The sequence below is a fragment of the Vidua macroura genome, chromosome 9, assembly GCF_024509145.1.
Source record: "Vidua macroura isolate BioBank_ID:100142 chromosome 9, ASM2450914v1, whole genome shotgun sequence".
NCBI classification, from domain to species: domain Eukaryota; kingdom Metazoa; phylum Chordata; class Aves; order Passeriformes; family Viduidae; genus Vidua; species Vidua macroura.
The window spans coordinates 2,600,387-2,737,975 of record NC_071579.1 but is presented as its reverse complement, the minus strand read 5'-3'; the positions used below and the strand labels follow the sequence as shown (position 1 = coordinate 2,737,975).

Here is a 137,589-nt window from a genome sequence, read left to right as displayed (position 1 = left end):
ACACAGATGTATATAAAAAGCTGGAATCATCGCTGTGAGCGATACAAAGGAAATACATGATACAAATCAAATGAAAAAATAAATATACTCTGTGCACAGAAAAGCTTCTGTGCAAAGGTGGCACCTTGCAGGTCAAGTACTTTTTTTTTTTTTTTTTTAAGCTCTCTGTAAATAAGGCAAAAGCAATGTTTTCTGTATCACTTTTCCTCTTTCGCCCACCAAACAGCTGCCACATCCACTGCTCCCACAGCAGGAGGGAAAGCAGGAATCCTCCTCCTGGCCAGACTCCCAATACAGAGTGTATAGGCTCTACATCAGCTTCCTTTAGGCTACAATAACTGTTACAGTTTGGTTTATTCAAAAAAATGTAGAACTATTTAGAAAAAATACGGACATAAGCAACACTTCTACTTTTGTCCAGTGGTTCCCTGGAGTCTGACAACGTGGTCTCCCGTGGGGCACGCTCTCACAGAAGTCAATTTTTAGAATTCCACAGAAAGAGTTCACCGACAAAGAGTTACATTGGATCTAGACCGTGCATACTAGAGCTGCAAAGAGGTCCAGTGTCAACAAGTCTCTTCAGTTTTTTCTAGGAATGAGAAGGCAGGGGACTCCCTCCCTCTGGAAGCTTACCATATATGAGATTCACAGTGTGTCATTTTGATAACCCCCACGCCTCCGCCCAGCCGCCGGTAGTTCATCCCGCCGTACAACCTGCAGAGACAACATTCCAGGGTCACACACTGTCTCACAGCCTCCTCCATGGGGACACCAACCCTTGAGAGCTGCCGTGGGAAACACTGCACCAAGCCCGTGTTACCATCATTAATGTCTGCTTAAAGTGAAGAAGAGGTGGAGCACACATCTTACACACTTCATAAATAAACAGCTGTATTTGCTCATGCCTTTCCTTCTCAGAACAGAAACTGCTGCTTGATTTGACACCAAATTTCTGTAACTCAGATAAATACTTCCTGCTCCCTGTCTGGTAATGTGCAAGACAGAAAAGAACTTTGTAAGCTGTAGCTGACCTTAAGCTAGGTTTTGGGTAACACAGGACTAGGCTTAGTCCTCACAATTCAACTAATTTAATTTTTATGTCTAAACCCCTACATTCAGCTGAGCCAACCAAGACATAACACATCCCAAGCACCATCTGCTGACTGCAGTGGTGTCTGCATTTCATAGGGATATTAGATCCCTACAGATTGCAGCTGCATATTCCCCTCTGTGCCACTGGAGTCTGCTGGCAGGAACAGGAGAAGCAAGTTCTCCAAGCAGCTCTGTTAAAAGACAAATTGCAGCAGAATCGTTTCTCAGTCAAGCTGCACAAATAAAAAATACCTTCAAGATACAAAGGAAAGGGAAGACCACGGAAGATGGTCACCTATACTGAGTTCAGTGGAGGAAAAAACCACAAGCTAATAATACCTTGAATAATCTCCCAAACTGTGTGAATGCCTGCCAGGCAGTAACTCCTAACTCTGAACTGTCCCAGGGAGTAGCTGAAACCATTCCACTGAGGAATCTGATGCATGTACTACTCTCTCCTCAACTGGTTTCCTCAGCAGTTCAAAAGGTCCTGTGGATGCATGGCTCACCAAATCAGGGGAAATTCCTCCACTGCTGCTCATGACAGCCATTCTTATCAGAGAAGGGTTAAACTACTACTGTCACTAATAAGAATAAAGACATTAATTTCTTTCTATTCCCCACCCTCACCAGACCACCACAGCAGCCCACAGGTGCTTCATACTTTATTCTAATTACATTTGGGAATAAATACACAGGCAATTATTTTCAAGTATAGTTATGACTCGAAAGGCTGTTTTTCCTCTTTCTTTTCTGCTCAGCGTATATTTTGATCAGCAATTTCATATTATTTGTCTCAGCTTGGAGATTCTTCCAGTGGCTGAATCTTGCTGATGTAAAGGGGAATAACATCATGTGCTTGAAGTGTTTCAGCTCCTCCAAAAGGATTCAGAAATCACTGCCTCAGCTTGAAAGCAAGAAGTGAACAGGCCAAATTCTACATGGTGGCTGTGAGTTCCTTCTGCTAAGGACAAGCTCAGTTTTACTGGGAAGCAGGAGAGACTCAGCCCAAAATGAACAGAAGGGGCATAGTGGGATATTTTTCAAAATGTAGTTCTTTCTTGCAAGGCAAGAAGCCAGAATGGGAGTGTTGTGATGGCTCTACCCCACACAAGCTCTCTGCTATGGTGTGTACCACATTCCTAATTTGCCTGGGACAGCTCCAGCTGGACTTCACTGTTTGATTGTCACACAAATTCAAGTTACCTCCACGTGTTAGCATCTGGATCAAACACCTCAATGGTCTTCAGGTATGTTGTGCCATCAAAGCCCCCCACTGCCATCAGCTGTCCATTCACCACGGCCAGGCCAACCTGCAAAACAGCCATCAGACAGCAGCTAACTTAGCTGGGATGTCCACAAAAGAAGGGTCACAATGAAAATATTAATAAAACTATTTAATAACTGTGTTTGGTGAAAGGCAGTCTGCAGGAGAGGGTTTTTTTCTTTAGGGCACAACACAAATAAAATACCCTAAAAAATAAGACATGGAAAGTTAAATATGTATCTCAGAATAGAGAATCTCTTAAAGAAAAGGCAGAGGGTTCCCCTTATTGCCAGCTACAAGTAGTAGAACCATCTGAGTGATGATAAATACATAAGAATCTAAACCTTTTTCATACAAAACTTATGTTCTGGACTGAAATTCTTCCCCAAGAAAGAATATCTACCAGCCCACAACACTTGGTTAAAGTGGCAGAACCACAGGCAAGCCCCTGGTCTCAAACCTCGCAGGTTGGGCCTTGGACCATCTGTAAGCACCTTGGCCTCCGGACTTACTATTTAGTCTTTCTGCAGAAGCACAAAATCACTGAAACATCAAAACCATGATCACTTCCAGTGGAAAACGTGGAGTATAACAGAGAAAAGGAAAGGTACACAATGTAAAATGGTCCCTGCTTTGGCTTTGAGGAAGTCAGAAGAGCTGCAGATACCACTGGCATGTGTTTAGCAGTTTCTGTAGAAAGCAAATACAGAAGAAGCTGATAAAAAGCCAATATCTAATGAGAAACTAAAGTGGACAGCATTGTTCAGCTCACTCTGTGCTTGGAGAACAGAAAGAAGTATGTTTTCTCTGCCTCTAAAACCAGTGGTTGCTCAAACTGTGATTCATACTTGCCTCACCAGACACTGGAACTCTAACTCACAGACAGAACTCATTCTCTCTTTACCACATAATCCAATATCTAATGATAAACACCCATATCATTTACACCTCCCCATCATGATGACTACTGAAAACAATGCAGTAACCTGTTGTTCACAAGAAAGCACCACCATCAGCAGCTGATGGGAACTTGCTGTCACTCACAGCATTCAGTGAGGAGAGGCACCAGCCTAAGTGAAAGCCCAGGAGCCCTGTTCCCACACACGCCTCAAGGCAACAAGAGTCTGCTGGGACTATGTATCTGAACTCGTGCTAACCCAGTTTCCCAGCTTTTTCCTCTCAGCAAGTGGGTGTTTTCACCTCCTAATTCATCCAGAGAGATCCAGCTACTAATTTGATAGCGTTCTTTAACAGTATCACATACCAAGTACAGCTACGTCACCTAAAAGCTCCTCTGCTTCAGGCTTAGTTGACCACATATAAGGGCCCAAAAATATTTAAAAACATGCTCAAACAACTCATTTCCCCATCCTAAACAGCTGTCTATGGCATGACTTGGCTATCTCCACCCTCTAGTCTTGCTAGAGAGCTTTTTGCAAACTTTTTCCCTCACAGAATAGAAGTGAAGGTGCAGAGGAAGCAGGAGAGCCTCATGAGAAGACTGACACTTCACCGTGTGCTCTCCCCAGAACAAGAGTGACAATGACACCCTGCCCTGTGCCTCTGTCCCCATATGGTGACACGTGGCACAGAGGAGCCCACCAAGCCCCACCTGATGCCTAGAGAGGCTGACCTAGAACAGAGGCTAGGCAGTGTTTAAGGAATAAAGTAGGTATTTATTAAAGGCCTTCACAGGATACACCTTGGGCAGTACAAGAGCCCAGCCATGGCTACACCCAAGATGGACCCTGGGTCATGGGTTTTCGCACTTTTATAAGTTTTGGTGCATTTCCATATTGGGGTTGATTGTCCAATTCCAGCTCAAGGTAATGCAGTCCCATCCTCCCAGTCTGCTCTCCTCAATTTGCTGCTGTTTTCACCTTTTGGGCCTGATGCTGTAACACTGTCCTTGGTTCTGGGGCTGGAAAAGGATTGTTTTGTCTGACTAAACTGTGAGGAGAACTTGCCAACACTTTATATGAAGTTCAGAGTTATATACTAATGCAGTACAGAATCTGGAAAATGTGGGAATCAGAAAAACAAACTTCCACAGACACTGAAGGATCTGATCTGTAGCTTTGGAAGAAGCTTGGATTGATGTAAAGATACAATACACAGACATTAAGCAGAAAAACCACAAACTTATGTTTCTATAGTTGTAAGTAAGAATATGCTTTACATAAGTGGGAACTGTATTGATAAGATGGTGAAGGGTTATAATGTGAGGGTGTGGTAGAATAGAAGAGCTAAGAGTTTAGAAGTTATGAGAGTGTGCAAGTGAGACAGAAGCCATTGGATAAAAGTCCCCACAGTGCAGCAGAAGTAAGTAAAGGCGATAGGTTAGAAAAGCAAAATAAACCCTGTGGCAACTGTCTATTGGGTTAGAAAGTTCTGTATTGCCTTGTAACAAAGAACTTGTGACTACTCTTGAGCTATGGCTGAATGCTTACTCCTCTAAAACCTCATGGCCTCTGAGACTGATGTTTATCTGAGCAATACATTGTTCTTAGCTTGCAAACAGTCCCATCCCTTCATTTCTAATGGCAACAATGACAGGAAAATACAAAATCTAAAACCTGAGGCACGAAACTCACCCCACTGCGCCGGGATGTCATGGCCACCACGGGAGACCACTGGTTGGTGCGTGGGTTGTACCTCTCAGCACTGCTGAGCTCTGTGGTGTCATCCCTGCCTCCCACAGCATAGATCATGTCCTGGTACACAGCACAGCCCAGATGCTTCCTCCTGGTGCCCATGGGGGCTATCGTGTGCCAGCGATTCTCCTGGGGGTTGTAGCGTTCCACTGCGGAGGAAGGGAAGGTGTTTGGTCAGCAGGGTTGGCAGGCAGTGGGTAAAGCACTTTTGGACCCCATTTCCACACACCAAAAATGCCGTGAACCTGTTTGTTCTCTCTTCCAAAGCCATGAACCCATTTTTCTCTCCTTTCTTCCCAAGAACTCTTGCTAGTCTCTCTCCTGTCTCCACACTCATATCTTCACTCAAGAGGGAGCTGGTAATGCTACAAACTGACCTGCAGCAGTTTTACTTTTGGCACCTTCCTTCCTACAGCAAAAACGGCTGCTGCAGGAATTAAAACAAAACAAAAAACCAAAGTGCTTGCAACTCCTATGCAAATGATCAAAGCCTTGTATTAAGGACATACTGCCAAATGAAGCACTGAGAAAGTAAAAATATCATGCACAACCAGGTAATAGGGGCTCACAAGTCTGGAGAGCGAGTTATAGTATGGCAAAATAATATCTAAAGAAGAAAAAACTCCACAAACTGATCACTGAGATATTCAACATCTATCTGGGGACATGATGGGCTCCCAGGACCAGGACAAGCACTGACTGGGATTAAGGGACAGCAAAAGGCATACCAGTATTGAGAGGAGATGTTCCATCAGAGCCTCCCACAGCATAGAGGAAGCCTCCCAGCACAGCCACTGCCACTCCCAGGCGCCTGGTGCTCATGGAAGCCACTCGAGTCCATTTGTTTTCTTTGGGATCATACCTGGCAAAAGAATAAACACTGGAGCTGAGTGAAGTGCTGACATCTTCACAAAGGGACAGGAAGACTGACTTTATTCTCCCCAAACAAAAATCCCTGTAAGATTTGTACAGTTCTTATCCCCTCTCCAGCTCGTCTGCATCAGCTGCACCCTCTAAGAGACCCTCTTTCTTGCTGTGCCCCACTTTTTTGGGTTTTTTTTTTGTAATTAAAAAGTACCTCTCCACAATGTTGAGACAAGAGACACCATCCTGGCCACCCACAGCATAGAGGTAACCTCCAAGAACTGCTACTCCAACACTGGTTCTGCAGGTGCTGGTGGGAGCCACATCACTGCTCCACTGATTGGTCTTTGGATCATACCTGGAAATAAAACCACACCAAACAGCACAAATTACCTGCCTAGGTCTGCTTCAGACTCTCCCATGCTTGGGAGCTCTACTAAGGCTGTGTAACTTGCCTATCCTGAGCTTCAACTGCAGCACAGCTCTTTGTAAGCTGGATAAAAGCCCTGAAGTGATACAATGCATCCCCTACATGTTATTCCAAGGATGTTCAAACTGCAGGTTGGGATGAATGAAGCTGGAGATCAAAGGTTCAGGCTCCTGAGAGAGACCGGCTGGCGTGTGGTAACTTGCAGCAAAGAGCAACAGCCAGAGTTAACTCTGCTCTGTTCCCTGCAGTTCACACAGGAACTCAGCCAGCACTGGGACTTCCAGATAAAATATGAAGGAACAAGATGGACTTGGGAATCCAGAGACAAAGAAATACAGTGCATAGCAAGGAAGTGCAGGACGTGGGAGATACAACACTAGGGTCATGATTTGGGAAGTTGGGAGCATTCAAGGAGATAGGTGGGAAGAAGGGGAGGCCCAAGGTGGGAGGAGGTATTTGTACAGCTCATTGGGTTTGTTACAGGGCCAAGATTTAGCTTGAGTCATGTGGCTTTCAGGTATGGGAATTGCCCTATGCAGCTCCCAGAAACAGGAAGCTTGGTAAAACTTGTTTGACTTTAATTTTTCACAGGCCTAAAACTGACTTATTTTCCTTCTTCTGCCTATGTGTCAAGGTTCCTTAATTCTCAAGTTGCCACTTCACAAAAATAATCCAGGAGCTTTCCCTCTGCATCTAAGAAATGCTCGCTGTAACCTCACTTTCCTCAACAATGCTAAAAACCAGCAATTGCAAGGAAGGTTAACCAGGATCACCACTCCTTCCAACAACACACCCAGACCCATCTCCTAGAGATTCCTTCCTAATGCCAGAGGCTTTGGCTTGTCCCATTAAGCTGGTGATAACATGACACAAAGTGTTTTGCACCAGGGATGTGCAAGGCAGGAGGAAATGGCAAAACGAACTCAATTCCTAAGAGGCCGGAGCCAGGTTTAAACATTCACAGCTGAAATTCTGCACAGGGGCCTTATGGAGACCTACCTTTCCACACTGTTAAGATAGGAGGAGCCATCGTGGCCTCCCACAGCATAGAGGAGGTCATCCAGGACGCTGACCCCAACACCACAGCGCCTCTTGCTCATGGAAGCCACCATCCTCCACTCGTTGGTCTGGGGGTCGTAGCGCTCCACGCTGGAAATGGCATCGCCACTGCACCAGCCCCCCACTGCAGCCAAACACCAAAACCAGGGTCACAAAAACACTCACCGAGCTCACAAACTGCCTGTGCTCCTGACACAAATCCCCCCTTCGGACTCACCTCTGAGTCGCTCCTTCTGAGGTTTGTAATTACAAAACAGAAGGAGATTTTCAAGAGCATGAACTGAAGTTTGGAAATGCTGTGGCATGCATAGCACCAAAGAAATCACACAAGTAAGAAACGTAAATTAACTTAAACTTTCAAATATTAATGCACTGGTCACATCAGAAATAGGTTTCTGAAGACTTTATGGGAACATCACCATCAGAAAGTCCTGTCTGGAGTCTCCTGGCCTAAGCCACTGGGAAAAATACACAGATTCAGAATATCCTGAATTGGAAGGATCAGAGTCCAACTCTTCTGGCTCTGCACAGGATAGCCCCAAGAATCCCACCACGTGCCTGGGAGTGTTGTCCAAATGCTTCTTGAGCTCTGTCAGGCCTGATGCCGTGACCACTGCCTTGGGAAGTCAGTTCCAGTGCCAGACTCTAACTGTGGGTCAAGAACCTTTATCTAATATCCAACTTAAGCCTCCCTGACACAGCTCCAGGCCATTCCCTCAGGTTATATTGCTGGATACCAGAGAGCCCAGATCAGTGCCAGCTTCTCCTCACCCATCATGAGGAAGCTGTAAACCATGATGAGCTCTCCCCTCAAGGTAGAGCAGACCAAGTGACCTCAGCCACTCCTCATATGGCCCCTCAAGACCCTCCAGCACCTCCTGCTGACACCACAGACACACCTGCAGGGACACACACCTGCAAAGAGCACCTCTCCACAGCGGATGGGTTTGCGTGGCCTTGTTCGCGGTCCTTGCATCAGCGGCCGCTCTTGGGGCAGCAGCAGGTAGTTTTTGGCTTCATCCACCAGATCCCTGTGCAAGAGAGGAAAATATTAACCCCCAGAGCTCAGTCTCGGGAGAAGGGGCCAATCAGAACTGATGGGAAGAGCAGCCAGCACTAGTCATGCACCTCAGGTATTGACAAGTCACACGAGAAGAGCGTGAGCGGCTCCGGTTAAACACGCGCTGTCACCTAAACACTCATCGGTTGTTTACAAGCCACTGACACAGGGACAGCAGCAAACCAGCACCAGTGCTTGGCCAGAGTTCATTAAAGATAATAGCTTGCTGTAAAAAGACTGATAAAAAAATATATATGACAAGAGATTTGTCAGGCTTACTGTGCAGAAAAGAAAAACCCAGCCTGCCTCAAGCTAGAACTTAACACGTTGTCAGTGGCTTTGCCTCGGAAGAGAACAGGAGTTGGAAAGCACACAAATACATAATACACACATGACCAATAGATGGAGATAGTACCCTTCTGATGAATATTTTCTCCATCAGCTCTGGCCAGCTCATACTGTCCATCCATTCATGACTTGCCACCTGGACTAATCCTAATATTCCAAACCCTTGAATAAAACAAAAAAGAACAAAAAAGTCCTCCTTCCCTCTACAAATGTGGAATTCCCCCAGTATGAATGCTTATTCAGGAAGAGAACAATTTAGCCTATGCCCTGAACTTCTTTACAATATGCACAAGATAGATCACGTGCTTTGTGGACGATACAGAACTTTGTAGAACCAGAAAGGTGAGACTCATACCATAAAAAGAGGAAATGAAAACTTCCCTGCATTATCCCTGTGGGAAAGAGCAGACTAATCCCAGAGTCCAAGTCAGCTATCAAAGTGCAGACATTCTACATAGAAAAACTACTTTAGATCCCACTGAGATCATCATGAAAGCCATGCAAGAGCTAAGCCGCAGTTAGAGGCCATGACTAGAGGGAGTGGGGGAAAAAAAAAAAAAGGCAAAATGCATATCAATACGCCGAAAGGTCTTTTACCAACAGTCAAACTGCACAAAGTTTGCCATTTCACTGAAAACTCGAAAGAACAAAATCACTTCTAGGGTGCGCCAGTGACTATTATGCAAATAGTAAACAATTTTTCTTGCTTCTCCTATCCTGCCAGTTGCCAAAGACTAAATTGTGAGGCATCACCCATTTACCAGTGACAAATGAGCACAGTTTCAGGGGACAACCTAATCCAATTCCCTAAATGGCTGAGGAGATTTACCTGCATTCCTCATCGCTCTTAATGAGTGGATCAGAGCCCACTGTACCCACAAGAAACTTGGGACTCAGCAGGGGCAGGCGGACATGCTGCAGGACCTAAAACACAAACCAGAACACCTATGGTGAAACCACAGATACCCACAGAGATGCAAGAAGCCAAATGGAAAACAACAGAATTTTAGTTGAATGCAGCTTGTCTCACAGCACATTTGCCTTTTCAATATCTCAGTTTAAGGTACCCAGCAGAAAATCAGTCTTCAGAAAGGGACAATCCACTGGATCTATTAGCAGCTGAAAGGTCACAGCTGGAAAACTTTAGAAAATTACAGATGTCAAGACATCTGCCTGAACACTAGTTAAGTTAGTGGTTTTATCAACCAGTTAGCTCTCTTAAACCTGAGTGGTATTGCAGAGTAAATGAACAATAAGAAACAACACATCTTTCAGAAGGGTTTAGAATTTGAAGGCCCAAGCACGTATAGACAGAGGCAAACAGTTATAAAAGCATTAAAAGCTGCCTTGAGAAGAGCAGCTTTTTCCAGTTTGGTTTGTTTACTTAAAACCATTTTCAAAAGCTTTCCAGTAAATAAAGTTGCATTTAACATCTCTTTCCAAAGCAGAAACAGCGAGGCAGGCAGATGCTCACCTCTTTTGATCATCCAGCCCCAGACTTCAGAGGCTTTGGGCTGACAGCTTTGTCAGAATGGGTTCTGCTCTGTGAAATGCCTTGGCTTAGATGAAGCATCACATTCCAACAAAACCATTCTGACAAGCTCCACTGTAACATCGTGAAGGCTGAGGCACAAATCAAGCAGCAGAGCTTAAAGAAGCACCGCAAAGCGAGACAAGCCTTTTCTCCTCCACTGTGGTGTTGATACGACTCCCCAAGCAGTGCAGGCAGGTTTGGCTGGACAGACTGCTGGAGTGAGCTCGTTTGGCAAGTCCTAGCTGGGAACAATCCAACAAATCCCCAAATGAAGGCTCTGGCCAGTCTATATGAAGGGACAGTGCAAGCCACCTAACACAGGTGGGAGTCAGAGACAATTTTGGTGGCTTTACCTCATTCAGAAGCGCTCTGGCACCGCCCTACCATCCCTCATTCCTCTCCTCCTGGATAAAGCAGCCTGGAATGTCACTGTGCCCAAAATTACCTGTGGCAGCTGGGGTCTTCTCTCCTGGATGCTGTACTTCACCCAGGCCATCACGGCATTGAACACCTGCTCCTCGCTGCGCACGTTTAATTCGTCACTGGATATGATGTCTATGAGCTGGTTGGCAGGCAGCAGCATGAACTCCTCACTCTCCATCACCTGGGAAAGGCAGAGGAAAAAGGAAGGGAGTAAGGACAAAGCATCAGAGCCATTCACCCCTCCAGCACTTCATGGACTGACCCAGTAAAAAGCCAAATCCCCATCAGTTCCAAGACCAACACACGTGAAGGGTTTGCTGCACAGGGCAGAATGCAGCCCCCAGCAACGAGACACTTCTAGATGGGCATGCCTTTTACACCCTTTTACACTTTTAAATGGTTAAACCACACTGATCAGTTCAGTGTGTTTCAAAGTTCAGGATAAACAAAGCCTTTCTTTAAAATCAGCCTCCTCGTTTGCCCGGTCTAATACAGAAAGCAGAAATAAAACCGCAATAAATACGTGACTAAAAAGCAGCACTGGAGTGCAGAGATTCACAAGGAAAGCAAAACAGAGCACAAAAATAAGAGTCTCAAACAAGTTACCAGAGGCATTTCAGAGAACACAGAAAGCCTGATTTGTGGCAGAACAGAAAATATTTCAGGAGACTCATCTGATCCTGCCTCTTTCATTTGCTCTAAATATACACAGGGAGTATGCAGTAGTTGAGATGCACTAAAGAGGGAATCAGAGCCTCCAGAGCCCCTAAGGACTGATCTCTTGTGAAAGTCAAGCCACTGACAAACACATTAATTCCTTCAGCATCCAAGATAGCAACCAAGTTTCTCAGGAGGCCTTGGCTGCTGCTGGGGGACTGCTCACACAGCATGAGTCAGTCAGACTGCCCTGGGAGCTCACACACCACCACAGCTCCTGCACAGACACCAGGAAAGATGGGAAAGGTACAAGAATCAAAATTAAAACTGCAGAAATGCCCTTACTGATAACTGCCAGCTCACCTTCCCCGCAAGAATTCCCAGTCTGTAGCCTGCAATTTCCAAAAGGTTCAGGGACAGAAAATAACTGAATGCTGGCTTGCCCTTATCATCTGTGACCACATTAGAATTCCATGACTTATTTCATTATTTGCTGCACAAATTAAAGAAAAACACTCTTTGACATGATCATCTCAACAGCAGTCAGCTGTGCAGTCCTTTTAATTACCTGAAGAAGTTATTTAAGGGCACTGAACAAATATGCAGTTACTGACAACAGAAAATATTGTTAAAAAAGAATAAAGAGGACAATGAGATCAGTCTTGGTTCTTGGGCACCCTGAGCTTTTGGGGACAGTAAAGGCCACAGCAAGGTTGGCCCACACACTCCTTCAGCCTTTAAGGAGGAACTGGGTTGGTCATTAAAGATCTTTATCAGCTTTTTTCCATAGTCTCCCTTCCTCCTACAAAGCTTATGTGTAAACTTCAGTCTGATGGTCTTTAAATGCAGCTTCTGCAGAGTCTGAAAACAGCAGCTGTGGAAATTCCCAAGTTAAAGATGCTCATCCAGTCTCTCCCTTTGACCCTCAGGACACCCAGTTGCATGGATGGCCTCACAAAATTCAAAGCACTTCTTCAAACCCAATTATTACTACTGTGCAACTTGTTAGTTTACATAGTAAAACAAATCATTATTTAAAATGCTTTGGCTTTTTTTTTGGCTTAATTATCAGGACACTCATAATTACCTGACTAATATTAATTATCTATTCGACTGACTTGCTCAATGGACAAGAATTGGCTGGATTTCATTTCCTCTGCAGCATTCCTGAACATCAGTGCTTTTATAAACAGAGAGAATTCATGTCAGACTATACAATATAGAGTGCAATTTTTGTCTGTTGATAAAAGTGCAAGTTGTCCACCCATAAATATAATTTTTCCCTACACACAAATGCCAAGAGATAAAAAAAAAAAAAAAATACAAAGGCTGTTCTTGTACAGTGGAGTTGTTAATAGAACCATTTCACATTATATGCACAAAATCCACTAGGGTTTATAGACAACAAATTAAATTGGGAGGAATGGAAAAAACTGAAAAAACATTTTACCAAGAAGTTAATGATGTAATGCAGCAATACACATAAAAATTTAATAGAAGCAGAGGTTAGCACAGCAGAGGACATGAAGCAATTCAAACTGCATTCAAAGTAACTGTATGGGCTGGCCTGGTGCCTGCTGCTTAATATTTCACATTGCCACCCAGGAAATTCCCAGCTCACGTTCCTTTCTGCCAGCTTGGAGGAACAATGACCACACAGCCTCCGCACAGGAAGGCAAATTTTTTATCAGTTTTCAACCTCCACAGTGGAGGATGGTTAAACAGACAAGTGCCTGGCTTCCCCCAGGGATCACCAACCCACTCCCCAGCTGGAAAACACTGCCAGAATGGAATGCAATCCCAAGGAGCAGCACCACTGACACTGTCTGCAGAGAAACAGTGGGAGCAAAAGAAGTGATTATTAAAGATGAAGAGCTGCAGAGCTCCCAGGGCACTGAAATGGACACCAAAACCTGCCCAGGCCAAATAGTGCTCTAATCTAAGCCTCTGTTTTCCAGAAGCTGTGTTTAAGTCAACTCAATAATAATTTGCATCATCTTTGAGGAAGAGTGTTCTCTTCTCTTTTGCCTTCGTGTGCTTTAACAGGGATAAGGAAGACAGAAAGTTGTCTTCAAGGGACTGCAAAAGCAAAGAAGCCCATAGCAAGCAGCTCTTAACAGCCAGCTGTATGTATTAATGCTAAAACATTTTAAAACAAAACTGTCAAGCTGTTAAAATGTTATTTAGAGGCTTGTAAAGATGCCTTACTCATGTAATAACAAGATCTAATAACCAGTAAAACAACCAAGCACTGAAAATAAACAACCATCTGGATAGCATCTTGCTTCCCCCCATCCCAAAAAAACAAAAAAAAAAAAACAAAAAAAAAAAAACAAAACAAAACAAAACAAAAAAAACCCAACAAAAACAAAAAACCAAAAAAAAAAACCAAAAAAACAACAGAACTAAAAAAAAAAAATCAAAACAAACCCGACAAAACCAGAAGAAAAGAAGTGCAGAGCAAGCACAGAGCATATGAAGTGGCCAGCTAAAATGCAGGGCTTTGGGAAACCACCAAGTTCTAAAAAAAAAAAAAAATGCTCATCTTAAAAAGCAAATTCTATTTGGTTAGAAAAGATGTATTTAATTGCAGCTTCTGTAGTAAACTGATGTCGTGTCCACAGTTAGATACCAAAAATCGTCTTCACTGTGTCCAACAGTCATGTCCTGTCATGTTGCTCCTGCTCAGATTTTTCTTAAGTACTACCTGACTGAAATGAATGCAATTCCAATCTGTTTCTTGCATGTCAGATGAAAAAAAAGAGAGAAGCTACCATCACTCACAGTACTTCCATACTGCTGCTTTTCTGGGGAAACTAAATTAGCACCAGGAGTTCCTGGAGTTCCTCCCGTTGGAAAGGATCTCCCTGTAAAGCTGGTGGGAAGAGGAGATTTTTCTGCAGCAGTTCAGTAAAGACCCACTCTTCTTTGACTATTGCTCACACAATCCCTTAATTATTAAGTTGATCCTTCTCTGAACCAGCTGCTGGCATTTTTTTTTCACTAAAAAATCATCTAGGCAGAATGAACAAAGGATGAGAAACTTGAATTTATAAAGGTCAGCTACAATATTACACATCTGAATTACTTTCAGACAGCTTCTGCTGAATAATAGATGCAAAACTCTAGTTCTGCTGCAACCAGGGATTTGAATACTCCCCTGAGGCAGCCTCACGCTCCCCCAAACACCCACTTTTCCAATCCCAGAGCTGAACACCAAATTTTTTGGGTTCTATTGATGTGTTGTCCTTACTTTTAACACCTGCCCCCCCCTCCAACCACGTAGAATCCAGAATATTTCTGAAAGAGGAGTGGAATGTCAGACCACTGTGCAGGCACGACAGATTCAATGCCAAAGCCAACTGCACCCATGACCTTGCCTCCACAGAGCACTCACCACACACCTTTCAGGGAAGAAATGCTGTGTATCATATACAAACCACTGGTACAACACAGTCCTGCCACTTCTCTCCTCTTTCTTCCCCACTTAACATCTGGCACCCATTACTATGGGTCCCATCACTGGCACCCATCACTATCAGGGCACAGAGCAGGGTGTAAAGGCAGGATTTGGAAAAGAGGCCAAAACGAGAGCTACTGAAAGCTCTCACAGGCCACATTGATGCATGTTACATCACAATTCCAGCAGGCCAGCTCCTTACCTCCTGGAAGTTGTGCTGTGTGAATTTGTCAGCGATCCTCAGCAGCTCACGGCACGAGTGAGTGTCAGCAAAAGCCCGGATGCCCAGGCAATTGGAAGGGTCCAACTGTCTCTTGAGGAACTCGCAGCAAGCCTCCTGGATCTCGGCCAGCTGGAGAAGGCAAGCAGCTGGCAGCAAGGTCTGGACATTCCCCTCTTCCACGGTGATCTGCGAGGTGTAGGCGAAGTCGATGAGCAGCTCCATGGCCCGCTCGTCGATGTCCCTGATCACCACCTCCGTCTGCCGCGACTCCGCCAGCTCCCCGGTGAACATGGCTCGGAAGTAGGGGCTGCAGGCCGACAGGATCACCCTGTGGGCGTAGATCTTCTTGGCCCCCACTACCAGCACCACATCGCAGAGCTCCCGGTGCTTCCTCAGCAGGTTGATGACCTCCAGGGTCTGCCGGGGGTGCTTGTCAGAGATGTAGGGCATGCGCGCGGGCTGCGGCACCCCCTCGGGCAGCTTGTTGGGGTCTCCGAGGGTGCAGCGGCTGGTCACGTCCATTCCGGTCTCTCCTGGGCGAGTGCTGGCACACCTGCAGCGCAGGAGATACAAATACAGCACCATGGTCAGGGATTCTAGAGCCAGCCACGCTCCGAAGCGCCGCAGCTCGCGCCGAGCTGTGCCCGTAAGTCCACGGCGGGACGGGGAAACAAGCACGTGACCACATGAAAGAGGAATCCATCTCCAAGCAAAGACTGCTTAGAAGTAAACAAACGCCAACTTGCAGCAGGCTTCTATTTATTGCTATTTTTATAGGCTTTCTATGACACACGGCTCTAATATCCAGCTACACATCCATATTTATGAGCTGAACCTCACCATAGCCTTGTGTGGTAAAGGCACATTATCCCCATTTCACAGAGTGACTCAAAGCACAGATTAGCTGACTTGTCCACTGTCAGGTGCTGGAGTTTTCTTTGACAGAGGTGGAGATGGATTTCCACTGCAAAGAGTTCCAGCTCCATGATTTAACCAAACTTCTCTGTTCTACCTATGTTTTTAATGGGGTCACTCATCACTGTAATGTCTGAACACACTGCTGTCACGCAGACCTAGGAGCTCAAGACGACCTGCAGACTATCATGAGCATCTTTCAGGTTCACAGAATACCCACTTTAATCATCACCTCTTCAGTTATTTTTGAGCCATGGAGGCTCCTGACTCAATCCACCCTCCCTAACATGTGTCAAAAGACTGTTAATCTTCACCAGGAATGGCAGAAGGCAAACGAAACCAAATCAAACCAAACAGGAAAAAGATAAAAAAAGTATCTACCACTATCAACCTACCAAAAAAAGGAAGAACAGGAAGTCAGGATGGTAACTTTAGAGGTGAAGAATCACTTAAGAATACATCAACTAAGTTACTGGCACAGAGAGGAAACATAGTATCCTCCCAGTTCCAGATGCAAAAAGGAAAAGCCAGGAAACTGCTGCCTCTTCCCACATCAAAGGAAAACCATGACTTAAAGCAATTAAAGAACATTGAGCAGAATATCAGAATATTGATGGTTTATGACCATTGGAGATGTACTGAAAAATGCTGGCCACTGCCAGTTTTTCCCTGGTCCACTGGCATTTGTGAGCTGTCACTACCTCACTGTTCATATTAAGAGTTAAAAAGAAATCAAGCTTGGCTTTGCCATGGCTCAATGTAATTTGCAGCAGGCTTGCAGAGGAAAGAATTAAAAAAAAAAAAACACCTTACATCATTTCCCCTCATTATTATGTCAAATGCACTTTCTAAGCATTGGGAAACCAGTCTCTGCAGCAGTTCAAATTATTTACTTGCATCGTAGCCTGTTTTCCCATTCCCTCCACACCCTCTCCTTGATCATCCTATTCAGATGTTTTAGACCATTACCTCCTCCTCCTATCTTGGTTACACAGATCCAGCTGGGGCTCCCCTCTGGGTTTTGCTGCTTGCTCCTGCTCAGCCTCTGCACCTTAAATGCCTTGGATTTTTATCCCTGCTCCATCTTTTTTACATCCATCACCGTTCTGCTTTCCTGACACCTCTGACAAATCCTTCTGCTGTTACACTGCCTCTCGCTCTCCTCCACCCACTCCTATCCCTCACAACCCAAATTCACCTTTGGGGGGGGGGGGGGGGTTGGATAATCATTCTCAAAGCTCTGCCAAATTCCTGACAAACAATGTATAAACTAAACTCCCCCTTGCAGCAATACACAACAACCACAATTAATGGTACCCCTGCAAAAACCCCAAGAAAACTCAGCTGAAGATTAATTTACCTAACTGGTTTATTTTCACAGTCCTTAGCAGCCAAGGCCAGAAGGTAAGTAATTTAATCCCTCTACCAAAAGATGGAGAAAGGTGTAACAAACATTCCCCTGTAGAGTTTGGCTCTTGCTAAGCAAGCTAAGTAGCTTTTATTGTGCATTAAGTGTTTTGAACTATGTCAAACCAACCCTTGGAAGGAAAAAAAAGAGCACAATAAGAGATCTTTTAAAACACATGCTACTACAGTTCTGGACAGTTTGTCTTGATCAGGCTGTCAGTCAAAGAACAGAAGAAGCATTCTTCAAATAAAAACCCATTTAATGTAACTACAGCTCAGAAGAGATGGTGCACATCCAGGACAGGGCATCCTTTTGGAAAGCACACAACCCCTCTGTGACACCTGTAGGTTTTCCTCATCTCCCACTAAGAACAGCCCTAAAGCAGATCTCAGAACCTTAGGCACAGGTTCTAAGCACAGACAGATTAGATTAAGGCCATGCTGCCAGAAGAAATACACAATATTCGTGCCAATCCCACAGCCCAAGACTCCCTGCCAACACAGGGCAATGGGATGTACCATCTTGTGCCACAGGATTACTTGGCCAGATTTAGGCAGTAGCCCTTGTCTTTCCTAGCCAGGACAGAACAGGATTTTTCTGCCCAAATGAGGCCCTGCTGAACACATCTTTAACTCACTGAAAAGGTGTCTGGTTAGCAAGAACTGAAGTCATTCCTGCATTGTTCCCACCAGCGTTTATCTGAGAGCCTGCATTGTACCCAGCCTCCTTACTCCTGGGGAGAAAGTGCTGGTTAATGATTAAAGAAGACTGAATGGATGGAAAAAAGAGTAACAACCAAACGTTCCTGATTCATCCATAACTTATCTCTGGGTGGTACAGAAGCCAGTGATCAATCGGCTTAAGAATTTCCAAGCTGGATCAACCCAGATGCTTGATGTGAAGCTCGGTGGGTTGCTGCTACACACAGGCACAGAAGTGTGAATTTAAAGGACACGTCTGCTGGCTTGTGTCTCCACAAAGATTGTAATTCCACTGCATTCTGTGTGCATTATGCATAAATATGCACAGAGAATGAAATGATGAGTCAGTAGCTTAGAGGTGTGAAAGACAGAAGGCAGCACTTCATTCTCACATGGCAGGAGAGCTGCCTCCCCCCACACAGAACTCGGAGCTGCTCCTGAATAGCCAGGGTGATTAAGGAGGGCTGAGGATCCAGAGGAAATGTGTGTGTGTGCAGGGATAAAACATTCACACGCAGCTATGCAGATATTCTGGGATTAGCTTCCACCAAAATGCAGGGCTGGGGAAATCAGCAAATACAATGGGATTAAGAAAGGGCTGACAAAGGATCAGTTTTTGTAGCACACTGCTGAGAAGTACAAATGGGAACACAGGCAGTGTGCGACAATAAATCAGCTAAATAAACAGGCTGCTCTGCCTCCATTTTATTCCACTAATGGCCAAAATTTCATTCATTAACAGAGGCATGTATGAAACATCCACCCTTACAGCAGCTCCTCCCAAAGTTCAAAAAAATACCAAATAACACACACCTAGGGAAAATTCTCTCCCATGCTGTCATAAGGGCGTCTTAACTTTCAAAACTGCACTTTTTTTAAGACAATGTGTGTTTTAGCACAAGATTACAAACAGGCTTTAACACAGTTCAGCAGAAAACAAGAGGCTAACCTAAGGCTTATGAAACACACATCTCAGGCTAAAAACATCAACTGAAATCCAAAAATCATACGCTGCTGGAGTGGATTTCAGTAGCAAGAGAATTTAGTAGCAAATAAAAATAACAAACCAAATGGGTAATGATTTCTGTCAGTGCCTTGATTTGAAATTAAGAAATATTTCCTATACTCATTACAGAGCTGCAAGAACAAGGGCCATTGATTTGGCCCAGCCTTTGGCAACAGAAGTCACCACCACAACATGCCAGCCAAGTAAATGGAAATGCTTTATTGTGGCATCAGTACTCTAGGCATTAAGTTAGCTAAAAGCCTGATTATCAGGAAAAATACCACTGATTCATTTTCTTGCCTAGCTAGCAAGGTTTCAGTAAGCTTTCTCAACAAAATTATGCAAACAAGCAGATAAACCTGACTGCGATACTATTTTACTTTACACAAAAGGAAAACAGCAAGGATCTGGTGTATTTGCCCCTATTTAGTTGCTTGGTTTGAATTTTACCGACCAAGCCCAGAAAATTCAGTTTCACCCTGACTGAGGAAAACATCCCAGTCAGGGTGAAACTGAGGATGCCCATACTCTGAAAGAGAAGTTCATTACTGGACCCTTCTAAAACCTTCCTGAGCCTTTTGTAGTTTGTTTTGTCCAGGTAGTTGGATAAGCTCCTGAGTGTACCATCAGGATCTGAAGCCTCCTTCCTCCTGCCGGGTCTGGCTGCTCAAGCTTGCTCTGATCCAGCACTGCCGAAAGCAGGGAAAAGGCTGCCAGGGAAAAGCTGGGCGAAAAAGAGCTGGGAGAGCTCCCCCAGTTTGTTTGGGAGCTGCTCAAACCCTCATGCCTGAGCTATGTTGACGGTATCTCTGCACCTGACTGTGCACCCACCCATCCTGAGCTGATTTCCCTGCTTCCTTCCTCACCCCCCTACTTGCCCAAGGAGTCCAGGACTCCTGTCTGGCCCTGGCCATCAGATCTGCTCTGTCCTCCTCATCTGGGTGCTGTGGGACCATGCTCTTCACTCAGAGGTCCCTGCTGCCTTGTTTTTCCCTTCAGCAAAGCCACATTCTCTTGCTGAGAATGAGCAAGAACAGCCTGCCCGACCACCCCTTCATTCCTAATGCAGGCTAAATCCTGTTTGCAGCAGCAATTCTGTGTTCCCTGCTATAATCTTGACAGGAATAGCTGGAATTCCTTGTCTGTTCAAGCTGTTCCTCCTCCCCTCTGAATGCTGTACACATTTGATACCATCTCACTGTGTTTATTAACCCACTACTGGCCAAGTCCCACTCCCCTCTTCGTGCAGGACCTACCACAACCCTCATGTGGGGGTGTTAAATTGGCTCCAGAGCCCTGAGTAAAAGGATAAAAGGAAGTGCTCTGCCATCTGCATAGCTGGAGTTCATAGGAAGATCTGTGCCCAAAATCCAATCAGGAACCTTTTATAATTTTCTGCTAAGACAGGCAATAGGAGGAGAACAAGCAGAAATTTTTAACAACCCACACTGAGGCCCTTAAAGCAGGCAAGTGTATTCCAGAACTGAAGTCCACAGCTCACAGCAGAGATGTGCTTGTCATGCAATTGTCTGCAGCAATAATAAGAAACCTCCACTTCTTCAGCCCTGTGCTGCTGCCCACCACAAAAACTAAAACTGAGTGGCAGCCAGAACTTTCACAATAGCAAGTCCAAGGCCACAAACCCACAAACAGACACACAAACTCTAGCACGTGAATTCTCTGCCTCAGTGTGACACAGAAAACAACAGGCACAGAAACAATTTTAGAACCTCAATTTCCCCATCAGGAACACAAAAAGTAGGGAGAAAACAAGAACACAAGCCAAGATAGTCACCAATTTTACATCATTCTGCAAAAACATCTTGATAAATGGAGCACAACATCAAAACCTAAAAAGCTGGTTAACATTTAAACAATCTCCACTGAAGAAGGCTATGGTGAAAGAGAGCTCATCTGCTATTTAAATCATCTTGGAGGAAAAGGAATTCACTGCAGAAGTCACATTGACCAAACCACACTTCTTATCTTGGCAAAAATGCAGCACAATACCCAGGCTCAGAGATGCCTCTGTCATATCCCAGGCTTACTCATTGCTGAACTGCAGCAGCGGCATAGCAAATTAAATGCATTAAAATTCATTTAATTAAAACAGCATTGTGCCATTCTTCAAGGGTTTAAGTGACTACTTACTTCTTGCCTCCTTACACAGAACCCAGGCTAATGGTTTCTGTGGCTAAGAATGCTCTATATATTAATCTATGGTTAAAAGCCTTGCCTTCCCTTACACGAGTGTTTACAGATTTAGCCTTGCCTTCCCTTACACGAGTGTTTACAGATTTACCCACAATAAAGTTCTCCTTCTTTCAACACCCCAAAGAGCACAAATAGACCAAGCAAGCTGCATTGGAGTTTTCTCCAATTCATTTAGAGGTGAAGAACTTCAGGCAACTTTGCTTCCACACAGCCTGGATCATGTACAGAAATGTATCTGCTGTTAAATTTTGCTGTGGGGTTGCCATCAAGCAAGGAAAAATCAACAAGAGCTAGCAGGGAACCCTGTTTGCAAACCTGTCATCGTGCTGAACTACTGTGACAACTTTTCCCTATATGAGAGAGAATGTTTTTGACACGATCACAGCAAGAACTCCCCTGAATTAAACTTCAGCTGCATCTCCAGCTCATTAGAACTGAGGCAGCTGGCATCCATAATTAGAAAAGGAAATCTCCTTTTCACCCAAGACCTCACCAAACTCCTTTCCTTAAGGGAAAAATAATGCCCCTTGGAAACCAAGTTTAAATTTATTCCCAGGCAGCTTGTTTCCCACAGTTTGAATACCTAAGTAATTAAATACTGAATTTTAAATATGACAGTAAATGGGGGAAGAGGAAAAGGGGATGGAGAATTACAGTAACTTGTCTTCCATACTCTTCCTTAAAGACATCTGCTCTTGTAAATATTGAAAACTAAATACATTTAAGAAAGGACTAAAGAGGAATTATTTATTTCCCAATTCCCCATAGCCAGGCTTTTTTAAAGAAACCCAAAACCACATAACATTTTTACAGTCCAGGCACGTAGAAAACCAACTGACATGATTTATCCTATTTGGGGAAGAGAAGAACAATTGTTTTTGTGTCTTACCTGCGCATTGGCTTTCCGTCCATGCACCGTGAAGAGAAACCTTCACCCTACACTTCAAGACCTATTCCAACAGAAAAAAAAAAAAGAGAAAAAAAGTGATTTCCTATGGGTTACTTTTAATTTTTGAGGGAATGCTTTGCTAGGCTCTGTCTCTACAAATGAGCTAATATCTTTTTGGTATTCTGATAGAATGGCGTTAAGTTTTACATCTCTTGTGTCTCACTGTTCATTGAGACTGATAATAGAATAAAATCTTTTAAAACACCTCTCAGTTACTCCTTCTCTGTAAAAAATAAGAAAACCAACAACTTCCAAATCAAAAGAACCTTCTTTCCCCTCTTTCAGCCTCCTTCTAAGAGAACAGAGCTGCCCACAACCACGTACTAATGTGCCTTTGAGCTCTTATCCAGTTATAAATTCAGAGCCCAGATCAACAACACCTGGACTGCAGAGAATAAAGCAGAAGAAAACACCACCAACATTAAAAATATTTCCACCACGGCTGCACAAAGATTCCTCACCAAACAGAACACACACATTATAAAGTCAGCAAACTGCCTGCCTCCCCTCCCTGAATCCTTAAAACTATTCTACCAAAGGGAAAAATATCTGAAGTGACAGGGTGCTCACTGTCACTCCTTGCTCGGAGCCAGGAGGTATCTCTCCCTCACACATTTAGCAGAGATTTAAGGCAGGCTGGCACCTAATAAACAGCACAGCACTGCTCAGCAGCTACACTGCAGAGCCAGAATTTGATAGAAGATAAAACTTGTGTCTGGAAATTGAAGATAACTGTGCCCCGGAGGTAAGAGGGATGCTAATAATGCTACTACATCTGCAAAGATGAATGATGCTGCCTGATGCTCACCACACTTCCATTCCAAATATTCTTTTTCTGAGAGTAATAACAGTTGCAAACTGCACAGGCCTTTCATATTCAACCACTAACTTCTAATTCTAATGTAAATTAACCCTTTTTACAAGGGCATCGCTTGCCCCAATTTAATTTTCGATAGCTATTCACTTAGGAATACATTTAATTGAATTATTATCCAAAGCAATAAGCCTAACTTTTTGGAAAAAAAAAAAAAAAAATCTATTAAAAGAACAGAAAGGTGTTCTGCTTCCACACTGATAGTCACAGGCTTCTACCCCTCCAGAAACGGAGTGAGAAAGGGGAAACCACTGAACTATGGGAAAAGCAGTGACAGAATGAAAATGAATTAAACCTTAAAATAAACACAAGTAGCATTCACAAGAGAAAAAAATAAAATTAAATTTAGGAAGAGCAAGATCATTTTCGGAAGACCGAGACTGTCAGATTGGAACAATCTGCATCCAACAATAAGCAAAATATTTTTGGCACCATTTAAATTGAACTACAGAACTGTTATAGCTCTGTTTGGCTACGTGAAGAAGAACCTTATTTTACAGGCAGCACTCTCTAGGAGCATTATCCCAGACACACAAGCGGAGCTAGCTAATGAAGAATAAGCTCCGACTTGCTGTCTGCCACACTTGCAAATTACTCAGGTTCACAGCTCCCTGCAAATAAAGACAGGCAATTCCTCCTGGTTAGGGCACCGCATACCAATTCCGAGGCGAGCTGCGGGCTGCCGGGGCACCGAGCACCGCCGCATGCCGCCGGGGCTGTCCCGTGTGCCGGCCCCCGGAGCACCCGCACACGCACGGGAACGTGCAGCAGGCTATTCTTAGCCCCCCGATTGCAGCAGGCTTAATCCCCTCAAACCCGCGTTAAAAGCCGGGGAGGAGGGGAAAACACACACACACACGTATATACAACAAAATAAAGACATTTAAACCGCGCTGTCCGCGCAGCAGCAACAGGCTCAGGGGCGGCTCTGCCAGCAAAGCCTGGCCCTGCAGCCCACGGCACAAGTCGGCTCTGCCGGCGGCTGCTCCTGCGGGACGGGCACCGCTCCCCTCCGCCGGGCCAGGCCGGAGAGCCACCCCGAGCCGTGCCGAGCCGAGCCGTGGGCTCCGCGGCTGCCCCAGCCCGCCCAGGCCGCGGCGGTGCCCGGCCCGCCCCGCGCCCCCGGCCCGCCGAGCCGCCTCACTCACGCCGGGCGCGGGCTCCTCGCCACCGCCGAGCCGCGGTCCCGCAGCGCCGCCCGAGCGCGTCCTCAGCCGCAGGAAGCGGCCCGGCCCGGCTCCGCCAAGCGCCGCCGAGCCGCGCCCGCCCCTTCCGCCCCCGGAGCCGCCCGCCCGCCGCCGCAGCACGGCCGGCCCCGCCGCGGCCCGCCCGGGTCCGGCCGCGAGGCCCTGAGGTGAAGTGGGGCCCGTGTGGAGCCCCCAGCGACGGGACGGGGCCGCCGCATGCACAGGGCCCCGCGGGTGCTGGCACAGAGTCAGAATTTTCGGGGTTGGAAGAGCGCTTTAAGATGATACCGAGCCCAGGCGCGCACCCAGCGCTGCCTATGGAAGCGCTAAAGCAGCGCCAGGTCCAGCGGCCTCTTAAACACCGACTCCAGCGCCACCCTGATGGTGATTTTTTTTGGTTTTTTGGGGGTTTTTTTGGTTGGGTTTTTTTTTTGTTTGTTTGGTTTGTTTTGTTTTGTTTTGTTTTTTGCCTTTTTTTGTTGTTGTTGTTCTAATATCTAGTCTGAACTGCCCTGTCTCAGCTGGGCCATTTCCTCTTGTCCTGCCGGCAGAAGAGACCGAGCCCACCTGGCTGCACGCTCCTGTCAGGTGGCTGATAGCGATGAGTCCTCCCTGAGCCTCCTCTTCTCCAGGCTAAACACCTCCAGCTCCTCACGTGTTTTCCACACCCTTCACAAGCCTTGTCCCCTTCGCTGGACACACTCCAGCACCTCAATGTCCTTTTTAAAGAGAGGGGCCCAGAACTGAACACAGCACTCGAGATGCAGCCTCACCAATGCTGAGTACAAAGGGACAATCACTTCCCAAGTGCCCCTATCCCTCCATAATTCCAGATTAAAAGCACTTCTCATTCTCAATGGGTTATGTATTTCTCAATGTGCCTGAACGTGGCACATGGTGTGATTCTGGGGCTGTCCTGTGCATGAGGAGACCTCTTTAATGTGTATAAATATCTAAAGGGGAGATGCCAAGATGCTCTTAGTGGTGCCAGCCACTGGGAGGAGATACATGCGAGGTTCCACCTCAATAGGAGGAAGAACTTTAAAGTACAGTGATCAAGCACTGGAACAGATTGCCCAGAGAGGTTGTGGAATCTCCCTGGGCAGATATCCCAGACCTGCAGGATACAAAGCAAGGCCATGTTCTGAAATGGCCCAGTTTGAGCAGGGAGGTGGGAGCAGGTGACCCTCTGTGCTCCCTTCCAACCCAACCCATTCTGTTATTCTGTGCAGGGCCACCAGTTGGATTTGTATGATCCTTGTGGATCCATTCCAACTCAGGATATTCCATAATTCTGTGAACTTCTGGCTTTCCGTTTAACGTGGGTGACCATTTTCCCATGTGTCCCTGTAAAGTGACAGTGCTCAGTACCTGCCCATGGCCTGCTGGGTTCCTTAGTCCTTAGAACCTCCAAGGCTAGTGGGATCACACCTGGAAGAGGAGCAGATGTTTGGAAGTGGCTGGATAACAATGCCAACTGGAATGTTTTCATCCAGACGGCAGTGAATTCCCTCCAGGATGACCACAAGGTGCCTCAGCCCACCAAAGACTCCTGTGGTAGGGGCTCCTCCACTGCCTGTGCCCTCCTCCTCTTGCCTGTCCCCTCTGCCACCCTCCCAAAGGTGTACCCAGGCATCCCAAAGGCCAGGAATCTGTTTCCCTAAACATGACAGTCAGAGCATGCCCGTGCATCAGACATGCCTGTGAAACTCAGCAAAATTCCTACTAGGAGCAGCCGACTTTGGGAATCTTCTTGCAAGGCTTGTATCAATAGATTTTATTGTTTCTGTGGCACGTGTCCTTTTGGTAGGAAGGGCATCCAGGGAAGGGGCAGCATGGAAGGCAGGGGTGTCAGCCAGGCTGCTGTCTGTGAGCTTCCAGAACATGTGTGTGCTCTGGGAGACATGGGAGAATTGGGGTGGGAGGGGGCAGGCACCCCACAGGTGCCATATTCCAGAAGGAGGCCATCGTTCCTGGGGCACAAAAAACCTCACCCCTCATTCTTGCCCAGGTGGACATGTCCTGGCTGCTCTGCAGGGCCTGGAAAACTCTGGGCATGCTGGGCCTGGCTCATATTGCCCCCAGCATCTGGAGAAATGTGCCAAAAAAACAGAGATGGGCAAGCAATCTAAACCAATCACACAGGAAGGGACTCGTTTGTGGGGTGCAGGTAAGGCCTGGCCCTGTCATTTCCAGGGATGGGGACAGCCAGCTTCACATTCCACAAGGACAGACTGCCAGACAAAATGCACCTTCCCGTGTTCCCAGCTGCACAAGATGAGGGCCAAAACCGTGGTGATGCTCAGGACCAAAACCATGATGCTGATGCTTGGGGCCACCGGGCTTTTGCATCACCTTTACCTGCAGGAGCTCCAGCACCAGCACAAGCAGAGGAAAGCAGCAGGAGGAGTTTGGAAGTCCCCTTGAAGAGGGATATGGCTTAGAGCCAAACTCAGGAGAAAGGCTAAAGCTCCTCTCCCAGCTGAGAAATATTTCAAATTCACAGACTGACTGAGGTCAGAAGGCTCCTGGCAGCTCAGTTTGTCCAAACCCATGCTCAGGTGGGGTTGTCTCAAAGCAGTTGCCCATGAACTTCTGCAGTTTTGATATCTCCAGGAAAGAGACTCTACAACCCCTCTGAACAAGCTGTGCCAGCGCCCCATTGCTCTCCCAGCAGATGTTTCCTGATGTCCAGAGGGAACCCCTTCTTTTTCAGGTTGTGTCCATGTCCAAACACTGGCTCTGTCTTTTCACCCTCCCTCCTGCTATTTATATACATTAATAGGATTCCCCATCAGCCTCCTCCAGTTTGAACAATCCCACATCTCTTAATCTTTCCCCACAGGAGAGATCTTCCAATCCCTTCATCATCTTCATGACCCTTCAATGGACTCTCACCAGTAGCTCCTGTTTACTACACTCCTGTACTGGAGAGCCCAGAACTGGACACAGCACTCAGGTGTGGCCTCATCTGAGCAGAGAGGAAGGATCCCCCTAACACAACACTTCCCCTAAAGCAGCCCAGGATGCCATTAGCCCCCTGCTAATGGAGAACCAGGACCCTCACAGCCTTCCCTGTGCATTCCAGATGTCCCAGCATGTACTGGCATGTGGGATCATTCTTCACCAAGTGCAGGACTTTGCAATTCCCTTTGCTGAACATCAAAACCTTTCTGTCAGCCCAGCCCGTTTCTCCATCATGCAAATCTTCAGTGAAGGTGTCAGACGGGCTGGACCTACTCACACAGGTTACTGGTCTTCCACCAGACCTCACATCACTGATCACCACAGTCTGGGACCAGTCTTTCAGCCAGTTTTCCATCACTTCTGGGTTTATCTAGCCTGTGCGTCACCACTACGAGGAGGTTACAGGAGATCCTATCAAATACCCGACTCAAGCCAAGGCAGACAGCATGCCCTGCTCTTCCCTCACCCACCCAGGCAGTCGTTCCTTCAGAGGGTTATCAGGTTAAGCCTGACTTCCCCTTTTTGCATCCATGCTGACATCAAGTGTTTTGCCACAACTGATTTATCCCTTTGCCAAAAGCAGTCCCCCCTTGCCTGACACCCCGCTGGTGCTAATGCCACCCTGCCTGTGAGGTCTTTTGATGACTGTCATTTACTCAAGACACTGGGAAGGGCTGAACTTGTCCACCTCTGCTGTCCTGAGAGCAGAGGGGTTTCAACAACAGCACCCCAAGCCACACGTGCACCAGGACTTGCTGAGTGAGCGTAACAGATTGATGTCTTGCGGCATTTTGGGGTGCATGCATGTGGAGGAAGGGGCAGGTCAGGCTTTGCCCTGGTGAGGTAATGCCCTGCTCTGCACATCCCCCATCCCCAGAGTCTGTATCCCAGCCCTGCAGTGGCTGCCAAGCCCTGGCACAGCAGAGGCTATGCTCCACACCTGCCCCTGGAGCCCCAGCCAAGCTCCCCAGTGGGCAAATGACTGGAAAACCCACCTGGGGCAAGGGCCCAGGAAGGCTAAGGAGTAGCTAAAGCTGAACTTGAGGTGAGCACTGGTCTTGACCCTACCTCCTCTTGGAGTTTTCATCAGATGCAACACCTCTGGAACCCAGGAGGGAGCAGCTATACATGTCCTTTTCTCTATCTCCTCTTGCTTTCTTCTTTAATTCCCTCCTCTTGGAAGTCATGAACAATTTAAAATGGAATGGGCTTAAAGTTTGCAAAGTTGAATGGGCCAATGTAATGCTCTGAGAGAAGTGTTTTATGTTTAGTGTGTGCTACTCTAAACCTTTAGCCAAAGTTCTCTGATTTTCTAAATTTGCCAGCAAGGTCTTTTTGGTTGTTTTGACCTCTCGAGAGTACCTTGACAAGGTACATCCTGTGCATCTAACACAGAGCACATCAACAACCACCAGCCCTTTTAAAAGCCTTGTCAGGTGAGGTTTTTGGGGCCTTACAGTGGGGGGGACCAGCCAAAAGGCAGAGCTGCTGCCTCCTTCTTCACCAAGGGACTGACTGATCTGTGCCAGCACCTTTGCTCCAGGTCTGGCTTAGACTTGCAGAACTAAGACAAGGTTGTCCAAATCTGCCAACTGGGATTGCAATCAGCACCATGCAGCACCAAATAGGAGACAACACCAGCATCCATTTATTCTGTCTTTATTCACTGGGGAGAGGAGGCCAGTATTTTATCTTGTCTTCTGCATGAGCCCTGAGAAGCCTCAGCAGTTCTGCAGAGCTTTGGTCCCTCTTACCTACACAGAATCAGCCCTTGGTCATGGCAAAGCTGACGTGCCTGGAGGAGTGCTGGCACACAGGGAGAGGGATAAAAGGCTGCCTTGTCAGAGAGCAAGAAGGAATGAGTCTGCCCCAGCAGCAGTCACTGGGGGAAGGTGTTTCCTTTCTTGTTCTCTCAAAGACCAAAGCTTGTCCCAGCTCACATCAGGCTGGAGAGCAATGGAGCATGGTCCATTAAACTCTTAACCACAGAGCAAAACCAATGCTCTGGAAAGAGTGAAAGAACCATGAGGGAGCAAGGCTAAGGGTGTCTGCTCCAAGCTTTGTGGCTGTGAATGCCTGTGAAATTTTGGGTTTGGTAAGGCAAGTCAAGTCTTAGCAGCGCTGGCCAAAGGATCTTGCTGGCTACCATCCCACCAAGCTGCTGCCCCAGCCACACTGCTCCATCTTGCAGGGGGCCTCTCCAGGCATCCCTAAATCTGCAGTACAACCCCACCAGGCCCCTCTGGACATAGCTGTTGTAGCACCACCAAGTTAGGCAAGACTAACTCTCACCATGGGCAAGGGAGGGCACTGCCTGGGCAGCCCTTGGGACAACAGACAGCAGGGACAGTGTCCTCCCCCAGGACAGTGAAAAGGACACGGGACAGGCAAGAGCATGCTCTGCAAACAGGGAGCAGAGGACTGCTGGGCACCCAGTTTCAAACTACCCAGATGGGACCTGTGGATGTCCCAGATGGGGATGCAAGGCAGCCCAGGGACCACCGCACACTGCTGAGCCCTTCAGAAAGGCAGCTCAGCAGCTGCCTTTGATCAGCCATTGCCCCTTTCTTTTAGAAGAGGCTGGTTGTCCCTTAAGCATACCTCATAAACCCCAGAATCCCCCACACAAGAGCAAAACCCATCCAAGTGAGGAATGAGACACACCTCTGACCTGCAAGCCAACCTCCAGGCAGGTCAGCCCAGGGTCAACTAACAGTGCCACCAGACACAGCCACCAAGCTCCAGAGGGGCTGAAGATATCCACATGCTGTCCCCACAGCAGCCAGGCACGGAGACCGCTAAAAAGGCCGTCTTTATATGGCCACATACCCAGCACCACCTTCCAGGTCCTCACTGGAGGGTATGGCAGCAGCCCCACACCTGTGATGGGAAGGGGTGTCAGGCACAGAATGGGATGCTGTTGAAAGGCTGAGACTTGGAGCTGCAGAGAGACAGGGGGAGATACTCCACATCATTCTCCCAGCTGCCAGAAGCACTGACCTACCAACCAAAACCAGGCTGCTTGGACCTGAACAGCAGTGGCAGGAAGAGACAAACCCAACCCAGGTGTAATACTCGGGCCCAGGATGGACATCACCACAGTTCTTCCTTCCTTACCGAGTCTGAGGTGAAGATCCTGATACCAACACACCTGCTAGGACCCCCTTTTTTCCCAGTCCCTCCCAGCAACACTGAGCCTGGCAAATGCCTTACGGCAAGTAATTTTACGTTATTCTGCATTTACGCAAAAATAGAGCAATTCTATATTTATAGAGATTTATAGCCGGTTCCGTGCTGGAGGAGTTATGGAGCAGGGCCGGGAGCTGAGGGTGGTCCAGGCTCCCGAGCAACCGGCTGCTTCTCATTCGGCAACTCCAACATACAAAATTAAAGGCATTCATCTCCGTCTGGTTTCTTAAATAGATAAGGGGGGAACGAGTGGACAGTATGTACAGAGGGGCCGTGCTGGCCTCACGCCTCTGCCCGGGTCAGTGGGGCCGGCTGCTGGACTCTGAGGGCTGCCGCTGGCGCGGGGGAGTGTAGCCGTTCAGGTACCCGTTGCTCTGGCGTTTGCTGAGTCCTCCGTTAAGAATGTCCTGGATGTGCTGCACTATCAGGTTTATGGCCACTGCGAGCAAAAGGGGGAGACTGCGTTAGGATGGCTGCAAATCAAGCAGAGACAAGACAGGGCTGTGCTCCTGCTGTCCCTCCCACTGCTGTCCCCTCCTATATCCCCCTAGGACTGATCCTTCTGCCTCTCAAGCCAGGATGCTCAGGCTGACCCCAGCCAGGACACTCAGGCTGATTCCAACCTGGCTGACCCAGCTGCACATTGCCTTTTGTGTGGGATGAACCAAGAGTTGGCCTGAAGGTACTACAGGAACACAAACTCCCAGTCAATAATGCTCCAAGCAGGAGCAAAGGAAACAGGCTCATCTTGGCACACTCTCTTGGATGGCAGTGGTCTGAGTCCCCTCTGGGGCAGGTGCTGCTAGCTCCAACCTAACTCCACTGCAACAGCAACAGCCCAAAGCTGGCTGCCAGGGCAGAGCAGCAGGGCCTGGGTGCTTACCTTCATTATCTGCTCCTCTGGGAATGATCACATCAGCGTATTTCTTGGTCTGGGAGGAGAGAGAGCACTTTGTTACAGGGAAAAAGTGGAGAGACGCTGAGCTGGGGCATTGTCCCTGCTCCCTGGGGCAGCTTCTTGCCCTCCCCAGATCCTCTGGGGGGGTATGTCATTGCTGATAATACATTTTGGATGCTCTTATTTGTGTTCTGCTCTGCGTTTCAAGGGCCATACTTTGTGCCCTGACTCCATTTTCATGAGCTCATCCAGAAGCCAGTAAGAGGCACCCTGAACAAAACCTGCAATTAAGAAGCCCCATAATCACAGGACTCCAGCAGCTGGATTCATTCCCCCTGAATCCAATCCAGGCTTGCTCCAGGAGCACGAGCTGGCATGCCTGGGCACAGCCACGAGAACTGCCTGGGAAGGGGGGAGAATTCTCTACCACATCACTTGCAAATGTGTGATTCAGGACACCAGTCCTGACCTAGTTTGCCCTGCAGGTGCCAGTCTCAGTTTCCTCCCCATTTGTGGCATTTTACAGCTGACAGCCAAGCCCCACCAAGGTAGCTGGGGTGACTGGTGCCACCTGCCACCTCCAAGTGCTTCCAGACATCTCAAAAACCCCCAGGATATGCTGCACCATTTCAGTACTGGACCACTTGGCTCAGAGCTGCTTTAGGAGTCAAATAACAGCAACAGTGGGTGCTGAGCCTGCAGCTGCTCTGCAGTTGAGCCAACACCAGGTTGGAAGTGGGAGCAGACCACTGCAAAGCTGTGGGTAGAAACAAGGCAGTTCTGTACCCTCCTTGTTTCACACTTCATTCTCCTACAGACTCTTCATCAGAAGAGCCTGATGCAGCATCTGCTGCTTTGAAAAACTGTGGATTTATCTTGCTGGGGACTTGCAAGAAGAGGAGCCTTGCAAGAGGAACCTGCCTCTCGGGAAAAGCCTTTCTGGGCTTTGGAATTGGTCCCCAGAGCCACAGCTGAATGAGACTGAAAAAAGAGAGTTCTGCAAGAGCCAGGAAAAGATCTTGTAGCACGGAATCAGCTCCTCTTAATGTAAGGGGCAGAGCTGACCAGATAGACAGGCATAGGGAGGCTCCTAAGGTGGGAGGCACAGTTTAATTCCTGCCTGTGGTGCTGACCAGCAGATCCCAGGTTTCAGGACTCTGCTAGCTCACTTCCTCCAGAATAAAAAAAAAAAAAAAATCCTCACATAACTGCTAGATCTGCTTGAAAAGCCTTGAGAAGCAAGGCACAGGCTGCTCTCCATGAGAGCCAGGAAAGGTGTACAATAGCTGATCCTGCAAACATGCTATTTCCATAAAAGTCTGCAGGACTGCAGTAAATTCCCACACACAGACCCTGTCTGCCAGGGAGCCTTGCCTCTGTTATCAGCTCCCAAAGAGCTTCCTTTCTCCAGGCAGGCCTTGTCCCCCTGGCCACTCAGCAGCCAGGAAATGCAACCTGCAAGGCCACATCCCACTGCACAGACAGAAGGAAGAAGCTCCCCTGCTCTCCCAAGCACGAAGCCAGCAGCACTGCAGGGTGAGAAGGGCAGGCAAGACAACCCAAAAGAGGAGGCAGACACAGCAAACACTGCTTGGGGGGCAGCAACCTCCCATTCCCCAGCTAAATACAGCCAAGGATCTTCCCTGCCAGGCTGAGCTGCCCAGTGGTTTGTCAGCCCTTGCACAGGGAGGGATTCCTCTGGCCATGCTGCCGTCCCAAAGGGGGAAGGGTGATCTCAGCAGGAAGGCAGTGGCTGTATAAATAGTCCCCATCACACCCTGCCCTGGCACCCCAGCCTTGGCCAGAGCCTGCAGAGAGGGAGGAAGGCCCAGGGAGCTGATGTGAGCTCTGGGCACAAAGTGCTCCTGTTCCAACACTCTCATGGGTGCCACTCCCCTGACTCACCGGCAGGCAGAACTCCTCGAAGGCAGGCTTGACGAAGGTGATGTACTGAGACAGGATCTGCTCCAGGTCCCTGCCTCGCTCACTGATGTCTCGTAGCACTGAGGGGAAGGTGTAAGGCACAGTCAGGAGCTGAGGCACAACTCTCTCCACCCCCTTTCCCTTCAGTAAGTAAAGCCTTTGCCTTTGGATATTTTGCCTGAGATCTCTGTTCCTACAAGCTGCTGTCCATGGGTCTGAGCACATCCCAGCCCAGCTCTATGATTTTAACCTGCTTCCAAGTTTTCCTGGGAGCCAAAGGCTGGCTGACCTGGCCAAAGGCTTTTCTTGGCCTCCCCCTTTTCTCAGCTCTGCATGCACTTTCCAGCTGTAACCAGTGCCAGCCCAGTCCTGAGTGTTCCCAGGCTCAGGCTTTGCCTCCCTCCTGTCACTCCATCCTGTCTGACTGGGCATTCTCTATCATCCCAGTGCAGAGGTGCCCAAAGAATAGAAAATCAGTGGAGTTCAGCCACACACACACATTAAAACACAGTTTAACTCAAATCTGCAGAGGTGAGGACAGTAAAACTCACTCACCTGCACAGCTCTGCCAGGTTCTTTGTGCTGTCCCCAGCTGTGCAGGAGAACCAGAGGTGAGGGGGTCAGCTCAGGGGGAAGCCCAAAGGCAGGAGAGCAAACCAGCCTCCTGCTTTTTCTGCCACTCAGGCCTTCCACCCTGTTTGCATGAGCTGTTTGGGCCAGTGCCATCTCCAGTCTGAAGCCACTTCAGTGTGGACAAGCGGCCCAGTTCAGCAGGAATTCACTCCTCAGGGAAGAGCCAAAGCAGCCCTGTGGCTGAGCAGACTTGGCTGTCCCCAGGGGGCCGCTGGCTTTTCCCCAGCATGTGAGTGCCTGGCAATGGCTTTGGAATGAGCCTTCCCTCGTGTCCCAGGCAGAGCCAAGGCACAGCACTGCCCTGCCAGCCTGCCTGACCTGCTGGGCAGCCACTGCCTGTGTGCTCTCGGGGCCAGGACACTGCTGCTCTGGCACTGGCCCCATGGCTCTGTTTGCCCTCGGCCAGCAGCTTCACAGCGTGGCCTTTCACAGCCCTGCATGGGGCAAGTGATGGGGGAAAAGGGCTGGCAGCAGGATGGGTGCCAGTTCCCTGCCTGCTCCAGGAACCAGGAGCAGCTTCTCCAGAGAGCAGGAGCGAGCCCCAGCTCGAATACAGAAAAAGAGGCAGGAAAAATACAACACTTTTGTTTCCCAGGTCCCACATCTTATTTGTTGGGGTGCAGGAGGCCTGTAAGCTGTGCAGGGGCTGGTCCTGACAGGGCAAAGCTCTCCTGCCTCTTCCCAGGGCACATCACAGTAGGATAATCACCCCACACACAAACACAAGTACCTGGCCCCAAAGCAGCAGGTCCCAACAGCCCAGGTAAAACCACACACCCGTGTCCTGAAGGATTGCTGGCAGGGCAGGCAAATATCTCAAGGACCCCTCTGAAGCCAGCAGGTCCAAACTTAAACTGGACCCAAAACACGCATGTGGACCTGGTTTCTTTTTTAGGGAAACTGGCCAAGGACAGGGCAGTGAGGGAGCTTAGCCAGAATGAGGACCCTGAGCCCCACAGATCCCTGTTTGAGGTACCTGGCAGACCTTGCCCCTTGCACTCTGCTGGCAGAACTTCTGGGGACAGGTGCTGAGATGGGCAGTGTGAGTTGCACATACTGAACCCCAGCACTACTGATTAACTGAGCTGTCAGCTGCAGCAACTTCCAGCAACCTCATCTCCTGCTGCTGCCCAGCTGAAAACCCAATTGCTGCATCCCTTTAGGGCTTCTGGGACAGAAAGATGACTCAGGGCCACATCACAACACAAGATCCCAACTTTTGCTATGTTCCAGGAACATGATTATACCTTTGACACCTTTCACACAGGCTCTCCTTTCCCAGAAATGACAGGCAGACATACACTTAACAGATTTGATGCTGCAGTGGTCCTACCAACTGCTGATGGCAGGGAAATGGCCAGATTCCTACCAGGAGAACAATGAGCTGCGGTAACTAGGAGACAGCAGCACCTCCATCGGCAAAGCTGCCCTTTTGCAAGTGATTGATGGTGGATGGGAGAAGTACAAGTCTTACAAGCAGTGTGAGCACAGCAGTGACCCCCTAACTCCACACTACACACCACCTTCTCCTGTCCTGAAGGACCACTAGGACAGGTGGAGACCAAAGTCAGGGACTAAATTAACTCAGTGGGCACTTAGGAGATCTGTTACAGGGGTATTTCATAAAATAGGGGATTGATATATGTGTGATACACCAAAGGTGGGGAATGAGAATGGACTGGAGAGTGTGGGACCTGAGCATGATTTAAGTGGTTTGGAATAAGGGGTGGAGAACGTGCTGGTTTTGGCTGGGATAGAGTTAATTTTCTTCACAGTGGCTGGTGTGGGGCTGTGTTTTGGATTTGTGCTGAAAACAGAGCAGATAACACAGGGATGTTTTTGTTATTGCTGAGCACTGCTCACACAGATCCAAGGCCTTTGCTGCTCCTCACCCCACCCCACCAGTGCAGGGAGGGGACACAGCTGGGACAGCTGACCCTGACTGACCCAAAAGAGGTCCCACACCATACACATGATGATATAAAGCTGGGAGAAGAAGGAGGAAGGCAAGAGGAGACATTCAAAGTGATGGCATTTGTCTTCCCACATAACCATCACACATAATGGTGCCCTGCTTTCCTGGGGATGGCTGAACACCTGCCTGCCCACGGGAAAGTGGTGACAAATTCCTCCTTTTGCTTGCCTTGTGGCTTTTGCTTTACTTGTTAAACTGTCTTTGTCTCAGCCCACAAGTTTTCTCACTCACACCCTTCTGATTCGCTCCCACCAGGGGAGGTTGAGCAGGGAGCTGTGTGGGGCTGAGTTGCTGGCTGGGGTCACTGTCACCACCAGTGTCCTACCCTGAGCTCCTGCACAGCATTTTAAGGGATTAAGGCTCACATTTTGGGACCCTGCATAGCTGTGACCTGCAACTGACTGCGCTGTCACCTCCCTGGATGAGTCAGGCAAGAACAGTGGGCAGGGTCAAGAGGGATTGGGAAAAAGATGTTAATCAGTGCTGATGACATCCCAGCAGCTGAGGAGGTGTCTGACAGCAGGAGGGCAGGCAAGACCAGCTCCACTGCAGAGTGGAACAGTCCCATGCACGCAACAGTCCCAGACTGACGCACTGAGACGCGCTCCCCTCGTCACAGCACAGAGCTCTGGAAGGGACTGCTCCTCTTAAGTCATCTTCTGCATCCCCAGGCACCCTGTGGAGCCTGTCAGAGCCACGCAGGGGTAGGAATGGTCAGACAGAAGCGAATTCTGCCCCAAGAGTCCCCAAATGGCTTTTTAGTCACCCAGGAGGTGCTGCATGAGTGACCCCACCCCTCAAGGCTGCTTAGAAACAAAGTCTCAAGTCTTAGTTTCAAGTCACGCAGGCCCTGCAGCGTGGGTGTTCCTCCCCATGTCAGCTGGCAACCCGCAGCCAAGCCAGCAGGACACGGGGAGTCCTGGAGAGGGACACTGGTTTCTAGGGCTCTTTGCCCCCAAACCATCACCCCAATGCCAGGTCCCACACAGAGGCTCCACACTGGGTTGCACAAATGTACAACCAGACTCCCCATCTGCACCATTCACAGCGGACACCATGGCCCGAATGCCATCCTCAGAGCACACCCACAGCCCAGGTCCTGAGTGGGATCTGTCACGCTCTTCCTTCTGACTGAACTGTCCAGATGCTCTGCCTTGCCCACTGCACCCTTCCCTGCTGGCATCTGCTGGCTGGCAGCAGCTGCTGCTCAGCTGCTGGCACTGGGCTGGTGCCACGGGGCCATGCGAGGACACGGCACACTCAGCAGTCATCAAAGGAGGAATCCCAGCCAAGGCAGCAAAAATCCCGCTGAATCCCAAGAGACACAGAGCAAGCCACCAGCTGCCCTAGTGACACTCTGCACTGCGCAGGAAAAGCTCCCCAGCTCTTGGCAGCTTTGTGCCAGCTCCAGCTCTGCTCTGGTCACTGTCACCTGCCTGTGTGACCAGTTGCCCAGAGCAGCTAGGGGGATTTCTGTCCCTGCTCACCTCTGCGGGACAGCCGGGTGTCGGCGTCCGTGTCCACGAAGAGCTTCATGCGGAAGAGGTCCCGCACCTCCTGGCTGTAGAAGGCCAGAATGCCCTCGAAGAGCACCACGTCGGCAGGGTACACCGTCACCGTCTCCTCTTTCCTGGCAGGGGCAAGCACAGTCAAACCCTGCTGGGGGAGGCTGGGCAGCACAGAGAGAGGTGGGGGGAAACAGCGGTGCTCCTAAGCACTGCTCCAACCCTGGGACACCACTGCTGCACCAGGGGGGCGACCGAGGAGAGGGCAGACCTACCCCACCGCCGTGGAGGGGATCCAAGGCATACGTACGCTTCCTGGAAGGATAAACAGCAAAGCAGGAAGCACGCTAGCCCTTCTCCCCCTACCTCAGCTGCTCACAAGGGTTATGCGCCAAGCCAGAAAGGCCAGGAAAGCACAGGAACCTGCACGGCCAGCTCTGCTTCCCTGGGAAGCAGGCAGCACTTCCCTGACTGCACAATGCTTTTGTGGGAAACGCAGCAGAGCCACGCTGTCCACGACCAACACAGGCATGCAAAAACAAGCTGAACACAGGCAAGGGGAGTGTTACAGGAGCAAGAATTGTTGTCCTCCTCCTTTCCTGGCACTGCCAGGCTGTTTGAGGCTGGAGTGCTTGTTAAAGCTGCAAACACTGAATTTATGGGGAGAGAAGGCGTGGATGGGGACGGAAGGAAGAGAAGGGAGGTCATAACCCCCCGGCACTGATGCCTGGATGTTGCTGGATGGCTACACAGCTTTCCAGACCCTCAGCCTGTGCCTCTGTCTGCCTGGGATGCTCTAACCCCGGGCTGGAGGAGTTAGGATGGAAACTTTGTGCTGGCAGGTTAGGCACCCAAGCAGAGGGCAGGAGTTTGGGGAGGACAGGGCTGCCGCAGGAAGTTAGCAGAGGCACAGCAAGGCAGGAGCAGCTGTTAGACCTGGAGTGGGAGACAAAGTCATAGACAGGGATCTGGACCGTCTTCCCTTCTGTGATCTCTTTGAGCGTTTTCACGATCAGCTCGTTGTCAAAGGCATCTGAGGAGAGAGGAAATGTTACCCGAGGCAGCTTTGCAACCTCTCCCACCCACCAGATGCTGAGCTTAGCCCAAGCTAGAGTCGTTGGCACCTCGTGCTGGGGACAGACAGTTGCACAGACTTGGGAGGAAAGCCCTGCACCTCCCCTGGGACGAGGCCCAGCTCTGCCAGAGCCACGGGGCTCTGTGGCTCTGCACCAGCTGGGATGTGGCCTGCAGAGATCAATACCGTCCTTGTACAGCAGTGCTGACAGCCCAGGCGCAGGCAGGCATCTCCTCTGGGGCTCCAGCCCTCGGAGAGAGACTGCAGCAGTGTTCCAGCACTGAACCGCCACACAGACAGGGCTCTGTTTGCTCAGGGCTCGCTGCCTCTGGCCATTGTCCTCGTGGGGACGAAGGGACAGCAGCTCTGGAATTTCCCCGCCGAGCCAGGAGATGGTTCAAAGAGCCCCTGTTGTAGTAACAGGGCAGGGCCCCTTGGTGGAAGGGTTTGCAGAGCAGATGCACAGCTGGTTCCCTCCTTGAAGGAGGGACATGGAGCTGCTGGCTCCAGGGACTCTGCCAGGCCAGATCTCTCTGGGCCTGACTCAGCTGCAACAAAAACCAATCTGTTCCTTTGCTGCCTGCTCCAGGTGAAGGGTATTGGAACAAGATGACCTTTAAGGTCCCCTCTAACCCAAACTATTCAATGATTCTACAATTCTATGAAAACCTTGTTCAAACTGGGCGATGTTTTTACAGGAGGAGGAGGGTCTTAAGGATTTTGAGGGTTTATTACCTGCTCTTTCTCATCCCAAACACCCCACCCCCCCCTTTTCTTTCCCCAGAGAGATGGGGAGGATGATACACAGGTGGTCCCAGCCACCCTGCTCCACAAGAGCTTAACTAAGCCACCCACTCCTGTCCCACGAGAATTCAGAGCCCCAGTGTCCATGCAGGCTCCTTGCTGCTGCAGCTGGGGGTCCCACTCCAGCCCTGTTCCCACAGTGCATGGCAGAGCCCCAGTGCTGCTCTCCACTCACCTGGGTGGTCAAAATTGAACTGGCCTTTGAGTGCTTTGGATTTCTGCTCCGAGGTGAGGACCCGGTAGAAGCTGTCTTGGCTCACGATCACCACCTGCTTCTGGCGATAGTCCACCTCATTCTGGCCCAGCAGCTGGACAATCTTGGAGCACACTGAGGACTGGGAAAGGAATAGCAAAGGAAGTACATCAGCAGCAAGTTACATCTTAGCAGTACAGGGAGGATGACAGGTAACATCCCTGCCTGCTTGCTGCACCTCCAGCCAAGAGTCTGTGGTTTTCCCAAAGCCGCTGAGGGAAAAGTGCTCCAGAGGCATCACCATGGTACTCTTCAGTGTGACAGCAGCACCAAGTTTGCTGCCTGCCACCCTCTCCTCCGCCCCTATAGCCTGCCCACAGCTCCTATTCTGGGCACAAGTGGCAGCAGAAAAACAGTTGGCTCCTGCCTGGGTTCAGCCACATGCCATGGGGCCCCAGGCACTCCAGCCTGCCAGGCAGCTCCCCATGGGGCACTTTCTCCTTGAGAAAGCAGTCTTGGCTCCCGCAGCTCTGCTCCAGCACAGAAACCCCACCACAGCATGAGAGAGTCCTCAGAGATGGGGCAAACAAAGCCCAGGATGGGAAGGCACGAGGAAGAGAGCCCGTGGGACTTTATCAGGGATCTGTGCCACAGCTGCCAGGGCTGGGAGGAGCCAGCACATCCTGGTGCCTATTGGCACGGGAGGCTCAGGGCACTGCGCAGTCAGCGGCTGAGGAGCCACGTGGCCCTGGCTGCTGGCACAGGGAGCGGGCACCTTGCTCTCCACATGGAGCAGTCTGGGACAGGGCAGCTGGCACCAGCTCTGCTGGCACCAGGGCAGTAGCCACCACTGCGACACGACCCAGAGCACAGCTCGGGGGACAAATCCCAAAGCCTGCTGCAGTCCCTTCTCCTTAGTCATGGGAGCCCTTGGCACTGGTGGTGACAGCATCGCTGCCTGGCAGCCAGCACCGCCCCAGCCACCGAGAGCCAAGGCCAGGCTGGCTGGGGAGCGCTCTGCTCCTGGCCCCATGGCATCCACTGCCCGGGCAAAGCGGCTGCTCCTGGTGCCAAAGGGAGCTGCTCCCACTCAAGGAATCACACTGGCTGCAGGTGGCCAGCCGAGCTGCTCCTGGCCCTGGTCACCACAACACCACAAGTGCTCTGCTGAGCCCTGTGCCTCGCAAAGAGCAGCGTGCTTGCCCCAACCTGCCTACCCCAGCCTGCCAGTGGCTCTTTCCACACTCCCACCTCCCGAATGGCTCAACCATCTGCTCCATACCTGGCTGGCAACCTCCAGCTGCAGAGCTGAAGACAGCACTGGTGAGAGGGAGCAGGGAGGGAACACATGCCTGGCAGAGGAGGTCACCCCGACAGGCAGAGGGCAAGGCTGTTTGCCTGAGAAGCTGGAAGATTTGACAGCATTCCCCTCTCCAGAGACCGTCTCTCTTCCCTCCAGGCCAGGCTGACCTGCCTTGGCTGTGACCACTGGGCTGTGAGTCATCCCCAGCCTGGCTGGAGAGGCTCACTCACAGCTCTGCTGCAGAGGGAACCGGCTCCAGCTGACCCACAGAAGTCCGGGCAGCCCTGGGCACCAGTTTGGGGTTTGGGTCAGGGACGGGGTCTCCTGAGCATCCCACCTTCTTCTCCTGCTTCTCCCAGCAGGCAGGTCATGCTTCCCCAAGCCACGCTGGCAGCCCTGCCCTGCAGCAAGCTGCTCCCACCCAGAACAAAGCCCTGCAAGTCCGTGACAGTCACTTGCCCTTGCACACACGCAGACACAGCCGGAGCCTGCTCTCCTTTTCCTCTGTTTTCCCACTCCCCAAATCCTTCTCTGGCCTGCCTCAGCCCTACTGCTTATCCAGCTGTATCCCATAGGTTTTGCAAAACTGGGGTGTGTTCAGTGTCTCTCTTCCACCTTTCCTGGCTGCTCACTCCCCCAGACACCACTGCCTGCCCATGCAGCAACAGGACACAGCACATCAGGGCTCAGCCTTGGCTAGAGGTGCCCAGGATACCAAACTTCCCAAGCCCTCTGCCATCAGGAATAAACTACCTTTCAGCACAGCCACCCAGACAGATCCCCAGAGCCACAGGTTGCATGTGGATCTGCACCAGAAACTGCTTCTGCCAGCCCAGGGGAAGGAGCAGGACTCCTTTCCTTGGAATCAGTGAAAGCAGCACATGGATTTGCATTCACTCTCTCCCCTTGGACGTCAGCATGTGTATTGGCAATTAAATCATTTGAGAGCATCAGACAAATGGTGCCAGTCTTCCTTCTGCCTTATGCACACTGATCTCTGGTCTAAGGATTCTGGAAGGTGCAGAAGTGACCCCACCAGCTCTAAAAATCACCCTCTAGCTCCTGATAGTGAGAAAAGCCCAAGGAGAAAGTACCCCAAAGCAGCTGGAGACAGGAACACATCCTCCCTCCAGCTTTCCAGACGAGGAACAGATTGTATCCCAGCTGTGTTTGCCATCCAGGGCTTGGGGGCAGATGGTGCCTCCTGGAAAAAGCAACCTGGCAGACACAGTGGACCCTTCCCTTTTCCCTGGTGGGCTCTGGAGAGCTGGCAGAAGTGGTGGAGAAAGACAGGTATAGGGACATCCTGCTCTCAGGACCGAGCTTAGTTCCAGCATGCCAGACTGCCTGGGTGAGCAGGGATGTCACCTCCTGGCTCTAGCACTTGTCACCTTGGTCCTGCAGGTGTGGGCCAGGCACTGCCCACATATTACACCTGCATTAAGAGCAGCAGGACATAGGGACAGCAGGGGACAAGGCATATCCAGCTTGCCTTAGTCCACTCCAGGGCTGTGTTCAGCTTTCCTTAGTAGGGCCGTGAACCTCAGCGAGGTCCAAGAGAGGGTTTTTCCTTTTTTCACTATCTTTTGTGGTAGGAACAACAATGTCTCATGAGGGGCAGTCCCTGATGCCAACTCCTACAGCTGGACATGCAGTTTTTCCCCTTGGTTGATAAACACCCACTGTTAAGGAAGAAGAAAAACCAGAAACACACAGCTTGGAAACTGGAACGGGAACAGAAACTCCCAGCCTCGGGAAACGTCCCCCCAAATAAATGACATATTCCCTGCTTAAACCCTTTTCTCCCAAAGCAGCACAGCACACACGTGTGACTGCAAAAAGATCCATCAATAACTGGAAATGAGCACAGCCAGGTTTTGGGGACACCCACAGATGCCCATTAAGAGCAAGAACAGAGCATGATTCCAAAGTCCTGTGCCAGTGTGCACCAGTCTAGATACAGGGGACTCATGCTGACAACAGGCACTTAGCACCCACTTGAAGGGTCAGCCTGGGCTCATATTCCTTCTTTTGCTGATTCCTAGCTGCTTCTCCCAGGGAAGATGACAATTGTTTCTTCTCCAAGAAGCCCAGGAGTGCAGAGGATTGAGAAAGGTGACTTGAGAAAGGTGACTTAATCCCAGTACACAAGCTGGAGGATTTGGAGCCCATCACCAGCTATGCCTTACGTGACACGACTCACCTGCAGGAATACAAGAGCTATGCCAGAGCTTCTTGTCTCTGCTCAGCCCCTTTCCATACCCACCTCATCCATGCACACCTTGCCACGAGCCAAAGCCAACGCTGCCAGTGATTCAGCCACAGCCAACTCCCAGCAACAGGATGCTTTCTCAAGCAAAAGGAGAGAGCTTCCCCTCCTCCAGAACTTGGTTAAAACTAAATATAGCCAGGCCCCAGCAGCCTCTGAGCCTCTGTGGTTGCCAAGCAGACCTTTCCCATGGTAGCCACATGGAACTGAAGCAGGACTTTCCAAGCAGGCAGGCAGGGAGGGAGGGACCCCGGCTCCTGCCATGGGTCATGACTTCCCGCACACTGCAGCAAGGGGAACTCAGCTCCAGGTTGGAGCAAACCCCCGGAGCTGCACTCCCCCAGGCTTTGTGCTCAAGCTGCTCCTTGGGAAAGCTGTGCAAACCAGCCCACAGCTCACAGCTCGTGGAGAGGAAGGTATCAGCACAGCACCACACCAGCGAGAGCTCCAAGAGGTTATTCCTGAGCAGAAGCAGCTGCAGCTCCTCTTGCAGGACTCCTCCCCTGAACCAAGCACACAAACAGCCAGTGTTCAAGGAAGAAGTACAGCTTTATTCTGCTGGGAAGGGAAGATGCAGAGGGCACCTGGAGAAGAAATCCAACATATCCTCCCAAAAGGAGAGAGGTGGTACGCAGGGGAAGAAACTCAACAGATGGGTGTTTGGAGGCCCTGCCTCTAACATTTATTTGGACTATATTAATTACATATTTAATTCACATTCACTTATGGCCTATAGCCAGCTGCTCAGATATTCTTGAGGAGTTGACTAATTCCCTGACATTATTATGCAGATTATCCCACAGTCCCTCCTGGGTAGCTCTGATCAGTGAATTAGTACAACTTCTGACAGGTATTAAGGAGAAAGCTGATGGACAGTGCCACTGTCACCCACCAGGAACCACGAGAAGGGGCCAGGACACAGCTGATGCCTCCAGCCCCAGGACCTCCTAAGCCTTGTGCAGGTGGATATGCTAAAAGCCACATGCTGAGAGCAGTCTATCCATCCCCAAGGAACCTGGCACTGCAGAGGGATGTTCAAGGTCCCATTCCAGCTGCAGGGAGAACCTTCCATTTTCCCAGAGACTCTAGATGAGACACCCAGCAAAAGTGACTTAGCCAGATCAAGTGATTCCAGCCTTAAAGAAACACTGAAGCTGCCAGATCCCTCAGGAGGAGGAAAAGGGTTGTGCCAAAAGTGTGGAAAGAGAGGCACAGCCTCCTGCCACCACTGCAGGCTGCTCGTCCTGAGCCAAGCTGCTGCTCATGAGGACAGTCCTCCCCAACAGAGCAATGCCCTTGGCCCACAGCACAACCAGGAGCAAGGACAGACTGCAGCAGTCCCATCCCACCAGGAGAGGAGCCCAGAGGTTATCTCCAGGGACATCAGTGCCATAACGCCCTTCCTGCAGGATCTGATTGTGAGCTGGCTTGGCAGGAGCTAGCCATGGCCCTGCAGCTGCAGCAGCCTGGCTGGGGTGTCCTCATCACACCTCTGTGGATAACGCAGTCTCCAGTTCTGTGCTCTGCCAGGATTTTCCCTCAGATCAAACATAAGGAACCACTGTAATTATTTGTTTAATTTCTCTGCTGTCCTCTGTAGCATGCTGCCCTTATCTCCTGCAGCACACGAGTTACAGATGTTGGTCTCTTCCTGAAGGTTATGGTAATTATAAAGTACCAGGAAGTGCTTGGACTGGGATGACACACAGAACAGACAGCAAACTGGGAAGGGTCCCAGAGCATCTATCAAATGCCTGTGACTGCAGACAGCCAGTTCATGACCCACATCATCCTTTCCAGTCCTAATGGGAGCACATACATGTGGCAACACCAGGACTGGAAACTTAGTATTCTTGAACCAAAAGCCTGGGCCTCCACCCAGCGCATTCCCCCGCAGGTTCACCATCCTGCCTTTCCCTTTGTGAGCCACAGGCCAACCAGAGCAGGAGTGGGATAGCCAGGTTTCTGTTCACTCACCCTGGGACACTGTGCATGTGACCAGCAATCCCGGGCTGGAGCATAAACAGGCACACACAGAGGCTCTAAACACAGATTACATGCAGGGAGGAAAACAAACCCTCTAACACAATCCCTCCCAATCCTCTGGTTTTAGGCACAGGATATTTTTCTCGAGCCCCTGCTGCAAACCCCATAGCCCAGAGCTGGCTGAGCCCACAGGACTATGGTGAGCAGGCTCCGTAATGAGCACATATTCCATCAGTAACAGGAAAGGGCTGACCCATCAAAATGTCCTGTGGATCAGTCTGATCAGGGCTGGCACAGAACAACGTTCTACTAGAAAGTTTGATGAGTCTCTAGCACACGTTGACACTAGTGTTTAACTAGTCAGACCTTGTGATGCAGAGCTCCTGCCAGCCACAAACGAACGTCACCAGGAAATGGTGCTGAACCGGCACAGGGCTGCTGCAATTCCTGTCAGTCCCCCTCCCATGGAGGAGTCATTCTCACATCTCCCCTGGGCTTCTTTGCCAGCCATCTGGGTGGTGACACTGTGACAGTGACCCCTGGGCTGCTGTGGGGGACCTCAGCCCTTGCTGGGGTAGAGGACTGAGCTCTGTCACGAAAGAGGCTCCCTGAGAGATGGAACTGCCTCATGCAGCTCTGAGCACTCCTTCCCTGGGGGCCAACACTGCTGTCCCACCCTGGCTGGGCAATTCCAGCCTCCTGGCTGGCTCACTCTTCCAGCCTCAGCCAGCCTTGCCAGTGTTCAAAGTGGAGTCAGTAAGGGCACACCTGGCTGAACACAGGCTGTAATCTTGGTGCTCTGCAGGCTGGAAACTCTGAGGCTGCATGTTCAAACAGACATTGGGAACTTGATGTGCTAACTCAAGACCCAAATGATGTAACTACAGGGCTGCAGTGGCACCCATGCTCAGCCCTCACTACAATTTGAGTGATGAGCAGCCAACCAAAGCAATCTGTCTTTTCCCACAAGCTCCTGTTGGAAGGCAGCAATCAGCACCTCACTTCACATGGGGACGATTAATGCTTCAGCCTGAGCTCCAAGAGCTCTCCCCAGCCCTGCAGCCACCCCAGATGCTGCTGCTGGGAGCAAGCTGCTCCAGGCACTGCTGGCAGAGCTGCGAGGTCCCAGCAGCTAAGCTGAAGTGAGGACACAAAGAGCTTAAGGAGGTATCCCAACAAATCCCAGCCCATCTCAGCAGCCAGTTTGCTGAACTTTCCTCCAGCCCGCAGCCTGGCTGCCTGCCTTGTGCGCTGCAGAGTCCTTGGTAGTCAGGAATGCCTCGCAGGAGCAAGGGAAGGAGCTGTTAGCACAAAGGCCATGGGTGTAAGAGGGAAATGAGAACTCTAGCAGAACACTTGAGAACAGATAGGGTGAAAGAAAATGTGACAACAAGCCTTGGGAACTGTTCTGAGGGAATGAGGCAGTTGCAGTCCTCTTCATGTTGGACACAGGATGGGGGTCTTAATGCCAAGTCATCTCCACCCCAGGAAAGCACAGTAGGCTTTGTCTAGACTGCACAGCACTTGGATTTCAGGGGACAGCTCTGTTTTTGTGAAGAGCCTGTCCCAGCTGAGCTGACTCAAAACAGCCACTGTGCAGCTTGCACTGCCCTCACAGGAGCTGCAGCATCCCAGACTGCTCAGGACCTCTGTGGCTCCCCAGTTCTGCTCCCAACACAGTCCAGCTTTCTTTCCAGAGCCAAAAACGAGGAAAGCACTCAGGGTTCTACCCCTATTCAAGTGGCCAAAGTTGCCCAAGCCTCTTTTGCTCACTAGGGAAAGAGCACTCAGCCTTTGAACTTGAGTTCTCACAGCTTTAAGGAATGCCAGCCAAACAATCCAGCTCTTTGGGAAGGCCGGCCGCTTCCAACACCAGCCTCCCCAGGGCACCACAGCACACAAGTCACAGCCAGCTACAAAACACGATCCCATCCTTCCACAGCCTGACCCTGCTGCTGCACCAAGAGGGATGTGGAGCCTATTGTCCCCATGTCAAAACCCAAAAGCTGCAGTGGGAGGAGCTGCGGGGGGGCTTGGAAGGCAAATTCCCTCCGTTATCTTTGGGCTGGTGTGCTGCCAAAGGGGTGTGTTGTGACAACAACCCCCAGTTGGTGTCGAGGCAAGTCAGATGGGTTTGTCACTTTCCCACTGGGAAAGGTGGCTGCTTCACTCCCCTGCTAGCACTCACTTTTCACCCAGAGCTAGCACATCAGCACGGTAACCCCTGGGCTGGATTTTGGCTACAGGCAAGCCCTTAGCTAAGCAAACCACATCAGCCCCACCACTGCTGTCCCGGAGCGTGCTGCAGCACCCGGCACAGGCCACTGTCACCAGTCAGGTGAGGGACAGCCCCCACATCCCTGCCTTGCAGCTGCAAAAAATGTGAATCTGAGGGGCTGTGGGCACAAGTCCCGAGTCCTTTTTTCCTGTTGCTCGGGGGTTTTGGCCACCATATTTCTTGCAGCCTTTTCCCACCAACTTTGTAGTCATCTGCTGGACTCCCTTCAACAGGCAACACTGCACAGAGGTTTTCAGCAGTCACTGGAGGGGGGGGGGAAATCAAAGCTGAGAGACAGGAAAAGCCAGTTAGTACATCTCCCTTGCTAGAAAGGACCATTTCCCTACTTTTTTTCCTAAGGCAGCCTGCTGCTCTTGAGTATTTTCACTTTGAAGTTGAGCACCACTGTGGTGCATTGTACTGTAATCACTGCTTTTACCTTGTGGGCCTGAGACACAGTGTTCAGAGACATAACAGTTCAGCAGCGCCAGACACGATGTTATTGGGACAACTACAGAGAGGCAGACCCACGCATCAGAGAACAGACAAACCCAGCGTGTTTGAGTCACCAGGAGCTGTACTGCAAGAACAATCCAGCTTTGGTTCCCACTGGAGGAGATTGCATCCTCTCTCACCATCCCTCCCCTGTTACAGCTGGATTTTTCCCCCTTGCAGCAGCAACAGCACTACAAAAATCAATAGGCTACTCAGAGACACATGCTTAAAACACTGGACTGAGGTACAGCCGATGGGTTATGCCTTCAAGAGAAGGGGGGATCCCTCTCCAAACAGGGATCAACCCGGAGATATCAGGCTCATCCTTCTCCTGTGCCAGCCCACATTCAGTTTTCTCCACAAGAAATATTTTACAGGAATAGCTACTTCCAAATCTATTCATCCTTTCCAAAATACAGGTAGAATGTGCTGCCCTGCATACGAGTACTGATGAGCTGTGGAGCTGCTTTTACTGCTCTTAAATATGGGGAAAAAAAAAAAAAAGCTATTTTCTTTTCCTATTAAGAAAGAAAGTGACCTAGCGAGGTTAAACAAATTGAGACAGACACGCTGCATGAAAGAACGAAAATAAAACGTTGACAAGCTGTAAGGCTGCCCTGCGCTGCAGTTTGGGTGTAGCAGCCTGCCGGGAACACCCGCATTGCCCCGGCGGGCGATGCCCCGTCCCCGCAGCCCTCGCCCCGCTCCGCTCCCACCTGCCGCTGCCAAGGGCCAGCCCCTCCCGGCACAGCAGCCAGGAGGTCGTTCTGCCGCTGTGAGTCAGCATTTGCTGCAGAATCCCCACTCCTGCTACCCTAAAGTTGGGCAGAGAAGGGCACCCCCATGCACGACCGACACCACAGCGGGCGGCGGGGGTGGAAATTTAAAAAATTGCATCGCCCCCGAGGTGCCTTGCGGGGCGGGCAGCCCCTGGGGTTGGTGCAGGTGAAGGGGATCGGGGGAAGCGCTGACTACAGCCACAGGAAAGATTCTGGAGGGGAGGGAGATGCCGCCTCTGCCCGGCCGAACTGGGGCCACCCTTGCTCCGCGCAGCCCCCAGCTCTACCCAGCGACACAGAGGGACACAAGGTCCCGGCCGGAAAGAAAGAGCGAATAAATCCCGCACCCCCCTCCACGTGTCCGCGGGGCTCCGTCCGCCGCCCGGGCAGAGGCCTCGGCGGCCGCGCTCCCTCCGCCGGACCATCCTTCCCCGGGCAGCCAGCGAGCCCGCCCGGCTCCATCCGCAGCCGCGGCCCCGGATCCGCGCGCAGCGCCGGCGCCCGCGGCCGCGGCCCGGCCGCGGAGCAGCGCACGTGGCGGGGCGGCCGCTCGGACCCGCCGCGCTGCCATGTGGCCGTCGCGCCCGGCGTGGGGGCCGCCCCACGGAGCTCCCCCGCCGACCCCCGCACCTTGCCGCTGGCCGTGCCGCCGCTGACCCCGATGAGGAAGGGCTCCCCGCCGCTGGGCTGCCCCTGCTCCTCCAGCCGCTGCTCGCTGTCCCCCGCCATCCTCCCCGGCTCACCGCCGCGCCTCCTCCGCCTTCGCTCAGCCGTGCGGGGCTGGATTTATCTGATGAGTCAAGGGCCTTCCTCCCCGCCTGGTTCACATCCCCGGCGCTGCGGCTCCTTGCCAGGTGCTGCCGCAGCTGCACATGCTCCGGCCCAGCCCGCCGGCGGGCGGCACTGCGGCCACATGGGCCCGCACCGCGCCGCCGCCCTCCCGCCCGCGGACAAAGGCGCTGCGGCCGCGCCGGACCCCGCGCTGTCCCCGCACCCCGCGCTGTTCCCGCACCGGCTCCCTTCGTCTCTCCGGCCACTCCGCTTCATCCCAGACATCGCTGGGACCACACCACGGTGGCCCCGGCAAAACCTCTATTATTTGTCTCCCACGCTGGCCAAGAAGGCCAAGGGCATCCTGGCTTGGATCAGCAGTACTGTGGCCAGCAAGACCAGGGCACTGACCGTTCCCTGGATTCAGTTTTGTCCCCCCCGCCAAGAAAGGTATTGACTGGGAGGAGGGAACAGAGCTGGAGCACAAGGCTGGGGGGGCTCAGCCTGTAGAAAAGGAGGCTCCGCGGGAGCTTTATTACTCTACACCTGAAAGGACGTTGTGGCCAGGTGAGGGTCGGCCTTTTCCCCCCATGTAACAAGAAATAGGACAAGAGTAAATACCCTCAACTTATTTCAAGGTTGGGGTGGATATTGGATTGGATAGATTGGATATTAGGAAAAATTTCTTCACCCGAAGGGTAGTCAGGTGTTGGAACAGACTACCCAGAGAAAGGGTGGGATCACCGTTCCTGGAAATGTTCAAGAATCATGCAGATGTGGCACTTGGGGACACTGTTTCATGGTGAACAGTGCTGGGTCAATGGTTGGACTTGGTGATATTGGAGGTCTTTCCCGACCATAATGACTCTTTGATTCTCCCACCCCACCTGGGCCCTTGTGCTGCAAGGACTCATAAATTACTATTAACGACTCAAATCCTGGAATAAAAGTTATGCTTATGTCTTTGGCAAATGGGACCTGTCTGGGAAGAGCCGTGAGCAGTCTGGAGGACAAGATTCAAAGTCAAAATGACCTCAACAAAATGGAAAAAGGACTGGCAATATGAAGGGTGCAAGTCCACACAGAGAAATGTGATCATGATCCATGACAATGCAAGATAAGAACCTGCTGGCCAGGCAGGCCTTTTACAGATAAAGATCTGGTGTAGAGTGGATCAAAGAATTAATTGGTGATGCCGCTGTGAAAAAGGCAAACATCTCATTGGGGCATATAAACATCCACAGGTGTTGTGCTTTGAGAAAAGTGAGGTCTGGTGGAGAGACTCCAGTGGGGGCTCAGGAACACCCCAGGGTTGGCTTTGTAGGACTGCAGGACCCATCCGTGTTTAGTCTGGGGAAAGTCTCTGCTGGGCTGTAAGGCTGTGTGGACACGATAACCATTTCCAAATACATAAAAGGCTGCCACAACCAGAAAGGGAATACATTTCTTTTACTGTTAAGGACTAAAACAAAATGTTGCCAGCTCAATACTGTAACAAGGACAATTCAGGGACATTTTCTAGGGTTGAAAATAGTTAAATCCTAGAAAAGGTTGTTTAAGGAGATTAAGGACTCTCCACTTTTAAATCTCCTGTATGGAAAGTGTTTAATGGTGCTGATCCTGTTTTGGGGCAGGAGCCAGCCCAAGGAATGCCCCAAGGATCCTCCCAGCCCTGTTCAGAGAGGATCAGAACTCTCACTTAGGTTTCTAACTTCCTGTTTCAACACATGAAAGCAGGTGTGGAGGTGTTTGCCAGACAGGTCCCATGTCCCAGCCCTCGTCACACAGGATGTGAGAGAGGATCTCCTCGGCAGCCCTGATCCCTCTGCCCACTGCTCCCAATTCCTCTCCAGCAGTACCATGGGAGAATGGCACTGCATGCAGCCCCTGCCAGAGAAGGAAGTGCTATATATGGATGAGAACTTCCTGCAGGGATGAGTTCCCGTGGATTCTCATGGCCCCGTGCCAGTTTCCAAGCACTGACCATGGGCACAGCTCCTGCACACCCCACTGGGACCCAGGATCTATTCACAGCTCTTCTTTCTTACTCCAATGCTGACACAGCTGTATAGGATGGCAAAACCCCCTCAGGACAGTGAGAACTCCAGGTTCTTGGGTTCTCCTCCTGCCTGCCATCCCTGCTGCCCTGCCTGGGGACACTCCAAACCCTCTGCTGTGCTGCACCTGTTTCAGGTTGTGCTGGCCGTCTTGAGCTTCTCTGGAGGATGCCCATCATGGCATCTCACCTCCAGGTCCCCTTGTCGCCGGACACGTTGGCAGGAGCTGACACACCTGCAGGGGAAGGAGAAGTAAATGCCTCTTGGTGGGCCCTGGAGGGGGTTGAGCTAAGGATACCCAAGGCTTATTTACACAGAATTCAAGGACAACTTGCAAAGGTCAGGTTAACAGCTCTTGCAAAACCAGGCCAGGGCTGTGAACTAGAAGTGAACCAAATGCAAGTCCCAGTTAGTTTTAGATGGCACCTTTCCTCAAAACTGAGAATTTTACACAGCCTTTTACTGGCAGCTGGTCACTAACACCCTGTGCCAAAGCAACTGAACCGTTTGTTCAGTTTAAGCTTGGAGACTTCAGTATGTGAAACCTACTGGGATTATGTGTCTCTCTAATCTGGTTTCAAGGTTGCCTCCATAAATATTACCACTTCTATATCTAGAATGTTTGTGCACTACACCAGCCCCTGACTCATGAAACCAGAGCGATGTATTATGCAAATGCTTTCCTTTTTCTCATATCCCAGGCTGGCAGATCAAATCAGACTGCACCCAACTCTCATCTGTCCTTTACACGTTGATCAAAGCACAAGAATGCTGTTTTGAAAAGGAAATGCCATTGAGGGTAATATGCCGTGTGTTGTCTGTAAAAAGGATCTGCTGATAAGGATCCCCGTGTGATTCAAAGTGACAGGATGAAATTACAAAGAGCCTGTTGTCACCTCTACCTCCAGTTCAAAGCAGGGACCCTGCAGAGGAAAGAGGTTCATGGTTCACTGACCATCTCCTCCTGGCCTGCATCTGCCAAAAGAACCCCATTCAGTATCAATAAGTGAATAATTTCCCACAGCAGCATATGAGAAACTATCTCTAAATACTGCTTTGATAGATGCTGATACATCTCACAGCCAGGAAAGTCAGGGAGCTCTAAAGAGAGGGAGAGAGGGTGGAGGATGGCATACAGCACAGGGAACCGCATGAGGCGGCACAAAATAATACAGAAGCACAGAATGCACTGGGTTGGAAGGGGCCTTACAGCTCATCTCGTTCCAAGCCCCCTGCCATGGGCAGGGACACTTTCCACTAGCCCAGGCTGCTCCAAGCCCTGTCCAACCTGGCCTTGGCACTTCCAAGGGATGGGGCAGCCACAGCTTCTCTGGGCACCCTGTGCCAGGGCCACCCCACCCTCACAGGTGAGAATTTTTTCTGTATATCACAAATCTTTCTGCATCACCAGCTGTCAACATCTTCCTGCTGCTCTCCCCAAAGAGAAATATCCACCATCAGTTTCATCCCTGTCTCCCTGATGGCTCTGAGTCCCGTTTTGCTGACATCCAGTTCTCAGTTTTGCCCTGATGCTGCAGGAAGTTCCCTGGACATGGTGCTGGGACTTTTCCCACCTCCCGGTGACGTCTGACTCAGCCACCTGCACACACGTGGCTCTCTGCTTTGCTTATGTGCCTGTCCCCAGGCTCGGAGAGGTTGTTTGCTGTCTGACCTCACGCCTCACTCGCTGTCTTCTCCGAGCTACAGCTCCTCACCCTCTTTCTGAATGGCGTGTTTAATTTAAGGGCGGTAAGTTTTTCCCTTTCCCTGTTTTTCACTCAGCTCTGCCCGTGTAATCCCACAGTGCACCACTGTCACCAGCAGCAAACTCCTCTGTTACGTAAGGACGGGCACAAACCTGCCCTTCCCTGCCTGCCCTGTTTCCTTTTCTGTATTTCTGCTTTCTAGGTCTCCTCACCCCATTACAACCCACGGATTTGGTCTAGTTCTGCTGCTCCAGGTGTAATTGCTGGAGCCTCAGTAAAAGTCAATTTGTCTGCCGAATCCTTGCCATTATTGCACTGTCCTCATTAATGCACTTCATAGTGCCATCCCATCCATGAATATTTTACACAACAAGCAATGGGAGATGGGATTCCCTGTGAATCACAGAATCCAAGGGACAGCAACAGCCCCTGGTAAAGGGCACACAGCAATATTCCTAAATATTTGATCCCAGAAAGTGCCTCCTGGTGGGATGCACTAACAGGGTATTCACAGAGCACAGAATCCTGGTTTGGGCTGAAAGGGACATTAAAGATCATCTCATTCCATCTCCCTGCCATGGACAGGAACACCTTCCACTAAACCAATTGCTCCAAAACCTGTCCAAGTTGGTCTTGAACACTTCCATTCACCGCTGGCAAATTAACCCAGGGCAGAGTTGTAGAAACCAGGAAGGTTTCTCCAAACCAACTTTTTATGAGCGAATGCCTTGGTGCACCTTCCCTGGCACCACATCCTGCAAGGTGCAGGGAGGGAAGACAAGAACCCAGCGTCAAACTACACCAGGGGAGGCTTAGCTCGGACATTAGGATCAATTTTTTCACAGAAAGGGTGATTAGACATCGGAACAGGCTACCGGGGGAGGTACCCATGGAGTCCCCATCCCTGAAGGTGTTTAAGGAAAGATCGGGCACGGCACTTGGTGCCACGGTAGCTTGGACTCGGGATGATCGCGGAGGTCTTTTCCAACCTCACTGACTCTGTGGAGCCCTTCGCGAGCCCTGAATCACGGCCCGGTGTGCGGGCCTGGGGCCGCAGCAAGAGGCGAGCCCAGACCCCGCCATGACACCGAGCCTCCCTCAGGCCGCTGGGGGGCGGGGCCGCCGCGCGACTCACAGATTGACAGCCGCCCCGCCCAATCAGAGCAGCGCCCGCCGCGCGTTCCCCGCCCCTCGCCCTTCCCGCGCCTTCTCGCGCGGCCGGCGGCGCCGGCCGGAAGTGCAGGCGGTCGCTTCCGGGCGTTGCTAGGCAACGGGGAAGGCAGCTTCCGGGTGGCGGGTGCACTTCCGGGTGCGCGGCGGTGTTACCGGGTCGGGGGCGGCGGCGGCACCATGAGCACCATGTTCGCCGACACGCTCCTCATCGTGTTCATCTCCGTGTGCACCGCGCTGCTGGCCGAGGGTGAGCCGGGCGGGGTGCGGCCGGGCGCGGCCGGCAGCTCCCGGGAGCGGGGGAAGGGGCGGCGTTGCGGCGGGAGGCTGGGGAACGGGGATCGGGGCCAGCTGAGGCTCCTCGCGGAGGGGACAGCGGTGAATCGCCCCCGGAGAGCGCTGAGCGGTGGTGCAGAGCGCTGGGAATTGGGGTTATTCGCTGCAGGAGGGAGGGAGGCTGTTGGAGGGAGTGGTTTCCCCCATAGCTGTTGTGGGAAGGATGTGAAGGAATCGCATGGCCTTGCAGTGGTGGTGGTTTAAGCTGCTGGAAAAGGGTTTTTATATTTCAGTGGTTGAAATAGGGGCAGCTTTTTAAAGAAGTGCTGGACTTTTGGGTGCCTTTTGGGGTAGTCACGAGCCACAGGTCCCGTTTCTGGTGTTGTGCTGTATCCCTAAATCCCGTTTATCCCCCCTGTCCCCACATCTTCATCCCACACCTGCAAAGCAGGTTTATCAATACGAGTAAAAAACTAAAAACTTGTTTCAGTCTTACACCTATAGCTGGTTTCATGCTTTATTTTCCAGTTCCATTTTACATGGACCTTGGCATGGAGATTTGAGGGGGAGGGATGGTGCAGTTTGCTGGTGCTTTGTGCTCCCTTGCCTGGGTTATAAGTGGGTTTCGTAGACATAAAGTTTAATTCCTGCACGTGGATTTGCTCCCTGGTAGCAGCATTCCCGCAGGAGGTTTTTCTTTCCCTCCTTGCTGGCTGACAAGAGGAAATAAAGAGTGACAAGAGGAAACAATGAGTGTTTGTTTCAGGTATAACTTGGGTGCTGGTCTATCGGACAGACAAATACAAGAGGTTAAAGGCTGAAGTGGAAAAGCAGAGCAAGAAATGTAAGTACTCACCAGGGGCTTATTTCTGTCCTTAATTCTCAGCCACAGACCTTTTGCCTTGTGTAAATTGCCCCTCCTGTCTGTGGAGGACAGGAGGGAGTAGTAGGTTGGTACTGGCATATTTTTTTCTCTGCACATCAGCAGCCAGTGTCTGAAAGAAATGTCTGAAATGCGTTCAAAGATGCAATTTCTGCCTTGCAGGGACGAAGAGGAGAATGTGAGGTCTGTAGAAAGAAAGAGTTAGGGTTGAATGATGAGTACCACGAGGAGAAAGCATTTTATGTAAAGATTGAAAGTGATGATTGATGGTGGGGGGTGAGTAAAGACAAAGCCATCACAGAAAGGTCTGAGCGATCAGCTGATGTAAAACCAGATGATCCTAATGTGAACTGGAAGCAAATAGGTTAGGAAATATTAGGAAATAAGTTCATTCCACAGAGAGGAGGTCTGGGAGGGGGTAAAAAAGTATGAGGGGAGAAGGGAAAAGGGAGCTGAGGGTGAGCAGTCAGATGTGCATCAAATATGGAGAGAAATGGTGAACAGGAGGGAACCTGGAGTGTTTAAATGGACCTGTCTGTATCAGAAGCTAAGTTGCACATGAGGAATTCTGACCTTTTGACCTCAGTTGTGTACACCCTACCCAAGTTACAGCAGTGAGAGACAGCACTCGACAGCTGGGGCCAAAGCAGAAAGCAGAGCTGGTTTTACCTTACAAATATCTCATTGTGGTGTCAGTGCTCTCTAATGCACGAGAGCCTTCCCCTGGGCAGTTTAAACCGAGCAGTTGAAGTGTAGTCGTGTTTGTGTCACGGCTCCCACGTTCTTTTGGGGCTTTTGTCACCACAGCAGGAGCAGATGGGGATTGCATCCCTGCCTGCCTCACTTGAATCCCGCTGGTCCTGTGTGTGGGATGGAATTAGCCCCAGAAGAGCAGCTTTGAGAAGGAGTTGAAACCCAGCCGCAAACTCAGTGTCCTCTTGTGCTGTTCAATTGCAAAAGCAGTTAGCAGGGCTTAATCTCTAGGGCATAATGACTGCTGAAAGAGTTTAATGCTGTTTGCTTTTATAGCTCTCCTGGTGTCTAGGCTATCATCTGTGAAGGGAGTGATGAAGGGTTCCTGTGTCTCAATCAGTTTCTGATTTCCTTGTTTGATTCCCCACCCCCAACAACAATGAAAAAAAAAAGGTAAAGCTGAATAAGGAGTCAGTAAAAATTCAGCTTTACTTTTTTCCCTTCCCCTCTTGTGCTGAGGACAGCTGGTTGACCTGAGAGCTTACAACTTGCCAAGTGGACCACTTGAGCCACACCTTTCAACTGTTATCTAACACATCTGAAACAGGAAAAAACACATTTGAGACCTTTAAGCTCTCCCGTGAGAGCCCTAGCAGATCCTTAGGATTTGCAAAAACAAAGGGGCAGGCTAGTGTGCTTGAGCAGACATTGTTACTCCTTAATTTCATCTCTTCCTGTCCTCTCCTTCCTCGGGAGAGGCTCAGCGTTGGCTGAGGCTGCTGCAGGGATTGTTCTGGGTGAATGTAGGGCTAAATGTACAAGGCTGAAGGCTGTCCCTGGAATTTCTGATTTGTTCACGTGGATGTTCCTGAAGGAATTGGGGCTGAGAGTTCCTGGGGCTTGGCATAAGTCTTAACAGCACTGTCTAGAGTTTAGAGCTGGGGCTGTGGGGTTATGTGCACCAGGGCAGGGATGGGCTGATGGGTTTTTCCAGCTGGATTTGGCATAGGGAAGGCTATGGAGATGGCATTCTGTGAGCCCTGGGTGCACTGTGTCTATCTGACACCTCTCTCCAGTATTCCCTAGGGACACAAGCTCCCTGTTTTCCTCCCTGCCCACCAGAGATCCTTTTGTTCCTTGGGAAAAGCAATTGTTTCTCACTCTGTTGCCATGGAGGGATGATGCTGAGGTGACTTGTTTGGGCTGATGTGATTTTCTGAGCAGTTGTGAGTGACTCACAGGCATTTCGTAAGGCAGCTCTACAAATCCTGGTGTGGCTTGGAAGGTTGGCTGGCTTCATTTCCTCTGGGCTGTGAAATCAGGGCTGTGCTGAGCTGGTACTCCATGAGGGAGGACAGCCCCAGCAGTCAGGTATCTGTGAGCTGACAGTGAGCCCAGCCTCTTTGTTGGTAGAGTGGATATGGTATGTGCAGTTTGCAGAAATACAGAGAGTTTAAAGTAAAAAAGGTTGTTAGACCACGGTCATGCTTCATCATCCTTGCTTCCTGGAGTACTCTTGTTATAGGTCTTGAATGAAAATGTCTCTTGCTTCCTGGAAAAGCCCTTTTTGCTGTCCCAGAACCTCCTTTGCAGATGAGCAGCACATTTGCTGTGTTCCCATTTGCCTGTGCTGGCTCTGCTGGCCTGCTTTGCTGCGGTGGTGGTTGGTGCTCAGTGCATGTCTGATGTGGGGTTTTAGTACCTTTGACCTTAGGCTTTTGCTTTAAAATATTGGAAATGCTTCAGTGCTAATGAATTGAAGAATGGAGAGGCTGTGGCTGCCTGCTTGGACAGCATTTCTCCTGAGAATGCCTGCCTGTGAAGAAGGGATGTAGGAGAACACAGACTTTCCTGTATTCTGCTTCCCACTGCAGATAATCGGGAGCAGAGCTTGCCACAAAGCTCTTTTCATTCCACTTGCTGAATCAAAATTACTGTCTGATACCAGTGACAAATCAGCAAGGGTAGCTTGAGCCAAAATTGTCCCCAGACTGCTCAGTCCACAGTGCCATGGGCTCTTGACAGAGTTCAAAATTAACCCTTTAAATATGTTTGTATCTTATCCAGGATTTTGAATGTTTTTTTTTAATTATAGTTTTGAAGTGATTGGTGTAGATAGTTGATAACTTATTGATTCTGAACATGTTTCTAGTCCTACTTAGCTACTTTTTGTGCCTCTGTTCTGCAGAGAAATAAAATGTTTTGTTTGGTGTGTGGAAAAGGTGTGGTGGTATCACTGCAGAAATGATGGAGTATCTTTTCATTTTGCAGTGGAAAAGAAGAAGGAGACCATAACTGAATCAGCAGGCCGACAGCAGAAAAAGAAGATAGGTAAGACTGGCGCCTCAAGAATGGTGGAAAGTTGAGAAACTGCTGGAAGTGATTATCCTTTCCTTCCTTTCAAGGCTATTTATTCATCTGCCTTATTTTTCCACGGCAGGGGATACCCAGCCTCCTGATAGTTTGGATCCAATGGGTGGATCACTGAGAGGAGCAGCACCTCTTGCTGAGCTCCCTGACTTTTTCTCCCGTTTTAGCCTTGATACCTATGGTTGTTACTAACTTCAGCTGTCAAAGCTCTTTGCTGCAGTGCTGCACCTTGCTGTAGCTCTAGGACTCAAATTGTGATTTTTTTTCCCCCCCTTCATTTGTAAACTTTAGACCTGAAGATGTTCATGTTAACTGTAACCATGCTTAGATTAATTTCAATCTTGATAAATCAGTTTTGCTCAATTTTAGGCAGTGATTTATTTTTCCAATCTTTTTTCATTGTCAGTAAGCTGAATTCTTTCAGGGTTAGGGTAACTTTTTAGTACTGAACTAAGCAAGACCAAGGTAAAGAGATGTTTAAAGGTTTTAGGAGGATCTGCTATCTGCAGGACTCGCAATGTGCAGCAAAGCTCAGTTAAGTTATTACAGAGATCGTGGCAGGAACACTTTTGAGAGCTCCTGGGAGTTGGTTTCCTCATTCCTCAGTAACACCAGGTAGCTGGATTAGTCATTTGATCTGTACAAAGCTTGGGAATTATAAACACATCTTCAAACAGCTCTTCCTAGGTAGAAAACCTGTTGTCGTTAGATTCCTGAAGGGACAGGAGCCAAAATGCTTCCTCTTGTGCATTTCAATTCTTAATCTTGACTAACCCCTGTGTGGGATGAACATTCCTTGGTGGATAAGGCAACTTTGAAAGTGACCATATGCAACAAATGCAGATTACATTAAATAAAGAAAGTGTGACAATGACTTTTTTGCAGGGCACCATCCGAGCTGTGTTCCTAGCAGACAATATTTGACTTGTGCTTGGATTAAACCAATAAACAGTAGAATCTGAGGCCTTCAGATGCTCCACCAATTTTTATACACTGAAATAATCTTGTTTTGCAGATGGAAAACAAAGCACAAAGGGACAAAGATCAGAACTTAGGAAACGACCACTGATTTTGTTTGCTGTGATGCTTGCTGGCCAAGCCTGATTCTGACACTGATTTATTTTTTTTTTTTTACAAGTGCTGCATAACTGAGTATTTCATTTGTATTCAGGCAAAGATGAATTCTTGGTGTTCCTGAAAAATCAAACCCCAAATGTCACACTGGACTTCCAGAAAATTACTCACGGCTGTTAAGTTGAAAACTCTGATCTCAGTAACTTACTGGATGTCAAATCATTCTGCAAGATGGGGCATTGTTGTCAGAGCAAATCTACTTGTGCTGGAGTTCTTCCAAGTTCTACCATTTTAGTTAACAAAAAGTAAATATTGAGCTGAGGCTTTATGGATAAGTAACAGCTGTGGTACAGACCTGCCTCAGTTGCCATCTGTTCTGCACACAGAATATGACAGGAGGAGTGTGGATATACTGCTTGGTTTCATAAGGGATGAATCATGCCTGTGCACAAGGAGGTAGGGGAAAAGTAGCTTGGGAAGGTTTAATTTGGTGTTTCCTACTTAAAAACCTTTATTTTTAACTGTAAAATGAACCAATTGTCACATTGTGTCTAAATCACCTTGGGCACTGCTGGAACAGGACACTTTAGCATTGGTGTAGCCTTCTGTCATTTCAGTTTAAAGAGATGATTTGATAGCTTAAACCTTGCTACTGCTTTCTGTGACCATATGCTTCTGGAAGAAAAGACAGTGACATTCCCAGGAGTCCACACAAGTGCTGGATGGACAGCAAAACTAAAGCAAAATGAAAACTTCCAGTCCTGGCAAATCTCTATCCCTGTATCCTCATAGTTTGCGTTCTAATGAGCAGAGTAAGATGATTGTGGAATCCAGGGAGCTGCTTGTTAACCCAGTCCTCTTTCTCTGTGCCTTTACCCAACTGTAAACTACCCAGCAAAGTGCTTAACAGGCTGTTAATGTTTGATTTGGGGAGGAATAGAGCATTTATATAAGTTGGTAGATCACCCAGAATGTGTTCATTTTGAATCTGTAGAAATAGGTGAAAGACAGGTCAGGTATATTGGGCAATCAGAGCTGTGTTCTTTCCTCCATGTAACCTTTAGCCCACCTAAATAGATGGTTAGTTCTGCAGCAGAGGGGAAAAAACAAGTATTTGTGCCAAATGTGATTCCTGAAGAGCTGGCTTGTGGTTGCTGAAATGTCCCAGGACACAACTTTCCACCTTGCATAGGAAACAGGTGTCTGAAAGGTTCCTGCCAGAGGGGATGGTTTGTAGTTAGGAGCAAGTGAAAATAGCAAAGAGGGTTCTAAGGAGTTGGGTAGGGGTGTTGCTGTTACTTTTCACAACACTGACTGTGAGTTCCTGTGTTTAGCAGGGGCTTGGGAGAGAATTTTGGAGTTTGTGAGCTGTGGGCCTATAGTACTGAAACCTCAGTGGGGATCCCTCAAAATTCCCCTGCTGGATAGCCCTTGGCAGACCTTCTGCATCCTCCCCTCTTCACTCATGCTGTTCTTTGGATATTCCTTCATTATCCACATCCTTACTTCAGCTGGCTGTTGCTTCCCAGCCTGGCTGCCCCTCTGGATCCTTGGTCTGAGAGGAGCACAAGGTATGATGGGGACATGCGACAGGAAAGGTGACAGATAGTGGATAATGCTGAAGGCCAGAGCAGCCCTCCAGTGAGGGACATGGAAAATGCCTTCTTGAAAATCTGAGTATCTTTGAAGTCTGTGGTGATTTGAGGACAGGCTAAATTTCCATAATATTTCCTGTAAAGCACAATAGTACACTCATTACTGAATTTCAGGTAGGAAACCTTTCCTCTTTGGAGACTCTCCTAGGTGTGAGAAGAGTGCAAAATTCATTACTAAGACCAGCAGGATTTTGGCATTGCTGAGGTGCAGCTCCCAGCTCTGTGCATGGTTTTCCCTTTGGAGACCTCCAGAAGGAAATCCTTTACTTACTCAATGTATTTATGATGGTGTGCAGCAAATTGATCACTGCTCCCTTTGGGAACTGTGGTAGAGGGGCACTGTTTTTGTTTCCTGGCAGCAGTGCTCATGCTCCTGTGTGAGTTGGTTGAGTTAGCAAATCCGACATTGGGCGCATTTCTTTCAAAAGTGCTGAATGTGTGATTCCAGCCGCCTCCTCTTTTTGTGCCTGACTTGCTGCATGTTGCTGTGGTGGAGAAGCAGTTGGCTAGGTACAGTTTTTCACTTTCTACTGTCTGGCAAAAAGAGCTGGAGTTGATTTTGGAAATGTTATTTGTTTGGAGAGCCAAAGAGGTTAAGTTTTTCTGGAAATGAAAACATTCTGGTTTCTAGGTTGACATAACTGATTACAATTGTTGTTTTTGTCTTTCCAGAGAGACAAGAAGAGAAACTGAAGAATAACAACAGGGACTTGTCAATGGTATGAAAATTTAAAGCCAGTTCCCAACTGCTGGAGATTTCAGTCAGTTTTCCAACAAAAAGACCTTGTTCAATTGGCAGACAAAGCTGTTTTCCTCTGGAAAGGTCCTTCTGGATTTTCTCTAATCACAAGAGATTTTAGTTTGAGCCACAGAGTTACTGCCTCATCTCATGCCAAACCTTAGCTATTTTCATCTTTATCAGTCTCCATGATGTTTTTTCAATGTAGAATTAATTTTTGTGGCTTCCTATAACTTTAGTCATTGTAATGATCCCTTGCTGGGAGTCCCCTGGGAATCCCCCTGGTGGGTTTTAAAGGCTTAAGGAAAAAATAAAACCAGCCTGTGCAGGGTGACAGGGACATTCTTGAGCACTTTCTGGTTTTGTCTCCCTGAAGCAGCACTTCCCATCAGTGACTGCCTTTGTACCCAGTCTCTTGGGGACTTCTGCAGTCACTTCAACAACCCCTCTGTCTCCTTTTACCCTGTTGATTTCAGTGATCTGTACAAAGCCTGTTTTTAAGGGTGTGGGCCTGTTGTTTTAAATCTCTCTGACCTTTCCGCTTGCAGGTTCGAATGAAATCCATGTTTGCCATTGGCTTCTGCTTCACTGCCTTGATGGGAATGTTCAACTCCATGTAAGTATCAGCTTCCTGCAGTTTTTTTCTGAAATTTTTATGGTGAACATATTTTCCACCTTCCTTTCATCACTTGAAGTGTTAAGAGTGACATTGTCCAGCCAAGAACCACAGCTAAATAAATGGATCCATATTTCATCTGAAGATGTGGTGGTTTGGTCATCTCATACACTTTCTGTTCAAGAGGGGACATTGAATACTGAGCACAGCCAAACTGAACAAATTGCATTCAGTCTAGACACAGCCTTAATATCTTTTCTGCGTGGGAACATCCTGATTAGGGCAAGTTTGGTGCTTGTCAGGCAAACATCTTCAGTTTTCAGCTGCTTTGGCTTTGCTGTAATGCTGTGACCAAAGAATGCTCTTGCAAACAAAACTGGGTCAGCTCCCTTGCCCTTAGAAATGAGCTGTAATTGCAGAGTTTGTTGTTGCCCTACTTGAGGTAATCAGAGTCCAGGTATAAACAGGTCCAGGCATGGGTTCCAAGCCTCACTTGTTTTAAAAGTGACCTGAGATGTGTGTAGTTTAAAAAAAACAGACAAGAAACCCCAAACTGCTTTGCACAGTTACAGACTGCTTTGTTTCAGATATGCAAATCTGAAAGGCTGTGCTTGGCTTTTCAAACTTGATTCACTTGAAATATGAACTGTTGGCTGTTAAATCTGAAGAGGACATGAATATTTTAGGAGGCTGCTTGGTATGTGGGCAATATCCTTGCCCTTCAAACAGGGATTTACATTCTTGGGCACAAAAGCCTTTGGCTTCTGTGCTGGCAGTCCCCAGGATACACTCTGTTGTTATTTTACTGGAGATCTGTGGGTGGATAAACTGCAAACATGGGGTAACATAATAACAGAAGTGCCACTGTGTGGATCCTTTATTTATTCAGATTAGTCAGACTTCAGCATTCTAAGCAGAGCAAAGCAGCCCTGCACTGGAGGATTTTAAAATTTGGGTGCAGTCTTGAGTCAGTGATGTCTCATTTCACTGCAACCCTGAGTAGGGCTGGAGGTGCATCATGAGCAGTGAGGAGTCTGAGGGGGCATTTGTAGGGTTGCACTTGAGATCTCCAAGTGCTTGCCTTGCTCTTTGGGTACAATACAAACACCAGCAGCTGCCCCTAAAGCAGACTGAAAAACAAACTAAAAGTGCTTTACCCCACTGTGCCCACTTACACGAGGGGGAAGAGGCAGTTGCTCTGAGTATTCTGTGACTAACAAGTACTACAGAACTGTAAGTTTGTTACATTTAGGAAGGGGTTGATTTTGGTTAAATTCTACATGGTGCCTCCTTCCATAGATATTAAAAAAAGGTAAAAGAAACCAATAAACTTCTACCAAATCATCTTTTGAGGATTCCTGCCCACAGAGACCATGCTACTGAGCAGAGAATTGATGTCAGCCTTTGGGCATATCTTTTGTTTAACTGCCTCTTTCTTTAGAGGCAGTCTGAGCAGCAGGAGTATCCATGGAGGCACTTGTGGTTGTGGGAGGAAAAGGAGGAAAAAGGTGGCTGACACCTGCAATGGCTGTGGCCATGTTTGCTGCTTTTCCTGTTCTTGAATGAGTCATGGCTGCTGGACAAAAAATGAGCAGGAACTGTGTGGAAGCAGCACCCTTTGGACAGGTACTTCGCAGATGCTGCTACTCTGTCTGAGCCCCTCACCATTGCCAAGTGCCCCCTTAGCCAAACTGGAAATCACTGGGATGATTTCCTGCTGTCATTCCTGGAGTGGTATCAGTACTGGGGCAGCAAGTTGGACCGTGCTGGAAGGATGTGGAAGTGTCGGCAAGGCTGGTTTAAACCCAAAGAGCAGAATGCTGTGCTCAAGACAAACAGCTGAGTGACTGTTGTGGCTTAAAAGGTTCATTATGGCAGTGAGATCTGCAGCAGCAGTGGCCTCCAAGCCAGCAGGGATTTCACCTGGGGCAGAAATTACCTTCTGTGTGTCTCAATTTTTTCTTGCCAGGAACTTTTTCATGCAGTCACTCCCCTGCCTTACTCTAAGAGTTGTGCATTCTGGTACTTCTCAATGACTGTGAAAACCTGCTGGAATTAAAAGCAGGTACCTCAGGGTGCTACTGCTGAAGTACTTGTCATTCTCACAGCAGGAATAACGCAGAATTTTAAGCCACTGGGGGATGTTCCAGGGAGATAAACATCCGTTCCGAGCTCTTTTGCCAAGCTGCCTGTGAGATGTAAACAAAGTTGGCGTGTGTTTGAGCCGTGGCTGTGTGAATGCATCTCCACAGGAAAGAAAGCTCGTTTAGGATCTCTTGAAACAAGAAACACCTGTTCGAAAATCAGCACATGCAGAGAAAATAACATCCAAATATGCACATGCTGATGAGGCATCATACACATCTACATCAAAAGATTGGGTCGACTGGTCTGCCTTGGGAGAAGTCTTTGCTAACTGGCCAAAATTCACACTCTGCCTGATGCCCTGGAATGTGGGCCTGGAGGGATTCCAGGAGCAGGACATGCCGCTCGGAATATGCGGTATCATCCTGCCTCTGCACTGCCTTCATCTCCACAGCTAATGCAGGCAAACTGGGGCTGTGAAGTGTTCCTTGATGGCTCTCTTGTGCATCCTGAGGAGCCCAGCTGCTCCAGGGGAGGAAAAGGTGTCTTTGATTTATGCTCTGGTTTAAAAAATGCTGTTCTGCTTGGAGCAAAGGGTCTGTCTTGTTGCAGTAACTGCAGTACAGCAGGGTGACAGTCATTCATCTTTTATTGAAGTGCTGACTGTGTTCTTGGGAGTGATCTGCTAAATCTGACTTGGAAATAAAATGCACCAGAAAACTGCAAAACACCAAGATTTCATGAACCAGCAGCTTGTCCAGTTGATCACTTAAATCACTAGGAAACACTTTGATTATGGTAAAACTGTTCCTGAGGGAATCCTACCCTGTGGAGGGCTTGGAGAGAGAGATGTCTTTATCCTCCTTGTGTCATGTGTGGAGAGGGGCTGGAGAAGGCAGCAAGGCCTTTCAGCCTTCCCTGAGATCTTACCTGCTCTGGTGGCCTGTTGAAGATGCTTACTTGTTCTTTTCATATCCAAAAGCTCTTCTGCTGTCTCCAGTGGTGATCCAGTGCTCTCTTTTCCAGATTTGATGGCCGAGTGGTGGCAAAGCTTCCATTTATCCCCCTCTCATACATCCAAGGTCTCTCCCACCGCAACCTCCTGGGTGAGGATTACACTGACTGCTCCTTCATCTTCCTCTACATTCTGTGCACCATGTCAATCAGACAGGTGAGTACACTTTCCCTGGAGCAGGGAAAGCATATCCCCGTCCAGAAGAGGAGTAGTGCACGTGTAATCTTGGATCTGTTTGTGGTTTCTGTGTTTGGCTTCATTCCTGTGCCTCATATTCAAAGCAATTCTAGGTTGGGATCATTAAAACAGTTGCTGTCCTGGATGGGCCTGGAAGACTTGGCTGGAGACTTGCAACAGGGCTCTGGGACAGAGTTGGCAGAAATGGATTTCTGACTTGTCTGAAAACTTTGTGGATTGCCATACCGAGAGATTGCCTCCATCAGAAGCTGATCTAAATCCTGCTCCTTAGTAATTATGACTTTTACAGCAATATGTGCATCTTTACAAACAGCAGCTTCTTTAGGGGATACTTTCTAGGTGGCTTGCAGCTTTTTAAAAGTTTCATCAGCCCATAAAGTTGCTAGAAAAGTGACAAAAAAGTTAAAGCTGCTCTTTTGGGTTTGTCCTTCCTATTTTTGGTGGCTGTCTGATTTTTTTCAGAGTCTTCTGAATTGTACCTTTGGTGTCAAGTCTCTCCCAGCATTAGGGACGTGGCACAGAGAGGGGGTCTGGTATGGTAAGCCAAGAGTAGGCTCCACAGAGCTCTCCACAGAGCTCCATAGTCCCACCTTTTGGAAGAGGATGAGAATAAGGGACCTGTTCAGGAAGGTTCACTGGCAGCTCAAGTGGCAGAATGGCTGGTGAGGACAAGAGAGCCTTCTCAGAGCAACAAGAAGTCTGTTTTGTTTTCCACTTTCCCCACAGGGTGCTGGGGATAGGTTAATATACTCTGGATGAATTAGCTGCAAATTACCTCCTCTTCTGAATTCATATTTCCCTTTTCTTTGATTCACTTCCTGAATTCTTGCTGCTTTTCTCCTTAACCCCCTTGTTGCTTTTCCTCGGGAGTGCCAAGGAAACTTAGACTAAGGGACTTAGACTTAAGCAGATCAGCAAAGGGAGGTGGTGTGTAATGCCAGGAGCTGGGCTGAGCTTGATGAAATAGCTCCATAAGAGTTCCTTTAGTCACAAAATGCATGCTGGTGGATGGAATTCCCCATAGCCCTTTCCCCAAACACCACTGGGTGTTTGTGCTGAAATGGATCCCATCCGGTCCTGTGCAAAAGCAGATAATGAATTGTAGAATCATTTATGCTGAAAGGAACATCTGGGGGTTCATCTGGGCACCACTCACTCCAAGCAGGCCCAGCTTCACCAAAGGCCAGGCAGGGACTTCCTCACTCTCTTTGCTGCAAGACAAACTTTCACTTCCCATTGGCTAGAGAAGGGTTTGCTGCTTTGAAAGCACTGAGACATACTGAGCTCTTAAGATCACCTTCCAGAATTCTGGGATGCTGTGGTCTGATGCTGTTCCTTCAGGCAATCCTGGCTGGTGCTGCTCTGTGTTACCTGTTACATGGGAAGTCCTTTCTTTTCAGTGTTGCATATTATGACAGGAAACTAAATAGCACCACCAGCAAGATTCTTCTGTACCCGTTGGGTTGACTGGGGAACCCTTGCTGAAAAATCCCTCATTTGTTTTGTCCAAAAATATAATTCCTGTGGTTTACTCTAATGCTGGGTATTTCCTGATGTTTTATATGGTGAAATTGGTGGGCACTGTGAACTGAGGGGCAGAAATGCCAAGCTCTTTGCAGTGGGTTGAGCTTTCCATAAAACTTCTGGGAAAAAATTGCCCTTGTGCTTGAGAGTTCTTTATGATGTCCCTCTGGAGGAGGAGAGTGAGTTTGTTGCTTTGGAGAAGGGTGTGAGACTGCAATCTTCATAGTGCTGCCTTATCTACGTGATCATGGTTAACAATTCCTGCACTTCTCCAGCTGTCAGGCAGCTCAGCTTCTTCCTCCTTGCTGCTCGAGGGAAGAGTAGGGACACCTTAGTTTGCACAGGAGGTCAGAACTGAGGCTGTGATTGCTGCTGGCATCCTGCTCTTGGCTTTATTGCTATTTGAAAGAACCTAGGTGATAACAGCATTGGGAAGAGGACTTCAGAGCTGTGACAGGCTGGGGGAGAGGGCAAGAAAGTAATTAAGGGCTTAAAACGGTGCCAGAGATTTGCACTTCATGCTTTCGGTGACCTTGGAGGTGAAGGCTTTGTGAGCCTTTGTATTGCACTGTGTGCAGAAGGTGAAATCTTGCCAGGTTGGCTTCCAATGGGTGCTGGCCCAGAGGAGGACAAGTGCTGTGAGAGTTGGTGTCTGGCTTGATGCTGCTGACACAAGAGGAGGAGTGGAGTTGTACCAAAAATCAGGGAAAAGGTTGTGACCAAACCAAGGAGACTATAGTCCCTCAGTCTTTCCTTAAATCCTGGAGCTGCCTGTGAAGACAGGGAAGAGAGATGTTCCTGTGGAGCTCAGAGGTAGAGCAGGAACTCGGGTATGTGGGAAAAACAGCAACCTGGTGGGAAACGCAGGGGAGTCTGCGGGGGTGGGAGGCTGCCTGGGCGGTGATTAAAGTGACATTAGTGGGACAGGCAGGAGCAGCATCAGGGACTCTCTTCATGTGGGGGTGATAAACTCTTCAAACACTGACTGGGAAGCTTTGCTGCCTGTGACCTGGCCAGCATCTCCCAAAATAGTCACCTCGCAGTGAGTAACTTCCTTTGCGCTGTTCCCAGCTCTCCCTGGCACGTAAATCCTGTCCCCTAGTTCCTCCTGCCTTCCTGTTTGGAGAGAGGAGGGTTGCTGGGAGAGGCCTTCCAAGGGTCCTTGAGCTGTTGGGTTTTCAGCTGGGAAAGTCTGCTGCTGGGCTGGGTGGGAGGTGCAGTGTCAGGGTTACATCCTCTGTCGCTGCTCGTGGTTCTGAGCTCCCATCCTTCACCTGTGCTGTTTGGGAAGAGGGATATGCTGCTGTTCCTGGGGTGTTTGCTGCTCCTCACTTCCTTTTCACACGCATCTGAACTGTACATTAGGCTGCTTCTCACCGAAATGTATTCCCAGTGGGAAGGGGAGCCAGCAGTTATCTCTGCTGCTAGCACTGTACTTTCCCACAGAGCCTGGTCTTAGGGCAGGGAGCCACTTGCTGCCTTGTCTGAGGTCCCTTCTGGGTTTGAAGACCACAGCAGGAGCAGCTCCTGTGCTTCCTGCAGTCATTTGAGAAAAGATCAGAAGAGCTCAGATGAGGGATTTGGATCTGTAAATATTACTCTTCCCTCCCTGCTCCTGAGGGTGATGGTCATGCTTGTGTTGGAAGTAGACTCTACAGATTTCCTTGTCCAACGTGGCCCACAGCAGATGGGACAAGGTTTCTGCTGGACCTTGCCCCATCTTTGGTGTGTCCAGGTGTAGATTTCAGGATTGCTGTCCAGCAAAACGTGCTTCGGAGCTAGTGTGTGATGCTTTCTGCCTTCCAGAGCAGGGGGAGTCTGCATGGAAGGGTAATGCTGGACAGTGTCTGTGGTCTGGAATTCAGACAGACAGAGTGTCATCTCCCTTCCTCTTGAAGCAGTTGGAATAAACTTTAGCACCTCTTTCTCCCTGCTAGAAGGAACGGGAAGGAGGCAGCGCACGCTTCCTTGGTTCCATGGATCCCTTCTAGATTTCTGCTCCGCGGGTGAGCCGCTAGGAAGCTGACAGGACACCGGTCCTGCGGGCTGCTGGCTCTGCAGCACCCTCTGGTGTGCTTGCTCTGTCCCTTGACTGCTCCCTTCTGTCCGTGCCTTGATCCAAGAGGCGGAACTAGGAGGAACCACAGCAAGGAGTTAATGCTCTCATACATATTCAGGTGCTGAACATTAAGCAGTGGCTGGTTTATGTATGCCACGGATTAAATGTGATGTAATTCCTCTTCATGTGTTCCCTGTGTGTGGGTTGAAGCCTTCCTTTTCATAATCTAGCTGAAATGAATCTCAATTTTATTTTAGCTCCTGTGGAATTGCAAAATTACCCCCCTTTTTCTTCCCCCCCCCCTTTTTCTTCCCCCCCTTTTTTCTTCCCCCCCCCTTTTTCTTCCCCCTCCTTTTTCTTTTCCCCCCCTTTTTTCCAGTTCATTCTCCTTCCATGATAAAAAGAGTTCAAGAGCTCTGTGGCCTTGCTGTCTGACCTATCCTGACAGTTATTTTGGAGAGGACACTCAGGTTTGAAGAGAATCCTTCCTCCTTTTGTTGTCTTGATAGCCAGCACTCAGGTGGTGACATGAGGAATACACAGTTGTTTTCTTCTTTCCCCTGCATCTCAGATGTCCCTGTTTTGCCAGCACTGCAGAAGCAGCATCTTGAGCTGGAGTTCCTTACAGTGAAGGATGAAACTGAAAGAACTGAGAGCTCTTTGTAATAGCACTGTTGTGAAATTTAAAAGAAATTTCACAAAACTCTAGAAAAACATTCAAATTTAAATATTTTGCTGTGATTTTTTTTTTTTGGCTTATGCCTAGCTCTGCTAATTAGCTCTTCCCCTGTTTGTTGTTTTCCACTGAAACACCCCGCTCGGATGCAGATGAGGTCATCCCAATAGTCAGGTTTTGGGGTTTGCTCCATATGTCCTGTTATCCTGCGTGTCTCCAGCACCCCATTGTTCTGTGTGCAGCACTGGCATTCATGTTAATTCTGGGACTAAGCTCCTGACTTGCACTTGGCACATGCTCTGGTTGCCATGCTGCTGTCCCAAATTCCAGCTGCATTAGGAGACTCCAGCTCCCATGGCCACCAGCAGCAGTGCTTTCTGGAATTTGGGAAAACCGAGGGCTGCAGGGTCTGCCCGTGAGCAGGCACTGGGAACCTGCACTGCAGTTAAATTGCAGTGGTATTTTATGTAAATAGTGTGTGTAAAGACAGCTGACTGTGGGGTGTGTAGCTGCAAGTGGGAAAGAATCCTCGTCCAAAATATGGATTTGGTGTTCAGGGGCTTTTGAGCTGGGGAAGAATGGCCCAGCCATTCTTGTCTGGCTCCATGCTGAGCTGTTTGAACATATAGGGAAAGAGGTTCAATATTCAGTAGCCAGATGGGTTAAGACTATGTGGGTGAGAACCTGAATCTGTTGAAACAAGTGGGGAGGTTTTATTTGTGCTGCTGGAGAGAGTTTGGCAGAGGCCACAAAGATGATTTGGTGTCTGGAACATCTCTAAAAAGGACAGACTACACGAGCTGGGCCTGTTTAGTCCAAAGAGAAGGCTGAGAGGGAATCTTATCATATGAATATCTCAAAGGTGTGTTTCAAGAGGATGGTGCCAAAACTCTTCAGTGGTGCCCAGCAACAGGATGAGGAGCAGTGGCCATGAACTAAACAACAAGAAGTTCCTTCTCAATATGAGGAAGAATTTCTTTACATTGAGGGTGGCAGAGCACTGCGAAAGGCTGCCCAGGGAGGGTGTGGGGTCTCCCTCTCTGGAGACATTCCAAACCCCACCTGGATGTGTTCCTCTGTCACCTGCTCCAGGTCACCCTGCCTTGGCTGGGGGGATTGGACTGAATGATGTCAATAAGTTTTTTCCAACTATTCTGTGAGCAGAGTCGGGATTTCTTCCTCTTTGTTTCCCTTGCCACACTCTGATGTACCGTGCTCTGTGCTGTTGTTCTTGCAGAACATCCAGAAAATGCTCGGCCTTGCTCCTTCCCGGGCTGCCACCAAGCAGGCAGGAGGCTTCCTTGGCCCCCCACCTCAGGCAGGGAAGTTCTCCTGAAGCACAGCCCTCACGGGAAGCCTGACCAGTGCACCAAGACTGCCTTGGGGAGGTAACAACACGGGATTCTGCACCAGGCGTCACCTGTCTGAAACCCGGTTATGGAGTATTGATATCATCATCCATTTGGAGTATTCCACCAGCAGTTGTTCGTTCATCCAACCAAGAAACTTCTCTCGGAAGATAACGCGACCTTTGTTTCTGAGTAATAAACGGCATGGGCATGTTAATTTATGTTAACAACGTCTCTTAATTGGGTGACGGGGAGCGGGACCGGCTGCCCCGCAGCCGGCACGCCCCGGGCGGGGCGGGCCCTGGCGGTGAAAAGGCTGTGAGGGAGAGGCGGCGCCTCCCGGCCGCGGCGCCTCACGGGATCCCGCTGATGTTGGCACAGGCCCGGCTGCCGAGCCTCCTCCTCCTCGTCCCACGGCTGCGCTCAGTCTCTCCCGGCCTCGCCACCATGAGCTCCGCCACCGGCACCGTCACCGTGCAGCAGCCCCTCAACTACCGCGCGGGCGCCCGCGTCCAGCCCGCCGACGGCGGGCAGCTGGAGGAGGTGTTCGAGCCGGCCACAGGTACCGGGGGAGCTCCAGGGGCTGTGAGAGCTCTGTGCCTGCAGGGCCCGGTGTCCTCGGCTTTCCCCCAGCTCACCTGGGTGCCGCCTGTGCGGGTGTCCTGCTGCTCCTGAGCCGCCCCTGCTGCAGTGGCTGAGCTCTGCCTCAGCGTTTGGCCGTCATCGTTCTTTATGCAGAAATTCGCTCTCGCTCTGTCACCGGTGCAAAACGCGGCCTGACTTTGGCAAAACCCCGCGATTTAAATAGCTCTAGAATTGTGTAATTGTAGTTATCGGTATGTAGTGTTCAGCAGAATCGCTTCTAAGAGTTTTACCCTCCTGGGGAATGTGTAACGAGAGGCCTGAAGAGGGTGGTAGAAGAGTAACAAACTCAACTGGAAAAGCCAGGAATTTTGTTGCAACTGGAGGTAATTAGTAACCAGAACACGATTGGGGAATGTCAGCTCTTTTAATTCGGCCGAGCTGAATTGCAGCACCTCTTCTATGGCTGATTACAAACCAGTGGGTTTCAGTGGGAAATCTGTGCCTGGTATAGGTGGCTTGACTGAAGTATGTGAGGTCTGGTGCAAGATCAGCCACGTTCTGGGCCCCTTTTCTGGGGTTTCCATCTCATTTATTCCCTGTTTAAAACGTGCCCAGGTCGTGTGCTGTGCAAGCTGCCCTGCTCTGGGGAGAAGGAAGTTGATCTGGCTGTGCAGAGTGCAAAAGCTGCCTTTAAAATATGGAGTCAGATGTCGGGCATGGAGCGGTGCCGAGTGATGCTGGAGGCTGCCAGAATTATTCGGGTATGTTGAGGGGGAGAGGGTGGTTCTGTCTCTGAGCTTCCTTGTTACTGTGGCTCTTGGAGGCTTCAGCAGGACTTGCAGAGCTCCAGGAGTTGCTCAGGAGTTAAAATCTACCTTTGGCCAGAAGAGACAGGAGGCTGCCTCAGGCAGGGCTTTGGTCTTATCACTGGAGTCAGCATCCCGTGCCTGCAGCTTTGGTCTTATCACTGGATTCAAGGCCAGTGTGTGCTTTCTCAGCTTAATTCTGTTAGAAGACATTAAACTGAAGTGACCCATTTGGCATCTTGCAGGGTTTGTGGTTCTTTTAACTGCTCCAAAGATTAAATTTCACTGCACACAGTTTCAAAGCTGAAATTGCATAACTGGCATTGCTGAACTTTTGGCTTGTCGGAGGCTGTTGTTACATGACTGGAATGTGTCCTGGCAATAAGAGAAAGTAGGAGTACTGGTTTTTATCTATCAGATAATACACATGGGGAGGATGCACATAAGTGAGGTTTAACACAGACTCCTTTCTAAGATAACAGGTTCTTGGGCATCAGATCATTAATCTCCATCAAGGTACACATCTGTAAGAACCCAGACTTTCCCCAGTGTGTGTAAGTCATGAGAAAGCTTTCCTTTATGCCAAACTTTTGCTTTTGCCAGTCTTCCAGGGCAGGGTAATATTTCTGCCTGGGAGATGGACTGTTAAAGGATGCTTCCCAGCTGCATTGCTTTGTCCCTCTTCACTGGCCTCTGGTTCCATCCTGATCTTGCTGTTTGCCCTTCCCAGTTCAGTTCTGCGAATTCTAATCATTGTTTGCCAGCCGACTTCTAAGTTTATGTTTGTTCATCTTTTAGATAAACAGGGATGTTAAACAAGACTGGACCAGCAGTGAACCCCAGCAGCTTTCCCTTTGACAGTGCCCTGCACTCAGTCACCATGGGGACATTGATAAACAGAAGTTGGGAATGTCCCTTTTGGAGATGACCATTTCTCACGGCAGGATCTTGTTTGGGATTTGTGTGCTTGTGAAGCAGCTGTCTCCCCACAGCTGTCTGTGGGGTTCTGCTCCAGGCTTCGCTAACATGTTGTCTCTGTCCTGTGCTGCTCACAGGAGCAGAGGGAGGAAATTGCCACCATGGAGACCATCAACAATGGGAAATCCATCTTTGAGGCCAGAGTGGACATCGACATATCCTGGCAGTGCCTGGAGTATTACGCAGGGCTGGCAGGATCTCTGGCGGGTGAGGATGTTACTGGAGTTTGCTCTTTGTTCTCTGTTCCACCTTCCCTGGTAGCTCCAGTGGCACAAACCCATCTTTGCTGCTGATTTCTCTGAGATGGACCATTCCTGAAGACCTTGGAAGGGTTCTGAGAGGTCTCTGCCCAATGCTGCCATGCTCTGTGGGTACTCACACGCCTTCTGTGAGCTTGCTGGGGTAAAACTGTGTCTCTGCTCCTAGGCAAAGCCAGACCTGACCCCTGGGGGCTCTGGTCAAACAAGAAGGGACTTTGCTCTTTTCTACCTTCTGGCTGTTTCTTTGCAGGTGAACACATCCAGCTTCCCGGGGGATCCTTTGGGTACACTCGGAGAGAACCACTTGGGGTGTGTGTTGGGATTGGAGCCTGGAATTACCCTTTCCAGATTGCCTGCTGGAAGTCTGGCCCAGCCTTGGCTTGTGGTAATGGAGCCTTTCTGCCCACACCAGTGTTTTCTTCAAAGCCAAGTGATCCTGTGGGGCAGAGTGATTTCTGGGATGAACTCTGCGATTACCTTAAAGTGTTGAAGGATTAGCAGGATTTTCAGGCTGTTACTCTGGCAGAAAGGGAAGGGAAATGGAAGGAGGAATATGTTGGGTGTCAAGAGGTTGGGAGTGCATCCAGAAAAACACTGATAGCTTGGCTTTGTAACAGATGGGGAAGGTCTCTGGAAATGTCTGCAGGGCAAGACCAGCAGCCCCATCTCCCCCAGCAGGAAGGATACTCTTAGTTGCAGTGATGAACTGAAAGTGTTTCCTCCTCTCTTGGGGGAAACTTTTGGGGTCTGTTGAGACAAACTCACAGCGTGGGGTGGGGATTTTGTTTCTTCCCTGAAGCAGTTTGGGTGTTAACCCCACCTTGCATGTGTCTGGATTCCTTTAGGCAATGCCATGGTCTTCAAGCCTTCACCCTTCACCCCTATTTCTGTGGTGAGGTTGGCAGAGATCTTCACAGAGGCCGGGGTGCCCAAGGGGCTCTTCAACGTGGTGCAGGGTGGGGCTGCCACGGGCCAGCTCCTCTGTCAGCACCCAGATGTGGCCAAAATCTCTTTCACTGGCAGTGTGCCAACTGGCATGAAGGTAAAGGCACCTTGAGAGGTCTGTAGTTGATACCTCCTTGAGCTTTTCTGCACAGGGCTTGTAGAGGTGGGGTGTGGGTCAGCATTTTTGGGGCTGGGCAAGGAGCTCACAGCACGGGCAGGGTCATGCTGGGGATCCAGTTAACCTGCTGGGCATGGGCTTGGGAGAGAAACCCCTTGGTCAGCTTCACTTGCTTAGCCCCTTATTGCAGTGAAGTCTCTGAGCTGCTCAGGTGGGTGTTAATGTTGAGAGGAGAGTACATGAAACAGCAGCACTAGAAAAATGTGGTTCTGGCTCCTATAAAGCACTAAAGCTGCATGCAACCTACTGTTTTTAAGCAAGGGGGTAGTTTGAGTTTCTCACCCTCAATTTATTATTCCAAAATTGAAGAAGGACTTTTGGGAATAAATTCTGAGTTGGAGGAGGGGAAATGTTGTCCTGTGAACGCTCCCTACATGTGTGTACCTGTGAGTTGCAGTGGCAGATGGCAGCTACAGCTGCCTGCAGCTTACACTGAGCATGAGACTTCCTGCAAATGCCTCTCCAGGTTTTGTTGGCTTTATCTATAAAAAAACAACCCCCAAACCCTCTGAGGCTGTCCTCAGTCTGAACTCTCCACATCTAGGGAATTCAGCTTGCCCTTTGAGCTGCTTCTCTTGTTGGTGAATGGTCCTTTGGGTCTCTCTTGCCACTCCCCACCAGCCTCCCCTTGGCCAGTGGATCACTCATCTCCTGTGTCCTTGTTCCCCTCAGATCATGGAGATGGCAGCTAAAGGGATAAAGCCAGTCACCCTGGAGCTGGGAGGCAAATCCCCCCTTATCATCTTCTCAGATGCAGATCTGGAGAATGCTGTGAAGGGAGCCCTCATGGCCAACTTCCTGACTCAGGGCGAGGTGTGTGTCTGTGGGGCAGGAGTGCTCCTTGCCAGAGAGGCAGGGTGGGGGCAGGGTTGGGCGGTGGGGCCAGCCTGTGACCTCCTCTAAGTGAGGGATGCCCTGAAGCTCCCATCCTGACACACCTTTTGCAGCGTCAGAAGGGATGCCCTTGCAGGAACCAGGGCAGGATGTCCCAGCAGAGTGTGCCTTAGCCACAGGACACCCTTAGCCAGTGTCCTGTCCCAGACATGGAACCTCCCTGGCACCAAGCACCCAGCTCAGCACAGCTGCTTCTGTGCCCTGGGCACCAGTGTGGCACTCACAGGTCGGGAGAAGCTGTGCTGCTGTCCCTTGGAGGGGCAGCAGGGTCCAGCCTGGTGTGCTGAGCCTGAGGACAGGCTTCTGTCCTTCCCAAATTCGGGATATCCACCGTGCTGCAGGTTTTATGCAATCCTATTAGCAAATTTGCTCGGCAGAGTCATTTCTGGGAATTCAGGAGTCAGCTCAAGGTCTCTGCTGCTGGTGACCTGATGCGTTTTTGCCACCTGGTGGCATCAGAACCACGGTGTCCAGCAAGGACTGTTCAGTGCAGTCACGGCCCCAGGACAATCTCCTTGTGTTCCTTGTCCCCAGGGACAAGTTAGCTGCTATGGAGGGGCTTTTCCAAGAGCCTCTGGAGCAGGACCCAAACAGGGAAGGACTGTGGAGTGCTGTGTTTCCTATTCTGAGCTGCCTCTCCTGTGTCCCAGGTGTGCTGCAATGGCACCCGGGTGTTTGTGGAGAGGAAGATCCTGGATACTTTCACAAAGGAGGTGGTGAAACGCACCCAGAAAATCAAAATTGGAGACCCTCTTCTGGAAGACACACGGATGGGAGCCCTCATCAACCGGCCCCACCTGAATCGTGTGCAGGGCTTTATCAAGCAGGCAAAGGAGCAGGTGAGATTGTGGTGCTGCCTTGTGACTGCCTTGGAATGTCTCTCCTGTTAGACAAGCACACTGCCAGCTGCCCTCCTGCCTTGTGCCTTCCCAGTTAAGCTGGTTTTTTTTGGTTGTTTTTGGGTTACTCAGTGGGTGTGTTGGACCACTAGATACAGAAGTCTGTGGGATCTGATGGGATGCATCCCAGGGTCCTCAGAGAATTGGCTGATGTAGTTGCTGAGCCATTTTCCATGATACTTGAAAAGTCATGGCAGTCAGGTGACATCCCAAGTGACTGGAAAAGGAAAAACACCCGCTTTCTAAAAGTGTGGTGGACAAGAGCCTGGGAATTGCAGACCTGTCAGCCTCACCACTCCGACTGTGGAAAGATCATGGAACAGATCCTCCTGGAAGTTGTGTTAAGGCACGTGGAGGACAGGGAGGTGATTTGAGCCAAGTACAGGGTGCTGCACCTGGGTCAGAGCAACCTCTGCTATCAGTCCAGGCTGGGGGATGAGCAGATGGAGCAGCCCTGCAAGGAAAGACTTGGGGGTGCTGGTGGATGAGAGGCTGGACATGCCCCAGCCATGTGTGCTGGCACCCAGAAACCCCCAGTGCCCCGGGCTGCATCCAAAGCAGTGTGGGCAGCAGGTGAGGGGGAATTCTGCCCCTCTGACCTGCTCTGGTGAGACCCCACTTCAACCTCTGGAATCCTCAGCACAGGAAAAACACGTGAAGAAAGGCTGAGAGTTGGGGTGGTGTAGCCTGGAGAGGAGAAGGCTGTGGGGACACCTGATTGCAGGATTTCAGTTCATAACAGGGGCTTATAAGAAAGATGGGGACAAATGTTTTAGCAGAGCCTGCTGGGATAGGCCAAGGGCCAGCCAAAGCTGGGCAGGATGCTCCTGCATGTGCCTGCATCCCTTCCTCTCTTGGCTGTTTTCCAGGGGGCAGAGGTGCTGTGTGGTGGGGACCTGTATGTGCCAGATGACCCGAAGCTGAAGAATGGCTACTACATGCGGCCCTGTGTGATAGGTAGGATCTATCTCAGTCGTGGTACCATGGATGGTGTGGGATTTCTCCTGAGAAAGCTAAGTTCAGCTTTGTAACCTGGCTCTGTGATGTCCCCAGCATGGATGGACACTTGGATGGGGGTCCTAGAGAGAGCTGAGACTTCCAAGAACTGCATCCAGGGAAATCTGTGCTGTTGGATGGCCTGACAGGAATGGTGCTGTTGGTGCTTTTGAGGTGCAGGGTGTGCCTGGCTGCTCTGCCATGCTGGGTGCTGTCTCCAAGGCTGTGTGGGTTGCTGAGTGCACAGGCTGTGCTGCTGCTCTTCCTCCTGAAGCACTTGTGCTCTGCCACCCTTCCCTTGCAGGGAACTGCAAGGATGACATGACATGTGTGAAGGAAGAGATCTTTGGGCCTGTCATGGCCATCCTGCCCTTTGACACAGAGGAGGAGGTTGTGGAGAGAGCCAACGCCACTAAATTTGGCCTGGCAGGTGGTGTCTTCACCAGGTATGACTGGGCAGTGTTGTGGAACCATGCTGGGGAGGAGAAATACTGCAGTGATTTACTGCTCCTCTTGCAGTGCCTGGGCATGGGTATCCTCTTCCAGACAAGCTGAAGAAAGGGATTGCCAAAAGGGAAATCTGTAAATGAATGCACGTCTCCCTTTTTTTCCTGAAGTGTTGGGTGGGCCCAGTTGTCCCTTGGGTTCCTCCCATCCTGGCTTGGCCTGCTGCCTGCCTTCCTGCCCCTCCAGGATGCATCAGGAGCCTGCTGTGCTGCTGTTGGCTACTTGCCCCACTCTGCATTGCTGGTGTCCTTGTCCTGCCCTCTTGAATCAAATGCACTTGGAGCATCCTTGGGAATTGGTGCTGCCTCCTTTGAGGAGGCAAAGACAGAGTGGGGCAGGTTGGACTCCAAAAAGCAGCGTGGCCTGCTGGCCTTTCTCCAGTGGATGTTGCTGGGCAGGGAAGGAGGGGATCCAGCTGAATTGCTTTTTTCCTGCAGGGATATCCAGAAGGCTCACAGGGTAGTGGCTGCTCTCAAGGCTGGGATGTGCTTCATCAACAACTACAACGTCAGCCCAGTGGAGCTGCCTTTTGGGGGATACAAGTTCTCAGGTGAGATCTGTGTGACCTCCCCTGGTACATGCCAGCTCCAGGGGGGTCATTGGCACTGCCTGGAGCTGTGTCCTCACTGCGGCTCTTCCCTGCAGGATTTGGCAGAGAGAACGGCCGGGCAGCCATCGAGTACTACTCACAGCTGAAGACTGTCTGCGTGGAGATGGGGGATGTGGAGTCTGTGTTTTAGTGCCTCTGGGGCCTGCTCAGGGCAGCATCAGGCAGCTCTTTCCTGCCAGCCAGAGATGTGGATCATGTACACAGCAATAAAGTACCCTACAGTTGTCAGTGCCTGGGGGGAAGCTGAGCTGGAGCAGCATTTAGGCACCCTGCTCCTGCAAGGGGGGGTTGGACACACAGGGCCCAGCTCTGACCTGGCTGGTGGACAATGGGAACCTCAGAGCAGGAGGCACCAATCTGGCTTTTGGCAGCAGCTCCTGCAGCCACAAAGGTGTTATCAGAGGCTTGTCAGTGGCCAAGGCCAGGCCCAGGCTTCCCAGGCTGTGTGCCTTGATTCCCATTGCCTTCCACCCTCCATCAGCTTCATTTCTGGCTTCTTAAAAGGTAGGACCCTACTCAATGCAGGTATAAGCTCTTGGACACAGTGATATCCTGTAACTATCCTGACCCTGTCTATTCTGTAACCACATAAAAGCCTTAAGTGTAGCATTGTTTATTCCCTCTAGACCCTTGGTAACCTCAAGGTTTGGTTTTTTTTCTATCTGTACCTTACTTACAAGTGGGACAAAACATTGTGGGGAGGGTTGGCTGATGCTGCCTGGCCCTGAGAATCACCTCTACACCAGAATGGTGGTGAGCTCCAGCACAGAATAGTGAAAGTTATTTCACTTCCTTCCTGTAAACTTACTGTTCTTTATACACATGATGAAGCAACAACTTCAATTGTTTTCTTATGTCTTTTTTTAGCAATCAAATAAATAATTATTCTGGAACATCTGCTCAGCGTGATGTGAACTGAGGGGTCCAGAAATGGGGCTGTTGCTGTATGGGCTAAATGAGCTGCAAGGTGGCTTTTTGATCAGTAAAATCATAAAAGCTAGAAGGAATATCTCTGCCTGCCAGACAGATTTCTGTAGTCCTACAAAACCAGAGTATAGTTCTAGCATTCTGCAGAGTTTCTTATGAAAACCCTCTGTAACTTTAGCATGAAAATACAGAATGGACAACTATCTTTTATTGAGAAAGAAAAGGAAAAAAACACAGGAAGCCAAGTGTTCTAAAAGAAAACAGAAGAAAAGTCCCTTTAGCTTCTGCAGCCGTGCTGGCAGACCCAGCCCAGGTGCTGGCAGGCTGAATAGATGCCTGTGCCCACCAGCCCAAGGAGGGCCACGGAACCAAGGGCCCCTCTCCTTCGGTTTTTGGGATCTGGAAAAAAAATCGGGATTTGTCAGTTCACTGATAGACTAGCCCAGCCTGGAGATTGAAGAGGGAGCAAGAACTAAAGGGAAATCCCCAGGGCAGAACAGCTCAGGCCTCTTAGGGAAGGCATCCCTGCTGGATGAGAGCTCTTCCCAAGAGCAGGAAGAGTGTGCTGCAGTGTTGGCAGACCTGTACCCTTTCCTCCACCCCTGGCTGGGAGCAAAGAGCCTGAGGTCACTGTAGGAGACCTGAGTCTCAGCAGTGTGTGCTGCAGGGTACAGTCCTACCTCCTGTGTAGTAGCCATAGGCATAGAGGAGCCTCCCAACGATCCAGGCAATGCCAAGCCCCGTGGTCACTCGCTGCAGAGAAAGGAGAAGCATTAAAGGCTTTGGAGGCTTGAGCAAAGTCATGGAGGCAACCAGGTGCTCATTCTCATTTCACCCCTGGCAGTTAGTGAGCCAGAGCAAGAACCAGGATTGTGGAGACAGCTGCTGCTCCAAGCCCTGCTCCAGTGCCTCCAGCAGGTGTTCCAAACTTCCACCTTGACTCTTCATTTAGAGCTCGCTCTGACGTGGTTCCCATTTGCCAGATGTGCCTATGCTGCTTCCTTCCCTCTTGGAAAAGGAGTCTGTCTTCAGGAAAGACATCATTTGTCTTTGATGGCAAAGACAGAGCTACTGGATTTGGCCTCTCCCATGTGCCTGCCTCCTCCCAAGTTGTCTGCATCTTTCAGTTGAAAGTAATCCAGGCTTTTGTTGACTTCCTTTGGCAAGGCTTGGAAAAACTGGGCTGAAGGGATTCTTCCCACTCAGTGACTGGAGGCTGCAAATGCTTTGCTTTCTCTAACAAGGCACCTCTAGGGGAAGGACTATAATAGCTGAAACAGCAGTAATGAGTTTATTACTTGTGATTCTCCTGCAGAAGATTTCTACAACTAAATTTTAAGGGGCACTGCTCTTAATGTCTGATGTGGCTACTGAAGGGGCTGTCTTGGCCTCCTGCCCCCCACCTTGCCCAGGTCAGGGAGCCAGAGCAGAGTTCTGCATCACTTACCGGGTGGTAGAGTCCACCAGTGCCTAAAAAGAACAGGAAGGCAGGGTAGACTTCCAATCTGAAAATAAAAGTGAGGAGGTTGTGTTTGTGCTCAGGTTGCTTACAAAGACAAAACTCCAGAAGGGCAGAAGCTGCAAACATTCCCTGCCAAGGGCATTTTGGGCTCATTACGAGTCTCTGTGCTCAGTGCTGTGGCTGAGGAAAGAAACACACACAGTTTTAGGGGCTTCCTCCCAGCCTGTGCCTCTCTCCCAGGACACCCACCCACTCTTTCCATTTTGTTCCCTAAGCCACTCTAAACATTCCCCAAGAGTTATGCTTCCCAGCACCCCTCTGATGTGCTGTTGCAACCTGTCCACAGGAGCTGGGTGGACTTTGGCCTCTCCCCAGGGAGACCTGGGCAGCACAACAGATCAGCACCTTCCGGAAACAAGATTCCTCACGTCTTAAGATCTACCCACGGGAGCAAATTGGTGGGAACTGGGGAAGAGGAGATGGCTTCACAGCACCATCCCACAGTTTAAGGCATGGGAAGGAACCAGCATGGCCTTTCTGCTGAGCTCTGCAGGGCTGAGCCTGGATCAAAGCAGAGGCAGCAGCACCTCTGGGGCTCTGGGCCCTGCCCCTCAGCCCTGTGTGTTCCGAGGCCCCCGTTCAGAGGTGTCACTCACGTGTTCTGGTGCGCACGCTGGATGCAGTTGAATATCTGCCCGTGTTCAGGGTCCGTGCTGTACATAGCTGGGTACTGCCAAAAAATAAACCAGCAGCAAAGCATCAGCAAGTGAGGCCTGCAGCTCCTCTCCCCAGGAGCCCAGGGCTGCAAGACCAACCTGCAGTGGCAGGTTAGAGGCTGTGCCTGCCCTGGGGCCCACAAAAGCTCTGTTCAAGGTCACTGCCTTCCTGGAGCTGCTGCCTGGCTGCAGAGGCTTCCCCAGGCCTCAAATCTGTGTGCACCACACACGCTGGGGACATTTGTTCCAATCCTGACTCGATGCAGCAGGAATGGGATCACCCCAACAGGCAGCTGGAGCTGCCCTTGTGCCCACCCCTGCTCGTCACTTCCATGAGTGAAATGGTGAAAGAGCAAAGGAGAAGTGGTTTGTGCTGAAGCCAAGTGGCACAGCAGCCACTGCATGCCATGGCCCTGACTCACAGCTGTCCCCACCCAGCCCACAGCTCTGCCTGCTATAAAGGCTCCCCAATAGACACTGAGGGAAGGTCACTTGAAAGACTTGTGACGGGGCACACATGCTCCCCCTGAGTTTGAGAAACCCTCCTATCACTTTTGTGCCACCATGACCCCTTTCCCCTCAGTGCTGCATCAAGTCTTATTTGCAGGGGAAAAGGGCCAAGCAGTTTCTTGCTCATCAGTGCTCCCAAGCTCAAAGACATATGCTTTCATCTTGGTGCCGAGCACCTGATGCCCCAAATCCCAGGCTGTGTTATCCAAATGCCTGGAGCTACTTTCTGGAGAGCCAAGGCAGCTCCACCCCTTCTACATCTGTGTGGTGGGGCAGGAAATGTCAGCAAGTCACCCCAAACCGATCAAGGTGTCAGCAGACTGGCTCCAACTTTGCCGTGCCCTCACTGAGCACTCACCTCCACATGGTACTTCTTGCGGGCCTTACCCACGTTTATGGCGAGGTGCATGACCAGGACAAAGCTGGCGGCCCCGGTCAGCATGACGTAGCCATATTCCTTGGAGAGAACAGCCATTGTGGTGCTGCCAGAGAAAGGGAGCCCGTGAGTGTTCTGGGGAAGTGGCAACATGTCATATAGGTGCATGGAAGAGTTGCTGAGCTTCTACACCAAGAGCTACCAGCACAGGGACTGGCTGAAGGAATTTGTACCTTTTGGAGCCTGCACAAACCAGGAGCTCTCTGCATAGTTCCTGTCAAGCAAGACTTAAAATCACATAAGCATTGGTGGGAAGTGGTGTCTGGAGAACATTAGTGCAGCCTGGGCAGAAACTCATGGGCCTTTCCAGCCCCAGATGAAGTCAGTTTATTCCCAGGAGACATGTTTCTTCATGCACTGGGAACCACACCTGTGGAACTCCTTGCCAAGGGACATTGTGAATGCAGGCACTTCTCATAAATTCAACAGGAAACTGGGAATAAGAGGTAAGTTGGGAATTATAACAGAACCTGGCTCAGAAATCCCCTGAGCTGGAAGGAGCTGGGCTACATCAATGATTAATTTGTATTGCTAAGGTCACCCTTATATAAAATACTAATAAAACCCACCACCACAGTAATGATAACTGAACTTTTGGGTAAAGAGCCACTGGCTAGATGACCGATGCTCTGCCCTGCAGCTCTCAGGAAGCCTCTCAGAGTCACAAACTGGTGAACAGCTTCAAGAACACACAGCTACTGGCATTTACAAACATCTGCACCAGCGGCCAGGGGACACCAGGGCCCATGTGGCTTTTGTTTAATGGTTCTGTGCTCCCTCATGCAGGCCTGAGACAGAAGCATGGGGCAGAAGGTGTATCCTGCAGCCTCTGCCATGCTGCCCTACATTCCACATTCTCACTCTTTCCTGCTCAGCAGCCCCCATCCACACAGAGCACTCAGGCTCCCTCCCTGCTGCCAGAGAGCACAAGGGCCCTTCCCCACAACCATCTTGCACAACGCCAAACCTCAGACACCTGGCTGGGTGACCTTGGAGGGTGTTGCATGACACAGCCCAGCAGAGACCTCCCTCCAGCACCGGGAGAACTCTCCCAGTCAAATCCCAGTTGGTGCCTGTCTCCAGATGGTGCCTCCATGATGTAGTGAGGTTTTGGTGTCTCCCTGCACCTGACCCACCAGCAACATCTGTCAGTGTGGGGAAAAACAGGCCACCTCAGGGAACTGCTGCAGTCTTCCTCTTGCACCCCTCACAAAGGGATTTTTGGGGACCATAGGGTTTTATTTCTCATTTGCAGAGGATTATCATCGATGGAGTAAGGTGAAGACAACAGCTGGCTTTGTCCACAGGAAGTGAGGTAAACAATTATCAGTAAGAATATTAAAACCCTGAAGTAATGAAGAAAACCCAGCTGCATGCACCTGTAATTGAGGTTAGAACCTGACAGGTGACACACTGAAAATAGAACACGTAGAGCAGGTTGGTGGTCACATTTCCCCCTTCAAATTACAAGGTTGTTGGAGAACCAGGCATTTTATCTTCCAGCACTAAATTGTAATCTGGGGGTTTGTCTTGGGAGCACAGAGCACGGCAAAGCATTAAACCGGGTGTGTCATAAAACTGCTACTCTTACACTACTGATATCAAAGCGTACCTCAAGCCTTTGCTCTCGTAATTTCGTGCCATATAAAGCACTCCAAAGTCACCAGGACTCCCACGGTCGTTTCCGGATTGTGGTGCCCGGAGCGTTTCAGCAATCTTTGCCCGCACTGCAAGGGCTTTGCTGTCACGGTGCACAAGACTCAGTTTCTACCTTTTTACCCTGCAGCGTTTCCCGCTGGAGCCAGAGACACGAGATTTTGGAGCATGACACGGCACAGAGCGGCAGCAGAAAAAGGGACCTTCCCAACTCTGCCACAACACTGCAGCTGCTGTGAGTCAGCAAAGCGCATTAAGACTCCTTGAACAGACCCACGCGTGGATTCGGACTGGATTACCCGATGTAAGCTCAGCCTTCGAGCCAGCAGAGCGACAAAAGGAGGCCGAGCCCTGCCCAGCCTGCTCATCCCGCAGCCCCCTTGCCCCGGAGCCTCCCCCGGCTGGGAGATGTCCGCGGCGCTTCCTTCGTTTTCCATCGGGACAGCCTGACCCTGGGAGCATCCCCCCGCCCCCGGCCCCGCACTCACCCTCAGCGCGGCGCGGAGCAGCCCAGGCGCTGCGGGACGGAGCCGGGGATGGGGACGGAGCCGGGGGCGGCAGCAGCGGCGGCGGCGGGGCCGTCCCGCCCGCAGCACCGCCCGCAGGCGGGGCCGGGGCTCGGCCAGGCGCGATCAGTCTCACTGCTGCGAGAGAAGAGTGGCACAGGGATGGCTGGGGGTCTGCGGAGGGATTTGCCGTGACGCTGTCCCCCAGCAGCTCTGCCCGCGTCCCCAGCACACAGACATCGCTATCCTCAGCCTTTCCCCCATACCCTTTCTGCCATTTTACCCATTATAGCTAAGAGCTCTCAGTCTCATTCGCAGTCTACAATGTAATGGCTCTGAGTTTGGTAACTCACACCGTGCTTGCTGAAATCTCCTGGTTTCCCCTGTTATCTCACCAGACCCTGCAGTGTGTTTCACACGTGGAGTTGCTGTGCTGCATCGTGTAAGCAGATACTTCCCTTGGCAGTTCCCAGCCCTGGTAACAAGGATATTACATCTCCCTGTAGATGTAACTCTGACACTTTGGTATGGACACACAACCAATTTCCAAGAATATTTGGAGAGCGTGTAAGCAATATTTTTACTTTATAAAACATTCGGGTTTTAGGAATATCAGAGTGTGACACAAAAGCAGAGCTGGACTTTGCAGTTCTATAAATGTTCACACAACAGTGGAGGCACAGGCGGTCTGGCTGCACTGCAGAAGCACAGAGGGTTCCTCTGCTGTAATCAGTGTAATGGGAAAGAAAGGAAGAACCAGTGGGATCCTGGGCTCCTGGTTTTAATCTCTTTGCCCTTCCAAAGCAGGAAGTTCTTAGATTCCCTTGGGCTCTAGCAATCCAGTAATTCCCTGGGGCTCCAGCTGTGTAGGCTGATCCCTTTAAGCCCTGCTGGGTTTTTTGGCCAGGGTCTTGTGACCTCCTTGCCTACAGCACAGTGTCAGGACCCTTCCCGTATTTCAGTACCTTTTCAAGCCAATCCTTATGTCCCTACTGTTCTGTGGTCCCAAGGTAGGGTGGAAGTGGAAATGCCTGGCACTGTGCACACCTCTCACACCTGCCCAAAATGAATATTTTGCCAAAATCCTGAATCAGAGTGGCAGAAGACTGGGTAAAGAACAGCAAGTGAAACTGGGAGCACAGCAAGTGAAACTGGAGCACAGATACTTCCTTCTCTTGCAGTTTTATTTCACTTACCAAAAAAAAAAAAAAAAAAAAAAAAAAAAAATCTAGGGTGGAGCAACATGGGAATTCAGGCAGGAAGGACCTGCCTTTGGTTCCCACAATGGGAATTCAGAAGGGTTGATTCTAAGTGGCTGTGTCTTCCTCCTCCTCCTCCTCCTCCTCCTCCTCCTCCTCTTCCTCTCCCTTTGAGGCATGGGACTCATAGATGACAGCACAGACACCGGCCAGCCAGGCTGCCATGGTGCCAGCGAGGAATATGCAGAAGCCCACGAGGCACAGAAAGACATAATCCTGCTTGTACAGCTGGGTCAGGCAGCTGAGGTGGAGCTGTGCCTCTGCTGCTGGCATCCTCAGGGCACGCAGGCCTGCTGGGGTGTAGCAGGTGATGTTGTCAGCATCTGCAGAGAGATAAGCAGAAGCAGGACTCTCTAGCCTGTATCATAATTTAATGAATAGGAGTCCTGGTAGAAAAATTATGGGAGGGCTTGTGAAAAGCCTGAAAAATAGCTGCAGACTTCATGCCCTCCCCCCCTCCCCCCCATGGCTCGGGTAAAATCTGACAGCCAAACTCATGCCAAACCTGTGCTAAACCCTTGCCAAACCACAATTCCCAGGTTGCCAGAATATTTTTTTGCAGTGTTGACTCCATAGGATAATATTGCCCACTGGATTATGCCACTGTGGCAAACTGCTGTCCCTGCCCTCCTCGTCTCTGCTGATTGAGCACTTTCATCTTCATATAAGAGCACCTGTGTTTGTTTTTTTTTTAAATCTCAAACACCTTCTGAAGTGATAGAGCCTAAATTATGCTGGAATAATGAGGCTGCTGTGGGTTTGACAATGAGGGTGGTTTGCAGTCAGGCACAGCCTTACCTGCTCTGTGAGGCAAGCAGAGGCAACTCATCAATGATTCAGTTCCACTGAAATAACAACCATACCCTGTCATATTGCAATATCTGCAGTGATAAAACAGATGCTGCCTGCTCCCTTTCAAGTTAGCGAAGGATCAGCGTGGTGCAGGGTGTGCCCTCAGCCATCCTCTGCAGGTTTTGAACCCCACAGACACGGTCACTGTGGTGGGCACAGGCTGGGCACTGCTGGATGGACAGGATGGAAGAGCCTGAGGGAAAGGGAGCAGTGCTCCATGCATGGGATGTAATGGGAGTGGTGGAGGGGAACAAGGCATGGGGGATTTTTATTGCATTACACTGTATTGTATATGGCTGAGTGGTGTTGTTCATGCTGATCTCTCTACTGGTCCTGAGTAAAACTGAACAGCTTTTATCTCTCTGTTTATCTCTTTTATCTCTCTGTTACCCAAATCCATCTAAACTTGGGCAGCTTTGTGTCAGCCCCCAGGCTGAGCTCAAAACTCAATATCTTCTATATTCAAACTTTGTTTCTCTACCATCAAGAGTTGCATTTGTTGCTGCTCAAGGCCCCATCCAACACGACCTTGAATACTTTCAGGGATTGGACATCCACAATTTCTCTGGGAAACCTGTTCCAGTGTTCCACCACCCCCACGGGAAAAAATTTCTTTCCTTTATCTAATATATATCAGAAATAATACATCTAGGCATATACAATTGGAGGAAATGTTTGAAATGTTTTTGATTTGAAACACATTTTATATTAATAATAACTTACAGATTACTAAAATATGTTGAACTTGATACTTTTTGAAAAAGTGCATGGAATTTAAAATTAAAACCAGTAAAATTAAAAACTTCTTGCAATTTCCTCTTTCCTCTGATATTCAAAATTGCATATGTCAAATATCTGTGCTTCATACAAATCACTCAGACACTCTCAGAAAAAGCTTTTCTTTCAGACTAAAATACGGTTTATGTAGAACACTAATACTAGTGAAGGTTTTTTTGGGCCACAGGGGGAACACCTTCTCCTTGGATTTTTGTGCACAATATATTTTATCCAAACGGGAAATTCATCCCAGGTGTGTTCTATTCATCATTCCTACTGCACAGGTATTTCTGAAGGTCAGGAGCCTTTCTAAAGGCCAGGCTGGGGTCTGCTTGCAGCAGATTCCAGGGCTCTGTCCCAGTATCCCTTTGGCCTGGAACAACCCTCAGTTTAAGGCTGCCTTTCCTACTCTTCCCCTCCCCAACAGCCTGGAATGAGCTTTATTCTCCTGTTGCAGGGTTCAGTGGGTTATCTCCAATCTCATTGCTGAGAGCTGTACTTTATTCCACTGTTCTGTAACTGCATGTGGGGAAAAAAAAACCCTTTATTGTCTATAATGAGCTTATTACTACAGCTAATAAAGACACTGAGATGTCTTCAATTCAGTTCTGTCCTAACACCAGCTTCCAATTGCCCTTTCCTTTTTTCCCCTTGGGCTCTTTTGTGGCCCTTTCTTATTCAGTGGACAGACTTTCTCAAACAATTTCTCTCTTGCAGCTCTCTCTCACCATTGTGCCCTGCATTACTGAAACCAAAGCTTTTCTTGTTCATGGGTGCTGTGCTGTGTCTCTTTCCAGTCTGGAAAAACTAAATCCATGTGCTGCAGCTGCAAAGCAAAACATCACCCTTGGGACCAATGTTTTTATGGGAAAGGGAACTGGTGGTTGCCCTGCCTCGGCCTCTCCAAGGCTCAGTTATAGAATTTCTCAGTATGATGGGCAACAGCTGACTTTGGGGTGGAGACAAGGCAGGAAATTCAGAGCAATGATTTTCCCAGTGCACATCTCCCTGGAGCTGCGTTGGGCTCCTCATTCTTGGCGCTGCAGCCATGGGGTGCTGTGCAGGCACAGAAACACCTGAGGCTGGGTCCAGGTGTTTTAGGGAAGCAGCAGTGTCCCAGCTGCACACTATACCTCCCTGGCTGCCCTGGGGATGTGAACAAGTGGGACTCTTCATGTGTGTAACCCAGCTGCTCCCATCCCAGAAAATGGCATGCAGTGGCACAGCCCCGTGGACTGAACTTTTGGGAAAGAGAACAGAGGGCTCTCTCTGTTCCACACAGATCTGTGCTCACACAGCCCTCACCTGGAAAATGCACATCGCTCTCCATCATCCAGGTGATGAAGTCCAAAAAGGAACAGTTGCAGTGCCACAGGTTGTCACTGAGCCCCAGAAGCCTCAGGTTGGGCAAGTCCCGGACGGTGCTGGTGTCCAGGAAGGTTAAGCCCGTCCGGCTCACATCCAGCTGCCTTAGCCAGGTGTTGTTGGCAAAAGCATCCTTCTCGATGGCCACAAGGTTGGGATTGTCCGAGATCTTCAGTACCACCAGGCTGAGGAGGTGGGAGAAGGTGCTGAAGGTCACCTGTGTGAGGCTGTTGAAGCTGAGGTCCAGATAGACAAGCTTGGCCACGCCAATGAAAGTGAAATCCAGGTTATCCCCCAAGAGGTTCTTTCTACAGTCCAGATAGACCAAATCAGCCAGGAAGCTCAATTCCACTGCCGGCAGGTACGAGACATTGTTTGCTGCCAGAATCAGCTGCCTGGTGTCCAGAGGGATGTCCACAGGGAACTCCTGCAACTGCTGCCCGGTGCAGTTCACCTCCAGGTACTGACAGCTACACCTGCTGGGGCAGCTGATCCCCTGTGATGCCATCCCCAGAAGAAACAAGAGGCTCAGGGACCACGGTCTACCTGAAGGAGACATGGTTTGAGACCTTCCAGGCCGCTTAGCCCTTCGTGTTCTGCAAGCAGCCCTATGGCTGCTGCACTGCCCTCCCAGCCATGCCGAGGAGGTGTCTGGCTGCAAGGCTGTCGGGAAGCACTTTGTGGCTCACCTGAGCCCTTGGCATAGTGCCCAGCTGGAAACCGAGCCTGGCTTTTACATGGGCAAGTGAGGAACAGTGGCTGGAGCGTCTCTCTCTCACACTCGGTGCCAGGTGACACCTCCGTGGTGTCAGTGGCTCGCAGAAGCTGCCTGTTTTCGGGGACACTGCTGCGACCTTGCTGACCTGCTTCCAGGTGAGTGGACGTGCGGGAAGTTGCGCGTGGTGTGGGAGCATCAGAACTTTGTGGGGAGAGTGTGAACAGCCCAAATGTTGTCAGAAATGGTGTCACACTGCAAGGGGTGGTACTGGTTAGGCAAGAGTCCTGTGCAATGCTGGGCTGGCTTTGTCTCCTTTCGGGAGCCAGGAGGTTTTATCCCATGTGGAGTAGTGTGTCCAGGTCTGGGCATCTTGGCACAAGATGTGGAGATGCTGGAGCGGGTCCAGAGAGGCCATGAAGATGCTCAGAGGGCTGGAGCAACTCTGGTGTGGGGACAAGCTGAGATGGGGCTGTGCAGCCTGGAGAGGATTCTGGAGACACTCACCTAAAGGGTTTTTGGGAAGGAGGAAGAGTCTCATTACACGGGCAGGTAGTGAAAGAACAAGAGGGAATGGCTTTAAACTGATAGAGGGCAGGTTTAGAGTGGATGTTAGGGAGAAATTCTCCCCGGGAAAGTGATGAGGCACAGGGTGCCCAGAGACGCTGTGGCTACCCTATCCCTGGAAGCGTTCAAGGCCAGGTCGGACAGGGCTTGGAGGAACCTGGCATAGTGGAAGGTGTCCCTGCTTATGTCAGGCGGAAAACTAGGTGAGCTTTAATGCTCCTTCTGGGGATTTCATGGCTCTTCCAGAGGCCGTGACAGCTCCGCCTGACAGAACCGAGGGGACGCGGCCGCCTCGCACCGCCCTTCCCCTCACGGCCAACGGCTGCGGCGGGGCGGGGCCTGCCGAACCACGCCCACTCGTCACAGCGCGGCCGCGGATAGGCCAGGAGAGGGCGGGAACGCGGCGAGACCCGCCCCCCGATGACGGTACGTCCTCTGATAGCTCAGCGAGGTGCGGGGGCGGGGCAAGGCGGATTCAAGCAGCGGGCGCGCTCCCGTGCCGCCGTTGTGTCCCCGTTGTGTCCCCGCCGCGTCCCCGCCGCGTCCCCGCCACGTCCCCGCCGCCGCCATGGAGACCATGACCTTCCCCCGCTACAGCCCCGACGACATCATCACATACCTCCGCTCGCACATCCTGGAGGGCGCCGAGGCCCGCAACCTGGTCAAGGGCGACGTCTTCGGCAACCCCAGGGTGCGTGAGGGGGGCGCGGGGCGGCTCCGTTCCCCGCTGGCTCCCGTGTGGGACGGACTCGCTGGCCCGGCCCGAATGACCGCGGGGTTGGGTGGAACGGGGTTGGGGTGGGCTCGGAATAGTCTCGGGGGTCTCCTCGGGCCTCGCCAGGAAGCGCGGTGGTGTGACCGGCAGCACGGCCTGTCTTCCCCAGCTCTGGGGGAACTCGGTAAAAGAGCCACGGCGCCTCGTTCCAACATCTTGCCGGATCCATTTCGTGCTTTTAAACCCCTCCCTGCTTCACTCCCTTTCATCACTCTGAGCATTTAGTGTTAGTGAGTGAAGAAAAGTGGCTTTAAAGAGGAGTTGATGCCTCCGAGTGATTCCTGGTGCTGTTGTTGCTTGTGTTTGAGCCTGCGGTGAGAGGGGTCTGGCCCTGCTTTAGATGGTTTTTAAGAAGCGTAGATTAGTGCAATAAATGAAAAATTGTTTGGCTTGTAAGTGATTTTTTTTTTTCACCTTCATTTTAATAATCTAATGAAGGGCACTCATTGCTACAGGATTATAATTTCTGTGACCTTTTTTAGGTTTTTGGCATTGCTTGGTTTGGAAACTGCTCAGCAAGCAGCAGTGTAATGAAAATCAATGCCTGGCATACACACTCAGGGCTGTAACTGCCCGAGCTGATTGCTGCCCCTTGGAACTGAATTATCAGCAAATAATGCTTGAACTGGGAAATGCTGGAAAATGAAACTTCGTTGTCATGGTGGCTTAGTAAAATCAGCCTTCATATGTTAAAAACGGAATGCTTGCATGGCCTGGTCTGAGAGCCCCGAGTAATCAAACATATGGAATACTGATTCATGTCCTCTCTTCCTGCAGCTTGATGTTTTGCACCTGATTTACCTGAGAATCCTGCAGAAAGTGTGTGGGATCCGACTGGAGCACGCCTACATGGTAGGGCTGCCTGTGGCAGGGGTGATGAGATGTGAAAGGAGAAGAATATTGGACTTACCTGTTCTTTGGGTGCTAAGAGTGCTAGAAATGTCTAAGGTCCAGGAGGAACTGGACAAGATTTTGGAGGGACACCATGCCTTGAAAATATGTACTGGGCTCCTGCCTTTGGCCATGGCTGGAGGAGGTTGGACTGATCTGGAAGAAATGTAAATGTTGCTTTTGATATTTGATCATCTCCATTCCTCAATTAGCTGAAAGTGAGGAGGGACTGATACCTAAATTGACTAACAGTTAATTTATCTACTGCCTCTGTTAGGCAAGAACTGATCCTTGAAAATGAGAGTAAATGGTTTTGTCTCATGGCTTTTCTGGATAAATTGAAAGGGAAGAGTATTATGTGCACAAGGTAACTCTGTTCTTCCCAGGCAGTGCCATCAGCTGCTGTGCTGTGGTGTGAGGTTTAAAATGTCAGAGAAAGGGACAGTGTACCAATACATTCTCCTCCTGACTTCTTCATGAATCAGTTGAGTGTGTCAGTTTGGGGGTGTTTAAAGAAGGAGCTTCTTGCTGGTAGCTGTATAATGTTGTGCTGCACAAGTTATGAACAGAATAAAACAGAGTTTAGATTCAGTGCCAGAGTTTGTAACATTGCTGCTTTAGTTATTATTGTATTTTTATGCCTTTTCCAGTCAAAGTTGACCCTTAAAATAGTGTGCTAATTAACTTGATGACATTTGCAGCCTTTAATATGTGTTCCATGCGGATGGGAAGATCATCATCCGTGTTTTTAATCTATTGGAATTATTTTATGCTGTGAAAAATGCTGCATGATTTTTGTTTTAAATATTCTCTCCTGACACTCTTTTTACTCTTTAGATGCCACTCAACGTTGACATTATGTACCCACAGATCCATGAAGGCTTTCTACCTGTCTGTAATTTGTATATTCACATGTAAGTAGAGAATGTGCTTGCTGGGCAAATGCTCTGGGATGAGAGGACGGGATCTATTTTGTAGCAAATGGTACAGGACAAGAACTGAGCCATGGTAACAAACCTGAGTCACAGTCCCTGCAGCTGACGTTGTTCTTTGTTCTTCTCCTTGCAGGGAGCGCTTGCTGCCCATGTGCCGGATTAGTGACTTCCAAATTGCTGATGTTTTAAACCCAAGTAAGCAAGTGCCTTGTAATCCTTGTGTTTCCTGGGTCCTGCTTGGTATTCCAGGTGGTTTTTCTCCTTGGGCATAGCCAGATGGGCATCTAGTGTGGAGAAGTGTCCTTGACTTTCTGTTGCTCTTCTGACCCTTAAACAAGCTGCTTCTAGGGGACAGTTCTTATTCCTTATGTGGGCTGGTGCAGGTCAGCAACTGAGGGCAGCTTTGAGTGTTCTGAATCTGTTGAACTGCTGGTCTAGAGGTGGGCTGGGACATACTTATAGCAGTGTAATAATAGATGGGGATGAAAATTACCCTGACAGCTCTGGAATGCTTTTGGGATTTCTTAAACTGATGCCTGTGCTCCACTCCTTTCAATACCCAGTTGTGATTCTGCCACAACACAGACAACTTGGAAAACGCTGCTCTGAAGAAATCTTTCACTTCTGTATCTGTCTTGTCTAAGCCATTCAAAGCTTTTGTAATCACCTTTCAGAAAGTTTATTTGGAATAAAGATGGAAAGTCCCTGCAGTTCGAATTGCTGCCTTCAGTTTGGCTGATAGCTACAGAGAGATTCTCTCTTCGGAGCTGTAGTTCAAGATTGACACTCTTTCTCCTTGACTTCTGTTTAAATGGGAGGCTGTGTATTAACAGCCTTTTCTCCCAGGTGCCATTATTCATTTGTTAAATTACACAGAATTGCTAAGTGCTGGTAACCAGCTTGGTGCTGTTTTTTGTGTAGTCTGAAATCTTTGCAAGCTGAGTGGGGGAAGAACGAATTTGGATTGTGTTTTTTAATTTCTGTCTCCTTGAATTACACTTGGCCCAACTTTTTTGAAATGCTTTGAATTGCAATGCTTTTGGAAACCAGCTCAGTGAGCTCTTGCAATTCCTGTTTCAGAGACAAAGAGGACTGTGCGCTTCTTGAGTGGCATCCTCAACTTTGTGAACTTCAGGGAATTCCGGCGTGAGGTCTACTTGGAGCTACAACTGAGCTATGTAAGATTAGGTGCTGGTTTATTCCAGATGCCTGTAAAAGTATGATTGATATTAATGTAGAAATAGGAGCATGAAGATTGAGGTTTAACTTCAGGTTTATGTAACATGTTGGGATGTTAAATATGTAGCCAAGTAATTCAGGAAGGTACTGAGTATTACTTAGGATATTACTGAAAGGGTTCTTTTTCCAATAACTTATTGGATACTTTAGCCTGGTAAGTGAAGGATTGACACTTTGTATCATTTTGAGAAAAGTTGGGTGCAACAATAGTAGGTAGCTTCTGTTCCGAATGTCTCAGTAGTTCAGAGATGGGGAATTTCATGCGAAATAATGTTGAGCAAGGCTCTAATAAAAGCCCAGAGAGAAACCACACTTCTCTAAAATCAAATATTTAACTTGCAGAAATCAGCTATGGAGAAAAACCAACACCTGGAGACTATGAATCGGGAGGCAGCACTGAAGCTGGAGAAACTGAAGTGAGTGTGAGGAGTAAGCACTGTGAGATTGCTTTTCCTGGTCAGGCTGATCAGTGGGCCAGTTGTGTGAGGCTCAACAAGTCTGAGTGCAGAGCCCCATTCTTGGGTCATAATAACTTAGTTCAATGCTACAGGCTTGGAGAAGAGGGGCTGGAATGTGGCTCAGCAGAAAAGGACCTGGGGGTGCTGGTTGACAGCAGCTGAACAACAACCAACAGTGGGCCCAGGTGGCCAAGGGGGCCAATGGCAACTGGCCTGTATCAGCAAGTGTGGCCAGCAGGACCAGGGCAGTGACCATCCCCATGTGTTGTCCCCCTGACTGCAAGCAGGACATTGAGTGTGTCCAGAAAAGGACAATGAAGCTGGGAAGGGTCTGGAGCACAAGTCTGATGAGGGGCAGCTGAAGGTGCTGGGGGGTTTATTCTCTGCTGGCAGAGAGGAAAAAAAAACCCCAAACTTTTACAGTGTATGGTTGCATTGAGAGAATCCTGTATTTGTATGTGGGGAACTAGGTTGAAACTTTTTGTTCTTATTTAGCTTTTAGTGATGTGTCTTTATCCCTTCAACAGCTGGAGAAAGCCCATCTTTAACTTAATAGATGAGTAAAGTTGTCTTCCTTAGTTATTTGACGTGTTTGCCACAATCTCTGTTTTTCAGGCCATTTAGCCCTACTGCCTGTGTCTTTGCGCCATTAAGTTTTGTTTTTGCTTGTGGGTAATAGGATGAAGAAATGGCTGGTTTCCAAGAGAACTTTCAAAACAGTGTTTGTTTTTTTTTTCTGACAGCTGCTCTTGGTGTGTGCTACACAGGGGGTTCTCTAGCTGGGATAGGTCTACACTAATATAAGCTATTTGTATGGCAGGTAATATGCAAATTTCATAAATGAAAGTCACAACCAAAACTGGTAGGAGTGTTGTACTTTCATGCTTTGCTTAACATGATCTTTAAACTTAGTTCCCTATGTTTGTGCCACTTCTTGCCAAAATAGCTCTTTAGATTATGCTTCAACTGCAAAATCTTACAAGCAAAGCAAAATAAGATATATTCATTTGAGACTGTCTTGCTCTGATTACTGAAGTTACTGGCTGTAAACTTTGTGGAAACAGTGATTGTTTTATCTACTGTACTCTGACTGGACTGTAATGATGCAGAAACTGCCCAATATCTTTATTTTTCCCTCAGCACAGTCCCAGTTGAACATGAGGCAGAGATCAAGCAGCTCACAGAGAACATTCGGGAGCTGGAGCAGCTGCTAAGGCAGGACTATCGTCGGAAACAAGTAGGATCTTGTTCTGTATTTCTCTGAAAACCTGCTGTGGGTTCCTCACTTCTCTTGATTTTATTCCCTTCCCTCTAACTCAGTGGATAAAAGGGACCTTTCTGATTTAAAACAACGGCCATTTTAGCAAAATGCTGTTGGACCCCTCTTTGTTTCACTGTAAGGAATGTGAAATGTGCTTTAAATCAGACTTGGGGAATACAAAAGTATAGTTGACTCTTTTTTTGAAATGCATTTCTGCAATGACTTGGGAGATGCACATCACACTTCCAAGCAGGAACACAGGGATGTTCCTCTTTGTTTTCCATTTGAATTCAAAGAATTGGGACTGGAGGTGAGCCATGGCAAGAAATGAGGCTTAAGAAGTGTCACCCAAGGGAATGCCTAGCAAAAAGAATGGGGTTAATTGCAGGGGTAACTTTTCAGCAGTGGAAACTTGCCTCTCAGGTCTCATAGATAACTTTTTTAGCTCCTTTGGGAGAAAAAAAGATAATAATCTATGGTCAGGATATTTTTGTTTTGTCAAGTCATGTCTCTATTATTAGCATTATTAACCTTGTGTTTGTCTATTATTTGTGACTTTATATTAAATTATATTTTTCCCTGAAGAACAGGGCCCCTGGCAAAGAAAGTTGTGGGGGTATAATAACTGCCAGGGTCAATGAGAATAGGGATGGCCAATCTCTTATCCCTGTTCCTAGTTACCCACTGCTGTCTGTATCCCTAGTGCTTCCAGTGGCTTTGGTGACAATATTCTCCTTTCCCGTCCTTGAAATCTTACAGACTATAGTTTGTCTGCTGGTTATGGCATTCCAAAGGACCCATAAATGGGATTTCTCCTGTGGACAGATCTATGATAGAAGGATAAGGCAGGTCGCAGCTGTAGAGATGCTTGTTGAAAGCTTGGTGCTTTTTTTTTTCAGACAGCTTTGCAAGAAGTGACTTCTCAAAAGAAGACAGATATTGCTGAGAGAACCCAAAAACTGGTGAGTACACCTCTGTGTGGGTGCTGGCTGCAGATAACTGAGAGATCATGATCATCTCTCTTTCAAGGATGACATTATTCTTGGAATTAAGTCACTAGAAATCTGGACCTTTGAGGTGCTGTGGGTTTACCTTGCATGCATAGAGTGGGCTAATGAGGCAAAACAGGAATTTTTGAACTTGTTGCTCTTCTCCCAGGGTGATAGAGCTGGCTCTGGAATGCTGCAGTCACTGCCTCAGGATTCCTAGGTCAGGAGAGCTCTCCAGGCTGGATGGGGCTTGGGGCAACCTGGTCTGGTGGGAGGTGTCCCTACCCATGGCAGGGGGTTGGAACGAGATGATCTTTGAGGTCTTTTCCAACCCAAACCAGTCTAGGATTAGCTGGCAGGCTCTTGGTGGAAAATACCAGTAAACTGCTTTTCTTCTGCACCCCTGTAAGCAAATCTGGGTAGCAAAATAGGGTGTTAATTGCTTTGATTTGGAATATTAATGCTGTTCAGAGGAATTTGTTTTCAGAACTTCCTAATGAGAACGACTACACACCAAAGAACCTGTCTAGCCATAAGATCATGGCAAACTTTGCTGCACAGTTCTTTTTTGTTCACCTAATCACTAATATTGAAAGTGTTTGTGTCGTTAACTAGAATGAGTGTAAAGTGTCTATGGCTACCTTGAAAGAAGAACAAGAGGAGCTGAAATCCAAAATTGTGGAGAGTCCAGAAGAACGAAAAAGTTGCAACGAGCTGATGAAAGAGACTATTAAGAAATTGAAGAGATCTAAGGTGAGGTTTTCATCTGTCCACACAAGGAGGTATTTTCATTAGAAAAAACATGTTTTACTGGACTGTCATCATCTAGAAGTGCTTCTTGAGTGATGGTGGAACACCAGCAGGACAGTGGTTAATCTGAAATGAAATCACAGCCTCAGAGGAAATTGAAGGTTTGTGGTAGAGGTGGTGGTTTATTTTTGATGGGCTTTTTTTTCCTTTTGAAAAGCAAGATTGTAGTCACTTGTAAAATCAGGTGTTGAACTCTTGATTCTGTTTGGCTTTTTGCTCTCCAGAGGAGACAATATTTTGTCAGCCCCCAAATATCTTTGAATTTAGAGCGTGTGTTTCATAGTGCTTCTGTTGTCACTGACTGTTTCTGGAATCAATGAATGTCTTTGTTAATATGCTGAACACTAAGTTCCCTCCTAGCTTTGGTTTTTTTTAAATTATTATAATATCCACTAATTTTTGTGGTTTGAGATTGCTCGCACTTCAGTGAAGTTTGCACTTTGCCTCTGAAGGTTATTTTTGTTCCAAAGGTGTAAACTTGATTGCTGTAATTTCAGGTACAAAGCTTTACATAACTCTTGTTTTACCAGTGTATGATTTCTTCACTGTACAGCTTTTTTTTTTTTCTGAAAGCTCTTGGAAAAAGCTGGTTACTGATTAATTCAGTGTAAAACACTTCTATGTCACCTGTATTTCTGTGCTTTCAAACAAATACCTTTCTTTTATTATTTTTTAACAAAGAGCTCATTTCACTAACTCTTAAATATTACTTCTAGTGTCTTTAAACAATGAGGGGAGGGTTCAAGGTTCAACATGCTTTAATTCGACATAAAATAACTCTAAAACTGTTTATTGATAGTCTTTTTCTCTCTTTAAAGCAAGAAGTTACTGAGAAATATGAAGGTTATAGAGATGCAGTTGAGGTTCTGCCACTGTGCCAAGTGGAATTGCAGTTATACCAAAAGAAGATGGAAATGCAGGGAGAAAATGTGGAGAGACTGGCCAGTGTGTCATCAGAGGTTTGTATAATCCAAATTATATCCTGTTAGGGAGAATTTGATGTCTAAGCAATGTTCCCCTCTTTCCTTTTTGCTGTAAAGGATGACATTTTGAAGTTTCCAAATTCTTTCTTAAAAATGTCAGTAAAACATTGCTGCTGCTTTGCTGGGTGGCACTAGCTAATGTACTATGCACTAGCTATTGACCACTTTGAATAGTCAAAGCCTTTGTTGCCATAGAAACCTGACCTAAAATAGTTGGAGCTGTCTTGGGGTTGTTGGTAGGAAATGATGGGAAAAGTGAAAACGAGTTTCTTCTGCCTTGAGAGTGGAAACTAAGAATAAAAAATTGTTACTTTAGGAAGAGTCATGTCTTAAATGCCTTTAAATTTATTAATATTAGTTAGTCAGACATTCTCTGATGAAATGTATGTCACAATACAGTCCCTTGCTATTTGCCACTAGATTTTGGGAGAATGCAGTTGTTAGGAGCAATTGAAAAATGGTATGGAGTCTTTTTGGGTATTTGTATAGCATGTGTTCAAATTACCCTTGGCAAAAAGCTATAGCAGAAGTCACATTCACTTCTGAAACTGATCCTAAGGGAGGGAGTCGTGTCCATTTGTATGTATTTATAATCAGAGAAAGACCAAGGAACTGGGATAAGGAGCTGGCAATCAGATCTTCAAAAAGCAGCCAGGTAGTTGTAATCTTAGCACATTTACATGTTATGCTGTCTTGATAATTTCTCACCCCCGTTTAATTTATTTCTATACTTTTGTACTCTAGGCCAGAAATCTGGAGGACCAACTTGAGAGTGCTCAGGTAGAGCTGAAAAAGGCCAAGACAGATGAAATGTCCCTAAAGAGAGTGGTCACTGCCAAACATGAGAAGCTTGCTACAGCTGAGATCCAGCTTCGAAAGATGCGGGAAGATATTGAGCAGCACAAGTGCACTGTGCTCGAGTATGGAGGGGTTGATGTTTCTGCCTGATGCTGCTTTATGTCTTTGTTATGTGCTGCCAAAGTTCATGTCTGCTACAACACACAGCTTAGCAGTGAGGGGAAAATGAGCAGTGTGGGACAGCTCTGTATGAAGACCAGTAATGCTGCAGGCAGGGATTTGGGGGTCTCAAATCAATAATTGCAATGTGACTTGACAGCAGTTCTTTTATTGGAGCACTAATTTAATTTATAATGCTTATTCTTGATTCTTTTATCTTCTTAAAGAGAATGTCACATTGGGATAATTTTCCAACTTATCAGACTTCAACAAAGCCCCATTTGCCTTTCATGAATTTTTCATAATTTCCCTTGCCACTTTTGCTCATTATCAAAGATGTTCAAGACCCATGGGGAAATGGGGCTCGCATCTCAGAGGAGCATTATCCTGACATGATGCTTCTAAAACAAAAGGAAAAGTGTCATTTGATCAAAGCCTCCCAGCCCCTCTTCCTTCCTCCCATATGCTGAAGGCAGCACCAAACTGCAGCCCTGGAAGGTCCTGGCTTCACTGTGAGCTTTGTGCTGAACTGTTAGGGGGAAAATTGATTTTTAAACAATTTTCATCTACACAGATAGAGAGGAAAGGGAATATGGAACATTATTGGCTGTGATGGAAGGGAGCTTCTTGCACATGGCTGGGAGAGTCAAGTGAGATTTAGTCACGCTTGAGGTTTGTGTGGTGTGCAGAATGGCACTTAGTGTATTATACCAGCTAAAGGGGATTATTTGGGAGGAAAATAGGTTGGGCACTGGGAGGAATTTCTGGACAGAAAGGTGATTAGGCCTTGGAATGGGCTGCTCAGGGTGGTGTGGAGTCACTGCTTCTGGAGGTGCTCAAGGAAAGACCAAGTGCCATGGACAAAGTGACAAGGGGGTGTTCATAGGATGATCTCAGAGGTGTTTTCCAACTTAAATATTCTATGAGAAGTAGCTTTTAATTTAGGAATGAAAACAACATAATCTTATGCTCCTTTTTGTCAAAAGTTGCTGCCTATTTCTGTTTTTATTGTGTCAGGTATTTCCTTTGAGTGATAAAATTAGATGCTTTGATAAGCAAGAGGGGAAGGGAGGTAACCTTGGTTGAAGAAAAGAGCTTTTGCTGGTGAATAAAAGAATATGTCCTGACTGTTCCCTTGAGGTGAGAAGGTGCATATGGGCTCCTGCTAAGTATGAGTTTCATTTCTTGTACCTAAGTATTTCTAGTTTAAAAGTCACATTAATTTCTGAGAAAGTAAATTCTTTATATCATTGCTTCTGGAAGCTTCTGGTTTTATGCTCATAAAATGCAAGGTTTGCTCATGGTGGGCTTCAGTTTAATCTGGAATGAGTCAAAAGGTTCAGTACTTTTTTTTCTGTCACCTTTAGACATTTTAATGAAGTCCAGGAGAAGAGGGGTGCTGTGTATGACAAAGTTATGGCCATTCGCAAGGAAATCAAACAGAAGAAGGGCAAAATTGAGCAGCTGAAGGATGATGCTGAAGAAAAAGCAACCAAAGCCAAGGTGAGGGTTTTTTTGTTTTTAACCCACCCCTTCCCCTCAAAAGGAATCTTTTTACACTCCTGTTGTAGTGTGGACAGTGCAATGATCCTCTAAGCAGCCTCCCCTGTGTTCTGTGAATGCTGCTTCTTAAGCCATGGATGAGATATCCTTGAAATCATTTGAGTCCACAAGATCACTCACTTGACATTGGTGCTTGATAAAGATTTCACTTTGCTGATGGATTTTTTTTTTCTCCTTCTTTATTTTCTTTTTCCAGGAAATACACCTGATTTTGAAGGCTGTGTTGGACAAGTGTCATGAATCTCTCCTTAAGGCAGTAAAGACTTCTGCAGCCTCAGAAGCAGAAAAAATTGATGAAATAAGGGAAGGGCTGTTGAGCATTCAGTCTTCTGGAGATGCTTCTTAAGCCTGTCTGAACTTGTGTTCTACTTTCATTGTGTTTATGCTCTTACTTGAACTCAAGAGCTACTGCTTTGCATGGGATGGATAACAATTCCAGGCCAATCCAGCTTTCCCAAAAACCATGTCAGAAGACATTCAGCTTTCCAGGCTGATTCTGATGTCATGAACTTGCTGATATGGATAAGAAAACACTCAATTTCTGGTGTTTTAGTGGTAATATTGCAATTCTTGCTATCACCAAACTGTTTAATATTTTAGGACCCTGCATTTGTAGCAACTGTTCTGCAAACTTTGATCTGGGAACACCTGGTGCCTTGGTCTGGCTTGAATGTTCAAGATAAGTCAGTAACAGGTGATGTTCCACCACCACTATTCAATTAAGATGAAATCCTGACAGAGCAGTAGCATCCATCTAAATGACAAGTTAGTCTCATCTTAAATATTTGGAACTGTAAACACTCAGAAGTATCATTTTAATATAATTTTAGTTAAAAGTACACTTCCTCTTAATGCTTGAACTCATTGTGTCTGCTTTGTGGGGTGTTGAACCCTCATCTGTGTTCATCAGTCTGTGTTAGGATGCTCTGAAATATAGATTGATGTTTTGTACCATAACTTGCGATGGCCACAGTGGTTTTCATTATTTGGAAAAAATAAAATGTTAATTTTTACTCTAGTTGATATAAAGATATTTAACCCTTTTTCTCTTGGGTCTCTTCACTCCCCTAACTGACTTGGCATAAGTTTTCAGGTGAAAAATGTTGCTTTGTACATTTATAGGAATGTGTGCTATGAGCAGTCTTTTATGATGAAAGGAGGAGGATGATTCAAACCATCTTTAAAATTTTAATTCTTCATCTCTTACCAGCCAGAGGTACTAGCAAGTCAGTTAGGAAGGGCAGATGGTTGTCCCTTCTAGAGCTCTTATGGAAGCATCAGACCCTTCTAATGGTTTGCTTTAAGCTTTTTATTTTTTACACTGTAACAGAATTGTTTAGGCTGGAAAAGCCCTCTAAGGTGAAGTGCAGCCAGGACTGCCCCCTCCACCACTAAACCCTGTCCCTGATGCCACCAGTGCACTTTGAAATATTGCAGTAGCATCTCCTTCCTTTTAAAGACTGTTTGGAGGATGCACTCCACAGCCTGGATACTGCAGCAGCCCTGGGGAAAGAGATTCCTAAACACTTCCAATAGATACTGCAGGGGATTATCCCAATCAGCAGACCTAGATTCTTAGGCTAGAGAGATGATGCTTGTGTATCTCAGTGATGAGGAATTTGCAGGGCAAAGAAAAAGCTGGAGTCTGGTTCCTGCTCTCAGAGATTTTGCCACACCAGCTGTTGGGTAAAATAAAAGGCTGCAATTCATGAAGAAACAAAAACCTGGAAATCAAGAGTTTTTCTATTTCCAATAGGTTTTTGTACTTTCACTGTTGCTTATTTGTACCTGGAATACTTACAAATGAAACATAGCTAAGGTATGATTTATCTAGAGACAATTGATTCCTAGGTGTGAACTGATTCCTACTGCTGCTTGTCAAAAACTCCTACCCACCTTGAACCACATGGCAAGGCACTGGGGGGAGTTTAGTGTGGCCTGGAGAGCAGAGAAGGGAGAATGATTTTGCTGAGGCAATACAGCTCCCTTTCCCTCAAGAGGGCAGTGTTAGTCAAAATTTTCTTTTTTTTTTTTTTTTTTGTTTTTTTCCTAATCTTTCTGCTTTAGCTACTGCTTAAAAGTGTAGTTGAAATTTTTTTTGCATGTACTTTAGCATTTCATATACAACATAAAGCTTGTAGCAAGTTTGCATCATACTGCTTGGGCTGGCCACACTTGTTTGAAATGTGTGGGGTTATTAACAATAATCTGTGCACAAGTTTTTAAATTCTGCAAGCAGAAAAAATAATAGTGCCTAAGGTGGGAAATGGGTTAATAGGACACCTTTTAAGGGATGGAAGGGAATCTCTTTATCACTCCTCTCTTGCCTTTACTCCAGAGCGTGGCTGGAAAGATCTTCAGAGCTGTCTCCAAAGTCAGTTTTTGTAGGTTTTGGGTGAGAGTAGGTGAGCCAGGTTTGTATTTTCATATTTTCAGCTGCTGGGGCAGTGGGACGAGCTGGAAGAAGCCCTTCCCTTGGTGGTGTGCTGGCCACTTGGTGGGGATGTTGGCCCTGGATTCATGTTCCATTCCTGCCACAGCTCTGCTGAGGAAGCCAAAGGAAAACTTGCTGAATCTTCAGCTTCAGGATAACAGCTTTTCAGCAGTCATGTATTCTAGGACTAGCCAGGACCAGGTAAGCTACAAGTTCAAACTTACTGACATATATTTCCATCTAAGGGTATGACTCTTGATGCTGCCAAAGTAGGAGCCACTCTGGAGGAAGGAGACTGCACTTGGGAGTCTATTCCCTGTTATTTGTGCAGGGGAATTCGGAGGGAGTGTGAAAGGCTCAAGTGTGTGCAAATCACGAGGTTTTGAGGTGCAGAGCAAAGAAATCTGGCAGATAAATGCACCTGTGTGTTGAGCTCTCTTGTACCTAGGGCACATTTTGGAAAGAGTCTCTTGATGTTTCCATCAGGCTTGTTAAAGGCAATCCTTATTACCATACAGTAAAATAAATGGCTGGAGGTACCTGGGGATAAGACCAAAGAAAACTTGGAGCTGAACATCCAAATTCTTGTTGCCTGCAAAATTCCTTTTTCTGAAGGAAATGCTGTTTCTTGAGATGCTGTAAATGGAGAAACTATGTGACAAGATAAAGTTGCAGTTGCAGGAGTTCCTGTGTGATTTTTTTTTTTTTTTCACTGAAAAGTTTTATTACCATGAGGCTTTTGTCACTTTTCCCCAGGAAGAAAAGACAGCAAGGTGTTCAGGAGCTGAGTTTCTAATGGGTAGCACATTAAACAATCCTTACTGCAGAGGGAGAGTCTGCAGGCTGGGATGGTGATATTGAGAAAGGCAATCACTGAAAAATGCACTTGCAAAGAGAAATGGCCATTAGAGGGGGAAAAAAAAATTCACTGTTTTTGCAAGCTGCAAGTCCACCTGGGGAGGACTGGGAGAGGCCAGTGTTTGTAGAAAATGAACAAACAAAAGGAGGGAAAACCCAGGTTATGTTGGGGTTTCCATAGCAACACAATGCTTTTCCTGGAAAACTCAGATGATGAGATCTAATCTATCTGCTGTTTAACTCTTGCATGCAGAGCCTCTTTCTTGCCTTACCCATCTCCTCCACTGCACAGTCCCTGCTGATGGGTGTGCTGTCACTCCACCACTGTGGTCTCCATGGGGAATGATATTCCTGAGCCAAGGCTGCTCCTGCTCTGTTCCAAAGCACACAGAAAAGGAAGAGCTTATGAGGCAGAGGCACCTTTTGTGTGTAGGGAGGACTTGCCAGGAGTGCTGATCCTGGGCAGCATTCTGCCCGAGATCTGTGGAAGACTTTCTGTGACTGTTTGAGAGTTCATCAAAGCAGCCTGACCCTAATTTGTACCTGACCCTAATTTGTACCCAGTGTTCTGCCTGTTGAAGAGCCCCAGCTGTGGGGAGTGGGAATCCTTGGTGGCAGGGGTGATTCTTGTGGAGGAAGGTGGAAGGGTGGCAGCTTTTGCCTGACAAAAAGGACAACTGAGAGTGTGGGCAGCACCACAAATCTTCGTGAGATGGCTACTGCTCTCAAAAATGTAGAAAGAAATGTCTGTTTTGGGGAGAGAAGTGGAGAGAGTTGGATGTGAGACCCCATCCTGGTACAGTGGAGAGGAAATGGATTCTGTTCCCTGCCTCCTGAGCAGGCTTTGCAAGAGGGGCTGCCCTTGGAGGGGGGAAATGGGATGGAAGAGGCAGAGTTTTCTCAGTTTCTGGGATCCCCTACATGGTAAGTAGTTACAAAGAGAGGGTGGTAAGAGAGAGGCAGGGATCCCAAAGGATGCTGAGTATATTGTCATGGAATCAGGGAATGGTTTGGGTTGGAAGGCACCTAAAAGCTCATCTTGTTCCAACACCCCTGCACTGGGCAAGGACACCATCCACTATCCCAGCTGCTCCAAGCCCTGCCCAGCCTGGCCTTGGGCACTGCCAGGGATCCAGGGGCAGCCACAGCTGCTCCTGGGCACCCTGTGCCAGGGCCTGCACCCTCCCAGGGAAGAAATTCTAGTGTCTGATGTGTTTGTTACAGCCCTGTTAGGAGCCTGGCAGTGGCCAACCCCTGCAATATTCAGCAAAAGCAATAGTCTGTTTAATTGGTGGACTTTATGGTTTTTTTTTTTTTCCTATTTGACTGTTGCTCTGTTATTAACCTGTTACTGCTTATTGAACCCTGAAGATTTGTGAATAGAAAACAACTATCATTAGAATATTTAAAACAAAACCAATTCAGAGGGGTTCAAAGACCAGTAATCCAGGTATGTGCCAATAAATAGGAAGCAGTGCTTTATTATCTCTTCACAAACCATCCCCTATCTTTAAACATTTATTATATTTCCTCTTATTTCTCCTGACAGCCACCTGTTCAACTTGTGACCTGTTTGTAAAAATCTGCACACCATCCATCAGAGGGATGCATGCACTTACAAACTTCTGTTCTGTGGGCATTGAGTAAATTATTTCTTTAAGATCATATGGCAGATCTATAATTAATTAAACCCTCCATGATATTACTGCAAAATAATTTCGCCTTTCTAAAAAGGTAAATGTAATTTGCCGATCTGGTATTTGGAAGAATGCTTTCCCCAAAATCAATTCCTTTAGTTTCCAGAGAATAGAAATGAGAAGCAATCTCATTTTAATTATATCTCTTTATTGCTAACAAAGGAATGATTTATGCAATTAAATTAACTGGCTAGAAAATTATTCTCAGCTGGGCTGTCCTAATTCTTTGCTTTCTGAATTGCAGGCTCTTACACTTCTCTATGTAGATTAATTTTTCTGATATGCAAACAATGCTCCTTGTGTTCATTTTTAACATTTTTTATTCACAGCTCCCCTTTTCTTCGTGTCAGTGACATGAGTAATATTTGTGCACTGCTGGGCTCTGATTCAGGCCTTTTTTATGTAGAAAGATTGGGGGGAAAAAAATCTTTTCTTTTGAATCTCATTATTGCAGAGCAAGGTTTTGAAGTTTTCTTATCTATTGCTGAGAAACAGCAGCAGGAACATGGAGGGACTGCAAAGATGTCAAAGGATGCAAACTTTTGAAGGAAAATATATCAGCACTGAGGAGACAGGTGAATTTGCAGTTGATGTTAAGAAAGCATTTTTTAATGTATTCCTCTTATACCACTGTCTCCTTGCAGCCAGGCAAAAAGCTGAAATACAAGGGGAGAGAAATGAGACAGATTTATATTAGACACAGATTCAATTGGGAATGAATTTGGGATTTTTTTTTTTTCCTTTCTGCCTGGGATTACCTTGCAGTGGCTGGCCAGAATGCAAGCTAGAGATATTTGGGCTGAGGGGAAAATTACCATGTAACAACACATTGTGACCATGTGCCAACACAGCCTGACATCTTCTGAATGGGGCATTGGTGTAATCTGCTGCTCTAAACCAGCAGTGAACATATTGCAGAGCACGTGTTGGCTCTGTCTGAGCTGTCCTGCCCTGTATCAGTGGAGATGTGTCAGCTGGTCAGGGTTTGCTGTGCTGGCACTCTGTGCTGCTGTCAGATGGCTTTAAACTGAGAGAAAGGAGGTTTAGATTGGATGTTAGGAAGAAATTCTTCCCTGTGAGGGTGGGGAGGCTCTGGCACAAGGTTGCCCAGGGAAGCTGTGGCTGCTCCATCCCTGGCCAGGCTGGGCATGGCTTGGAGCAGCCTGGGATAGTGGAAGGTGTCCCTTCCAACCCAAACCAGGCTGTGATCTATGAAATCAAGTTAAAAAACAGAGTTTTTGTCTGGGTTGGAATCTGGTGGTTGGGGTGTGGAAAGGTCTGCACCATTGGGATTCCTGAAGGCTTGTGAAATTGCAGATTGGAAGGATCAAGTTATTGTCATTTGGGTGGGACAAGGAAGCATTTTGGGTCTCTCTCCTTGGACTGGGGATCATCCAAAGGGGATCTTTCCTCTGGGCTGCATGGCTGCTGGGTGGGTGAGGGAAGGGGCAGTTGGTGCAATGCCTCTATTGACTGCAGTTGTTCTCCTTGAGGACACCACTGTAAAATCAGCATAAACTGAATTTGCTTAGCAAGTGGGATCACACTTATTTATTGGAAGAACATTTCTCAGAGAGCAGTTGCCCTTGGCTTACTGTCAAGAAGTGATTTTTAATTTTTTTTTTTTTAATTATAAAAACAAATTTCCCCTAGTCCTGCAAATTCCCTGCACTGAGTTCAGTTCTCCTGCATGAATACCTTGGCTCATACAGGAAATAATCTTTTGCAATGCCTCAGGAAGATGCTGTGAGGTGTGAGTTTACCAGCAGTCTGCAGAGAAGGCTTTGAGTTCAATATTATCTATACAGCAGGAATGGTTAGAAATCAATAAGATGAAATTCATGACAAATGCTACCTTAAGGGAGGAAACATCTGATTAAAAAAAATGAGAAACAGCTGCCTAGGCAAGCAGTACTGCAGGGAAGGGTTTGGCTTCAGAGTGAATCACAGACAAGTGAGTCAGTGATGTGCCTTTAAACAGAAATCTCGTTCCTGGAAGCATTAATAGGAGTGTCAGGAGCAAGTTGTGGGGTCGGGGGAGAGATATGACTGCTCTGTGCTGCTTGGTGAAGGCTGGCAGAAAGTATCCAGCCTTGCAGCCTGCATTTCAAAAGCCAAGAACGGGGAAAGAACTGGGAAATCATGATCTGGGGGATAAGTAATGACAAGCCTTACAGAGGGAGAAAATTAAACTTCACTTGCAGCAGGAGAGAATTAAACTGATACCAGGAAAACCTCAACCACAATCTTCAATTCTCACCTATCAGCCCACCTAGAACCCTCTGGATGTGCCCTTTGGCCCCCCAACTCCACCTGCTTTTACTCTTAACTCCTGCTTCCTTTTTCATTCTGGTTTAGCAGCAAATTCCACTGGCACTGAGGGCTGTTCCTGGTGATGGCCAGGGGAAAGGTTTGATTTCTCAGTGCCAGAAATCCTCCAATTCTTTTGGAACAAGCAGTGTGTGTGAGGAGCAGGGTAAGCAAAAAGATGTAGTGGAAGGGAATGAAAGATGAGGAAGGAAAAGAAACTAAAATAACAAAAAACTCCAACAAAAACAACCACAACAGGGAAAAAAAAAAAAAACAACCAAGCACCAATGAAACCAGAAAATGTCTCCCTTCATAGAGTTGATGATAAGGTGATGCTTCCTTGCCCTCTGGGATCAATTCCCTTCCAAAGGGCATACTGGCACCTCTAGAACAGTTTAAATGGTGGGCAGTGTAGGTTGGCAGTGACAATTTCAAGGATCTGCCCTGCTACAGTGTGAATCCTGGACTCCTGTTCTGTTCCTTAACAAAGGAAATAAGAATGAGTTCCCTCCACATCCTCTAATAGAATTAATCACCTCTCCATGGACCATTTCCCAAATGTGCCAGGATTTAATTTCACAGCGAGTGCTATCCTGATGAAAAGCTGCCTTTGGTAACGTGGGGAATCTCTCCTCTGCAGAGTCCATCACTATTACAGGTGGCTGCTCTCTCTGTGAGAAGATCCCTGTGCCTTGCTTGCTGATTTATCCTGCCAAGGCAGCTGCCTGGGAATGCCCTTCCTCTCTGGGATAAGGTTTGGTGCCTTGTGAAGCTCCTGTGCATGTGTTCTCTGCAGGTGCTTTTCTTCCAGATGAGATGCTGCTGAGACAGCAGGAAAACAAAACTGGGTGGATTTTGAGAGCCTTGTGCATTTGCCCAGTTTCATTAAAATAGGAGAAAATCACCAGTAAGCCCCATTTTGCTGTTGATTCATTCTCTTCTCTTTGCTGTTTTGTTTTGTCCACAGTGTTGTTCTTAAAATCTGATATTCCTGCTGAGGTTCTCACAAAGCAGGACCCAGCGAAATGGAGTTTGGACTTGCAATATTTGAACAAAGACAATTTTAATTTTTTTTTGTTTTGTTTCATTGTGTAACATAAAAAAATTTAATGAACATTTTACTACAAGTTCAGCAAATATTTCATTTTGAATAGCATCCTTTTGTTTATATTGGATTCTGGATATCAGAGTGCTGAAATCAGAGGTTAATCTGGTTCACTGCACTGAAAGAGATGCAAGTGCTGGAGAGCTTTCTGTTGACCTTGTATCTTCATTTCTCCTGACTTTTCATTTCTAGTCTTTCCCATTTCCCAGTAAATTACTGAGAGATAGCTCCTAGCTGTATCTTACAAGCAGCAGAAGAAATGAAGCAGTGTAAAGTATAGATAATATAGACTGCAATTAGGCAGTATAGCTGTGCTTTCTGTCTCGTTGCATTTCAGAGGGAAATTCCGGGTAACAACCCTGTTTCTCTGGCCTTTTATTTTGTTATTCTTGTCGAGATCTAGTTTGGAGCTGGGTGATCTCCTGAAAAGTCCCACCTGAACTGTGCTGCTTCTGTGAAGATGGGTGTGGCCGCTGCCCCCAAATTGGCAGTAACTGCTCTGTGTGAAGATTTGCACCCGGAGACAAAAGCCAAACATCCCAGTGAAGGTATTTAAATGTCCCCAGGCTCTCATCAGCATCCTCCAGCACACAGCTTGTCCCTCTGTCCCCTCCGTACTGCGATGCTCTGTGCCACACAGGGTGCCAGTGTCCATCCCTTCAGGATGGACCATCATCACTTGGACTCTGTTCTCCTCATCGCCAGGCCCAAACTATTTTCTGCCCACTTGATTTCCCATTTCTGCCCACCCTGAATCTTCTTCTTCGCCCTTTTCACCCAAATGAACTCTTCCTACAGAAATCTCAGTGTCTAGAGCTGTCTTGGCAAAAGACTTGGCCACTCTAAAGGGCTTCAGCAAAATGTTAAATATGCAAATAATAATAATAATTATTGCTGGTAATAACAGGAGCAGCCTGGGATTTCTTTATTTTTTTAGATTCTTCTGTCCTTTGCAGATGCCACTTTAATGCAAATCAAACTTTGCGGATTGTGTTACCTATTGAAAAATAGTTTCAATTAGAAATTCAATTACACTGTCTTGGGGGGGATGGAACTGACAGTTTCTTTGAATTTTGCACGTTATAGAGGGCTCCAAAGTGCCATAAATCTGCTAATTGATTTCTGTACCTGTAATGTTTGATTAGGTGTATTTTATTGTCTTCTTGGTTTTAATTAACCCCAGGCTTGTCAAAATGCTTCCACTGACAAAGGATATATGATGAACTGAGATAAACTCTATTAACAGAGGCTGACTTTTGTCAGTAATTGCTATCATGCCTGAGAGTTATTAGAAATGATCACACACAAAGAAGCTGTACTTTTGGTAACAACTTTTATGGGCTGTTATAAATCTGTTGATTGCCCCCTACATGCAGGAGATAAGCAACTGTGAATGACAAGGGGTCCGAAGGAAAATCAATCATTTCCTGGATGTCTTATAAATATTAAGAGTGACAAAATGGGAAGAGTTATGAAGTTGAGAGTTATGAAGCACTTTTTCTAAGTGCTGAAAATGGAATTGATGCTAATGCACCCATACCTGTCCCCATCAGAGAGCAGGAGGGCTCTGGGGACAAGGGCACGGCCACCTCTGCTTGTGGTGAAGCAGAACATTCTTCCCTTGGCTGGGGAGCTCTGAAGGGCTGAAGTGAGGCTGAGATTTTTGCTTTTTGGCCTTTGGTTGGAGTTCAAGGCTGCCCTGGAGGGGCCGGCACCCAGCAGGGCCATGTCACTTGCGTTTGGGGACAGGAGTGACAGGGTGGCGATGGGCAGGTTTTGCCCAAGAAGAAATTTGTGTATTTACTGATGCTGTGTGCTCTTTGTGTTAGAAATGTTTGACCCAGGAATAGCTGGCAAACCGTCTCTTGGACAAAACCAGAGAGAAGGGTTAATATCCCTATTTTTATTGATCTATACCCCTGTAAAGACTTTGTTTATGTAGGATCTTTGGATAGAAATGTATCTAAAAACAAACAGATGTCTGTGCATAAATATTTTTTGGATGAACTGCAGCTTCATCTGTTGGAGCTCCCTGCCTTTGAGTTCTGGAGCTCTGTGTGAATGGGGTGTGGATGCAGGTGCAGTCCTGAGAGCACAAATGGAATTGTACTGAGCAGGAGAAGCCACACAAAGCTCTGAAAAAGGGACAGACTTTGTGCAAATTATTTGTTAAAATTGTGAATTATTGTTAAAGTAATGTGAATACTTCCTACAAACACCAATACATTCATTTATAGTTAAGGTGATGTTTATAAATATTTTGGGGTTTTTATAATATATATATATGTGGGGAGGTGACATTAATTTATAGTTAAGGTGATGTTTATAAATGTTTTGGGTTTTTTTTTAATATATATATCTATATGTAGGGTGAGCACACAATCTCCTCAGGAGCTACAGAGATCTATTCTCTGTTTTCTGCCAACTTCTGGCCAAGCTTTGGACACTCTTGGCTGGGCAATTTAAAGTTGCTTAATAGCTCTTCTGTCTTTTCTGTCTTGCTCAAAACAGTTATTTTTAGCTTGATTTTTTTTTTTTTTTACATCTACAACTGAGAGGGTATTTTAAACTGACCTTCATTTTCTTTGCTGCTTTTTCTAAGAATTATCCCAATGACTTGCAGTAGTGTGAGTGGGCAGGGAGAAAGGGGAAGCAGGGTGGAGCTTTCCCCCACAGAGGACACTGCAGTCCTAAAAGCTGTTTTACCTAAGAGCATTAGGACATTTAGCTTGTTAGTAATATTTCGGGGAGCTCATAAAATACCTCTGCAGCTTGCAAGGTGTGAGATTCTCACTTTGCTGCCTTAGTTTAGCCCCAAATATATTCTTTCAGTGCTTGGGGCTTTTTGGAGGCAGGGAGAAGGGGCTGCTGTGTGTGGGTTATTGGGGTGGGGAGGCACAGCTGGAAGTGCTGCCGTGGGCATAAGCATCCTTCAGTTCTCAGGGAGAGGGATCCATTTATTCTGCTGACCCTCAGAGGATCTGGAAACCACATTCTGCTGGAATCCCAGCTCCTGTGGATCACTACACAGCGGGCAGGTGGAATTTGATTGAATTGCTGGAGTGAGGACTGCCACTGATTGCTGCTGACAGAGGATCTGCAGTGCCGGACCCCTGGAACGGCACAGCTGGGATTTTCTGTGGGATCCTCTGCTGCTGTGGGTGGGGAGCTCTCACAGCTGTGACCTGGGATCTGGCTTGATGTTTTGTGAAAGAATTAGAAGAGTCCTGGACATCCCAGATCTTGAGATGTGGGAGCTGAGACCAGCAGGGGAGGGAGAGCTGAGAGCTAAGGATGGATGCTCTGTTTTGAGGAGCTGAGGCGGATCTTTTACCCTTGCTATATTTGGGATGGTTCTGCAGGCTGGAGAGCTCAAACTGACCTGTTGTATGTGGTATCCCAGCGAATATACTGGAATTTCAGCTGTCCCACCACCCCCTTAATGCCCCAGCCCCCAAGGGGTTTAGGGGTAGGTTTAGAAGCTGAACCTTCCTATTGGTTTGCCTTGGTTACACGGCTCATTTCCAGAGATTCCATGCAAGTCTCGTGTGTGTGAGGGAGTGCACATATATCTATATTCCCTCTTGGGGCATGCTGAAAACAATCCATTCAGAAACCAGGTGTCCTTGTCTCTCTTGGCATCTGGTTAAATATCAGCCAAGTAGGAAAAGGTAAATCCTGGGATGCTTTAACAACTGCCGGGGCCGTGGAGCCCTGGGCTCCATCTGATGGGATTTGAAGGTCACGGTGGCTGCCCACGTGTGAAAGATGTGCCCTTATTCCCCATAGATAAAACAGAGCGAGGTGATCTGTCTGAGGTGTCCCCAACCCCAGCGGATCGGTGACACCTGTGCTTCAGGCTGCCGAGAGCAGAGGTCGCTGTTGAACTGGGAATGGAGCCCCTGCGCCTCTCCAGGGCCACCTTCCCTCTCCATTGTGTCCAGCCCTGTGACACCTCAGGCTGCTGGATGAAAATCCTCAGCCCCTTTTAGGAATTCCCAGAAAAACCCGCAGGTCTGAACTTGCTGCAAGTTGCCCAGGTGAATTCACGTCTTATTGCCAGCATTCCTTACTGCTTGGAAACACCTTGGATTTTAAGGAAACACCTTGGATTTTAAGGAAGCACCTTGGATTTTTAGCTTCTCTCTGCAGAAAAAGCAAATTAGAGCATCCAGCAGAGACTGTGGATGCTCGTGCCTTTCTTCACGAGGACGATCAGAAGCCTTTGGCAAGGTGGGACATCTGTGGCAGCAACAAGCTGGGGAGTAAACAGGCTGTGCCTCACATCACTCCACTAATTCAGCATTCACAGCAGCCTGAGCTCCAGCAGTTTGTTCTCAATTGGTTTATTATAGTCAATACTTATTATTTATAGATATGAAAGAGACAAGATCTGAGCCTTTTGATGTCATAAATCGATACAGATTTGTTCACTCCCCGAACCTGCAGGGCCACAAATCCTTAGTTAAAACTCCAGCCTTTTGCCTACACCTGTAATCTTCACGTGGAAACCTTTGTCTTGGCAGAAACAAGACTGCCATTCATCCCAAAATCCTGCAATTCCAGCAGAAGGCACTATTTGGCTGCCAAGCTTGGCATGGTGTGGTTATTTTGGCAAATGTGGACAGCCAGGACAGCGTCATGGAGAATTATCTGGATTTGTGTGGACACATTTAGCCTCTCTTTCCTTGGAAGCAGAACTCTGTGTTCAAAGCAGTGGGAGTGCAGGAAACACCGTGGTGTCTAAATAACTTGTAATGTTTCTGCACAAAAGGTCTGAGTTAATGATCCAGTTGATTTACAAGTCAACTGCATGACAATAGAAATTAATATTCGCTGATGAGTCAAACTGAGAGACTCTGAATTATTTTTTTTTCTCTCTAATGGTTTCGTGTCAGATCTGTGTGGGAGTTCACACACCTGTGCATGGATCAGAGGGTGTCAGGGGATAAAGGAGCATTTGATGAACTTCTGGACTCTCCTGAAAAATACCGTGTAAGAAATCTCGTGTGAAACTGTCCAAGTGCTGTGCTGTTCTGAAAATGTCTTCTAGTGCCTGTGATGAGTAGGTGGAAAAGGAGATCCCTGATCAAATGTGGCTTTGTTTAGGGGGCAAAATACAAATAGCTGAGGCCAGATTCTGCTCTCTTTTGGTTCTGATTTATATTCAGCTAAACTTGCACCACTGTAAAATCACAGTGAGAGAAAAGCTGTGGTTATTAGGGGAAGACAGTGGCACTTTCCTTTAAATTAGCTGATCTGTAGTTAAAACATGGGCTCTTCAGTGAAAGCTGCTGACTTTGTGGCATGTCCTTGGCATCTGGATGACTTTAATCAGCCCAGCCCAGCCCGAGGAAGGAGAAAAATCCATAAAAGCAGACATGTCCAATATTCTGTGGGGTGCGTGAAGGGAGAGGTTGCATGGACAGTTTCCCATCAGCCTTGGGCCATGTGGAGAACAAGGACTTCTAGGAACTATGGGATCAGAGCATCATTATGATTGGGAAAGGCCTTTAAGACCTCATCCAGCACTAAACAATGTCCACAAGTGTTGCACCTGCATGTTTTTTTAATATATTCAGGGTTGACCATTCCATCACTTCCTGGGCAGCCTGTTTCAGTACCTGACCACCCTTTGGGTGAAAAAGTTTTTCCTAATATCCAACCTAAACCTCCTCAGGCGTGCCTCAGGATCACCTCTCCTCCTATGGCTTGTTCTTGGGAGAAGAGACCAATCCCCACCTGGCTACATCCTCCATCAGGGAGTTGTAGAGAGTGATAAGGTCCCCCCTGAGCCTCCTTCTCTCCAGGCTGAGCCCTCCCAGCTCCCTCAGCCTCTCCTGGTGCTCCAGACCCTTCCCCAGCTCTGTTCCCTTCTCTGGACGCACTCCAGCCCCTCCATGTCCTTCTTGCAGTGAAGGGCCCAGAGCTGGACACAGGGTTTGAGGTGTGGCCTCACCCGTGCCCAGCACAGGGGACAATCACTGCCCTGGGCCTGCTGCTCTCACTGTGGCTGGTCCAGCCCAGGTGCCGTTGGTCCACTTGGCCACCGGGGCTTTGCCAAAAGCAGCACCCCCAGGTCCTTTCCAGCCACTCTGGCTGCAGCACTGCAGGGCTTGCTGAAGCAGAGGGCTGCACCATCCCTGTCCCTCCTTGCACTGGACACCTTTTTCTCAGAGAACACAGGGAGAGGAGCTTGTTGGAGTTCTTTTTTCTGCTGCTCAGCACTGGCAGGACTGGATGCAAAGAACTCATCAAAGAGGTGTAAGATACAGAGTTCCTGGCCCTGCTTTCTGCTCTTCAGGTTCCAGCAGGGTCTGTGACATCCCCAGGCTGTCCCTTACCCATGGATTCCCTTGCAGAGCCAGTACTTAGCAAAACTCCTGTAGCAGCCTTTATGCTCTTAACCCAATTTCCTTCCAAACTGCCATATGCTGTGAGCTTTGGGAGGGATTGAGAATATGAGAAGGCAGCTCTTTGAAATCCCACAGAAAGGAGGAAAAGTGGCATTCTGAGTGCCTGCAGGCAAGGAATGGAGAAGTCTCATACGGGTTTTGGGGCAGGAAAACCCATGTGCCCTCACCAAACTGAATCCTGCCTTCCCCAGCAAGCAGTTTTGCTAATCACAGAAAATGTGAGGGAAGCCTCACTTGCTGTTTTGCTGTCACATTGGGTGATGCTCTGAGTTGCTGCTGGAACTTGTGAAGAAATGAGACCACGCAGAGGGTGATGAGCTCCAGAGAAGAACCAGATGCTGCAGAGATGGAGCTGAGCCTCCTGCTGAGTAACCACTTCCCTCCCTGCCAGTGGGAGATCTCTCCCAGCTGTTAGGGAGGCTTTTGGAGGGTGCTGAGCCAGCCAGGTGCTGTCTTCTGAATCACTGCTGTGGCATGTGATTGGAGTTAATGTTTAACTGGGGAGTTAAAGCCCTTAGATTGGGCAAGGTAAGAAAACTTCAAATGCTGGGTCAGAGACACCCTTCTGGCAAGCTGGTGATCCTAGAATTAGGCTCAGAGGGTCTATGTGTGACAGTATCAACCTCTTCAGGACTTGCAGAGTGGTGCTGAAGCCCTCCTTTTCCAGGTGGTTTGGTGGCAGTGTGTGTGCTGCCCCTCAGTCTGGAGCAGCACGTCAGGCTCTGGTGGCTGCCACGTGGAGCTCAGCCCTGCCTGGGCCAGGAAAGGGAGCAGTGCCCTGTGGCCAAAACGCCTCCATATGGATCAGAAAGAAGAGTCTGTCTCCGTAGCTCTGGGTGGACTTTGTGCAGTGAAGCTGAAACACCAGCAGGTAGGATTTTGTGTGTTTGTACAGAAGGTCTGTGCCCAGTGCATAAACAGATTAAAACTGGACATATTTTTTTCACCTGGGACACCTGATCTTTGATGGTTTTGTAGCCTTGCACAGGGGGTGCTGCAGCACAGCACCAGGGCAATGAGGGAAATGTACTGTCTCCTGCTTTGGATGTCTGTGAGTTATTCTGCATTTAGAGAGTGCCTGAGATCCTTTGCTGCATCTGTGGTTGAAGGACAAAGTGCAGTGATGGAAACAGTTCTGAGATGCAGGATCCAGAGGTCAATTAGTGAATGAGCAGGGATAAGAAAATGGAGGTTGAAAAAGAGTCAAAGATATTTACAGCCTGCATGGCCTTCCCTCTCCTGGTGCTTTATTTTTAATGGCTTGCTGCTTTTACCTCTCTTTGTTTAATGAATATATTGCTGAGTTATTGGAAGCACAAACTGCATCCAAAAGCAGGACACTCAGGGTTTATTATATTCATATAACTCAAAACCAGCCAAATTGATTTTTTTTTCTTTTTTTCTTTCCCCCTCCTCCTCCACCTCATTTTTAAACCTTGCAGCAGGCTCGGTGGTAGTGACAGGTGTGAGACTGACAGCACTGGAGATGAGAAGCTGTGTTTAGGTGCTGGGGAGAGCACCCTCTTTTCCTCCCCTGGTGCTTTATTCCCCTCCAGCCACCTTTCCCTGTGCTTGGGGCAGAGGCAGTCCTTGGTTTGCAGCTCCCCAGTGCTGCTGGAAGGGCTCTGGGAAGCTGGGGCTGTCCCTCCCACTGTTCCCAGCTTGGCTTTGTGCCTGTGTGGTCACCTGGCCCTGTGTGACCAGAGAGTGGACACAGCAGGACATCCTTGGTCACCACAGCACAGGGTGAACTTGCAGTGCATGTCTCTGTTGGACCTGGAGTGCTGTGGTGGCTGCAGGGAGTCAGGAGCTTGTGGGGGAAAAAAACATTTGAAATGGTTTCTCTGGGTGGTGTTTTTTTAAAAAAGCATCTCCGTGAGTCTCCAGGTCATCAGTCTGTCCAGGTAGCACGTTCTGAAGTGGCAGAATTGGGCATATTTGGTGGCTTCTGGCCTCCCTGGGGGGGGGGGTTTCTCCTGGCTGGAACAGCTATGGACATGGCAGCAAAGTGTAGGACAGTTTTTGGAGCCACAACAGCTGCTGGACTCTGGGACTTTGTCCCGCGGCCACCCCATCCCTCTGATGGGAGTGCAGCACCCACGGACTTCAGGGACAGCCCTGCCCTGTCCCCCGGGATGGAAAAGGGACAGCGGAGGTAACCAGGGGCTAGGAACATCTCTGCTCCTGGAGAGAAATAAAGGAACCCACCCTCAGGACGGAGCAGCGAGAGGTTTGCAGCTCAGCCCTGGTTAATGAGGGCATTTTGATCTACAATTGTTGACTGCAGAAAGAGCCTCCCTGATAAAGGGGGAAGGGATGTCCTGGGGGAGAGGGTCGCTGAATATGCATGGCCCCGGGTCTCTTTGTTTAGCTGATATCTGACTATATTTATTCTTCTAGATTACACATTCTGACTGCGGAACAAAGGGCTGGCAGGAGCTGCTCTCTTGTGCTTAATAATTTGAGTGAATTTACATTTCAATGCAGCCCTGTGCCACTTCCCACCCCCCGTGGAAAGAGCAGAATTTCCCTGTTGCGGGGAGGGGGAAAAGAAACTCCCACCGCAGTGGCCAGGCTGGGAGATTTATTGCGGCTCCTCTCTGAATTTATTCCTCCCGAATCTTGCACACGTGTGCCCGCCCGCCTGATGCGGAGATGTTTTCCTCCCCACTCCAGACCTGCTCAGCCAACTCTGCCTGCCCCACCTCCCTGCTGAGCGCTGTGATTCATCCTCGAGTAATTAACCAGCAGCAGCACAGAAAGTACCTGTCTCGGCAGAAGTGTGAAATCACATCTACACCTAACGGGAACCGGACTGAAGGCTTCCACTCTGAGTGACGCCCAGGGAACTGCAAAGTGATGAAAAGACAGAGTTGCCAAAACTCCCCGAACACGGTCTGGTTTCTGCGCAGCGTCCTTTTGGCTGTACTTTGGGAACTGAAAGTACAAAACCCCATTTGCTGACTCAGAGTTAGTTATGGGGGGCGTGGAGGTGGCAGGTTTTTCACTTGCTGGTCTGACCCTTGGATCCCTGCCTGCAGGGTGCTTTGACCTGCTTGGCTCATCTCTTGCTCCTCAGCTGAATTTTCCCTGCTGTGCATCCCTGAGCTTACCTCAGGGTATGATTTGGTGTCCCTGCACAGGGCATTTGTGCACACAGGGCCAGGATCCCATGTTTGCTGCCCCCCACCCCTCACTGAGTCCCAATCCTGCAGTTTAGTCTTAGGAGAGCTGCATAATTTACTCTTGCCTGCCTGATAATAACTTTGCAGGGACTTTATATGCTGATAACCTCAGCATGCTACACTCCATTTGGGTCTTTCACCACCAGCTGCTCTGCATTAGCCCATTTTAATGAACTTTGATTATAGACACAGCTCCTCGTTGCTATTTTAGAGGACGTCTCTGCTTTTCTTGGGCTTCCTAGAAAATGGGCTTTGGGGCCATGAGCACAGGGCCTCACTGTTTGGGATTTGCATGTTGAGGTGTGGCTCAACCAATACTTTTCTTTCACTTGCTCTTCTGCCTAAGTCCCACAGTGTCTCACATGGTGCAAAATGAGATGGACCCTTGCTGCTCTTGGGGCTGAAGAAGCAGGACGTGAAGAAAATGCAGCCTCTGATGTACCTGAGCACAGCAGCAGCCTCTTCCAGAAGCTCACTGCACCTGAACCTGTGCCTTTGGGCAGCCAAGTGACAGGTACTTTTGTCCTGGATTCTTTTCTTGCCATCTTTTTCCTCCTCTTTTGAGTTTGTGTGAGTTCCTGTGTGTGGGAGATGAGAGCTGTTGGGCTGTGAGCTGCTCAGGGCTCCCATGTGGGAGGGAAGTCAACTTCCAGCAGGCTCCATATGTGTGACCAGTGGCTTTTAACACGTTTGGTTCAAACCTTCATTGCAACCTGAGCTGCAAAACAACTTGGAAACAGGTTTTATATCTGTGTTTCACCACTCCTATGTACTTGGGGAATCTGTCAAGCTCTCTGTGGATGTGTGTCCCTATACTCACCAGAGCTGAATTCCTGACTCTGCAGAGAGCAAGGCAATGACCCCAACTTAGCCAGTGAGAGCTTGTGCATGTGATGCTGCTCTTCTTTCTGCTGACATTTCTAGATGTTGGTGTTCTGCAATGCAGAACACAGGAAAAAACGTTTGAGGAATGGGGGCAGAACCAGGACCTCTCCCTGTGCCCTGCTCCAGCATGACAGAGGGAATTTCCTGCCCTGTGAAAATGGTGAAAGAGTGTGTGGTTGTCAGCAGATCTGTCTGAAACGCCTGCTGGAGCAGGTAGCTGTGTTTATTTTAATGACTGGATGTATACATTCATTATTTCTCACTGGTTTTGCAGTGTGGACATGCACAAACGTGGAACCATACATATGTATGTATGTATACATACACAGCCTGCAACACACACCAGCACAATGCAGCATTAAACCAGGGGGCTTTCGTTTCTCTTAATTACCTAATTATATTGATTCTTACATTCTGTACATCTTGGTTTTATCTGAACTTTCCAGAAGGTGTAAGCAATACACATCTTGTCACATCCCATTTTCACACTAGCGCTGTTGCTGCATGAACCATTGCTCGAAATAAAACACGACGAGAATAGGCAGCCATCTGTCTGGGAAGCACATGCAGTCCCAGATGGCAGCTCCTCTCCTGCTTGCTGCTAGCAGAGTCCTCTGCCTGAGGAACACAGCAGAAATGTGTAACAGTTCAGCAGGGACATGTAGAACGTGTGGTCCTCCCCCGGGCTGGGGCTCGGGGCCCTCCAGCGATGGGAGGAAAACTTGAAACTTGGAGCACGGAGCCCATCCCTAAGGGGGGCAGGTGTTCAGCTCTCTCACAGCAACCTCTCTGTGCTCAGCTCTCTGGGAATGAGGTTCCTCATCCTGTCTGTCTCTGTGTGAATAATTCCTTTGGAATGGTGAAGTGGGGGCCTGGTGGAAAAGAGTCCGCAGGACCTCGTTGGGTAAAGCTGGAGGGAGGTAAAAGTCCCCGAGCAGCTCTCTCTGGACTGTTGACACCAGTGACTCTGCTTGGTTTGCAGGCAGCTTGGCCACCAAGAACTGACACGTGCCAACCTCCAAGGATCACAAGCCACCTCACAGCCAGTGTCCCTTGACCGAGGAGTTGCCCTGTGTTCAGGACAAGTGACGCTGCTGCCTGCCCTCAGTCAGTGCCACTTGTGAAACCACAGCATGGGAATGTCTCTCCTGCCAACAGAGGTGAACGGTGATGAAATATCTCTGCTTAGCAAAGCTTGGTCATTTCTACTGGACTCAGCACCCAGAGATTGCTTTCACTGATCAAATTTAGCCGAAAAAGCCCAAGAATGTGTAAAACACCCAGTCTGGGAGTGGCTGGGTGAGAATGCAGCTTCCTTATTCTTTGAACTTTCTGCCCCTGCACGCAGTTTTTAATCTGGCCTGAGGGAGGGATAAAGGATATTGGGACAGGTTTCTACAGGACTGAGGAATACAGAAGAAATTATCTCAAGAGGAGTGACAGCCCTCGGGAGAGGCACTCAAAACCATCCTCCTGTTGGCTGTGACTTTCACTACAGCCTTTAGAAGACCTGAGCAGTGGTTCTGTAAAACAATTAAGAATTTCCTTGTAATTTTGCTTCGCAAAATCGCCTCCTTCCTGGATTCCAGTTTTCTGGAAGATAAAAAAGAGCTGAGCAGTGGTTTTGTGGAACAATTAAGAATTTCCTTATCTTCTTATCATTTTGCTTCGCAGAATCGTCTCTCTGGGTTTCAGTTTTCTGGAATGTCTTTCAAGGCTGTCTCCATTCCCAGAAAAGCCTTTGCGCCATCTAATGACTTTTTAATCCCGTGATACCTGTTCCCATCTGCAGTTTTTCTACTGGGAGGCTCTTGGATGTGGTATTTTTACTGCAGAGCTTGGCACAAGTCCTTTTGTTCAGGGTGAAACTGCCATGGGCAGGGCACCTTCCACTATCCCAGGTTTCTCCAAGTTCCACCCAACCTGGCCTTGAACCTTTCCAGAGATGGGGCAGCCACAGCTGCTCTGGGCACCCTGTGCCACGGCCTCCCCACCCTCACAGGGAAGAAATTCTTCCCAATATCTAATCTAAACCTAATATCTTTCTAATATCTAATCTAAACCACTCACATGGCCAGGAGGAGAGACAGTGCATGCAGGAAAGGTCCTGCTGAGATTGTGCAGAGGGTCAGATTGTTTTGGAGGCAGGAGAAAAACAACTGCTTATTCCTTCCTCTCAGAAACGATTTCGCCTTGGCCCAGCTTGTGCAAAATGGAATTAGAGAGCCTTGCTGAGCACCGGGAGCTGGCGGGAGCCATCACTCAGCCAATTCATCATAATGGGAGCCTGGTATCTAATAAGCAGGTAATAAATGTGCTAAGTGTCCACCTTCAGGTTGCCTGCATGCCTCCCCCCTGCCCAGACCCTGGGTTGCAGCTGCTGGCAAGGAGACGTCACCCTGGCTGAGGAGCAGATGATGCTGGAGCAATGCCTGTCTGGCTTTTCTCTCCTGCCACAGGCATGGCAGGGGAGCCACGAGCTCTACAGAGCAAGGTGTGGGGCTGGGGAAGGAGGTTAAGGCAGGAAAGCCTCACCCCAGGTAAATCAGGCCTGGAGGCTGCAGTGGGGCTTGGCTGATCTCTGGAAGTCAGGCAGCAGGTTGGGGTAGGGAATGGGGAGGGTTTTGCTTTGTCATGGGATGTTTTGTATCTTCGGTTGAGGTGGTAAAATTGTGATTTCTCTGGTTTTCAGTGCATGAGGTGGTGGACAAAGGGCAGCTGGAAGGAAGTACAAAGGGATGGTGAGTTGAGAAAGCACAGGGCAATGCTCCCCCTGCCTGGATAGAGCAGCCATGGGGCAGGTTGTAGTACCAGGGAATGCTGGAATGGTTTGGGATGGAAAACACCTTAAGGATCACCTAGTTCCAATTCCCTGCCATGAGCAGGGATGTGTTCCACTAGACCAGGTTGTTCAAACTCCCATCCAATCTGGCCTGGAACACTTCCAGGGATGGAACATCCACAACTTTTCTGGGCAGCCTCCTCCAGTGCCTGTGGAACAGGTGGTACCAGGAGAACCTGGGCCTGGAGTCACAGAAGCTCAAGGGAAGCCCATGTCCCAGGGAATTGCCAGTGGGTTAGGAGAGGTGATTCTGGAGGAGGTGACAAGTCTGGAGGAGCAGATCCTCCTCTGGCCTCAGGGAAATGTAGATCCCAAGCAGCAGCAAATGGGAACACGTGGAATTGCAAGGGTGTTCCTGGCATCAGGCAGGAGAGACTGGGCCAGCAGAATGATCTCCCTGGTGGGACTGGGGACAGCCCTGACAGGAGAAGATCGCAGCAAGGGCAGGGGACAAGGGCCGCTTTATACCCTCCAAGTGAGAAAACCTGCTGGGGCGCAATCTCTGGGACCACCACCTGTGAGTGACAGCTCTCAATCTCCTGTCTTTGCTGGGGCTGTCCCCAGGGTCCATGTGGGTTGCCGCTGTCCCGGTCCCTGCCGCTGCTGCCCGCGGGGCTCCGAGCGGGCGGTAAGCGCCGCGGGCCGCGCTCGGCGAGGCGGGGAAGCCTGTCCCTATTTGTCACCTAGCGCCGGGGCCTTGGAGGTGAATCAGATGCGCTGCATTAATAGATGCAATCATGGCAAGCCTTGGTGGTGCTGGCTGCAGCAATCTGTCTGCTAGCTGACAGCGAGCTCGCCGCCGGCAGCGTGGGGAGCGCAGCCCCGCGGGACGGGGCCTTTGAGGGTGGCTGAGCTGGGCTTCTTCCCCTGAGTTTGATGCCTCAGGATTTTGCCTTTTCTGTTTTTCGTCTATTTGTAGTCCTGTAGTTCTTTAGTGTTTAGCTCTAAACTCCACACACAGCGTGAGCTGCTGCTTTCCCATTTTGGGCAGACACAGCAATTCCTCTCCAGGCCTGGCAATCAAGGTCACCTCACTGCCTCAGGCCTCTAGAGATGGAAACAAAAGTGAATTGGGGAGAGCAAACTTGGGGTAAAGACTTCATTACCTGAAACTGTAACTGGAAGATTTTCCCCCAGTATGCAAATTTACAAAAGTGTGAAAATCCTTGACCCATCATCCATTTTGGGTGTAGCCCCTGGGGGGGTTTTGTCTGCCCTAAATGTTTCTGAAGGCCCTTCAATAAATATAACACCTTTTTATTCCCTTAATTTTATCTGGCCTCAGTTTTTAGGTCAGCCTGAAAAGGCATCAAGTTGGGTGGGTGAAATCCTGGTCTCAAGCTTGTGGGTGGCAAATCCAACAGAGTGGATTGCAGGCAGGCAGATTTTGAATTTTGGAGAGTGTCCCATGCTTTCAGGGGTTTCTCTTTTCCTTGGTTATCCTTAAAGAGGTCTGCTGCCCCTTTTAGTTTGCTGGCATCCCCCAATTTTGCATTTGTCTTCTTTGCTAATGCTGCAGTTGGTGCCAGTGCTGCCTGGGGTTTCAGACCAGCCTGGGATCAATAGGGGAGCACTTGCAAGCATCATATTAATTGAGTCTTATGTTGAGAGCCCTTGTGCTATTGATTGTAACAGTAACTTCAGCTGGAATTTGGGAAGCACTTACTTGAAGTCGAAAAAATGAGAAGAAAGCAGAATGCCGGGTGATTGCATTGACTTCATTTCCAGAGGATTACACTGTAATAATTGTGTGTGTCCAGTCTGCTTTCATTACTTGTCCCTCTAATGAAAGTACCAGGAATGCTTTCAGATTTCAATATGCTGGATTACAGGGCTTGCTTGGAGCAAGCACCAGAGTACAGTGGCCAGGAGCAATATGAGAGACTTTATCTTAATAACCAGCAGAAGATACCCACTCACATTGCAGTCTGCCCCACTCACATCCTTTTCTTTGCTTTCCTTCCTCTAAAAAGAGAAAAAAAAAAAAAAAAAAAAAAGGAAACAAAAATGCCAATTACTGACAGAGAACATGAATTTTTCATTGACCTCCTGTAATACCCCACAAAGCTCAGGAGCCTGAAAAGTAATGAAATGAGATTTCTTCAAAGAACAAATGAATGAGAGATGATGACTGTCTGGACCAAAAGTGAGATGAGGGCATTGTCAAGGGCCTGAGTTTGAGGTGAGGGAAGGACAGGGCTGCTCTGGGGTCAGGAGGGATAACAAGGGGTGTGAAGGCTCATCACATATCTCTACTTTTCATTCCAGCCCAGGGATTCCCCTCTCTGCAAGCAAGTGCTCAGATTATGAGACTGTGGGATGCCCTGAGGGGTTGGGGCAACCTTAGCATGAGTTGTGCAGCTCTGTTGTGCTTTGGTTTTGTTGCTTTTCTGACACACAGCCTTTCACTGAATCTCTTGGTGCGGGGCAAAGTACCCCAAATACACCCAGGCTGGGGATGCTTTGGCTGCCAAATGTCCTTCCCTGCTTTGCAGAGCTCTTTGAGGTGTCCAGAGTGCTCAGAACCCCAGGTTTGGGACCAAACTTGCTGGGATCTTGTTGCTGTCCTGGGGCTTTCTGAGACTTCTGTTGTTTTTAATACGCTGTTTGCAATAACCCAACAAAATCTGCTCTCAAACTCATTTATTATTTTTTTATAAAGGCTCCCCCCACTTTTTTTTTTTTTGTTGTTGTTGTTTTAAGATGCTGTCAAATTGCACTTCTTAAGATTCATGGTGGATCTCCTCTGCCTGACTCTATTACCCAATTTAAATACACAACAGCAAGAGGGGTTGAATGCCACTGTGTTAACATGGTGCCAGAGACCTCTGCGAGGTTGTTTGTTAAAAGCAAATTGTACCTGTTAAGGGGCTGGGAAGGGGAGCACAGCTGCTGTTAACTGCTTTACCAAATTGACTCTGACTCATTCGTTTCAAATGAAAATTGAAATGCTTTTGACTTCTCCTTTTTCTTCCTCTTCTTCTTCTTTTTTTTTTTTTTTTATCCTTCCAGTGGCAAATTTGCTTTACTTAACGCTAAGTGGGGATCATTTCTTGTGATTACTGAAAAATGCATCATAACTTTTGATTACGCTGCTATTAAGGATGCAGAATGGCAATTGCTGCTGCTCGCAGAGAGGGAAAGAGAGGGAGGGAACGCTGCTGGAAGAGCGGGTGTAACCCTTTGCTGTGCCGAGTGCTGTGCAGAAGGTGGAAATGCTGCTGCTCTGCGGCCCCGGGCTGGAGGGGCGGGACCTGGGGTCGAATTTGGGCTGGGTGCGAGTGGACGGGAACACAGCTGAGCCCGGAGGGATGCAGTGATGAGGGCTGGAGCATCGCTGAACCGCCAGAAATTTTCCTTTTGTAGGGGTTAATGATCCTCTCTTGAAATGAAAACACCTTGGGAAGGCTGGTTGTTTTTTGGAAGAAGGAAGAATTAGGGGGATAAGAGAGGGAATGCTCCTGGCAGCAGGATCAAGGACATGCATCCCAGGGTTGTGGAGCTCTTCGGTGGGATGGGCGTTTCTGCCAGGGGCTTTCCAGCGGGGAAATGGGAAGAGAGGGATTGTGGAGTGCCCAGGGATGCTGTCCTCAGCGCTGGGGAAACTGAGGCAGGGAAGACTGGAGGAGGAATTGAATGACTGAGGGAGCTGAGGGTGTTCAGCCTGGAAAAAAGGAGACTCAGGGGTGACCTCATCACTCTACAGCTCCTGAAGGGTGGCTGTGCTCAGGTGGGGTTGGGCTCTGTCTCCAGGCAGCACTGACAGAACCAGAGGACACAGCCTCAAGCTGCACCAAGGGAAATACAGGTTGGATATTAGGAAGAAGTTTTTTACAGAAAGGGTGATAAAGTTCTGGAATGGCTGCCCGGGGAGGTGGTGCAATCACCATCCCTGGATGTGTTTAACAAAGCCTGGATGTGGCACTGGGTGCCAGGGTTTAGTTGAGGTGTTGGGGCTGGGCTGGACTCGATGGTCTTGAAGGTCTCTTCCAACCCTGTGATTCTGTGATTGCTTTACCTTGCACTGTGGCTGCCAGCAGTGAAGGCTTGACCTCAGGACAAATGCCAGTGATGCTGACGAGTTTTCTGGAGGATCCCTGATGGGGAAAACCCATCCAGGCCAGCGCAGAGAGCCCCTTCCTGGCTTGCAAAAGGTGTAATCGACCTTCTCCTCCTGCTGCTCAGCACAGGGAGCAGTAACCAGAGAGAAAACACCCGTGGGCTGGTGCAAAGGCGTGTGCCCAACATTGCAGAGGCTTTGGGAGCTGAGGAAAGGAAGGGGGGTTTGTTCTGCAGCAGAGGGTCACAGGAGCGTGGTGTGGGGGTTTTGCTGGTGGTCACTTCCACACTTACCTGTTTGCAGCCCCTTCCCAAGGAGCTCCGCTGTTTATTCTGCCCGTTTTGTAGCTCTCCCAGGGCACCGCCAGCATCCTGTGGCTGCTTTAGCCCCATGTTCCCTCTCTGAACTACGTTTCCCAGAGTTCCTACTCGTGAAGGGCTGTACCGGGCAGCGCTGAGCCGCCTCTGAGGAGGCGCAAGAACAGAAATGTCGAAGGCTGCACTTAATTAAATCATAAGCTCAGGGAGCAGCCACAACAGCTATTTGGGATAGGTTTGGAAGATGGAGCTCTCTTATGAATAAGGGAAAACACTTTTTTTTTTTTTTTTTTTTTTTTTTTTTCCTGCATTCCCTGTTGCTCTGAGGAATGCTGTGGCCAGCTGCAAACAGCTGGCTCTGTCCCATGCCTTGAAAGAGCAGGGTTGTTAGTGGGAGTGAAAGGACAGGTGAGTTCTGTGAGGCTCTGGGATGCTCGGGGGGAGTTCTCTGCCCTGGCAAGGCTCTCCTGCAAACACTTGGGTGGTGCTGCAAGGCTGGAAAAGTTAAAGATGGACAGAAGAGCATGGAATGATCAGATGCAGAGACCAACCTGCAGAGCTAGGGAGAAATGTAACAACTCCAAATATTGATGAGACAGCCAGTGCCCTCCAAGGAGAATTACATTTTCTTCTTCGTTTTCTTCTTCTTCTCCATGCCCCAAATTGAGCTTGGTAGCAGAACAGATGTGGCTGGTCCACCCAGAAAAACATGGTTACAGGAAGGAGTGTTTTCACCAGCACTGGCAGCTGTGTGGGTTGGATTTCTTGGCTAGAAAGCACACAGGAGATCACACTTTGGAAAATGTCAGATTTTTACTAGCTCACCTCTGCCCCACCCCCAGTTGGAGGGGATGTAACCCAGTCCTTGCAGCTCACCAAGTTGGGGTTTGCTTTGTCTTGGGAGCATCCTCATGGCTGGAGACTGTGTCTTGGCAATGTGGAAGGTGAACCAGTCTCAGCATTCCCAAAAGTACGTGCACACTTACAGATGCACACACACACACATATATATATATATATATATGTAGATGCATGTGTATATATATAAAATACATATATATATTTTTTTGCTGGCAGCTGAGATAAAAGGGATATAATGAAAATGTAAACGAAAAACTTTACAGCAGGCATGGCCTGACAGAGGGAAGATTGATATCCCGTGATGCTTTGTCTTGATGAGACAATGAAAAATAACCACCACGGCAGCTGTGTCAATATCAGACTTGGTAATGCACCACTAGCTGTGGGTTTTTATTTAATCCGCTTTGCTTTAAGATGATAACGGTTGTTACTTTTCAATGCCTGTCTGTCAGCACCCTGGCATTGCAATATTCCTCCGCAGCTTTGCGAGCGGGTTTCATTTATTTTAAAATACCATTTCACACACTGCTGACTTTTAACAGTGTTCCATGTGAGTTTGGGAGATTGAATAGTGACAGAAACAACACTTTTTATGAGAATACAGAATATTAAAAATGGGGCACAATATACAGATGGCAGTTTTCACTACAGCTTGTTTTTTTCCCCCCAACCTGCTTCTGCTACTCAGCTTCCCACTGAATGCATTTGTAGTAACACCATAAATGTCACTTTCGCTGACTGCCTTTTGGCATTTTATTTAAATGGGAATTTGGTGCTTCCTGCTGCTGCTGCTGCCACTGCTGCATCCAGCTCCTGTTCTGCAGCAGTGCCACTGTGCTCTCCTCTTGCATCCAGTGCATTTTCCATCAGCTTGGATCCAGGGGCTGCCAAAAGGGCGACAGCCCCAGCCGTGGCAGAGCGGGGTGGGGGGGGGGGGGGATGTGTGTGTGCACTCCTGAGTGTCTCTGGGAGGACTGGGAAGGTCACTGAAAGTCATCCAAGAGTAGTTTCTGCTCGGTGAAATACTTTTATCTCTGCTTGGCTTCACTGAGCCTCTCATCTTGCCAGCAAAAAGGCAAAACCGTGTGCTGCTGTGATGGCGCCGAGAGGCAGATGATAGCTGGAGTTAGTAACTCTTGGTTTTAACTCCTGGGGCTCTTTTGGCTGCTTCCTGCCTAAAAATCTGTCTGCTTGCTTGAGCTCACTTGCTGTGGTGTTGAAGGAGCCTTGTCCCCTCCAGGTTTCCTGGGGCAGAGAACAGTAAATTCTTCCCAAAAGGTGATACAGTCACATGGCACATCCCTCTGTGGGCCTGGCTGCTGCTCCTACAGCCGTGTGGATCTCCAAAAAATCTCCAAAACTTGATGCATGAAGAATTGTGATGGCTGTTAGTCCTTGGCAGTCCTGATCTGTCTCCTGGAGAGAGCTGCTGGTCTGCCAGTGCTTTCCTGGGGGGCCACAAGAGCCGGAAAGCACCAGGGGAAGGGGTGAATTGAGGGCTCGCTTTGATTTGCCCTCCGTTTGTGTCTCAGAGACCTCCTGCAGTGTCCTTCCTCATTGGGAACAGGCAATTTTGCTGGCTTTTTGGCCCCTGAGGGAAGAGAGTCAGCTGCTCCCCGTGCCCTGGGTGCTGTGGCTCCTCTTGCTGCACTCCAGCTTTTTGGGATATGATTCTGTAAGCACAGGAGGATCGACACCCATATTCCCCATGCAATTCCTTCAGTGTGGGGAGGAAAAGCCTGTGCAAGACTCATCCTTGTTTTTTTTCATCACCTTTCCCACTGCCAACAGCCCTGTTGATAGTTTGTGCCAACTCCCTGTCCTCTCTAACCTCTGGGAGGGATGGGCTGCACTCCTGGCATCATCTTCTAGCCCTACAAGACACCAGAGTGTTCTTGGAGATGTCTGATTGCCTGGTTGTCCCAATTCTTTGCATAACTTTGGAAGTGTCTAAGCCTCTGCACATGCAGGCTGGAATGGTTTGAATGAGTTTTAAGAGATGATTTTGGCAGAGTCAGGAATCCTGTACCTTTGTGGATAGGAAAAACTGGTTTTGTTTGAAAATGGAAATATGGATTTTGATTATCATGGGAAAGGAGGTTATGTAAACATTTTTGAGGTCTTTTTATTTGTAATTTTGAGGTGATGACTGGCTCCAAGGAAATATTACCCATCCCTGGAAGTGTTTAAAGCCAATTTGGATGAGGCTCTGTGCAACGAGGTCCTAGGGGAATGTGTCCCTGGGTTGGAATGAGATGGGTTTTAAGGTGTCTTCCAACCCAAATAATTCTATGATTTCTTTGTTTCCTACCCAAGCACCCCGTAGAGGTCCCTGACACCACCAAATGCTTCATCACCAAGTTCTTTCAGTGTTTTGGAAAATGATCGACGTGGGATTATCACTTTGATCTCTGTAAAATGTTTTATTTTAATCTTTGAGCTGCAGATCCACTGTACAGGTGTACAAGGACATTATTTAAAATATAATGACCTCAGCCAATGTTTTCCCATCTTTCTGGTAAGATTTTTGCTGTTGCAGATTGTGCTACTGCAGGACTAAGTGCACCTGCATTCCTTGAGCCCTTCTGGGAGGCTGGAAATTTGTCCTTCTCTATTCCCCTGGGGAAAAGCTGCTATTTCTGGCTTTGCAGGTTGCAGTGGCATCAGACTTGCAAGTGGTGATATTTTAATGTACATGAAGCTGTTTTCCAGTGCAGGCTGAATCTTCTCCCCTCTTGGTCCCAGGAGAGTATTGTAGCAGGGGGTGGGAGGAGCAGAATGAGCCATTACTGAACAGGTTGACTTTCTAAAGAAAATGTGAGCTGTTTGAAAATGCTCCTACATGAGCAATGTTCCAGGCAATCCTGGGAGATGGATGAGCAGTGAGAGTGCAGGTGAGGCAGGCAGAGGCACTGGAGAAAATGCTGCTTTCTTTTCTCTGTCCCAACACAAATAATTTCCACATAAATAGCACCTATCTGTTATTTAACACTTAAATCATCAAAGTGTCCATCAGCAAGGAGCTCTTTTGTGCCGGATGCTCCACAAACATGAAAGTGTGCACAGGGGGAGGCATGGAGATGGTTTATGGCTCCTGTTTTAGGATGAGGAGATGGTGCAGGTGACCTTTTCAGAGCCCTTAAACCCCATTATCTATTCATCACCGATTGCAACAAAGAAGAGTTGCACAAAGTTTATCCCACACTTCATCAGCTCTGCGGTCTGCTTGCCTAAAGTGAACTTAGGGAAGCTAAACTTTCCTCCTGCTGTCTGTGTAAAAACCCCTCAACTACACTTGTGTACGTGTTGGTGTGGTGTAAGCCCATAGTAATGTTGTATTTGCATGATCCATCAGGAAAAAAATAAGAGTGTACCTTTAGCCTGATCCTTTTTGGCTTCTTGGACGTGAGGCAAGATGGATAACAGGGAAAACAGTCCTCATTTTAAGCTCTGCATGTTTTGGCTGTGCTGCAGCATTTCCTATAAATATTGCCTTTTTATTGTTGTTGCTTCCCAAAGCCATGGTGTTTGCCTACTGCCAATGGTTGCCAGGGTTTTAATTTAGTGGTTCCCAGCTCCACCTGCATGGCTGTGCCAGGGAATACTGCTGAACTCCACAATTCCATGTGTAATGTGTGACTCCTTACTGAGCAGAACAGATTCATTAGCCTGAGGTAAAAAAAAATAGCATCCCCCTCCCTCTGGATATTTGTTTTCCATGGGGCTGGGCAGTGACACCTCAGTGGGGACGTGGGCTGGGCAGGGGGTGATGGTGACGTGGGACTCACAGGTCACATCTGTGCCCTGAAGGAATGTGTCTCCCCAGTGATGGATGGGATGCCCTGGAAGCCCAGCTCTTTGCTCCCAGCTTGGGATCTTTTCAGGGGTGCAGGATTTTCTAGGATGAAGTGGAAGGGATGCTGAGGCATCTCCCAGTCTGAGCTGTCTCTGTTCACCTGTGTGAGGTGGTTATACTGGATTCTCTTTCATGGCATTTTACAGGTACACAGAGCTTTTCCTGCTGTTCACAGCCCCTGTTTCATCCCTGAGAATGCTCATTCTCCAGGAGCTCTGCCAAGTAGCAGAGAAGTTTCTCCCTTTGCAGTATTTCTTTAGGAGGAAGGGTTTTTTTCTTTTTTGTAACACAGAACGGTGGTAGTTTGAGATTTTTGGAAGGGGGGCTCAGCTTGGCTTGCTGCACCAGCTGCTGGGTTTGGAGGTCCTGACAAGCCTCATTCAGCACTCCTGGCATCCATCTGACAAACTCCATGTCCAGCAAATACCAAACATACAACTCTACAAAAAAAACCCAATTAATTTTCTTTTATTAATACATAAACATTAGTATAAAGATTTTAATAAAATATATTACATAAACCTTTCCAACCATTCCCTACCTATACATAAAAACATACAATTAAAAAAAAATATAGCCAAACTAAAAAAAAATCATAATTAAATTATCTATTTAATTAGCTAAGCTTCACACCAATATAAAAAAAACTTATAAAAATAAACATATATATCAACATAATTATCATAATATTTATACCTTATCTACTTCAATATAGCCAACAAAGGTTGAACACAGCAATCAAATTCATAATTCAAACAGGAGGGGAAAACATGAAAACCCTAATCACTAAAAATTTAAAACTTTCTATACTAACAAACACTAGTGGTGGGTGCACTGACCAGGTGCACCCAGTTGGTCAATTCACCAGTGTGGGAACCCAGGGCAAGGGGAATATCCCCCTGTGTGCCCTGGGGTGCTCTGACCCCCAGGAAAACACTGACTTTGACCCTCCTTCATGGAGAAGGCCTCCAAAGCTTCAAAGTAAGCTAGAGACCACAAATGTGTGAAATAGACTGTAGGGATTGTAGAGAGTAGTTTAGTATGTCACATGGGTGAGAAATTTAGGTTTGAGGATTTTTAGCATGTTCTAGATGGGTACAAGATGGAGGATACAGGGTGTTGTCTCGGGTTCCTTTCTTCTCTCTTCTTCTTCCTTCTTCCTCTTGGGTTTGGGTGGTATCTTGTAATTGGGCAGAAAAATCCGCATTGCGGGTCTTTAGGGGTCAGTTATTGGGTTAGAAAGGGAAATAATCTAGGTGTCATTTCTTAATTGGGTAGCTTAGCTTTTGATTAGACTTAAAAAGGCCTTGCAACACGAGGTTTTGAGCCATTTTTGTGCTGTTTTCCAGCATGCAAGGTCTGGGTGCAGACAGTGTGCTGAAGGCATGATAACAATAAAACAAGAACCTGAAGACCAAAAAAGTCCTGTGCATCTGCTTTTCCTGACACAGAACTGCTTCAGGAGGGTTTCCCCCTGTCAGAGGAGCCCTCAGGGAGTTGCCCGATGTGGGGCCCGCAAACTGACACACCAGTGCTTCAAAAGGTTTCGTTTGTGTCCCCACTGAGTGGGAGCCAGGACTGGCTTTCAAACCTGTGACCATCATGTCCAGGCCACGTGGGCATTGTGGCTTCTCTGTTGCACCCCCTGCCCAAGCTGCCTCATTTTGGCTGAGGCGGAGGCAGAGTTAGGATCTCAGGGCAGTGCTTGGGGTGTAACTGGCCTCCCCACGCTTGGGATGCAGAGGGTTTCCAGGATGTGCTGTGTGGTGACTCTGAGCTGCAGGGGCCAGGAGGCCAATTCAGTGTGCACAGTGGGATTCTTCTCAGCTCTCAAACTGGGATTTGTTCTGGGGTTTCAGGGGCAGGAGGTGACAATTCCATCCAGGCCTGGTGCTGCAATTGAGATTTTCCATCTCTCCTTCACTTAATTTTGCTTTGGCCGCATAGGTGCTGAGCCTTGTGCGAGATCGGAGTGGTGAGAAGAGCAGTGGCTCGGATGGGTGGGATTAACCCTGCTCCTGCATTTTCCACACCTTTTGTCCCAGGTCCCCAGCCCCAGGTCACCTGCATGGGGGTCCCTACACAGCCTCCCACCCCTCTGGCACCCCAGAGCCAACTCCACTGACTGTCACTGCATGGACAAAGGCACCCTGCAAGGACTCCGAGCTCTGGCTGGGCTTAGCAGCTTTCTGTGCAGAGCCCTGAATCCCACGGGGAGTTTCCAGCCTTTCCATCATCTGTTGCAATCCCGTGGTTATTATGGATAGCAATATCAGTACCTGGAAGCTCTTTGGTGGCAGTTGCTGTTTCAGAGGCTATTAAGCTTGCAGCTGAACACCTCTTTGTCTAAGCTAGCGCCTAATCTTTCACATGACAATATCTTTACAGCTAGACCCATCTGGAGCCTGAGTCAAAATCAGATTCGCTTTCACTTGAAACTGCAGATTTGGAGAATTACACTCTGTCAGCAGGGGAGGGCGGAGAGATTTTTGCTAAGAAGATGAAGGAGATATTTCCTTATCTGTGAAAGGCTACTAAATGGTGTGCTGCTTTTGGCTGGGATGGAGTTAATTTTCTTCCCAGTGGCTGGTGCGGGGCTGTGTTTCGGATGTGTTGATGATGCTGGGATGTTTTTGTTGTTGCTGAGCAGAGCTCACACAGATCCAAGGCCTTTGCTGCTCCTTGCACTGCCCCACCAGGGAGGAGTGCACAAGGAGCTGGGAGGGGACACAGCTGACCCCAAGTGACCCAAGGGATGCTCCATACCGTATATTTGATGATATGAAGCTGTGGGAAGAAGAAAGAGGGAGGCATTCAAAGTGAAGTTGTTTGTCTTCCTGATACCTTAGGTTTTAAGTCTTTCTGTTCTGCTTTGGTGTGCAGCTTTTAGCTTTATATTAAATGTTACTGGGATCTTTTCACAGGGAGGTGAAGACAAAACAATCCTGTTCCAGCTTGGAGACTCAAGGACAATCTCTTCAAACTTCAGGCCCAAAGCATAAACAACGTGAGAAGAGGAGGGTGGGCAAGCGAGCAAGGAGGATGAAACTTCATAATTTGAAGGTATTAACTGGACAGTTAACTCCTAGATGCAAATGGACTAAAACATAAAAATGTGAGATCTTGTGACCAAGCTCTCTTTTGCTTCCAAATTGGAGCCACCCAGGCAGAGCCAGGACTGTGGCTCCAGTACCACCAGGGTGTGGCCTTTGAAGGCTCTCTCTGTCTATATATAATATAAATAAATAAATAAAATATAAACATACGTAATATACCCTATATAATAAATATATATATTTAAATAGAAATATATACATATTTAAATAAATATTTATATATAAAGATATAAATAAAGATATAAATAAAGTGAAGGCACTTTAATAAATATCCACTTCATTCCTTTTAACTTCATCTAGCCTCTCTTCCAGCTCCTTAAGGCATCAGTTTTGGTGACCACATGTGATGAAGCCCTGCTTTCCTGGGGTTGGCTGAACACCTGCCTGCCCACGGGGAGTGGAGGATGGACTCCTTGTTTTGCATGTCTGGTTTTGCTTTCCTTATTAAATTGTCTTTATCTCAATGCACAAGTTTTCTCACTTTTATCCTTTCAGTTCTCTCGCCCACCCCACGGCGAGGGGAGTGAGTGAGAGGCTGTGTGGGGCTGAGTTAAACCACGACAAATGGCAGCATTAAATCTTTGTCAGGAGATCTTAGCAGGGATAATGTCTTTCTACGTCAAAAATCAACCCAAACAAAGCAGAGATAATGGACATTTAGGTGAAAGCAAATGATCTATGATTTCTGAGCATGCAGGAATCTGGGTAATGAACTACTTGTTCAGATGTCTTCTTTTGAGTTCATTAGCTTTGTTCCACCCTCCACTTGGTGTTTTAATATATATTCTAAAACACTCCTTGTGTTACATTCCTATCCCCGTCTTTCAAAAACTGGAACAGCTTAGTTCATAGAATGGTTTGGGCTGGGAGGGAACTTAAATATCACCTTGTTCCACACTCCTGCCATGGGCAGGGCCACCTTCCACTATCTCAGGCTGCTCCAAACCCCATCCAGCCTGGCCTTGGACACTTCCAGGGGCAGCCACAGCTTCTCTGGGCACCCTGTGCCAGGGCCTGCCCACCCTCACAGGGAAGAAACGCTTGAATTCTCTCTTGCTGGAGATCCAAGTTTGGCTATGATGTGGAGGATGAAATAGAGGTTCACGTATTTTCCATGCTGCTCACTGCAGAGCTGGGAAATTACTAAGCTGACACCTTCTGTTTGTCTCCGTGTTTGCAGTGCTGTGATGCCCCTGCCAAACAGGGAGAGTTATGGATGGGAACTGCTGGGGTTTTAATCTTTGCTGCTGCGAGATGGAGGCAGCTTTCAAAGGGCTCCAATCCTGTATTTCTGAGAGTTTTGCTGTTTAAGGAGGGTTGTGCTGGAGAAATACATCCCCCTAGCTGTCCTTAGACCTCCTTTTCTTCAAATACCCTTCCTTTCTCTCTTTTCTTTTCTTTTCTTTTCTTTTCTTTTCTTTTCTTTTCTTTTCTTTTCTTTTCTTTTCTTTTCTTTTCTTTTCTTTTCTTTTCTTTTCTTTTCTTTTCTTTTCTTTTCTTTTCTTTTCTTTTCTCTCTTTCTCTCTTTCTCTCTTTCTCTCTTTCTCTCTTTCTCTCTTTCTCTCTTTCTCTCTTTCTCTCTCTCTTGCTCCTTCGCTCCCATTTTTTTCTCTCTTTCTCTTGCCTTCCTCCCTCCCTCCCTCCCCTGGAATCCACAGCAATGTCCCAGAAGCAAAGGTCTGTGTGTCCTCCAGGCACAAAACTGTGCAAGTGCAGAGATGGAAGATTGCAAACAGCTCTTCAGTGTGAATAATTCCTCCTCCCCTTTGGGGGTTCTTTTTGTAGCTTACATTCAGATATACTTTTTCTTTTCTTTTTAAGTAGTCTTCCCAAATACCGAGTTTTATACTCCCACCCTTCATCACTC

General features: G+C 48.5%; 7 protein-coding genes and 1 long non-coding RNA gene across 12 annotated transcripts in view; 4 read left to right on the top strand and 4 right to left on the bottom strand.

The window, feature by feature from the left end:
- The window catches only part of KLHL20 (kelch like family member 20), a 26,123-nt gene extending 1,750 nt beyond the window's left edge, over nt 1-24,373 (bottom strand). The window contains exons 1-13 of one of the 4 annotated variants that reach the window (XM_053984551.1): nt 24,287-24,373; nt 22,205-22,265; nt 15,051-15,624; nt 10,754-10,912; nt 9,604-9,698; nt 8,282-8,397; nt 7,307-7,490; nt 6,092-6,235; nt 5,742-5,875; nt 4,954-5,162; nt 2,299-2,405; nt 634-714; nt 1-548 (exon numbers count right to left, since the gene is read on the bottom strand). The exon at nt 1-548 is cut by the window's left edge and continues 1,750 nt beyond it. In XM_053984551.1, the coding sequence (XP_053840526.1) occupies nt 518-548; nt 634-714; nt 2,299-2,405; nt 4,954-5,162; nt 5,742-5,875; nt 6,092-6,235; nt 7,307-7,490; nt 8,282-8,397; nt 9,604-9,698; nt 10,754-10,912; nt 15,051-15,624; nt 22,205-22,227 (1,857 nt within the window). In that variant the 5' untranslated portion in view covers nt 22,228-22,265; nt 24,287-24,373 and the 3' untranslated portion in view covers nt 1-517. Of the gene's footprint in view, nt 715-2,298; nt 2,406-4,953; nt 5,163-5,741; nt 5,876-6,091; nt 6,236-7,306; nt 7,491-8,281; nt 8,398-9,603; nt 9,699-10,753; nt 10,913-15,050; nt 15,657-22,204; nt 22,266-23,795; nt 24,176-24,286 lie in introns of those variants that run through there. The other 3 variants (XM_053984552.1, XM_053984553.1, XM_053984550.1) reach the window with 3 other exon arrangements.
- A 4,562-nt stretch (nt 24,374-28,935) lies between these two features.
- Nucleotides 28,936-49,425, bottom strand: UCK2 (uridine-cytidine kinase 2). Its single transcript, XM_053985318.1, has 7 exons — nt 49,228-49,425; nt 39,470-39,629; nt 38,352-38,448; nt 37,398-37,540; nt 33,285-33,382; nt 31,365-31,413; nt 28,936-30,920 (listed from the first exon to the last, which is right to left on the bottom strand). The coding sequence occupies exons 1-7, from the start codon at nt 49,324-49,326 to the stop codon at nt 30,781-30,783; spliced, it is 786 nt and encodes a 261-aa protein (XP_053841293.1). The 5' UTR covers nt 49,327-49,425; the 3' UTR covers nt 28,936-30,780.
- A 4,967-nt stretch (nt 49,426-54,392) lies between these two features.
- On the top strand, nt 54,393-71,730 carry TMCO1 (transmembrane and coiled-coil domains 1). Its single transcript, XM_053985306.1, has 7 exons — nt 54,393-54,551; nt 55,344-55,421; nt 58,425-58,484; nt 61,925-61,971; nt 62,540-62,607; nt 65,719-65,863; nt 71,402-71,730. Exons 1-7 carry the CDS (start codon nt 54,482-54,484, stop codon nt 71,498-71,500), a joined length of 567 nt encoding a protein of 188 aa, XP_053841281.1. The 5' UTR covers nt 54,393-54,481; the 3' UTR covers nt 71,501-71,730.
- Nucleotides 71,731-71,833: 103 nt separating this feature from the next.
- On the top strand, nt 71,834-80,068 carry ALDH9A1 (aldehyde dehydrogenase 9 family member A1). 2 transcript variants are annotated; one of them, XM_053985300.1, is made up of 11 exons: nt 71,834-72,075; nt 72,714-72,859; nt 73,960-74,089; nt 74,393-74,527; nt 74,988-75,184; nt 75,938-76,078; nt 76,810-76,998; nt 77,928-78,015; nt 78,359-78,500; nt 78,999-79,111; nt 79,207-80,068. In XM_053985300.1, exons 1-11 carry the CDS (start codon nt 71,883-71,885, stop codon nt 79,299-79,301), a joined length of 1,569 nt encoding a protein of 522 aa, XP_053841275.1. In that variant the 5' UTR covers nt 71,834-71,882; the 3' UTR covers nt 79,302-80,068. The 2 variants fall into 2 exon arrangements, with proteins under 2 accessions (XP_053841275.1, XP_053841276.1); XM_053985301.1 differs by lacking the exon at nt 71,834-72,075 and adding an exon at nt 72,605-72,623.
- A 216-nt stretch (nt 80,069-80,284) lies between these two features.
- MGST3 (microsomal glutathione S-transferase 3) lies at nt 80,285-85,471 on the bottom strand. The gene is made up of 6 exons (XM_053985307.1): nt 85,367-85,471; nt 83,145-83,268; nt 82,217-82,290; nt 81,546-81,603; nt 80,779-80,851; nt 80,285-80,497 (listed from the first exon to the last, which is right to left on the bottom strand). The coding sequence occupies exons 2-6, from the start codon at nt 83,259-83,261 to the stop codon at nt 80,376-80,378; spliced, it is 444 nt and encodes a 147-aa protein (XP_053841282.1). The 5' UTR covers nt 83,262-83,268; nt 85,367-85,471; the 3' UTR covers nt 80,285-80,375.
- A 1,155-nt stretch (nt 85,472-86,626) lies between these two features.
- LRRC52 (leucine rich repeat containing 52) lies at nt 86,627-90,686 on the bottom strand. The gene is made up of 2 exons (XM_053985305.1): nt 89,578-90,686; nt 86,627-86,966 (listed from the first exon to the last, which is right to left on the bottom strand). Exons 1-2 carry the CDS (start codon nt 90,194-90,196, stop codon nt 86,692-86,694), a joined length of 894 nt encoding a protein of 297 aa, XP_053841280.1. The 5' UTR covers nt 90,197-90,686; the 3' UTR covers nt 86,627-86,691.
- Nucleotides 90,687-91,460: 774 nt separating this feature from the next.
- Nucleotides 91,461-102,798, top strand: NUF2 (NUF2 component of NDC80 kinetochore complex). Its single transcript, XM_053985302.1, has 13 exons — nt 91,461-91,610; nt 92,472-92,546; nt 93,423-93,499; nt 93,654-93,715; nt 94,601-94,698; nt 95,102-95,175; nt 96,358-96,454; nt 97,378-97,440; nt 98,083-98,220; nt 99,096-99,236; nt 100,005-100,180; nt 101,585-101,720; nt 101,977-102,798. The coding sequence occupies exons 1-13, from the start codon at nt 91,488-91,490 to the stop codon at nt 102,124-102,126; spliced, it is 1,410 nt and encodes a 469-aa protein (XP_053841277.1). The 5' UTR covers nt 91,461-91,487; the 3' UTR covers nt 102,127-102,798.
- Nucleotides 102,799-119,243: 16,445 nt separating this feature from the next.
- LOC128811580 (uncharacterized) lies at nt 119,244-136,126 on the top strand. Its single transcript, XR_008438392.1, has 3 exons — nt 119,244-120,299; nt 135,531-135,669; nt 136,035-136,126. It is a non-coding gene; the product is annotated as an uncharacterized LOC128811580 (long non-coding RNA).
- Nucleotides 136,127-137,589: the final 1,463 nt, after the last annotated feature.

Excerpts from the sequence above, each read along its gene's own strand:
- MGST3 (XM_053985307.1), bottom strand. The coding sequence starts at position 83,261 with ATGGCTGTTCTCTCCAAGGAATATGGCTACGTCATGCTGACCGGGGCC. Across the intron at positions 81,604-82,216 it reads CAGCGTGCGCACCAGAACAC|ATTGGAAGTCTACCCTGCCT; the intron begins GTGAGTGACACC and ends TTTTATTTTCAG. Across the intron at positions 80,852-81,545 it reads CTGGTGGACTCTACCACCCG|CGAGTGACCACGGGGCTTGG; the intron begins GTAAGTGATGCA and ends CTTTCTCTGCAG.
- NUF2 (XM_053985302.1), top strand. The coding sequence starts at position 91,488 with ATGGAGACCATGACCTTCCCCCGCTACAGCCCCGACGACATCATCACA. Across the intron at positions 91,611-92,471 it reads ACGTCTTCGGCAACCCCAGG|CTTGATGTTTTGCACCTGAT; the intron begins GTGCGTGAGGGG and ends CTCTTCCTGCAG. Across the intron at positions 93,500-93,653 it reads TGTAATTTGTATATTCACAT|GGAGCGCTTGCTGCCCATGT; the intron begins GTAAGTAGAGAA and ends TTCTCCTTGCAG.
- TMCO1 (XM_053985306.1), top strand. The coding sequence starts at position 54,482 with ATGAGCACCATGTTCGCCGACACGCTCCTCATCGTGTTCATCTCCGTG. Across the intron at positions 61,972-62,539 it reads ACAACAGGGACTTGTCAATG|GTTCGAATGAAATCCATGTT; the intron begins GTATGAAAATTT and ends TTCCGCTTGCAG. Across the intron at positions 65,864-71,401 it reads GCACCATGTCAATCAGACAG|AACATCCAGAAAATGCTCGG; the intron begins GTGAGTACACTT and ends TTGTTCTTGCAG.
- ALDH9A1 (XM_053985300.1), top strand. The coding sequence starts at position 71,883 with ATGTTGGCACAGGCCCGGCTGCCGAGCCTCCTCCTCCTCGTCCCACGG. Across the intron at positions 76,999-77,927 it reads TCAAGCAGGCAAAGGAGCAG|GGGGCAGAGGTGCTGTGTGG; the intron begins GTGAGATTGTGG and ends GCTGTTTTCCAG. Across the intron at positions 78,016-78,358 it reads CATGCGGCCCTGTGTGATAG|GGAACTGCAAGGATGACATG; the intron begins GTAGGATCTATC and ends CTTCCCTTGCAG.
- LRRC52 (XM_053985305.1), bottom strand. The coding sequence starts at position 90,196 with ATGTCTCCTTCAGGTAGACCGTGGTCCCTGAGCCTCTTGTTTCTTCTG. Across the intron at positions 86,967-89,577 it reads GAGCGATGTGCATTTTCCAG|ATGCTGACAACATCACCTGC; the intron begins GTGAGGGCTGTG and ends ATCTCTCTGCAG.
- UCK2 (XM_053985318.1), bottom strand. The coding sequence starts at position 49,326 with ATGGCGGGGGACAGCGAGCAGCGGCTGGAGGAGCAGGGGCAGCCCAGC. Across the intron at positions 37,541-38,351 it reads GACTTTGTCTCCCACTCCAG|GAAAGAGGAGACGGTGACGG; the intron begins GTCTAACAGCTG and ends TGCCCCTGCCAG. Across the intron at positions 33,383-37,397 it reads CACCCGGCTGTCCCGCAGAG|TGCTACGAGACATCAGTGAG; the intron begins GTGAGCAGGGAC and ends CCTTCCCCTCAG.